The sequence below is a fragment of the Haemaphysalis longicornis genome, unplaced genomic scaffold, assembly GCF_048455015.1.
Source record: "Haemaphysalis longicornis isolate Haplotype H1 unplaced genomic scaffold, Haemaphysalis longicornis Haplotype H1 scaffold_13, whole genome shotgun sequence".
In the NCBI taxonomy this organism is placed as follows: Eukaryota; Metazoa; Arthropoda; class Arachnida; order Ixodida; family Ixodidae; genus Haemaphysalis; species Haemaphysalis longicornis.
Genome location: NW_027526233.1, coordinates 19,703,637 through 19,847,815, shown reverse-complemented (window position 1 = coordinate 19,847,815; position 144,179 = coordinate 19,703,637). Strand labels below are relative to the sequence as shown.

Sequence of the window (144,179 nt, the reverse complement as noted above, 5' to 3'; positions counted from 1 at the left end):
ATATTATTATTCATTTATTTATTTTTTATTTATTTGATTTATTTATTGCATCTAAATTGCACTAGTACGGGGTGTTACATGAGGGGTGGGCTGTGGTACAGATTTTTATCGATGTGGGTTTGTAATTGAATGGGGCTTGACTGGTGCACGACGTCGGGTGGAAAATCATTCCGATCCTTTGCTGTTTGAGGAAAAAACAAGCGAAGGTGGGCAGTTGTGCGGGCATGCGCAGAATAAGCGGTGTTGTGGTGGCTAGTACGAGAAGTGATTCGATGTGCGGGCATGATACTGGACATGTCAGACAATGAATGAAAGAATTTGTGAAAAGGGGTAAGTCGGTGACCTTGCGTCGCAATTCCAGGTTCTGAAGTTTGGCTTGGTTTTTCAGATTAGTGGCACTTGAGTGATGTGAATATTTACAAAAATAGGCTCTACTGCCCTATTCCTGATAAATTCCAACGTTTTAGACCGATTAGACTGGTGCCGGTCCCAGACTGCACAAGCGTATTCGAGTTTCGGGCGCACCAATGTTAGGTAAGCTAAACGTTTTACAGGAGAAGGGGCAATTCGTAAGTTTTGTCTGAGGTAGCCAATAACCTCATTTGCTTCGTTACAGATATTTATTATGTGGGGTGCGCAATTAAGATCGGGTGTTATGTGTATACCTAAATACCTATAGGAATCCCCGGGGGATAGCTTAGAGCCGAAAATAAGGTATGATGAAGACGGGTAATGTTTTCGAGGAAGAAAAGAAACGACTGACGTTTTGTTAATGTTTAGTCATTCGCCAATTTCTGCACCATGTTTCAATTGTTAATATATTGTTTAGAAGAATGCAAGAGTCATTGGGATCATTAATTGGGCGATAAATGACGCAGTTATCTGCGAATAAACGGATGGTTGACGATTTAATATTAGGCAGGTCGTTTAAAAATTAAGAACAGGAGGGAGCCGAGGGCCGTACACTGGGGCCCACCTGAGACTAATTTACAGCGGCATGATGATGCCTGGTTGGCATAATCGCACTGTTCACGGTTTGACAGAATGTTTTGGATACAGTCTAAAACGACAGGATAAAGGTTTAAGCGCGAAAGCTGTATAAAGAGACGTTTATGGGGTACCTTATGAAAAGCTTTTTCGAAGTCTCGAAAGAGAGCGTCTACAGGACTATTGTGATCAAGACATGAGCTGATATCATTATTAAAAAGCGTGAGTTGCGTGCCAAATGAGAGGCCTTTCTCAAACCCATGCTGACTGGGGTGGAAAATAATACAGACGAAAGAAATTTCATGATATGTTCCATAAGTTTACAGCATGTAGTATTCGACGGAAGCTGGAAGGTTAGGACGACGGACCTTTTATGGGTATTGAAATGATCTTACCGACTTTCCGGTCTCGTGGCACCACTCCAGATGGCAGTGATTGCGGAAAGATACGTGAAAATATAACCGCAGAAAAATGTTTGGTGTTTTCAGAACTTTAGAATTTATGCAGCCAATTGTAGCTGATGACATCATTTTTAATGAATCGATCACTTTATTGAAACTACGAGGTTCGAAGATGTCGTTAGTCATAACAGAGAAATCATGGGAAGAAGCACAACGAAATACATCTTCGGGTTCATGGGTAAATACCGATGAAAAAGTAGAATTTAGCATTTCTGCGACGTAGGACTCCGGAATTGTAACATTTTGTGACCGCATACGGAGATAGGTTTCGTATGAGTTGGGTTAATGGCCTTCCAGAACTGTGTGGGTTAGTGTGTATCGTGCCTGGGAGGGTCGACGAGAAGAACGTTCGCCTGGCATTTGAAATCATGGATTGACAAAGTTTTTCAGTATTGCAATATTGTTCCCATGCTTAGTTAAAATTTGATGCCTTAGCCGAGCGGAAATGTATCTTCTTTTTGTTGTTAAGGCGTTTTAACATGTTGTTGTACCAGGGAGAAGTAGGACGTTATGTAATGGTGATGGTAGAAATATATGCGTTTATTATTTGCTGCATTTTGTCTTTAAACAGGTCAGAGTTTTTTTAACGTTTCCAACATCTACAAAAACAATCGCAGAAATAGGCAAGTTCGTCATTCGTACTTTCATATTCGGCTTTGTAGTATAGGGTTGTTCTTTTCTAACTTATTGGGAACTTCGGCAAGTTTTATTAGAAACTGGCATAAATTACTGACTGATCACTTAGGCTGGTTAGATTTGAAACAGACGAAGTTTTATCCAGGTCCGGACGTTAGGGGTAAATCTAGCCGGCTGGTTGAATTATGGGTTATTCGCGTAGGGAATGTTATCATATGCGATAAATGGAATGTAAGGCAAGTATCTACAAAATCACGTTCATTGTTATCTTAGAAGTCGTAATGCTAAGTTCGACCAGGTGATTGAGGGGAAGTTGAAGTCTCCGAGTAGCAGGAGATGGGAACCATCTGAATCTGAACTTGTCAGTTGAAGAGCATCATAAAAGTTGCCAATAAAAGAAGGATCGGAGTCGGGGGGTGGTAGCATACACCAGTTGTAAAGGGTGGAGCGGCAGCTTTGCAGCACATGAATATAATTTCAATACAGGAAGGAATGTTTACCGCACAGCATTGCAAACTGTGGTAAGCAGTGATTACTCTCCCCTCGTTTGTTTTGGCGATCACAACAAAAAATATTGAAATCAGTAAATATAGGAATCAACTCTGAGTCGGAGATAGATAAACTGAGCCATATTTTGGTTAGTGCGAGTATTTTACATTCAGAAGCCGGGATGAGACTGTGCAGGGAATCGCGTTTAGGCAATAGGCTCGTAATGTTAGTGTAAATAACTCAAAAAAAGTTTTTCGGTTGAATATGGGCTTCAGAGGACAGCTATCATGCACGTGGGAGCATCGTTGTGTAGTCGGGTAAAAAATGTAAGTCACCTTATCGATGGGTATTTACGGTATCCGAGCTTATGATGTCGGGACTGGGCTTCGCCAAATTCAATCAGCTGTTTGTGTATCAGACGGTTGTTAAGGGAGTAATCTTGTGAAATGCTGTATGTAGTATTTTTCAGTTTTTTTTTGCGTTCGACAGAATACGGTCTTTATCTTAAAAATGCGTGAAATTTACAATGATGGGCCTAGCTTTCTTTATTTGTGTGTTTTTTTTATTTATTTATTTTTCTGCCGCGCCAAGATGGCATTATAGCAGGGGGAAATTGAACATGTGGCCATATACCTGTGGGAGGCAGTCTAAAACACCTCGGTGAAAATTGTCACAAATACCCAAATGAAAGCAGAACAACAGGTCTAACAGATACTACAAAGAGCATCAGTGGCACAATCAACTATAGCACTTGGCAACTCATTCCACAAAGTAATGATGCCAGGAAAGAACTAATCTGCAAGCTACTTCATGAATTTTCGGACTATGGTCAAGCTGTCTAGATACAAAATGTGGGGTTAACAGAAAGATGTCAGGATTAACGCCAGTTTCTTTAAAATAGATATGATCAAGCAAAATAAGTTTGACATGCTGTTCACGTTCATTCAGCGGTTTCAAGTTAAGCTAGTTTTTAGTAACTAGATCGGAAATTGTAATCACCCGAGGAAAAACGGGCGGTGCGGTTTTGTACACGCTCTAACATTTGGCATAAGAAGGCAAGTTGCGGTGCCAAGTGGCGTAGGCGTACTCCGTGATGGACCTTACGTAGGTTAAATAAAGAATTTCTTTCAGTTTAGGAGGTTGGAAAGTTTCCAGTCAGTGTGAGCGGTCATTATCGCGTAGGTTAAGCGTTAGATTGAGGGTCGCCTTGGGGTGATCTATGAATAAATCCTCGGATTTAGCCCACGTTTCACGTTAAGAATCTTTGTCGCCATAAAACATCAGGTTACTTTGTCATGCTCTATTGTTGGAATCGTCCATACTGCCAGCTAGTTTTGCGATTTGTTCGGAATTTTGTACAGCGATTGAACGGATTTCGTCGACGTCTGCTTTATATGAGGCTACGTTCGCATACACTTTTTCTATTTTAGCAAGCCTTTCGTTGATGTTCTCAAAAGTAGTATCATACTGCGAGAGTCTAGTTCGAAGGTATAGGATCACCTATGCCGAATAGTTGCCAAAAAAGGGTGTTATATATGTCGTTTAGCAAGTAGGCTTCTTGATTTAGGTTGGGGCAGTTAAAACTGAACTTCTTCAGTAATATGTAAAGATGTGTAGGGATAAATGAACAATTTTATAGCAGGTTTCTCCCAGTGGGCTTATGCGAGAAACACATTAAAGTGAGATATTTATTTTAATTTGACAAGACTGTGGTATAATACATTGCATTGTGTATGTGACCGTTTAGACGCGGCTTTTACAGGCGCCGTGGAATGTTATTGTGCGTCGGAACACGTGAATCGCACTGGAGTGTCGGAATACACTGGAAACAAAGTGATTGTTCAATTTAGCACTAGGCTGATATAAATTATCAAATATCTCATCAAATTTTCTGCCTTTCTGCCGCCAGTTTATTTTCATTTTCATCGTGTAATTTCACTTGCGACCACCATATACTTTAGGTCGACGCATTTAGAGTGGAGGAAGGTAAAAGTATAAAAATAGCCTTTGTTATCTGAAAGGAAAGCTTCTACATGGGCGAGCATAGCTGCATCATGTGCACAGGTATTGTCATTAAAACAGATAGCTCTGAATTCGTTCAGTTGTTTCCGTCAGTGGTATAAAACAAAAGATTCCGTTGTCGTGGCCTAGTTGTTAGTGCACTTATCTCTGCTGGGATAGATGGTTGGTCCGAGTCCTGCCGGCAGATATCCACCGGCGAAAATGTGTACAAGTGACCCTCGGCCTGATGCCCGACTTTCACAGACGTGCGCACTTGGAAAAAGCTCCACACATCCGGCCACACCCTTCTGGGCTACAATTTCGAAGGACTCAGCCTGAAAACATGGATTCCGAAGCCTAATTTTTGGGTCTGACATACCATCTCCCGCACAGATGCCACCACCTATAAGCAATCTGCAAATAAACATATATTTACCCGTAAGAAACTGAAGTACCGAAGATACTAGTTGGCAAAATGCAAAATATAAAATCGTACTACCTAATACTGTGCATTTGCTACCTCTCCGCGATAGTTGAGTAATTCAGGCTAGTTTCATTCTGGAAAACTAAACTCTCCCCGTACAATTATGTTTGAATGTTAGTTTGTGTCCTGCGGAATGTATTAATGCATAACATGTGAGTATTTAAAATTGCTTTGCAGCTACACACTCCACTGAGACTTTTCGGGGTTGCACTTGAACTCCAACCACTCACTTTTGTGGAGGCCGTTTCAGTCATCACAAAAAAGTTTTCTGACGTTGTTTTAATAAAGATTCTTGCATCAATAACAAGGTTAGAATGCTTGTTTTGACTTCCGGGAAGATTTTCAGCAGGTTCAGGTTTAGCAATTTGAGCTGATCAGTTTTTCTGACTGCCAGAGAAATGTTCTGCGTTGGCTTCTGCCTTTTGATAGGTTAGCGACACCTCCTACACTTGTTGCCTTTTCTTTGAGCTTGTATACGATAACTTTTCATGTTTTTATTGCAATAACATTCTGAAATCGCTTATAATTCCAATTTTTGTAGCTTTCAGCGTACTGTAGAGAAATATTTCAGTTTTCCCGCAAAGTCAAGTTGGAACAGAAATAGAAGGTTGGCACTCCTTGCAGTAGTTTGCCGCTCCATAAGTATTTTCTGATGACTTCACATTTGAAACTGCAACTTTCTCTGACACATGTTGTTCATTGTTGACCCTGGTGTCTTCAAAACATCGCCTTCTTCTTGTGCCCTTGTATGTGAATATGTGTACATCAACCAAAACTTTAAGTGTGCCGGCGTTGCTGCTCTAGGCTTCCTGGTATACAAGCACTATTTGTCCGCCAGATTACTAAATATGCACTTTTAATTGAATGTCACTATTTTCTGAACGTTTGTTAAAAGCGCACCATCAGGTTTAATTTGAGTGGTCGGCAGTGGTTTTTTAAATCCCTACTAATTGGTAATTGGTGTTTTTATTGCTGTTACGAATGATTTCCAGAAGGTCATGTGCGGCTCTTTACTCAAACTCGGCAACTGGCTTTGGCGTTTGATTGGTTTTTATTTTGGAAAGTCGTGACAGCATTTTAAGGACGTCAAAAGATTACTGTGGATTTTCAAAAAAGACTTGGCCCAACTTCCACTATTGGTGCTGATCATTGAGAAACAGCTGATCCGGCAGTCCTTCTTTCTTCGTAGGAGTCCAGGCTGTTGCACCTCACCTAGTTTTTCGAACTTTCCACTGAAAGCTCACCATGACTGGCAGGCCAAAATCATCTTTTTTCTGCGTGCTTTTACATCATCCCAAAGTGGACAGCGTTAGGAAGTCGGCTCCCAGTTTCCGGCGTCAACGCACGTGAACTCGAGGGACATTAGCACGGAAGAGATAATGCCATGAAGGTTGGGGAGCGTGTTCCCTAATGTCGGGTTGGCTTACGGCGGCCGCTTCTCAATAGGCGCAAACTCACTTGCACTCAATATTCCTTTTTTTCGACACTTTTTCCCGCTTTTCTTGCGTCTAAACACGCACGTACGGCTGACGGATGCACGCTCATCCTTAAATGGCGCACGCTAATGTGCGCTCAGTACATTTATTGGCATTCTTTCTGGTAACGTTCACCGGCGGAGCTAAAAGCTTAAACAAAATCTACGTTTTGTTTTTAAGGTATGCGGCACGATAACGATACTTAGACTCCAACGGAGCATTCCTGAACGGAGTTACCATAGTTGCGATCGATGCGTCACTAGCAATAAAATCTAAAATGGCAGCACGTTAGGCAAAAGGTTTTATTTTGGTGGTCAAAACAGACAGAGGCTGCTTGCGCTTTTGGCTGAAGGTGTGAGTGAGAACGGTTTCAAAAGCAAAATTTGCCAATTTCTAGTAGATGACGATAGTGTGCCATTTAATTAGTTTTTATTCTGTAATTTATTGTGGGGTTCAACGCCCAGAAGCGACAGGTGACCTAAGACGCGAACTGCTGCAGCGGTGCTTGGAATAATGTTCACCAGTTGGTCATAATTAACATCCATTGAAGTCGCCTCGATTTGATAACAGGCCCTGCAGCAAGGATCCTACCGACCTCCTTTGGGTTCAGCGGCACTTCGCTTCAGCCACCGATTCACTGCGGCGGGTGTGTTTGCACTTTTTCATCCTGGGTGACAGAACTTTTCTTTCTTTCCTCATAGTGAGAGGCACTGAAGTTGTTTACTGAGGCAAAACTATTTCGGGTATAGAAATCACAGGTAAACAAATAGCAGGCAGCTCAATATTGGAGCCTACGGTGCAGGGATCGAGAGGCGGCAGCTACTTTTCTTTCCCTTGACTTCCGCTCGCGATGATGTTCAGTTAATGAGGTGGTTAAAGCTACCTGCCGTGTCGGGATGGTAGTGGAACACGTAATTCTTTAGTAATCCTTCCCTGAGAAAACGCTTCATATTGCAAGATTGCGTGGAAGTGGTTGGACGTTTCCACGAATGTTACAGACGTTTAGGTAATGTCTGCGGTTTCTACCATGCATCTTGACCCTCGAGATTTTTTATAGGTGTGTTGGTTTATCCTCCACAGTTTGTGATTCGTCAGAACTAAGACCCATTTTGCGACCAGAAAAAGTCGTGTTGCTAGAGGTACGATGTTGGGTTAGGGCCATTTTTTGGAGAATAAAGTGGTGAAAACAAAGTAGTGGCCAAATGGACCAAGTATGTGAGATGAGCTGCCTCCAGCTCTGTCCGTCATTTGGTTCCACATGCTTGAGGATGGCTGTGCGGTGACGATTACTTTCTGCACTGTGAATTTATGCGTCTTGCCCAAAAGTTTAGGTATTCTGATTGTAAGCAACAGTTTAATTTCCATCAGCCGTGTGAAATGACATATACGCTGATCTTTGATTTTTCCGCTAGTGAGACTGCCAACAGGATGACCCCAACTTTTTCTTCTTTGCTCCTGTACGTGGAAGAGTCGTGCAGTCACAAATATTATCATTACACCTGTGGTGTCTGGCTTAGCGCCAGACGAGCATGCGGGCAAAACAACTAAAAGGCGTGCGCCGAATCCTGCTCGAGGGCCTCATCTCTACCAGAAACGTACCCACGAAGAGCGGATACAAACGTCGCTTCCCCTGAAACTTGTGTGCTCCTTCGCACGTACCACATAACATGACATTTGCCGAAGAAGAGTGGATTTGGGGGCACTGATATTGTTTTGGAATTAAGTGTTTCCAAAACTCGCTCTGCCAAGAAGACAACATTTTCGCTGTGTGTGATGCCAGTTGACTGTCGTTATATCTGGAGCCGGGCCAGCAGCAACGCACATCTGTGGCACCTTGGCCAACTGGAGCCTTTCAAGTCCGCCAGAGATTCAACTCTATATGACGACCGGCTTACGTCGTTTCTGATTGTCAACAGGGCACCCGACATCCCAAGGATGATATGAAAATTTGCTGGAGTTGAAGCCGCCTATGCGCACCCATGGGAGTGGGTGAAGGCGTGCCTGGCGGCCGGCGGCCATCTTAGAAGTGGCAAGAAACATCAGAGCACACCTGCACCCACGCTTATTTGACCAGCAGATGCTGTTTCCGGCGTCTTCAAAGCAATGAAAACATTTGCGTCAGGTTGTAAGCATTTATTCTTCGCTTGTCGGTGGCCAAATGCCGTACGAAACGCTTAGAAAAACTCGAACCTGGCACAAATTACAAAAGCACACAAACTATAAAAATATACGCGACAGCATTGCCAAATTGAGCATTGTGGGGAGGCTCATTGGTGTTTAAAGATTATCATTCTGGAAAGACCTGGGGTGACCCTTTACTTGATGATCTCGCTGCTTCTTTCTTTTTCGTGTGTTGGACGCGGATGTTCACATACAGGTCTGAAACCTTTTTGCACAAGCTGGCGGTATGATTGTCAATGGGATCAAGTTAAAGAATGTGCTGCTCCACCTTCTGAAACCATTTTTTCCTTACAGACAATCGTAGCACATCCTAAAGGAGATGCTTTGGCTGTGAGTTAACTCCTTGAATTGTTTCACACTCAATCTGTAGCCGTTGCAGCCGATTTTCAACGATTCACACAAGCCAATAACATCCTTGGACGGGGACATGAGACCACCTCGGTTTTTCTGCTCAACTAGAGGAGCTGGCTCATTTGAGCACAAGGCTGCGATTCACTCTTCGCAAGTGGTTGTCTTGTACGCTTCGCATACAATGAAGCCTGCAATACAAGGCACCACTGCAACAACTATGGCAAAACGTTTTTCGGGATGCCTGTAGCTGTGGCAGTCATGAGGCACCAGGATCGAGGACCTTCCCATGTCCGTGAGCGTGCTCGCTGCGTCTACCTGGGCGACAACAGTTGTAGTATTCAGAATGCAAGCCATTTCTCTGGTGCAGTTTCCCGAACTAGAAGACGTCAGTTCTGTTTGCACCAGCAAACGCTTGTATGCCGCCACGAACAGGGCAGCGGTTGGGTTTATTGTTATAACCGCCTCAGCCCCGAACAGATCCGAAGAAGTTCTCAGCGTGATCCTGGCTCAGTTTATGCATCAACAAGTACTTCAGATTAGCCTGTCCAAGAAGCTCGTCGAACATTTTTCACTGTTCGCCATGCAGATCAAGAAGCCTACAAAACCAGTTTTTCTATGCGGAGTACCTTAGGACACCACATGGCCGGACACCACATGGCCGGCCGCGTCCATGCGCATAGCATTTACAATCGCAAAAATACCACAGCCACTGGCACCGGCAGGATTTGAGCCTGTGTATGGTAGACCAGACAGATATAGTGTCTGTGTCTGACCCGTTCGGCTACAACCATGAGTTAGTACACGAGACAAACACATTACTCCCTCGCCTGTAACGGTGTGGAGTACCTTAGGACCTCCCAATGTCCGCCCGCATACATTCGAGAGCACAACACCATCAAGCGAAATCAAGAAAAACTTTATTTGAGCCCTGAGTGGCAAGTGTTTTTTAGGAAATTATGAAGGTGCAACTCACAGCTGAAATCGAAGGACGGTCGGGGTGCAAATCCGATGCCACTCGGGAAGCAACATCGATGTCATTTCGAGTCCCCGTAATCTGCATTCTCGCCAAGGTCCACGGAGTGGAGTTGCTGCCATTTTTTCAAGCCTTCTAAAAATGGCTGTCCAGCCCGATCTCTGAATCCTTTTACATACGCTTGGGTGTCGGCAAAGAATGGCTTCCAGCAGGCTCCTTCTGCGTACGCAGAGGAGGACCTTGCAAAAGGGTTCTCGAATTCAAGAGGTTGAACAGGTGATCAAATACCCTCACGAACTTCGATGTTGCACTGGCGCCCCGGAACTGGGGTAGCTTCACACGTTTTCCGAGAAGTCCATTACGTCGGCAACGGAGGAACTGAATGCTTGGACAGCATACCGCACCTTGAATTATTTTCCCCATTGCACGTTGACTTTCGCATCAGAGCGTTGCAAAGGCGCACCCCTTTGAAATGCTGCGATGCCTGCAATGCCAGAATGTAGGCTCACTTGATGTGTTTTCCTTCAGCGTCAACAATGTAGCTTTAATTCGCCAAGGAATAGTGGATAAGCCTAATCATGTGGCTGGCGTTTGGGATAACGTAAACATTCTTAGCTAGAAATATCAGCCGGGTTCACAAAGCTTGTAAAAATTTGCTCACAATCAACACGAAGTTGAGCACCTAAACACCAGGCCATAGTAAAATTCGACGAGGCTCCGCCAAACGTAAGGGAGATAACTTCAGCCTTCATTGACGCAAGTTAAGATTGTCATCACCAAGCCCTATTCCAAAACCAACATGCCCTACTACCTTATCCCCAACTAGCTAAACGCGTTTCCTGTTGGCCATGTCATCTACAATGAGAGCTCAGTAGAAGGGCTCATCACCTGCTTTGGCAAACTTTTCAAGGAAAGAAAATGCTTCCGCTGTGAAGTCAGGAGCTCCTTGAAATGACTTGTACCAGCCCCGAAGTGTTCGCTCGGACGGGAGGGCCTCGTTGTACTTAGATAGTACACACTCGTACGCCGCTGGACCATACAATTGTGAAGTCAGTGCAAATGCTCGCACCTCCGGTGAGTACTTGCCCTTCTGTTGACTCTTTGCTTGGCGAAGTTGTTGCTGAATGTCATCGGGGAAAACAGAGGTGAACCTTCTTCTGACAAGAGTCTTCAATCTCTGATTTCTTTGATGGTTTCTTGGCCGCTTTTAATTCTCTTGACCAGCCTTCGTTTTGTTTGCTGAAGTCTTTTGACCTTCTTCTTTAACTGCATTATCTCTTTTTGTGAAGCAAGGACTTGTCCTTGTAGAACTGTTTGGTTGGCCAGTCTTCAGGAAGATTTTCAGCTCCAGGCAGGTCACACAATCCAGAACCCTCCGAACCAGGTAGGGCCGGCAAATCTCGATACTTGGGGTCGGGACGCTTCCGTATACCTGACGTTGAAGTCATACGTTTTCTCAGATAACTTTAAAAAGGCAGCAAGGACAAAAGCTATACAAAACTTTCCATCACTGCTGTGGATCCTACACATTTTCTTGGGAGAAATATGGGAGAAATATATGGAAGTAATATGGGAGAAAGCAATATGTATTAAGCAATAGGCTTCTTCGTAGTCATGCAGGAGAAGTTGTATGCCAGCAAAAAAGACATGGCACCCGCTCTGGTCTACCTTTAGATTCCCCGGATGTATCTTTATATGTTTCTTAATCACCAGTCAACAACAGCTACTCGTCCACCGTACCACCCATTGTATGCGCAAAAAAGTGCGGCGCATTACCGAAACAACATTTTTGTGGAACATGTAATTATGTAGCGGCCACAACGTCAAAAACGAAATGCACGCCAAACATTTCGCTTTTCGTTCAACGATGGCAGTAATGCTTGACGGTTTTTGCAGATGAGGCGTAATTCTGGAAACACGCTGGGCCCACTTCACACCCGCAGTCGCGTCGTTTGCGCAGTGTGGTCGAAGCACTGATGAGTGAAATGCACAGAGCACAGGCTGTCTCCATCCTTAGCACGTCACCCCTCACGGCGAACTGCCCGCTCTAAAAGACTCCGCACCGCTGCATTCTTCGGAATTCTCTCAAAAATATTCCACAGTCAACTGCGGCACACACGTACACGCAATGTCATTTTGCTGCTCCTTCATGCGGGGGCGTGCAAGCGAAACTTGTGGCTGAAATGACTGCGAGTAGCTCAATTGAACAAAATTTTGTGTTCTTACAGGTGAAATGTGAGACCACAACCTTACTTCAGCCTGCTTGCACATCCATATGCAACACAAGGAGGCAACCATTATACAAGAGAAAGGCTTGCACTCATTTGAAACTTCCAACAGAAAAGCGTGCGCCAGCGAAAAAATGCAGAGGCGATGCACCAGCTGCGCGCATTGTGCCTCCGGCAAGAACCACATGCTTGCGCCACCTGGCGGGCGCCGCTTCCACTCCAGCAAATCTTTATATCCTCATGCGATATCCCGACAAGGTACCCAAAAGCAACACAGAACATACCTTTTCGAGAATGATTGCTCCCAACTCATGCGACTTGTTGAAGCAAACAGATCCAGAACTGCCTTTTATGAAGAGTTTCAAAGTCCTGAACAAAGGTTTGAATTGCACAGCCTTCTTTAATTAGGAAGAGGGTCATGTTTAAATGAAGCTGTCAAAAAAGGCGAGTTCTTATCAAGTTACGGTGCGAGTTTGTAAACTGTCACATAAATGAGTGTTTGTAGGTGCCCTTCAAGAGCCCCTTCAACCCCGCTTCATGTGTGGCTTGCTGCAGGAAGGCCATGGGAAAGAAGAAACAGGTGGAACAAGATGGCGCCAAGTAAGGATGTGTTCGTTTTGTGGTGTGTCTTGTGATGCTTTTTTCCGCGAAACAGAAGTTCTTTCGCTGTGGGGAATGCAACAAACGCACTTTCGCGAAATTAAGGACGTTGCCCAACGACATCTTGCTTCTAATCAAGTCAGCCGCGCTGTGTTTTATGTGTCAGCGCCTAAACCTAACGGCGACCACGGAACTTTTTGGCAGCGGCATCGTCGCCTGTTCCTTCGTCCACCCCTCCCCACACAGTAGCCGCCATCCAGCCCGTTGACCTTGGCGCTGAGCCGGTCTCCCGCCGTGCCCTTCTCATGGAAGCCTTGGATGGAATATCTTTCTTGTACGACCAAGTCGCTCAACTAGGGCAGGGCAATCAGCGGCTCCATCGGGAGAGTGCAACAAAGGCCGACGCCCATGCCGTTGCAGTGATATCGCTGCGCAAAGAAGTGGATTCTCTGCGCAGCGATTTGGCTTGGCTCAAGTGGCCGCCACGGCTGGCTTATTTCCCGGGGCTCCTAACTAGGACAGCCGCGGAAACGAACCCGCTGCACAGAAGACGCCCAGCTCTTCCCAGTACTCTGCGTTGCTCCGATTTTCCTTCTCGTCGCCCACTCCTAAATATAACTCTGAGGACGAAGGGCTTGTCTCGTCTGGAGGGGTGGACAGCATCGGCTCGGCTGCAAGAATAAGGCGTTGCTTTCAGTATGGTAGGAAGGACCCGGCGGCACGCGCGTTTCGGTGTTAATGTCACCAGTGAGCAGTCAGTGGTGGCACCACGACCTCAGGGGAAGGCTAGGTTTGTTTTGAAGCTGTCTTCAGATACAACACAGGCCACCTCCAACAACACTTTTCAAGTGTTGTAGTACATCTGGCCTGTCTTGGACTGGAGGGGTGCTAAGCCTCATATTCTTCTTTCAGCGGTGCTTTGGACGACGAGGCGTTGAGCACCTTTAGTATCCCACTGATTTGCTCAAAAATTGTCTCGTCAAACCGTTCGAGGGGGCCTTGCACGACCATCATTTGCACCCACCTGAAACCAGGCAAGCTCTAAAGGACACTTAGCGTGTTTTAAGTACTACTCTAGGGCGGAAAAAAGTCATTAAAATATTTTGATACCTTCCTCAATGCTTTCCAGAAACTGTGTTCCAGCCTATGCACTGTTCTGCACGTCAATATTCGAAGCATTCACAAACACTGGGAGAAGTTTGCCCTAAATTGGAACTTTCTCCAAAACGCATTTGTTGTTTCTCCTCTCAGGGAAATAATGCCACTAACAACCTGTGCAGCACCTTCTGTCTTCCTGTGTATAAAACCCGCTTTCTCACCCGCAAAAATAGCCGGGGTGGTGGTATTGGCGTTTTCGTTAGCACAGTTTGTTAGTTTCAATACTTAATCTTGAATTTTTATCGGCGAAGCGTGTGACTTTTGAGCTAACCAAAAACGACTTGTAACTTCCTTTGGTTGTTTATCGCCCGCCCCCCCACCTCCGAAAGTGTGCTTTGTTTTATTGAAGAAAGCGAGAGGAGTGCCTGAAAAGGTTTAGCTTGCGGATAATGAGGGACTTCAACTTTGACTTGCTGAGAAGCGAGCGGTCAGCTGTTGAACAATACTTGAAAGCAATTCCGAATTCGGTACTGAGAGTCTTGGGAACGCATCTGGGAACGCACGAGAGACGTTCTTCAAAGATACTCTCACCCGCACATGTATTGATCATGCCAACCTGTGTGCGTTTCTCCTTTCTTGTCCTGCGGGGGCTGTTTTATGCAGAAATTAGCCTATCACTACTTCGCTGTGGGTCAGTTAACCAAATCCAAATCTTTACCATCCGATAATACTCATACAGTCACCATTTCAGTTAGAAAATGTTTGCTGAACAAATTGGAAGCTTTGACTGGAATTCATTCATTCTAGATAATAACAATGCCAGCGCATATGACAATTTGCTTCGCACATTAGGTAAGATGAACAAGGCGTGTAAGAAAACGGTAGTACTAGAAAATGGAATGCTGAGCATCAATGGCTTACCCTGGTTGTAAGGGTTGCAGGCGCCAGCGACGCTGCAAAGTCGAAAGCGTGGCAAGCGGTGGTTCCCTGAAGGGTGCCTGCAGGGCATTATGGCAGCCAGGGTGTCAACAGCAGGCGGCCTTTGGATCATGCCGCCTGCGTGGAGAGTAATTGTGTTGAGACTCAGCTGGGCGGTGGCGTTGTTTTGAACGGCGTGTTGCAAAGCACACTACGAGCGTGGAAAAACGTGGGTCGGATGCTCGATTCGCGTTCCGCGGACATGGCGGCGGTTGCTTCGGCGGCCGCCTGCGCGCGCGTTTAGCCAGGGGGCGGTGGGTCGGTCTTTGTTGGCCCGAGCGCACAGTAAGAAAGTGCGAAGATGTCTTGTTGGGAATGCGACTCCGCGGGGCCCGTGCGTCCCATATGGTTTCTGCCGATGATCGCGTGTCAATGGCGGGGAGCCTCGAGGGGCCTCAGCGTTCGTTAAGAAGAACGGAGGATACGGGTCACCCCGTATTTGTGGTGGCGGTCTAGCTTTGGACAAGGCGTTATACACGTAAAGTGCAGGCGTGGGAACAGCAACGCAAGCCGCGTGGGTAAAAGCTTGCCCGAGGCGGTTGAACGTGTTTCCCCGGGTGCCTGAGTGTCGTCGTATTTGTTTGGTTTACTTCTGATCTCTTCCTTGTTTTTCTCGTGGGAGAGAGTGACCAGCGTTTGACGGTTCCGGGGGGCGTTGCCCACCGCGGTTTAGGCCCGGATTTGGTGATACATCTAATCAGGTCGCCGAGAGATACTGATTGGCCTGTGTATTGGGGGTGGAGCCTAAATAACCAATCAAAACCACGAGACACGAGGTCTCGGTATCGAATCCTCAAGGTTTAATATGCTATGCACGGCCGGGGTATTGCCGAGCTAGCCAGGTCAGGCTAGGGAGGATATCACCACTTGGGTAGTTTTAGGTCAGTGTCCGTCGCTGACGGGGGGGCCACGTGCACAGAGTCTTAGCTGACCTAGAACCCCATTATATTTCTTACTCTGTCTACTTCAATCTGTAAATATCCTGTATATGTCTCTCCGTGTAAATATACAGTTTTTAGAAAACCCTCCATCAACCATCGTCGTCGTGTCACCAGTGCCACAACCATCAGGCACCAACGCAGATCATCATCATCATCTTCAAGCAGAACATCGAACATATCATTTACTCTGTTGTTGTGGCACTGGTATAAAAGAAAAGTATACTTTGGGCAAGATGTCTCCGAGATCTCCGACCGCACAGCACTGCATGGCGAGTTTCGTATGATGAGAAATAGAGGGGGCGCGCACATTTGTTTATGAAAGAGGCAATTCTGTACCAAACCATTGAAAGCGTCTGGTCGCAATATGACTAAAACTTTGTCCTCAGTAAATCAGTTACTAGGTAAAGAACGCCTGCCTACAAAAAACATATTGAACACAACTTTGCTTCCGCTACTTCCCACCTTGCCAACAATTTCTATGAATCGTTTTCTTTGGAACAAAATGGTCGAGTTCATTGTGTGATTCAAAATATACAGCAATATCCTGTGTCACGTCCGCATTTATTCGGTTTTGACAGAGCCTGATCTCCGTTGCATATTCATTAGTTTAAGCCGGAACAAATGACCAGGGCTAGACAACATACACCTAGGTTATCCCTGCAGAAATATTGAGAATTGCAAAAGTTGTATACTGTTTATATTACATTGGCTCTTGGCCGGACAGTTTAAAGTGCATACGAGTGGTTCCCCTCTGTAAAAGCGGAACAAAGGGCCTTGCAAACTACCGCCTATATCACTTGTACAGTAGACTCTCCATAAACGGGACGTCAGGAGAATGAAAAGTTCCGTACAACAGGAGTTCGGTTTACTGCGATAGATGTTTGAGAGGGCAAATTTATGTGTGTACAAACTTTAAGTACTATCTCATGTAACTCTATGCACTACAAAGTGAATGTAGCTGACAGTTTTTCAGAAAGCAAGAAAACTACGAGAGTTCTAGGCACAGATTTCACAAAGTTTGTTTGGGAACAATGCGTCTCTGTGCACTGCAAAGAGCATCAGTTATTTTTGTTTGCGTACTAACGGCCTTTTCCTGTTCGCTGGAGGCCTCAACTTCGCCATTGTTTAGGAGCCACAGAATTTGAAAGATGGCAACGTGGTAATGAAGCGCGGTCAGTGCCACGATGGCATGAACGAGGCGGTAGGAGTGGAGCCGTGTAACCCCGGCGCCTTAAATCGAGACCGAAGGAGTGGAACAATAACTGCGATGTTGCATTTTTTGCGCCAACACGGCTTTTCAATAACCGGACGAGGCTTTCGATGCCAACGTGGAGGAACAAAAGAGCAACAACGGAACATCTGGAACCGTGAAATCTTCTTATCTTATGTCTTATTGTTACCTTATCTTTTTACCTTATGTCAATAGGTTTCACAAGCTATTTCATTATTGGTTCCGTTTGCACAGTGACGAGAAAGTTTTAGTTGAAATTACTGAGAGTTTTTACGTTGTTTAAATACAAATCCAGCAAACTTACAGGCTACTCTTCCGTTTAGGTGGCAATTCCGTTTAAATTGAGTGATTTCTTTTTATCGAAATGATACTGCACCTTGTGTTCTGAAACTTTTTGAAGAGCACATATTGAATATCATGACTTCTTTTCTAAAAAAGAATGAGGTAAAGATTGGCCATCAATACGGGTTGATGTGAGGCGCGGGCACAGAGATGTTACTTGAAACGTTTTCTTACACCCTTCATAACACCATAGCTCAGAATGACCTTTTGTTTCGCGTATTTCTTCATGTTAAGACAATGATGTCAACAATAATACACTCGGTAACAAATTATAGCGTTATGAATTCCGCGAACACTTTTTATCTCGGCCGGAACATTACCTTCGTGATCGTTCTCAAGTGGTGTCTCTTGGATCGGTGCTGAGTGATAGTATCAGACTTTAGAGAGTCGTCAAGCAAGGGTCTATCTTTCAACCTCTTCTTTTTGTTTTTGTGTGCTATTCACTTACTTAATGTTGTTAGAACTTACTTTGTTAAAGATTATCAATCAGCTGATGATACCCTGCTGGTGTCCGGCAATTCTGGCTATTGTCTCGCTCCCTCAAATTTTCAAGATTATGCCAGAAATATAGCCAATCGGTTCGAAGCAAATTTATTAAAAATGCACCCTGTAAAACGTCGTCTAGTTTGTTTACGAAATCGAAACAAAACAGTGCGGAATGACTGCTTCATTACGATACACACATGTAATTGTGCATCTTGTTCCTGTGTCCATATTTTCTGCATCGAGGCTGTTAACTATCTACGTGTATATTTTGATGGGGATCTTTTGTGGAACACACTCATGACTCACAAATGAAAAAAAGTTTGGAAGTACTGCCTGTATGTTTTAGATATTAAAAGTGTTTGGCTCTCTCTGTTGGAAAAATACTGGCTCAAACTTTGGGTGACAGTTTTCTTCGTCTTCGTTAGGGCATGGGCTGTTTTTTCAACTGTTCAGGTACCTGAAAAAACAAAGAAAGCCGCATTTAAAAAACATACCAAGAGTGTTCGCTATAAGTCACGCGTGCTGGATACGGATGGTGTATTTAGGGCAAGTGGTTTACCGTCATTTGATATATTGTTTAGGCAAATCGTCGTCATAAAATATTTCTGGTGTACGGATTACCGAACTCCCAATGTTAAACCTATACTTCTGCGGCGCATACCTCGCTACATGACGCCAAGGGTCCGTAGCGATTACACAATGGTTGCAAGGCCATATTCTGTACCTGCTATATTCTACAAATCGCCTGACGAATTGCTCAAGTAAACTTCGCGGAAACACTTGCGTGCTGGTATTCTAGCATTAGATTTCTGCTGAAGTATGTATGGGTGTGCGGTGACAATTTGCTATTTTTTGTTCTCTAATTTGCTTCTTTGTGATGAGGAAAAAGCCCAATGTAGCTAGAACCCATGCTAATTTGTTGTAATTTTGGTTTGTCTTTTTGTTTTCGTGTTTTCTGTTGGTCCGTTTTCTTGCTTTCCTTTGTTTCCTGCCATTTATAATTTCTTCTATTTTGTTTGCTTGTCTTTTTTTACCCTCCCTATACAATCCTCGCTTGCAATAAGTGTTTTTGCAGACGTGAAGGCTGTTGCTGCAGGGCGACGCCGCACAAGCCCCCCCCCCCCCCCCCGTTGGCTGCGGCAGGCCAATTTTACATCTGTATATACTCCTGGATAATGAATTTTGCTATAATTTCATTAATCAGAGAGTGCTTCCTATGAACGATACCGAGCTCGCGTGCCAGAAAGCAGTTGAGCAGGCTGTTCCTATAGATGCTACTAAGTAGATTGGCTTCCTAGTTTGCGACGAGCACAAGGTGCAAGTCGACTCGTAGAAAGCAGGACGAAGCTGTTTTCGCTGCCCTTTGCCAAAATACAGGAATGAAGTTTGCACCAAAATGGGTTCAATCTTTTTCGAATGCTACAGAAGAGGTCTTATACAGAGAGCCGGCCAGAGTGGTAGGACATTTGATCAGAAAAGGATGGTCACCAAGAACGGGAAGACGCTGACAATTGTGTCACGGAAGGCTTCCACTCTAAACCTTAGCGAAGTGCGCGATCGTGTAACCATACAAATGACAATCTATTGCATCTTGCTGAGCATGGTGTTGCACACGGCTGCTGCTGTTTACTGCGCAGCTCCAGATTACTGCGCAGCTCCATCAGCTCTTTCATTCGGCTGTGCTGTAGCCTACTGTTGTTAAACTTTGAACCCGCAGATGTGCAGGCGTCTGCTCGGTCAACGAGCAGAGCGGTGACTGGTCTGCAATCCTTCCGCTCTACAGTGTGGACCAAAAAGAACAACCTCTACATTTCCAGGAATGATTTCACGCCGCCCAGCTTGGATGCGTGAGAATCTCGAACCGAGCGACATAATAAGTTCAGAAAGTCCAACTCAGCGCAAAAAAAAGGCTTGACGCATTGCTGGCGAAGTATTAGGCCGTTTTAAAATACGAGTGAGGCACAAAACGGAAGAACGCGCCAAACTAACTAAACCCTGAGGTGAAACCTATATTCCTTAACGCTACGAAACTTCCGTGGGCATTGCCGAATGCTTTTGAGACTAGATTGGCTGAAATGGGAAATCTTGGAATCACAATGTGGTACACCATCAGAGCACGCTACACCGGGGTTACGAGTCATCAAGCGAAATGGTAGCATACGGATCTGCAGTGGCTACAACAACCGTTATCCCGTGTGTTGACTTCGACCGCTACTAATTACCACAGGTAGACGATCTGTACGCAGCCTTGCCCTGAGGGAAGGAAATTATGAATTCCGTATTAAGCCGGCCCTATCGGCAAATAGTCATGTCGAAGCAGTGAACATCATACCTCACGATCAAAACCAAGCAATGAGTTTTTTTTTCTTTGAATCAACTCACGTTTGTCGTTTTCTCTACATCCAGGACTGTAGAAAGAATAATTGACGTCACTCTGAGGGGTGTAGCCTTTGTGTATCTGTTACGTCCACGACACTCTGCTGATTGATAAAAATAGGCAAGAGCAGTTGATAAAGTTTGAACCTGAATAAAACGATTTTGAAAGAGGCGCCCGCTTCAGGGAAGAGAATTCGTTGTTTTTGGAACACGACCTTCGCCACCTAGGACTCACAATCTGCGCACAAGGCATTTCTGGATGACGGATAAGGTTCACGTAATCCTCACTGATCCAAGCACTAAAGACATGCAGCAGCCGCGGTCACCACTGAAAGTTGTCAATTTCAATAGCACGCTCCTTCTTAACCTATTTACGCTAGTTTAAATATTTTTCGGTTAGGCGGGTAAATCCACCTCGTAGGGCAGGGATGAGAATTGCCGCGAATCGTTCGCCAAATTTATAGCTTTGTAGCGTCTCCACCAACTTTGGTGCACTACAAACCGTGCACCCTACTCCAGCCACAATGCGACGCATTGCGGTACGGTTTACCGTGGCCTTTCTCTTCTTTTGGAAGATTGGAGCCGAGGCGAGTTGCTTTTACATTGTGTATATTCTTCCATACTGAAAAAAATACCGCCGGAGTGACAGACCCTGAAAAACATACTTCGCGTCACAAAGATTTGTTTCTTGGTTTATGGTCGTTTGTTCCCCTTACCTACCTACGTTAAACCACTTTAAACCATGTTATTCCCAACAAGCGGCATTCTAGCCATCGCACCAGCACGTTTGCGGTGCTGGCCTCTAACGCTGTAACCTATGCGCAGTTCAGTTGTTATTAAAAGATGAAGGAAGAAGGTCGACTCATAATTCTGTTAGCACCTTTTGCTTAAGAGTTTGAAAGACAAAATGCAAGAAAGTTAGAAAATTTGTTATTCGTTATGGTAGCGAAAAAACGCCATTTTGAAACCAGTGTTGTACGGAAAAGCGTTCCAAGGAGCGGCGTTCCTGGAACTACTTTTTTGGAGAAACAGAGGAACGCCACTGTTTTTAAGGGTCGGTGGTACTCTAGCGGTAACTCATTAAGTTTATGAAAGAATGGAGGGAACGGCATTCCTTCTGCAAACGTTACATCACTAGGATTTGGCTGTATTTTATGCCCAACCTCGAGTGCAAGAACCCACAATTAGCTACTGTGTTTCTCTGCCTACAAGCTAACCAATTTGCCCGCGCCCTTCAGCGGAACGTGCTTCCTCGAAGTTCAAAGGCAGAAAAATAACCATACAGCGGGACGGGGCTTGTGCTTGCCTTCATTCCGGTGGAGCTTACGTGGCGTTCGATGGTAATAGCTCAGCCAGGAAAATGCTTTTCACCTTTCATCGTTTTTCTGGAGAGGCCAGGATGGGCGTCTGGCCAATAAAATTGTTCTCTGATGGGGAAACGTTGCCTCAGTCCGAGCGGAGCTGCAGCTCTCATGTGAAACCAAAGTATCTGTATATTGTCAGGGGTAACTATCGGATTAATACGGGCGAGGCGTGCTGCGTTGCTGTCATGGGATTTGCGCTCTGCTGTGAGGTCATTGGAAGGGTCATTGGCTATCAATAGGGCTGGCTGCACCACAGTATATGAGGATTCCTTACTGCTTGAAGTTACAGAGTACGCACACAGTTTGTTACGCTGTGGTCTGTCATCGGTCTGGCGGGAATGGGTCGACAGGTGTATTGCACGCGTCATGCGGACGAAGATCAAGAAATACGTCATTGTTGGGCATACTATCATTGCGTGCCGTATGGAAAATACCCGAGGGAGGCCGCCCAAAAACATGTTGGCCAGCGCTTAGTGTTGCGTTAGTTGGGCGGTTTCAACATGTGCCTTGAGATTTTTTAATGTCAATATTTTTTCCGCACGTGATTAGCGTCCGGGGTATTTCCGGGGCTTTTCTCTTAAGCGTATTTCTATTCACAGCAACTGAATTGTGTGTAGCGTCCACATACTGCGCCATCTTTGCTTATTTCCTTTACCTGCCACCCCGATTGTGTTTGGTATACTTTGTAATTCTTGCGCGAAGATTTCAGGTGTCACTACGCTGCTGACTTTTATTTTTTCTCGTTATCGACGTCCTACGGAAACTTGTATTGCGAACCTAATAGTTGTTGGTTTTTCTGCTCTGTTTTGTTATTGGCAGATTTGTGCTGTATGCTCCGCTAAGCTTCACTATTTAACCCCCTTACTCAATTCCCTGAAAAGGGGTTGCAAGGTATTTTAAATAAAATGCATTATTCAATAACGATTCATTAAACACGTATGTATCGTTGTATTGGAACAGTTTAATTTAATTAAACATTTAAATATGTTCCTGCATGTGAGTAACTTTCCATTTGCACATCTGAAGCGTCGTAACCTTAGGCGAATTTGTAAGACCGAAGTAGAAAGTGCCATATGTATTGCACCCTTAATAGACAAGCACCAAAATTTTGGTATGACATGTCTGCAGTTTCTCCAGTGATCCCTGAAAAAAATTGGTCCAGGAGCGTTTCTTTGAATTCTTTTTATCTCTAGATCATCTAGAGCCTGTGCTGTTCCAATCCGTATATACACCTTGTTCGATAAGAGTTTTAAATATCTCACTTTCTTTCGCCTCAGGCTTATCCGACAAGATATTTATGTTAAAAAATATAATGTAGCTGTAATGCAACAACACGTTCTAATGTTCGAAGTAGAACTGGAACGCGTTCCTTTCGCAAGAAAGGAGCTTGTAACGAAAACTCGTTGCAGAATTGTGAAGGAACGAGGAACGGGTACAACACTGTTTTAAACCATGATATTGCAGGAAAACAGCTCGGGGCACCTTCCTTTGCAAATTGAAAGAATGTGTATGCATAGAGTGGCCGCTAGCTGTATGAAAAAATTTCCGCTATCTCCACGAAGTGAATGATAATGAGAGGGGCGAAGCAAAACTTTTTATCGGTAAAACCGTGAAACACTCGCCCGCACATCATATAAAGACTCGACACGTCAAGCTTTCCACCGCTCCGTTGACAAGCCCGTAGACGACGTCGATGTTTGTGGCGGTTATGTAGGGGTTGTTTTGGACGATGAGAATCTCCATGGGTAAGTTGGAGAATTCCGTGTGTGACATTTTAGCAATCTTGGCCGTCGCCGTCTGCAGAGCGTCTTGTGTCGTGTACCCCCGGTACGTGTCCTGGGCTCGCAGGCAACGAACGAAAACCTCTTGTTTCTGTTCTCTTTGTTGGATAGCAACGAACGCGTTGAACGTTTTTTCCTCTGCGTCCATGTGGTTGGCCCATCCCTAGCGTGATCCTGCCAGAACCATCAATAATGGGCCGTGCCATATACAGCAGGAAAAAGGGAGGGGACATGGCCCGCGCAAGAAGAGCTTCGCCCTTAAAAGATTTGAAGCCTTTGAAAACATGAAGCATCACGTCTACGATTACTGTGATTGTGTCGGCAATGTTGCGGGACTTGTTGCTGGACGAATCCTGTTAGGGGCACTCAGGCTTTCTGTGGAGGGAGCAACTGGTGCGCACCTGCGTATGGTGCCCGTCTATGAAGGTGAAACTTGAGCACCTGTCAAGGCCAGCCTGAATGTTCAAAAACAATGGTGCGAGCCGTGCAACACGCCCCTGGCTCCTTTGTTTTAAATGCGGAACATTTCTTAGGCTCGCGATTTCACTCGTCGATGTTGTCGGCGCCGTGCACACGCTCCCTGCGCATGCGCGTCGCGTCGAGGTGCAGGTGCACGTCTCTCCCCCAAACCCTCCTCGCTCTCAACAACAGGTGCGGTGGTGCGGAAGGAGCGCGTGTACCCCGTGCGCTCCGTCGCTCTCAACAAGAGCTGCGGCGGTGCCGGGGGAGCGCGTCTGTGCGCGCATGCGTCGTAGCTACCTGTGCGCTGCGTCACGCTCAACAGTAACGGTGGCAGGGCGTGTACACGTGATAACGGCGTGGTGGGTGCGTGGAAAGTTCGCGCGCTTGTGTACGGAAGTGTGCGAATGCGCGTCTATCCCCCGTACTCCTCTCCCTCGAGCGCGGGCGGTGTGTATATATGCGGCGGAGCGCGCGTTCGGAATTCAGTCAAGGTCGTCTTTGCTTGGCTTTCGCTTGACTTGACGCTTTGCTTGACGGCACCAAGCAATAAAGACAGACTTTAACTTTACCCTCCTTGCCTTCGCTTCTCCTTCATTCAATAAATAAGAATAATAATGACGAAATAACAATTAGGCAATCCCAAACCATACCCAATTACGCAACATTCACGCGATACCCCCACCACTCTGCGACGCATTTACTCGAGTTCCCCCCATGGGAAGATGCGGGCGGGGTTTTTTTTGTCAATGGCACCGTGGTAGCGCGCGCATATTGATGCTTTTGGACCGTTGTTGCATGCCATGTTTTCACTAGTCGTGGACGCGCAATGTTTTCACTAGTCGTGGACGCGCAATTCTAGTTGCCCGAATTAGTTGTAATGAGCTCGACTACTGCGGCTCGTACGGTCGAAAGTTTGCGAGAGCTGTTCAAGCGGTTTGGTTTCGCAGAACACGTTATCAGTGAAGGTGGCCTGCACCTCTCTTTCGAAGTGTAAAGCTTTTAGTGAAAAATTTGTCCTGACCTCACATATTAATACCACCCTTTCATCTATCTTCAACGGCCTTGGAGCACGTGTTTTGAGAAGCTTAAAACCTGCAGTAAAACTAGCCAAGAAGTCACAAGGTATCTAGGGCGGAAAACGATTTTGCTTGCGTATCGCCGCAACTCCACGTGACCACTATTGAGGCAACAGGAAAATTGGTTCAGTACGACGGCAATGAAATTAACTCGATTTTGTCAGGCAATCAGTCGGACAAAAACTTTCGTATAATCAATTGAAGGAAAACAGTGGCTCGCCTGTATCATCGTGGTGATTTAGAATTCGTTGAACTAGTTATGGTTGGCATTTATTGAGAGCGGACCAAACGGTTTCTGCTCCTGTTGTGGAGTTTTCGAGCCCTTCTTTTTTTACCACACGTCCTACTATACCCAGAGGCAGTTTCGTCTGGCGTCGTTACAAAGACCAACTGCAAAATCGGACCCCTAATCCGGAACATGAAGAACCTGACCAGGAGTGAGACAAGCTCCTGGCGTTTCAACGAAGCCTCCAACCAGTCACCATCTCTCCCTTCTGCCGCCACTGGTCCTCCAACTTCGCAAGACATCCTGACAGTGGGTACAAGATCGCTACCCAATTGGGTGGATGCAGCTTGCCCCTGAAACATGTCTGCTCCATTGCATAAACAATGCAACACGACAGTGTTCCACTATGACAACTTTTGACTGCAATTTTGTAGATTCCAAATTCGCCGTATACAGTACTCACGTGATTTTGGAACTTTTATTGAATAAACTCCATCCTGCTCATCGCCTCTCATTGTGCAGCTTTGAGGGGAAGGGGCAGCGCTAGAAACGGAACAAAGCGGACATGAGACAAACACATGCGTGTCGTCCGGTTTGTTGCGCGTCCCCTTCCATTCAAAGCTATGTACCAACCGGCTGAAGCAGCAACTCTTGGTCGAGTAGGTTTCGATCCGTCTTTTTTTTCAAAAAGGAGAGCTTTTATACAGAGTAGCTACGCCGGTCACATGTGTGCCATTGCGCCCAATCATATTTTTCTGGATGGGGGTGGGAGCCTCTCTTGTGTACAAAGGGGCGTTCCTAATTTCATTTCCTGATGATGCCTTGCTGCTACGAGTGTGGTTTCTGTAATTTTCAGACGTGTTATACAAACTAGGCTGAAGAAATGTTTGTAATCATAAGCATTACCGCCTTATTATGGTCCACTGCAGGAAGAAATTATCCCTTATTTAACTTTAGCCGCTTATGTCCTCTGCTACCCGCTCCCATTATTCCTTCCGGATATTTCTATATATTCAGTCTATACAGTACGCCGGTTTCATTTTGTTCGGCGCCCGTCTCTTTGAGCTCACTATTGTCCCTGGTGGTTCGCCGGATGTCATTACCGGTAATGGTATTGTTGATAGGTTGGCGGCTGCCTTATATGATGTCTTAAGATTGTATTTATTCGATTTACTTCTGTGCAGGTATATTTGTTGTGGGCCAGACCACACCAAACCCGGCTGATAATGATAGGCTGCATTGTAGGTTTTATCTGTTCTTATCTCTCATTCGTGGTATTCTATTGCTTACGCGTTTTACGATCAGTGCGATTAGTTACATTTTGTCTATTTTAGCACTTGTGAGGTCGACTTTGCGGCTGCCCTATAAAGGCGTGCAGAGAATACTTACGGGACTGCATTGTGAGCGAACATGCGTGCCAATTATTTAGGGATTTTCGAATTCGCTGTGTAGCGTGAGCAGCGATTCCTCACAGCTTTTGGTGCACATAGCGCCGAGGTAATATTTGTGTAATTCGGGAATATTTGTGTAATTCAATGATGGTTGCAAGGTTCTATTCAAGCCATCATCATTTTTAAACGCAGGGGTGCATGATATTTGTTTTACGATTGATGTAGAAAGTTCGGTCAATATTGATTCAATAATTCCTACTAAACCTTCCGTAACTAAACCATATACTTTTATCTGAGCTGATATTTCTTACAAGCATTTCTGGTCCAACAAAAATATGTGGCTTTCAAATCGGGGAAACCAAGGGACGCCCAAGCGCACGGCCGTGGCGTCGTAAGTCGAACTACGTATAGCATTTCGGCGCCATGTAGCAAGGCTATCTCCAAACTCAGAAATTGACCGTTACCATCGTGTAGTCTTCGTGTCTGCTGGCAAGTGCGCCTCAACGACAAGGGCCGTATTATATTAAAAATATATTCACTGGCACGATAGCGTTAAGCGCGCTTCAGAAAGCGCTAAATAACCAAAGGGGCGCTGAGACCCGTCGACGCTGAGCAGGCGACGCTGCCCTTCGCCGAAACTGCGAGAGAAAAGCACGAAAAATAGCAGGGTTTCTGCTTCGCGACGGACATGCGGAAATTGACGACGTACATGCGTCCTAATGGCCTATATCAAAAACACGCAGGACAGGGTTGGATCGCGGTAACAAACTTGGCGACCAAAATGTGAGCTTTCACTTTACGTAAAATGTTATACTTGTCACAGGTGACGTGAACCACCCAACCTAACGATTGCTCTTGTTCAGTTAGTGTGCAGAAAGAGCCTTTCAGGGCACCTTTATCGTGGATAACAGACAACATGGGTGAATTTGTGCCAAGCAATCATTTTCTAAGCCTCAAACTTGGAGAAGTAAATGGCCATAAGAATAAGTGTTGGGATGCTGTTGTACAGGCGGCGTTATGGTACATTTATTCGAACAGCTCCCCTTCTACCTAAATGCTCAAAAAATACCGTGGCGAAGACGAAGTGTCAAGGATAACTGTATACTATGTGTTAGGCCTTCAACAACCACACGAACATTCGTATGACTTGCCAGCTGGCCACGAGTTATCAGAATGTTAAATTTACCAAAAACAAATACACGTTCATCTTTTAGACTGAAAAGGAGCAAACTCGTTTAATTTAAAGCTTATAATTATGAAGCAAAAATATTTACGTTTTATACCCTGCTTAGCCCAAGAATTAGCTAGACCATTTCGTAAAGACCAACACATCCTTGGTAAGACAATTTAGGAGGAACCAGCCTCATATTTTGTACTTCGAAGGTTGTATAGGGAAGTTCTGACTTTACCAATGAAATTTTCTTTCGGCGTTGCAATTACATTACAAATTGAAGCGTACACTGTTGTCTCCAAAAACCAACATGTCAAGCGAGGCTCCCATAATGTTTTCACAATTACTGATTGCGAGTGTAATAAAACATAATATAAGGCAAAAATCTAACCCTGTCATTTGCCATTCCAGAGGACGCTTTGACCTGGGCCTATATTCTTCGCAAGGTGTGAACGCTGGTCACAGCACTGGTATTAAACTTGAAGGAAAGGAAGTGCGTTTCTACGAGAGGAATAATAAAAAGTATGAGATACTTCTACACCAGAATACTTCACACAACTCAATCCAACTTCCAGGGTTCTTTACACTTGCCCTGCGTTTTAAGCTACCTTTGCACATACACGTGAGTATATTTGTCTTTGATTGTAGATATTTCTACAGATATTACTCGTTTTTTCGATAGTTCTGCTACACGTTTATTTAACAGATATTTCGATGGTCTTCCTACCAATTCTTTATAAAATTATCTGCTGTAAATACACAGGGCGACCTTGTAAGGAGACGTCAACTCTTAATACAGAGTTGCAGTGCAGCACTGGTATTAGGCATTGAGCAGAAGTGACGCACCATTCGGCCCTCTTGATAAAGAAAGTGAGAAATCCTCTCTATACCTCCTCAATTTTGGGGGGCAGCTGCTCTTCTCTCAGTGCAATAGTTTGTCATCCAGAAACCTTTTTCTGTGCATAAACGCACAGCGTTAGTGCCCTCGGTCACAGGGAAGGCCGCGTGGTAGGTGGTTTTGATCTTGAAAAACGTTCCGAGCGCCGTACTTGCGGAGCCAAATAAAACCCTCGAATCGTGAGGCGCTATGTCCAATCGTCTCGGCAGAATTCCAAAATTGGTCTGGGTGATAATATGCGTGTATGAAAAAAAAAACATTCACCTGTTCTCTAAACGCTATGCTACCACAACAAAAACAAACCATGCAAACGTACGGTGTTTCTTGTTTCAAAGCTACATGTGTGCTATGAGGGACGTAGTAGAGACCTCTGAATTGATTAGCCCACGTGCAGACATTCAAGAGCCGCCCAGAACTCAATACACAGGCATTAGTGATTCCAGTTTCAACTACAAAAGTGACGGCTGTCGCTAGGATAAGATTTCATCATTGTCCTTAGCTGCACAACGCCTTGCTCACGGTAGGCCACCTAGATAGACACTGCCTAGATAGGCATATGGTGCATGAGGTGAGCCCCAGATAGTGGTCACCTGCAACCTGGGCTTTTTGAGAATTCGGAGCCATACCTACTGTACGGGGCCGCTGCATCTGCTGTACGGAGCCGCTGCTCAGGTAACTGTGGGCTTCGAAGCATTTGTTCGCCTTCCAGTATTGTGTTGCTTATAATTTTCGCTACTTCCACAAAAGAAAATCTCAAATGGAATTAGTAGAAACAACTCGCTAAAAATCACCGGGTGATCACCGATAATTATAATTATGAACACGTGCATACCATGCGATGATGTACGGCAATGGTTGACGGCGAAGGTCGAGTGGTAAAACACTCGTCTTGTAAGCGAGAGGTACCAGGTTCGAATCCTGGGCCGCCGGATACCCACCGGTTTCTTTAAATGGTACAAGCATCCCCGTATCGTAGCTTGTCTCTACGGTGGAACAAAAGCTTGGAGCTTGACCACAAGCAGCCGTGGAAGGCTATGTGGGAGGTCCCTCGAACCCCTTCGGACGGGGCCAGGAGCCGCTGGACACCCACCAGTCAAAAGGGTACAAACGCCCTCTGTACTGTCTCGGTAGGGAATAAAGGGGATGGACACGCTCTACCACTGCGGCATACGTGGGAGGCTGCGGCTCCCCGACTTCAGTCGCTGGCCACCCACCAGTTTGAAAGTGGGAACAGGCGCCTACCATGCGGGGTTCATGGAAACTGTATTACCACGCCGGACCATGCCTCTGGGTTACAAGAAAGTGGTAGGTACTTCGGTACCGCTGGGCACCAACCAGTATAAAATATCGGTACAAGCATCCCCTGAACAGGGGACCCAGTGCTTGGAAAGTTACCCGACTTCGTCGGGAAATGCCCCAGTGGAACGGGTCGTAACTTTTGAACCGTAGCAGTGGCTCAGAGGTACAGCATTCGTCTCGTATGTGGAAGGTACTGGGTTCCAATCCTGGTGCCACCGGGCACCCACCGGTTTCTTTAATGGGTAAAGGCGTCCCTGGTCACGTGCGGACCCTGGAAAGGGGAATCCACGTCTGGAAAGCTGCCTTTACCCTGTCGAGGTGCCCCGGACTCTTGTACATCTGGTGGGGCCTCCGGCCATCATGCAGCGTTGTCGCATTGGCGGTGGTGAAAGAGTCTGGCGGCATGTCCTGCCACAGGTGGTTGCGAGTTAAGCGTCCATCGTGGCTGTGAAAGGCACCATGTGAATTCGTGTTCCTTGGTGGCGCCGGGCCCTTACCGCTAAAATAGGTACAAGCGACTCCCCGGCCTGGCGCTCGGCCCTTGTGTGGGACTACAACGCTTGGGAAGTTTACCGGGCTTGTACGGGCAATCACCCCTATGGAAAGTGGCAGCTGCAAAAATGCAGGAACTTTTTTTACTGGTTATGCCTTTGCATAACCAGTAAACTTTATTGGAAGGTCAGGCCGATGATGTTGTCGTCTTCAAGGCATAAAAACAGTGTCGTCAGAGCACCTGACCTCGACGTACTTTACACAAGCGGCAAGCAGGCAAGGGTGCCATAGTGACAACAGTGCCTCGTCTCACAGGCAATTACTATATAAAATACCACCGCAGGTTTCAGTGCTGAAATATACCAACCCCAGTCATGGTAGTCTGAAGCAACGCAAACAACAAGGAACTCAGCGCATAGGATTGCTACTGAAACTGGAAGAACGGAAGCGTATTTCGGCACCGCTGACTGCGCGCCTGTCGAACTGCGCCAACAGAGTAAGCGCTTCCGTTCTATCGCCGCAAATATCCGAATAGCAAGTGCCTTTCCAGTACTTTGCGGAAAGAGCAGCAAGCAAGAATTAGTCTTTAGGCGGTGTCTGCCTATATTATGGGTGCTTCTCCTGCAGGTTTGTTCATTTATTGTGGCCATTGTTTTCATCGCTCTAACAAATCAGGTAATTTATTGTGGCCATTGTTTTTCATCGCTCCAACAAATCCGTTCAAGAAATTTACTTTTTTATCTCTTTGTCAAATATTACTTTCAAATGTAGGACTTTCTTTTTATTGCTGAACTGGACTCAAATAAATCTGAACAGAATTTCGGTCATCGGTACTTTAAATGAACCTAGAATTATGAAGAAGAAAATTCTACCACATTACGCTAATGAATATACATAGGGTTAAATCGCGAGCATATTACATTCCAAGGAATACTTTCACTATGACACAATCCATTGTGCAAGGCTATTTGAATAGGGCTACCGAAGGCCACCTGTTGGGGATTTCAACGTGCGCCTAACTCTAGACGGTTTCGAGTATTTAAAAGCTAATAAAAGATATATTAGATATATTCGATTCAAACTAAAAAGACATTGATAACCTTGAAAAAGATAAAAGATTAGCTGTCCGCTTTATATGCAAATTGTGATCGCTGCCTTGCCTCCCCCATCAATATAAAAAAATTAACAGAATCCCAACATTGGAGTCTCGAAAAAAACAGCCAGGCTGAAATTTCTCTTTCATTTAGCGCAAGGAAGTTCACGACTTGACGCATCGGCCTTACCCACTTCATCAACGCGTCCCACGAGGCACTATCAAGTTCACGCCTATCTCGGGGCACACTAACACATTTATGTATTCGTTTTTTTCTCAGGACTATACGCGACTGGAACAATCTCCCCCTGGAAATCGTTTCTTCTAGTAGCATGTTGAAATGTATTGATGAAATGTTTGATTTCTAAAAAAAATAATTTTCACATATGTACCGAATAAATTTGTACTGACTTGTTTACACGCTTTTTTACCTGCTAGAAATTGTGTAACTGGTCTTAACACAATGTACCACCACGAATCCTGCTTAGGGCAATTCCTGGCCTGCAGTATTGTTTAAATAAATAAATAAATACGATAAAGAAACAGAATATACTAAAAGGTGTCCACTTCGAGAGAAAGTCAAGCTAAAGTCAGCCACAAGAAGGTCTTGTCTTCGACGGAAAGTGGAGCTGGCACTCCACCGCGTCAACCTCTCCGCAGATTTAGGCACGAAAAACAGGTTAAGCAAATGTGTACTCGCATAGCCTCATTGTCACAGTTAGATGTTGCTGCCAAAATCCCGGCCAATCTCCACTAACGAGAAAGCTGGAAAGGGGTGAAGCAAGCAGTGTATAACGGCTATATTGGCGCCTTGGCGTTTTTGCCCACGGGAATGAAACCGTAACGGTAAAAGTGGGGAAGGCAAGGATGCAGTGTTTAAGGGTATTCTTGGTGCCTAGGTTTTTTTTTACAGATATCTCACAATTGGGAGGTACAGGTATTCAGCTTTGGTGTAAAGGTCGTGTTTGTAAGCACGAAGCGTTCTAGAGCGAGGCATTGGACAACGATTGTCCCTGTATTTTGTTATATGCGTCACGTTCTAGGGTGACGCACTAAAAAACAAGATTCCGAGAATTTTAGCACCGTGGCTATATGATGCTACGCTCCCATAAGACGACAGCGACATGAGAAGCCGACAGCTGAGCGCCTAAGGCGCTTCACACGTAAACAAAATATTGTTAGACACAACGGCAAGCTTAAAGAAGCACTGCACACTGCTAGATATTGTCATGAAGCCAAGGACGAAGCTGTTATCTTCAAGAAAAACAAGTTGATTGGAGCGAACTTGTGTTCCCCTAACAACACAAAGAACACACAGGCGGCAAAGCAGCAGTCAACCGCGGCTTCTCCTCTGCGGGAAATTATCACTCGGCGCGAGGGTTTCTCGAATAGTCGAATTGTATACAGAACACTGTAGATCAACGACGATCACTCTAGGCTGTTCACGTTAGTTCCGAATGCTGTCCCTATCAGAAGAGATAACACATGCGGCACAGAAAGAACGGAAGACGAGCCTCTCTTTGCACAAAGACAACACCGATAACACCGACCGGCGCAGGCGAGCGGCAAAAGCAAACCACAAGAAGACTACAACCTCAACGCCTCGGCGTTGAGGTCGTAGTTTTTTACGTGCGGAAGCATGGCGCCGAGCATCGCAGTTGGCCGTCTTCCATAGACAAGCTCGACAGGTGTCATCTGTGTAGTTTCCGGGGTCGCTGTGTTGTAGGCAAACGTGACACAGGGGAAGACTTCGTCTCAAGTCTTATGTACAACATCTACATACACAGACAGCATATCCGCAATCGTCTTGTTCAAACGTTCCGTAAGTCCGTTCATTTAGGGGTGGTACGCTGTCGTTCTTCGGTAATCCGTGTTGCTGTAGCGTGACATTCCTTGCATAAGCTCCAAGTGAAGGCTGTTCCGCGGTTCGTGATTAGGACTTCAGGAGCTCCATGTCGTAGCACAAATGGGTAATTAAGAACTTCTCCACTTCTTGTGCATCCCCGCTCGGAAGAACGGCCGTGTCTGCATAGCGCGTCACGTAGTCTGTCGCTAGGACAGTCCACTAGTTCACGGATCGTGACGTAGGTAATGGGCCCAGAAGGTCCATCAAATCTGTTCGAAGGTCCTCGATGGGACGGCGATCTGCTGCAGAAGTCTGGCGTGTCTCATCGGTGGCGTTTTTTGTCGCTGGCAGTCATCGCAGCGCCGGACGTAGTGAATGATGCCAGAGGTAAGGTGGTGCCAGTAGTAACTCGCCTTGACTTTTCCAATAGTGCGAGCTGTGCCGAGATGCCGAGAAACGTTTCGTCGTGGCGCGTTTCCAAAATTTTGTCAGGAAGGTCCGCGGGGATGACAAGAAGGTAATTCGTTCTTGCTCTGAGGCTGAAATTCTTAACGAGGACGGAGTTTCTCATGCTGAATACTGGTAACTAGCACTTGAAGGTCCTAGGAACGGCGACGGTGCTTCCCTCGAGGTAGTAGATTATTACTCGTAGGTCAGAGTCGGCACGCTTCTGGGCGGCTAGGTCGTTCTGCGTAGCGATTCCTAAGAACACGCTGTCTTCATTAGTCTTGTGGTGGTGGGTCGACGGGGGCGCGGAACACGCAGTCCGTGTCGGAATGTTTCCTGCCGAATTTGTAGAAGATTGGAAAGTCGAGCTCTTGCAGGCGCAAACTCCACCGCCCAAGACGGCCAGAGGGGTCCTTCAAATAGGCGATCCAACACAGCACATGGTGGTCGGTCACAACCTTGAATGGTCTTCCATACACGTACGGGCGGAATTTCGAAATGACCCATTTAATCGCGAGGCATTCTTTCTCAGAGGCAGAGTAGTTTTTTTCTTCCTTGGACAGACCACGGCTGGCATAGGCGATTACTTTTTCGCTCACGCTTTGCTTTTGGACTAGGACGGCACTCAAGCCTCTATAACTGGCGTTCGTGTGAATTTCTGTTTCGGCGTTTTCGTCGAAATGAGACAGCACTGCCGGCTTTGCAGGCATTTTTTCACTTCGCAGAAGGCTTTTTATTGGTCGTTTTACAAGCTGAACAAGGTGCCATTTTTCGTCAAGCGCGTGATTGGCTCTGCATTGCGGGCGAAGTTTGTGACGAAGCGCACGTAGTATGCATCTCGCATCCCCTTCTTGTCTTTTGGCCTTGGGAAGTTCGCAATGGCCGAAGTTTTTGCCGCGTCAGGCAGGGCTCAACGGCGTTGACAACTTGGCCCAAGAATTTGAGTTCCTCGTGCTTTAGCGTTAACCCCGACTTAGGAATGGCCTCTGGTACAGACGCCAACCTTGCGAGGTGTTCGTTGAAAGTCCCGACGAATTCCCCATCGTCTAGGTATACGACACAAGTGTGCCACTTTGACCCAGCTGTCATAGTGTCCATGACTCTTTGTAACATTGCTAGCGCCGTGCACAGAGCAGATGGCCTCACCTTGAACTCGTATAGGCTGTCCGGGGTTTTAAATGCGGTCCTCTCTCGGTGTCTCTCTTCCACTTCACTTCACCAGTAGCCGGTCTTCAGATCCATCGATAAGAAGTATTTCGAATGGCAGAGACGGTCCCGGGCGTCGTCGATTCGTGGCAGGGGATACGCGTCCATTTTAGTGATTTTGTTCAGTAGCAGACAGTCAACGCAGAACCTTAATGTGCCGTGTTTTTTTTTCTTAATGGGTATGGCCGCAGCAGCCAAGGCGCTTTTCGATGGCTGTACCCATGCAAAAATATTGTATGGTCAGCTATAGAAAATCCTTTTTATGGTCGTCTTTAGCGATTTGGCCCAAACGTCTTTAGACTTTTCTATGGCTGTCTTTAGCGGTTCATATCGCCATTCCTATAGGTGTCTTTGGCTTCCTCTATAACCGGTTCTACGGCTGTCTCCAGCTATTCTTATCGACATTCCTATGGGTGTGTTTAGCTTCTTGTATAGCCGGTTATATGGTTGTCTTGAGCTATTCGTATCGACATTCCTATTAGTGTCTTTAGCGTGTTCTATAGCCGGTTCTGTGGTTGTCTTTACTATTCGTATCGAAATTCCTATCTGTGTTTTTAGCTTCTTCTATAGCCGGTTCTATGGCTGTCTTTAGCTCTTCTTTTGATGTCGCTGTGGCTATAGAAGAATATAAAGACACCCATAGGAATGTCGATAGGAATGGCTAAAGACAGCCATAGAAATGTTTAAAGATGATTGGGTCAAATAGCTCAAGACAACCATAAGCAGGTTTTTCAACAGCCGACCATACAATATTTTTGCATGGGCTGCCGCCAGAAGAGAATCACCACGAATTGAAAGACAGCGACAGCAGCAGCCGCTGAGAAATTATTAGCACACTGCCATGCCAGCATAGAGCCTTGCAGATCTCTAAAACTTTTCCTGTGGCACTTAGGTTGTGTGCCAAGCTGCATTCTGTAATACATGTTCCGGGAACAGTTCAGCTATATAGGGGGAGTGCGAGGCTGCGATTGCAAACACTTCCCCAGTTTTCATTCACAAAAGGCTTAAACGCGGGCATTCAAGGAAAGCAAAACAAAGAGGTTTATTTGTTTCACTTATTACATAAATTGCTACTATCTACGCTACTTCACCACCTGTAAACAGTTGTTCACATACGCCGATTGAAAAACACAGCACACGCATTCCAACACTTTGGCTCACGCTTACATTACTTGCTCGACAGCCACACTCACTACGCGGCACATTCCCCGCGAACGCCCGCCGAGGCACAAACACCTACAGATGCTGGGTAGTCCACAGAAACGAGAGCACTCAGAAGTCGTTCATTACACTCAGTACACAACGCACACAGCTGCAATTACGGTGGCACAAATGGAAATGCACTCTCAATAAAACAATGAAAACGGTCGCACACAATGCAATGATAAAAAAATGTTTTTCCAAGGCCTGTTTGCGCGATGGCGTGCTCCGTGCGACCGGCCTCAGCTGCAACGAGGCGGCGGAAGATCTCAGGATCAACCCCGCAAAAAACATCATCGTGGCCAGCACCCCCAGCATGGAGCGTGCAAGTAAATACACCGCTGTCAAGGAGCTCCACTTCGGAAAAAATTCCTACAAGGTCACCGCTTACGCGGCGCCTCCCGAAGACACCGTCAAGGGGATCATACACAATATACCAGAGTACGACAGTGCTGACGACATCACAAGGAGTCTTGTCTACAAGAAGAATCCAACGATTCTGCAGGCCCGGAGAATGGGCCGTACTAATTCTGCCATTATCATCTTTGAAGGCACAACGGTGCCGCATTATATATTCTACCGCGGCGCCGAATATCGCTGCTTCATCCACAAGAAGCGACACGAACTGTGTGACGGGTGCGGCAGGCTCGGTCATCGCGCGGACGTCTGCCCAGCACCCGACAAAAAGATCTGCAAGATCTGCGGCACCGACTTACCGCTTGAGAAACATCAATGCGAACCCAAGTGTGCTCTCTGCGGACGGGATCATCCAACCGGCGACAAGAAGTGCCGACTGCGATTCCAGACTCCCTACGTTCTCAAGAAGCGCAAGTGGGAAAAGCAACAGCAACAAAATAACAACCGTCGACGACAACAAAACGGCGGGCGCAACGGAACTTCGACGTCGTCCATACTCCATAAGGACTGGCCGAGCGAAGCGACAACCGGCCAGCGTGGTAGATCGGGGTCCTTTCGACGGCTTCCGCAGCATGAACGACCTAGCAGACGGGACGTGAGTCGCGGGCCAGGCACCAGGGACAACTCGGCAAGCAGTCAACACCTGCGACACCGGAGCCCCAGCATCGCTGGCCGCCAGAATCACAGACGCAAGTCGAGATCCCTGTCTCGAAACGGAAGACAGCCGAGCGGAGGCAACCAAACAAACAAGGTGAGCTGGGCAAACACGGTCTCTCACCGCAAAGCCTCCCAAAAGCGCAGCGCCCCTACCACAGGCGTTCCTGGTTCTGAACATTGAGATCAACAGTCCGAGATTACAAAAATTAAGCAGATGTTAGAGCTCGTCATCTCGGAAAATTCAGCCCTCAAGGCGGAAATAGCTCTACTCAAGGGAACCAGTGCGGAATCAACGACATCCTATTCCCCGCGCAACCTAGGCCAGGCGGGTACTAATTCAGGACAACCCAACCAGTTCATTACGTCAGCTAAGGAGTCGCCTGAAATTATTTCAGAACACAGCTCTGCAGACGCGATGGACGACTCACCAACGGGCTCTCCACCGTCGAAACGCAAGGCCAAAGAATCAACCCCCACTAGTTCTAGCCAGCCCGCACACTCGGACTCTAAAACTTACGTCGATGAGGACATGCTCGGCCAATTTGGAGAAGACCTTAGTAAGGCCATAACCGAGAATCTCAGCATAAAATTCAAGGCCATGCTGGCGGAATTGGCCGAAAATATCGGCTCCCAAATTTCTCCACTTAGAGCTAGAGTTACAGCCTTAGAAAGCACCACCACGTGGATGGGCAGGGATGGAGGAACAGGCCCCATGAAATCAACAAAACCCTACTCCCGTCCAACCTCAGCGGAAAGCTCCAAAAATCCTCACGACCATGTCTAATCGCTCACAGAAGAAAACCCGAAAGCCAAGTACGCTTGTCGTATGGCAATGGAACTGTCGAGGATTTAGGAGGAAACGCGCTCACCTTGAACAATTTATTAGGACCAAGGATGCAAGCGAAATGCCTGACGTCGTTTGTCTTCAAGAGACCGGTGTTTTTGCAAAGCTTAGCAATTACAAATCTTTCGCAGACGTAGAAGAAGACGCCGCTGGTGTTAACTCGAAGCAAAAACCCATGGTAGCCACTCTCGTGAGGCGAAACATTCCGGCGATTCGTCACGATGCCGGGGTGGGTGCGTCGTCTGCGGCTCACATCCTTGTTGAATTAATTCCAGACAGCAAACACAGAACACAGACCATATTTATACTTAACATATACAGCTCCCCTCGAAACGCCCACAAATTCGGTCAACTTTTTCGTAAAACCCTCGAACTGGCCAGGGGAAACACCCTAATAGTCGTCGGAGATTTCAACGCTCACCACACCGAGTGGAGATATAAACGGGACACGATTAAGGGGCGAAACCTCTGGCTCGATGCGCATAGAGAGGGTCTCACCTTAATCACTGACCCCACACGGCCCACCCGCATAGGAAACAGCGTGAATGGCGATACTACTCCTGACCTCGCCTTCACGAAAAACACACGCAAAGATGCCACTTGGTTCAACAGTCAAGAAAACCTTGGCAGTGACCACTACATCGTCGTGATTGGGGTCGAATCTATGGTCACTAAATACCCGTACGGTAAGGAACTCCACCTTATTGATTGGGACGCCTTCCGCAAAATACGGGCCGCCGAACGTACCTCATCTGACGTTGCGGGCAGCCCTGCCATCGAGGAGATATCTGACATTCGGGAATGGACAGAACAACTCTGCAGGGATGCCAAACAGGCTACTAAAGAAATACCGGCAGATGCAGGTCTTTATCAAGCCGATGCAAAGCTCCTTCACATTGGGAGGCCCAGCGCAGTTTGCACCAGTGACTTCGGAAACAAAAGCTAAATCGCAACCTGAGGCGGCGCCTCGCTACTCTCAATCGCGACATTGAAGATTACGCAAGTCAACTAACACGTCAAAATTGGCACAGCACGTGTGATCGAATGGAATATGAAATTGGACTCTCAAAGACCTGGAATATTCTACGCTGTCTGATCGACCCTGACAATAGTAAAACCACACAGAAAAACAACCTCAACATACTTCTACACAACTTTAAGGGTTCCGACACCGAGCTGATCAAGACAATTAAGGATAGATACTTTGGAGACTCCGCACGTGAGGTCCTCCCTCGCTACACGGGACAGGAAAATGACCTCCTTGATCGACCCATCACTGTCAGCGAAGTACGAGGGGCCATCGTAACCCTGCGAACCCGCTCGTCGCCAGGTCCAGATGGCATCACAAATAAAATGCTCCGAAATCTGGACGATGAATCAATTGAAGCCCTCACCCGCTATATGAACGTGTGCTGGGAGCGGGGCCAAATACCCGACATGTGGAAAACGGCAAAGGTGATTATGATTCCGAAACCAGGCAAGAAACTTCAGCTCGAAAACCTCAGAACGATTTCGCTCACATCTTGTGTAGGGAAATTAATGGAGCACGTCATACTCAACAGGCTCAACAGCTACATGGAGGACAACGGTCTTTTTCCGCACACGATGATCGGCTTTCGACCAAAACTCTCTGCGCAAGACGTGATGCTTCGCCTCAAATACGATGTCATAGACGGGGTGCGCTGCTCACCACTTGACACTAGAGCAATTTTGGGTCTTGACCTCACAAAGGCCTTTGACAACGTTAAACACTCGGCTATCCTCACGAAGCTGAGCAAAATCGGTGTCGGGACAAGAGTCTACGAGTACATCAGCAACTTTCTTTCAGACCGCACAGCTACCCTCGCTGTAGGGAGAATGGAATCCGATGCGATAAAGCTAGGGAACAGGGGGACGCCCCAAGGCTCTGTCCTGTCCCCTTTTCTCTTCAACGTCGCCATGATTGGTCTTCCTGAAATTTTAAACCGAATTTACAGCCTTCAACATAGCCTTTACGCAGACGATGTTACGCTCTGGGTCTCCGGAGGCAGCGACGGCCACATTCAGGACACGCTACAACAGGCAATCGAAGCAGTCGAAGATTACGTCGGCCCTCGCGGTCTCAGCTGCTCTCCGCAAAAATCGGAGCTTTTACTATATCGACCAACCAGTCGAGGGCGGCGCACAGATAAGACACCTCCGGAAGTCCATCTCTTCGCTGGTGGTGGAACCCAACGCATCCCCATAGTCACAAGCATACGGGTTCTTGGCCTTCGCATACAGGCGAACAGACACAATTTCGAAACTATCCTCGCTCTCAAAAAGAAGGTCTCTCAAATCACCCGACTCATCTCCCGTATTGCAAACCGCCATCACGGCATGAAGGAACTCAATCTAGTAAGATTAGTTGAAACTTTTGTTGTAAGCAGGATAACGTATGTCACTCCGTTCTTAGACCTTAAAAAGGACGAAGAACACAAAATCGACGCTCTCATTAGGCGAGCTTACAAGCAAGCTATCGGGATACCGCTTACCGCATCGACCGAACGCTTCGAGGCACTTGGGCTACACAATACGCTAAGCGAACTCATCGAAGCTCGACGCTTAGCGCAACGAGAACGACTTACGTACAGCGCGACTGGACGGCACATCCTCGACTCTATTGCAATCACTTACCCGAGTACTGCCCCAACCAAGGTCCCACTTCAACCAGCCATAAGAGAAGGCATATCCATACCACCCATTCCAAAAAACATGGATCCCGTGCGCAATCTGGAACGAAGACACGCGCGGGCCAAAGCCCTCCACAAACAGTACGAAAAATCACAGAACGTGGCATACGTGGACGCAGCCGATTACGAAGGCCGCGACGCCATGGCATTAGTGGTAGTCGATCGGCAGGGAAATTCCGTAGCTTCCGGCTCGATTCGCACGAAGGAACCGGAAGTGGGAGAAGAGGCGGCCATAGCACTGGCAATGACGGCCTCCGCAAATATCAAATATGTCATCAGTGATTCTAAATCTGCCATTATAAATTTTTCGAGAGGGCGGATCTCCCCAGAAGCGTCTGCAATTCTCCCATCTGGCTTCCGTCGCGATGCGCGGACCGGCAAAATCTACCTGATATGGGCACCTGCCCACTCCGGCCTGGCCGGGAACGAGTGCGCGCACGATGCTGCTCGAGGATTCACTGACCGAGCTGACATCGACCCTAACACCCCATTCGCCCATTCGCTCCGATGGTCGGGTAGGGATCGGCTCGTGTCCTACAGGGACATTAAAAATCACTATCGTCTGGAACGGGCCCGTTTCCCCCCTGCTCACCCGTCACTCAACAAGAGGCAATCCGTCGTATGGCGGCTACTTCAAACAAACTCATATCCAAACCCGGTTATGTATAGCTACTGCTATCCAGGGCAACATTCGGATAAATGCCATAAATGTAAAGAAAGGGCAGATCTAGCACATATGCTATGGGCCTGCCCGCAGGCGGCTATACCCGCGCGCAGAATCACTCGGGCGGAGCAATGGGAGACCGTGTTGCTCAGCCACGACCCAGCGGATCAAGTCTGGGCCGTCCAGCTGGCCGAAGGCGCTGCTAGAGCCCAAGGGCTCTTGGCCGACGCCTAGGATCACCATTCTCTCCCAATAAAGTTATTTCTCTCTCTCTCTCCAAGTTCACTCAATTAGTTCCTTGTAAGTTTTCTCAGTTCGCAAAAGAATAATTCTTTTTGTCACATCACCGCGGCCAAATCTTCACTTTTGTGTACGCTGCAATGCCCATGTGGTGCAGGGTAGTTTAGAAAAGTATTCGTGAACACCAAAAAACGTCCCGCATTTCTCGCACTATCGAGTCTCTTCAGTTCGTAAGATCACTCACCCTGGAGTTTTGCATACGATGAAATTCCTTTCACAGTATCGCAGGCATCCATTTTGGATGACTTAAAGTTGATGGTGAATAAATCGTAACTCTGTCACCGTAAACACCGAAATTTACGACACCGAAAAGCGACACATTTGCTTGGCGTCACACCATTTAGACGAGCACAATGCCGTCGAGTCATAAGTTCCCAGCTCCAGGCAGCACTTGCCCGCGCACATGAGCAAGGAGACGAAATGCGGCTGACTGATTACATCCTGGTATAAGCAGGTCCATCGCGATAGAAAATAGTGCGGAGATACGTGCCCATCTTTCGATCTTTTTCTAACTTGTTCACTAAAATTTATTTTTTTCGTAAATGCAAGATCGCTTAACGTTTTGTTTTCTTCATCCGAAAAAGTTGTATCTGTTATCAGCACTCAGGGAAAATTGTCTGTCACTAGCATTGCTGCGCGCAGGAATACTAACACAGCGCGGGCCGCACGGCCATGTCCTCCGGTACCCATCGCCAAAACCAGTATGGCAAACAAACCACAGAAAATAAAACAGGAAGCAGGGGTGTCCCCTGTGCCTTTTCATCGCTTCCTAGAATTTCCTCACCGTGCCTCCTTCGGTCCGGCGTGGGTCGCTCTCCCACTTTCTCAATGACTACTAATCTGAAAGTGGGCGTCGCGGGAGAAAGAGTGCGGTTGTTCGCAGCTTCCACCATATTTCTGAGAGAGCGTAAAATGGGCCGCGAAAGTTATTTTCAATTTCCTTCGACGCTGTCAGGAGAGAAGACCGCTTTTTCACTTGATCGCGGCACAGAAGAGCCGCAGAGGAAGAATTCGCCGAAGTTATACGTCTTTCGGTCAACGTTCATTTGCAAGCTTTGCCGACGCGCAGTATCCAAAGTTGCAACCTGAATTTGAGCATTATCAGTAGCTCCCTTTATTTCTACTTTTCCCGTATTGTTGTTATAATAAGTACGTAACCTTATTGAACAAATACGTTCGTAGAACCGGCCGATGAACCTCACCATCGTTATCCAATTTGTGTTGTAGATGTAGCTAGGTAAATCATGTATGATTTTCGCGTCATAAGTCATGGCAGTCGCGCTCACACGCAACTCTTGCTTTTGATGCAGATAAATAATTCCTGCTCCGTCTTTGCGAAACGTACCAAACCAGCAGAATGGGATTTAATGGTTGCTTGAATTATACTTTGTAGGCTAACACTTCTCGATGAGCGGCTGGAGACTTGGAGCCTTATGTTCTATGTAGTTAGCTAAAGAAGCCTTTATGGATTCAGTCATGTAAGTTTTGCACCAAACGCTTTGCGAATGCCAGCAAAATGTTGCTGAATTGTCACACGTTTAAAGTTTTACAGTTATATATTGCACTGTACCCAGCCGCAGATGCTTTTATAGCTGCCTCTCTTTAGCTTTAAAGCAAATTCTCTGCAATGGCTGGCAGAAGACAGCCGTATGGTTCCAAGTTTGTAGACGTAGAGCTAAACAACGTCCTATATCCAGCTAAATGAGCTTTTATGGCTTTCTCTCTACAGCTTTAGGACGAACAAATTTCAATAGCTGGCAAAAGACACCTGAATGGTTTCAAGTCTGTAGACTTATTGCGAAACAATGGCCTATAGCCAGCCGAATGAGCTTTTATGGCGTTCTCTCTGTAGCTTTAGGACGAACTCTTTTCAATAGCTGGCAAAAGTTACCTGAATGGTTTTGAGTCTGTAGAGTTAGAGGTAAACAACAGCCCATAGCCAGCCAAAAGAGCTTTTGTGGCTGTCTCTCTTTAGCTTGAGGACATATTTTTTCCAAAAGCTGGCAAAAGACAGCTGAAGGGTTTCAAGTCTATAGACCTAAAGCTAAACAATGGTCTATAGCCAGCCAAATGAGCTTTGCCGCTGCTGGTCTATAGAACTAAAGCCATACATATTTCTTTAGCTGGCTACAGCAACCTGAATAGCTGTGACTCTATAGGCTAAACACAATATGGTGTTTTATAATCGTCTAAAGAGAATTGTATGGTTTACAGTCTTTATTGTAGGATCTATAAAAACTTTAATAGCTGGGTATTGCCTAATTGATGCCTTTTTATAGGTGACCATAGAGACCCATAGGTGGCCATAGCTCACCATACATTTTGCAATAGACGCCCATAGACGTGGGCTCGGCAGCACGGCAGTCATGGCCCGTGCTCACACGCAACCCTTGCTTTTGATGCAGATTCTTTGCGTGGCCGGACATCACACCCGTATCCAGGGTTTCGAGAAGGCTGCCAATGGAAGCCTGGCCTCCCCGGCTACATACCATCTGCACGCCTTGACCCAGACCCTTTGGACTCCCCCACGACCCGTGCCGCCGGATTTCAGCCCCCAGTACAGCGCCATCACCGTACAGCGTTAGCCCCTCCCCTGCTTCCGTCTATCCTGGTGCTGGTAGTAACTTGGTCACGAGGCACCGACGCTTGACTGATGTCACTCCCAAAAGATAAAAACATCAGGAAAAGCGGCGCGCTCTCCAGTGGGCTCGGCAGCACGGCAGTCATGCCCGTGGCACGGCAGTCATGGCACGGCAGTCATGGCAGTCGCGCTCGCACGCAACTCTTGCTTTTGATGCAGATAAATAATTCCTGCTCCGTCTTTGCGAAACGTACCAAATATGTTGCCTTGCTTGTGCTGCCGAGCCCTGGCTGTTGCGTTGTGATTGCTGCCAACAGCTTTTATGTCCTCCGAGCCCTTTTACTGCTGTCCGGACATATTGAGGAAAACCCCAAGCCTGTAACTCGGTCTTTTTCTACTCCAACTTGTAACGATATTATGCCTGTGTTCAGTGCTATCCAATCCAGTCAGGCGTCCCTACTTGAAGAAATAAATCAATTCGCACTACCCTATCGCAAAGTGATCAAAAATTTGAAGAAATAACTAAAAGACTTTCCAAATTCGAAGAAGACTGCTCAGCCAATGCCGCCATAAAAGAAAAAGTTGAAGACTTACAGACTCTGGCTCAACAGAACTGCGACAATATAGCTACCCTAGTTGCTCGGATGGATGGCTCTGAGGACCGGCAACGACGCTGTAACCTTGTGTTTTATGGCTTTGAAGATGCTGCTGACGAAACTTGGGCACAATCGGAGAAGCGCATCATTGATTTGTGTAGTGCGAGCCTCGGGACTTCACTCCAGGAGACAGATGTTGAACGCGCCCATCGAATTGGTCGTTTTCAACAAGACAAACATAGACCCATCATTGTCCAGTTCAATCATTTTAAAGACCGTGAACGAGTACTAACCAACTCCAAAAAATTAAAGGGCACTATCTACAGCATAGGTGAGGAGTTTTCTCCGAGTACCCGCAAAGCCCATAAACATCTTCTTGAATTTGGTAAAGCGTCGCAGAAAACGTACAAGCTCCATTACTACAAACTAACCATTGGTGATACCATCTACATTTTGATCATGCTTCAGAAAAAGGAATTCCACGCCCTCCATAGCTATCTCTTTCCGCCGGCGCACAACCTAACGCAAACACCGAACTGCTGTCAATCGTATACACCAACATACGAGGCTTCTTACCGAAACGAGATTCACTTTGCAACCTTATCGACATGACCGAATGCAATATCGTTCTGTTAACTGAAACTTGGCTTAACCCTTCCATATCTGATTCTGAATTAGCTACTTGTTTTCCCGGCTACACCATTTTTTGGCGTGATCGTCATGATAAACGGGGTGGTGGAATTCTCATTGCCGCTCACACAACTTTAAATTGCACAGAGGTAGCCGTTCACTCTCCCCTTGAAATAATGTTCAACTGCAAATTTTAATACCACCCCGTCATCATTGGAGTAAGTTATCGCCCTCCCGACGATAATGCTTCATTTGTTACTAGCTTCCCCGATGTACTTTATGTCTTGCATACCTCTTATCCTAACATTCTGGTTATTTTAGTAGGCGACTTCAACTTTCCTGGAATAACCTTGCCCGGCATCCCTCTAAATCTTTCGAAACACGATGTTGATAGTGACTTTGCTAACACGTGCTGAACAATTCGTTTATGCCAGCTTGTTTCTATTCCAACACGAGTTACAGAGCATTCGGCGAACATCCTTGACCTTGTCCTGACGTCACATCCCACAAACGTAGCATCTTTAATTTCCCTCCCAAAGATAAGCGATCACGTTGTACTGCATGCCACATTTTCAAACTATCTACCACGGCCGAAACTTACCAAGAAGACAATCACACTTTACGATAAGGAAAACTACACTGCTATTAACAAGGAACTGTCCATATTCAGTGATTGGTATCTAACTAGTTTTTTTCAACGCCCCCTTGAAACTAACTGGTCCTTGTTCAAGAGTAAAATGCATGAGCTGATTAATAAGTACATTCCCACTACCACAATCACTGAACGGCCATCCTCACCTTGGTTCAATACATCCCTCAAGCGACTTAAGAACAAAAAAAAGCGTTTTTACCGTTCCGCTAAACAGTCGAAAAGCGCCAGCGCTTGGAATAGATACCGCAACGCGGCTAAATTATTCAAATCACTTCCAATGAACTCCAAGCGTTCCTTTTTTTCTTCCACTTTGCCTAACATATTACGCAGTAATCCAAAGCATTTTTGGAAAGCCAATAATCCTAACACACAGCGCTTCTTATTATTGCTTCACGAAAATGGTACCCCTATTCCTGAACATGCCGCCCCCCATGTACTAAATTCCCTCTTCTGCTCTGTCTTTACTTCTGACTCAAATGATACGCTTCCAGACTGCCCTCCTTTTGATAACCCAGTTATGCCGGACATTGCTTTTAATTCTAACGGTATCATAAAATAATAGATGCGTTGAAGCTTACTTCATCTGCCGGTACCGATGGTATAAATTCTAAAATTCTAAAAAACACTATGCCCTTAACCAGCGTTATCCTTTCACACATATTTCAGCAATCACTTTCATGCGGTGTGGTGCCGGAAGACTGGAAGCTCGGCAAGATCATTCCTGTCCCAAAGAAAGGTCCAGCATCTTCTCCGAGTAATTATCGTCCCACTTCCATCACTAGTGTATGCTCTAAATTATGGAACATGTCATATATTTACATGTTGTACAATTTCTCAATTCCGTAAATTCATTCACCCTAGCCAGCATGGATTTCAAAAAGGTTTATCATGTGACACTCAACTTGCTCTCTTCATTAACGACCTTAGTTCCAGCATCGACGTTAACATACCCGTAGATGCCATTTTCCTTGATTTTGAGAAGGCTTTTAACAGAGTATCCCATCAAAGGTTATTTCTCAACCTCTCGCGCTTTAACCTTAATAACCTGGTATTTAATTGGATATGCGAGTTCTTAAATAATCGCCAACAGTTCGTTTATGCTAATAACCATTGTTCCTATCTTTCCACTGTGTCTTCAGGCATACCTCAAGGTACTGTTCTCGGCCCTCTGCTTTTCCTAATCTACATTAATGACCTGCCTAATAACATATCTTCTAACATCCGCCTTTTAATTGACGACTGTGTAATTTACCGTCCTATCCGCAGTACTAACGGCTCCGCCATCTTACAATCAGATCTTTCTCTGGTGCAGTCATGGTGCGAAAAGTGGCTCTCTCCTAGTATTCAGAAAACATGTGTCCTGTTCATTCACCGTCGCCCGGCTTACTCACCCGTTAAATATTCTATATTTAATTCTGAAATTACACAAGTTAGTTCATGTAAATACCTTGGCATTACCGTAACTTCAGATCTCACTTGGTCATCTCATGTCATGAACATTATCAATGACGCTAACCGTGTACTTGGTTATCTTTCAAAAAACTTGCGACTCGCTCCGCCTTCCGTGAAACTTCTTACTTATCTAACACTTGTCCGCCGAAAGCTGGAATACGTATGTGCCGTTTGGGATCCCCATCAAATCACTCTTACTAACACAGTTGAATCAATCCAGAACCGTGCAGCCAGATTTATTTACTCAGATTACTCCTATCTAACCAGCGTAACTGAACTCAAATCTCGAGGTAATCTTGTTGACCTAGTGTCGTGGAGCAAAATTCACAGACTATGCTTTTTTGATCGCTTTTTTGATTCCATACACCTTAACCCGGCTTTCATTCCTGCTCATCGCCTTTAATGTTGACTAAACCTTTCGAAAGCTGTTTATCCTGCTCGTGCGCATACTGCCGCTCACCATTCTGCATTTGTTTCTTCAAACATCTAGGGACTGGAATGATCTGCCTTCTGACGCCGTGCACCACTCCTGCATCACTCATTTCAAAGAAACCATCGCACAAATATTCCTTCAGTGACTTGCTTACCCCCTCATATAACGCCCTTAACGGGGCCTTTGAGGTATAATAAATAAATAAATAAATAAGGCATTTTAATGAGTATAATATTGTCTCCGAGCATGTCTTCGACTTCAGCCTAGATGGCTTCGCGGTCGTCTGAAGAGACGCGGGACAGTGACTGTCGGGTAGGTCGGGCTCCATCTTCGTTGATAATTCGGTTCTTCGCCAGGGGTGTCTGACTTAATTTTGAGTTCAGTAGTCTGTGCCGATTTTCTTCCGGAAGCGCAGGGTTCATGTCAAAATGATGTGGAAGTTTTAAAGCATCTGCGCGTTGGCGTTTAAAGTTGGCGACCGCGATCACACTACTTGCTTATTCCGTTTCTTCTAGGAACGCAATTTCAGCGTCCTTGTTAATACTCTGGAACTCCTCGGTGAAATTGGTGACCAAAACGTGGGATTTTGATTGCTTAAAGCGCGCAGTGCCCCTTGAGACGGAGACACCGCGGTTGAGAAGCACTCTTTGGTCACTCTCTACGATAGCGTCGATGTCAGGAGCAGCATCCTCACAGTGGACGGCGATCATCAAGCTTGCACGAGGTGGTAGGGTGACCTAATCGTCGGCTATCCTTACAGCAGCAGGTGATTCGGGTTCGGTGGCGGCGCCGTGTAGTGATCAGAGGATAACGTTACCCACTTGGGATGCGCCGTTGTTCATCAAGAGTCCATTCCGATTATTACGTCGGGGGACCAGTTAGGTAAAATTAGGAACATAGCAGAGTACGCGTTGCCGTCTATGGTGACGCGTGACGTGCACGTTTATCTTGCTGTTACAAGATGGCCTCCTGCCGTGCGTATGTGCGGACAGTCCCATCTTGTCGTAACTTTCTTCAGCTTAGAAGCGAATTACCCGCTTATTACAGAGTAGTTGGCTCCCGTGTCGATGAGGGCGACTACGTCAAAGCCGTCGATGGACAACTGAACGTCGGACGCTGCCTTTCTCGAGTTTCTAGTGCGTCGGGGCATCGCATGTCGGCTTGTGCGAGTGACGGTCGGGCACTGTATGTCGTCGTTGTCATCGTCTTCGCAGCGGCAGTCTCGGTCATGTTGTGTGCACGTCGCGCCCTGTAGTCATCATGTTTGGGAGCCTCGTCAGGGTTCGGTCGGGTCGTCGGGAGGAGGGCCTGTCGTGAATCACCGTCTTCGGCTCGCTCTTGTGTAGTTCAACTGTTTTCATTTTTTCGCCATTGTGCAACTTCACCTCAAGAAGTGGCAGCCTTTAGTTTCTCCTGCGTGGGCTGGGGGACCTTCCAAATGTGAAGTCAACATTGCTACGACGGGTCGGCGACTCGTATGGGAGGGCAAAGGCGAACGGTTGAAACGACCTTGGCCAGCGCCGATTTGAGATAGATACTCGTAGATCTCACGTGGTCATTGGCCAGGGAGATTGCGAGGTGCGTTGACGGAGAAACCCCGCAGTCCGAGTATCTTGTAAGGGCAGCGACTGTGGTTGGCCTTTCCCCAGTAGTAGCACAGAGGACGATTATCGGGACTTCACCATACGTTCATCTTCCTCAGTGTCTGATTTCGAACTACAGGTGTTCGGGGGACGACAGTGGGTGGAGGTACGGCGGGGCCTCTCGACGACGTGTTGGAGCAGGGTGGGGTTGATGAACAGCCGCGGAGTACGTCATAGCCTGTGGCTCGCAGGGTACTTTGGATGGCATAGAAGTTCCAAAGCTTTGTTGGACTTCTTCCTTAATCATGTCGGTAAGGGAAGCGACGTGGGGCTGCGGCGGCATGGGGAAAAGTTTCCACAGCTCCTCTCTCACTACTGAGCCGATGGTCTCGCGTAGGCTATCAGCCGGAATCTCAATATGTTGTCGACGTAGTTTGCATTGGCCGCGTCAATGAAGTGGCGGGCATACTGCTTAGCACGCATTTAGAGGGCCTTCTTCATTGTGGTGGCTTCGGTCACGTATTTGGTGACGGTTTTGGGTGGGTTGCGGTGAAGTCCCGGAAACAGTTCCTCCTTCAGACCGCGCATTAAGAAGCGTAACTTCTTTTCTATCGTCATTTCGGGGTCCAAGCGGCGAAATAGTTGCTTCATCTCCTCAACGAAGATCACGACCGCTTCGTTGCGGTGTTGCTTCCACGTTTCCAACGGAAGGGAGGCTCGTTCTTTCCGCACGACGGTGGCGAATGTTTTGAGGAACTTGCTCCTGAAGAGAGTCCAGTCAGTAAGGAAGCTATCATGTTTTATTCCACGTTGGGGCCGTATCTTCTAAATAGATGAAAACATGGCGGAAAGTTTCTTCGTCATCCCATGGTTAAAGATGCGGACGCGCTCCACTTTCTCCAACCAGTCCTCAGGGTCTTCTGCAGGGGATCCGCAGAACGATGGTGTTTCCCGGGGCTATTGCAGTACGACGGAAGGATTAGAAGTTCTGGTCATGGTGCATGCGTTGATCATGGTAGTTTTCATGCCTTCTTTCTTCAAATTATCCGGAAGTGGTCGAAACTCTGGCTGAAGACCTTGCTGTTGGCGACTGACCCGAGTTGGGCTCTCTTGTCCGCTTGACGAGGACTTAGAGCGCATGTATCCCGCATCGCCTTCCGATGTTACGAATACAAGGGCGACGCAGTTGTAGTGAAGGAAAACAAGTTGATTGGAGCAAACTTGTGCTCCCCTAACAACTCAAAGAATATTCAGGCCGCGAAGAAGCAGTCACAAAGTGATGTGCGAAAGCGAGCGTCACAATTCGAATGCCGGTGCATGTGCTCTGCGGGAATTTACCGCTCGGCGCGACGGTTTCTCGAGTAGTCGAATTGTATCCAGTACACTGTAGATCAACAAAGATTATTCTAGGCCGTTCACCAACTCGCCCAAGGTTTCATGTTCACGTTAGTTTGGAACGATGTCAGTAGCAGAAGAAATAACACATGCGGCAGAGAAAAAATGCAACACGCGCATCCCTTGGCACACAGACAACACCGATAAAACAGACCGGCACAGCCGGGCGGCAAAAGCAAAGCACAAAAAACAAACCCAATGCATGGTTCGCGGCAGTATATTAGAATAATAAAGTTAGACTTAGTTGCTTCCTGTTGTTGCTGATCACTTGTTCCTGACTGACCCAACTATTGGGCGAGGACGGAGACAGAAGAAGAGCACAATGTTCTGGCTGTTAATTCGATTAAGATTGATTAAGGAAAGTATATATTTGCGTTCTCGCTTCTTCAAAGAACAAGTTTTGTAGTATTTATCTTATGCTCCTGTCTCAGAAATAATTTAATCATGTGCATTGCGCTTTTTAAATTGGTTGACCCATCTTGTAATAATACTGACACAGCTTATTATATTTGGAAAATGAATTGGTAGGAAGCAAGCAGACTCTTCAAAACAAATAAATGATTCGTGTACCTTTCTGTGGATCCTGCATCTTCAAGGGGGAATTCGTCAGCGAGCCTTGAACACCTCTCCGAATCCTATTGGTATATATATTCAAGAACCGCCTGCATTATAAATACTAAGTTAAACTCCAGTGGAGGGGGCACCTTAGTTTTCTGGACGAAAAATATAGTCCCGATATTTCGGGATTCCTAAGCACAATACGCGGAAAAAACAGGCTGTTACCTTTTCTACAAAAGTATCACTCCCTAAGAAACCCAATGCACTGCATGTGTGACACTGTCTCACTTCATTTCTGAAAACAAAAAACCGGACCCAAACAGCAATATCAACTCCCTGCACTTATAAAGCACTACCGCTATAAACCCCTACCGACCAAGAAATGTTAGACATTTTAACGCATTATTTTTAGGAAAAATAATTAAACACAGAAGGGCATGCTTGGTCATCGAGGTAACCCAGCAATTACTGTTATTAAACGGACCTTGGCATATTTGCACAACGGCAGAAAAAGAAAAACCGTTACCTAACGCAACTATTCGACCAAGACGTTGACTCGCGACATGCCCTCATCCTGACGACCCGACCTAATCCTGACGTGACTCTCGAACTAGACAGCAGCGCAAGGCACGACGTGTACCCGACATTACCAAGCCTGCCGCTGAGACGATGATGATAACGTCAACGCATATTGCCCGGCCGCCAACACGAACAAGCCGAGATATCACGCCCCGACGCACCCCAAACATGAGAAAAGGGGCGCCCAACATCTGGTTGTCCATAGACGGCTTTGATGCAGTCGCCCTTATAGAGAGGAGTGCCGACTACTCAGTAATGAGCGATTCTTTGCGTCTAAGCTGAAGAAAGTTATGACAAAATGGGGCGGTCCGATTGTACGGACAGCAGGAGGCCATCTCAAAACGCCAAGTGGCAAATGCACACCAAGCGTCACCATAGACGGCACCACGTACCCTGCTACGTTCGTCATATTGACTGACTGCTAACGCGAAGTTTTTCTTGGAATGGACTTTTTTATGGACAACGGGGCAATAATCAATCTGCAGACCAACCCGGTAACTTCTTCTTCGACTCACTCCATGACGCCGCTGTCGAACACCGAACACATGTGCTGTAAGGATCGCCGACGATCACGTCACCTTGTCACCCGGCGCAAGCTTGATGTACACCGTCTACCGTGAGGATGATGCTCCTGACATCGACGCTATCGTAGAGAGTGACCAAAGGTTGCTTCTCAACCTCGGCGTCTCCGTCGCAAGAGGCATTACGCGATTTATGTAAAGCTAATTCAAAGTTTAGGTCACCAATTTCACTGAGGAGTACCAGCATTTAAACAAAGACGCGGCAATCGCATTCCTAGAAAAAACGCAAGAAGCAAGTGACGTGATCGCGGTCGCCGACTTTGAACGCACACACGCAGAAACCTTCAAGCATATGCAGCCCTTCGACGTGAATGCGGCGCTGCCGCAAGAACAACGGAACAATTTAATGGATTTGCTGCCTCTCTACGGTGAGTGTTTTTTGTAAAACTCAAAACTACGTCAGACACCTCTAGCGAAGCACCGAATAATAACAGAAGATGGAGGGCGACCTACCCGACAGTCACCGTACCGCGTCTCCTCCCACGAGCGGAAAGCCATCAGGCCTCAAGTCTACGTCATGTCAGTGGTGACATTATACAGCCATCGAAAAGCCGCTGGGCTGCGCCGGTCGTACTGGTGAAGAAAAAAGACGCCATATTAAGATTTTGCTGTCGCTACCAGCGACTGAACAAAATGAACAAAAAGCACATTAACCACCTGCCAGGAATCGACGACGCACTCGACCACCGCTGCCACTCGAAATACTTCTTATCGATGGATCTGAAGACCGGCTACTGGTAAAGTGAAGTGGAAGAGAGAGACCGATAGAGGACCGCATTTAAAACCCCGTACTGCCTATACGAGTTCCAGGTTATACCGTTTGGGCTGTGCACGGCGCCAGCGACGTTTCAAAGAGTCATGGACACTGTGCCAGCTGGCCTGAAGTGGCAGACCTTTCTCCTATACTTCGACGACGTTGTGGTTTTCGCCTGAACTTTCGGCAAAGATCTTGCAAAGTTGGAGCTGTTACTATAGGCCATTGGTACATCGCGGTTAACGCTGAAGCCTAGAAAAGTGCCGTTTTGCGTACGAGGAGCTCCCGTTTTGTGGCCACGTCGTCAACGCCGCGGGAGTCCTACCTGACCCGCCGTCAAAAACATAAGCCATTGCGAACTTCCCAATGCCGAAAGACAAGAAGGCCGTGCAAATAGTTCTCGGACTGTGCGCATACTACCTACCGGCGCTTCGTCGCAAACGTCGCACGCTTGACCGCAGATAGTACCCTATTTAGCTGGGAAAACGACAAAAAAAATTAATCTTCTAGCTACAAAAACGCCTGCTAAGGCCGCCGGTGCTCGCCCATATCGATGAAGACGCCGAAACGGAAATACACACGGACGCCAGTGATATAGACTTCGGTGCCGTGCTCCCCCAAAAGCAAAGCGGTTGCGAAAAAGTTATGGCTTTTGCCAGCCGTAGTCTGCCGAAGGAGGGGAAAAATTACTCGGCGTCTGAAAAAAGAGTGTCTCGCTGTTATAAAGGGGGTTTCAAAATATCGCCCATACGTGTATGGTAGACAATTCCATGTTGTGACAGACCATCATCCGCTGTGTTGGCTCGCCTCATTATAGGACCCCTCAAGCCGTCTTGGGCGGTGGAGCTTACAATCGTCTATAAATCTGGCACGAAACACTCCGACGCCGAATGCCTGTCCCGCAATCTTGTCGATCTATCACCACAAGACAGCGCGTTCTTCGAAGAAGACAGCGCGTTCTTCGGAGTCGTGAAGGAGAGCGACCTAGCCGACTAGCAGCGTGCCGACCCCAACATAAGCGTCATAATCGACTACCTTAAGGATGCAACGTCACCGTGCCTAGGACCTTCAAGCACAGCCAACCAGAATTCAGGCTGAAAACCTCTGTGCTGGTGAAGAAGAATTTCATCCCCGGAACGAGAATGAACTATATTCTTGTCATTACCGCCGACATTCGTGAAAAATTTTGGAAACGTGCCACGATAACCTATCTTCCGGACAGATGTCCGGAAGATGGGTCGTTGTGGCACGTTTCCGAAATCGGCACAGCCCGCACAATTGGAAAAATCAAGGCGAAGTAGTACTAGCACCGCCCTACATTCGACGTCACTCACTACGTCCGGAGCTGCCGTGAGTGCCAGAGACAAAAGCAAATTACCCCACCCTCCCGTAGGGGAACTCCGTCTAGTATACGAACCAGCCATGGGGTCGACAGAAGTTCCCATTAGTTTTCAGTTTGTAGTTTCCGTGGACGTTCAGCTTCGTTGTATCAGTAGATTCTTGACGTAGTTTGACTGAAGGACATAAGGCGCGTTCGTACCACATCCTCCCGTCTCGGTTTATAACGCAGTGGGAAGAATGCTATGTACCTACCATTGCGGCATGAGAGTCGTGGGATTGAAACCAGGCGCCGCCTAACTGTTTCTTTTTATAGTGGACTGCACTGACGTCAGCCCAAACCCTGATGGGGCTGAAGAGACGCGCATCCGCAGTTGAGTGCACTCAGCGGACAACAACGACAACAAGAGAGGGAGGGACACAGGCCCGAGCATAAGATGCTTCTCATCTAAAACGCCACCGACTAGACCCGCCAGACTTCGGCACCGCATGGCCATCCCAGCGAAGCCCTTCTAACAGATTGGAATGGGTCTTCTGGAATCGTTTCTTACATATCGATACGAGAACAAGTAGATTGTCGTAGTGACAGACTACATGACGCGCTACGCAGAGACCACCGCTCTTCCGAGGGCAAGAAGTTGCGAAAATCTTCATGAGCCAAGTTGTGCGGTGACATGGAGCCCCGGAAAGTCCTAATCATGGACCGCAGAACGGCCTTTACTGCGGAGCTTAGGCAAGGGATATTACGCTACAGCCACACGGATCACCGTAGAACGACGGCGTACCACCCCCAAACGAACGGACTAACGGAACGCCTGAACAAGACAATCGCAGATATGCTGTCAATGTACGTCGACGCTGAACATAAGACTTGGAACGAATGGCTCCCGTATGCCGCGTTTGCGTACAACACGGCTATCAAGGAAACTGCGCTGATGACTCCGTTCGACCTTGTCTGCGGTAGACGGCCGACATCGATTTGTGATGCCATTATTCCGCAATTGGAAGCCGACCACCTCAACGCTGACGTCCAAGGATACCTTCAGCGTGCGGAGAAGGCCCGCCTGCTCGCTCGAGTTCGTTCAACGGACCAGCAGCTGGTGGGTGCCGAGCGCTACAATCTCCTACGCCGAGACGCCGAGTACCACCCAGGGGGGTATGTTTGGGTTTGGACTCCCATCCAAAGAGGCTGATATAGTGAGAAACTTCCGCGACGGTATTTCGGATCCTACCATATTCCACGACATGTCCGTCAACTTACCTACGAGGTTATCTCTGATGGTGATTCCGAAACATCACGATGACGCACGCGGACCGAATTCGTCCACTTGGTCCGTTCGAAACGTTAGTATGCAAGATGACGGACTTGTTTTGTGATTTTTTCGAACTGCCTTTTTTTTAGCATCGTGTCGATGCCCTGTTAGAGGGGGGGTAATGCCGCGAACCATGTATGGGTTCGTTTATTTATTGTTTGTTTAGTTCCTGGCCACGCTCGGCTCTGTTAACTGTGTCCCAAGCGAAGCGCGTGTTCCATTATTTATTTTTAAGCCGCACTGGCTATCTGATTCAGATAAGCAGACTTTTTCGCCCTAACATCACTATACTAAATACCCGTCTTTGATGTTCAATGTTTTGGATGTAAATGACAGTTCTAGAAACACTCGCGCCGAAAGATAAAAGCCTACAAAACAAACGCCGCGGCATTCGAATCACCGGAGCTCGCCTGTACACGTCACTTTGTTGAGTGCTGCTTCGCCGCCGTTGTATTCTTGGAGTTGTTAGGGGAGCAAAAGTTCGCTCCAATAAACTTTTTTTCCTTGAAGACAACTGTGTCATCTTTGACTTCGTGACGATAGTTTTAGCTGACCGTTTCTGACGGTCCCCTCCGCTCCGATTGCATGCGGGAGCGCCGTTGCGCATGCGTGGCGCGATATTACGCTAACGGCGACATCGCAGAGGGGCCCCGCTCCGCTAACCGGGACCGCTTAGCGGACTGTCGCAGCACCTTACACTTCTGCGCGGGATTCCAACATGGCCGCCCCCCCGCAAGGCGAGCGCGCTACGGCAAATTTCGTTTCGCCAGAGCGAACATGAGCAACTAAATTGCTACAGCGCTTCCGAATAGGTGAAGGTAAGGCCGGCCACGCGAATCATTACCCGTCGATGGAGATGCGTTATCACTTAGCTAATGGAATTTTTGACGCTGATGCTACCGGTTTTGCTAAGCGGGCCGTCGGGAGCATAGCAGAGCGTCAAAAACGGTCGGCTAGAACTCTCTAATATTGTCCCATCAGTTGGCGAACCCCGGTAGACCGTTATAGTTTCGTGCTAGCATCGCATTATTCACCACGGTTTCTTCACTTAACTTCTTCACTTAGCTCGCTTAAATAAATGCTTTCCTCTCTCCTTCCTTTTCTGTATTTTCGTTGTGTAATATTTATTCCTGACAGCCTCGGCGTTCCCTCAACTGGTAACAAGTGGCAACAAGTATCCTTGACGCATTGTTGCAACTTGCAACAATGCGTCCAAAGGTATTAAAGATAAAGCGGACTGCCTTTTTCTGCACGTTTTCTAATTTAGTTATGTTAGCTTTAGTGAAGGAGTCCCAAACAATTACTTCATATTTTAAGATTGCGCGAATGATGGTTTTGTACGCTAGAGTACGCACCGTGGAGTTAGAACATTTTAAAGCTCTTTGATGGAAAAATAGTTTTCGGTTAGCATTTGTAATTACGGAGTCAATATGTTTAGTCCAGTCAAGGTCATTGGTAATCCAAAGGCGGAGATACCTAATGTTAGTTACCTCAGAAAGGGTGAAGCTTGCGGTGAAATAATTCAATAGTAAGGGTTTTTTCCTATGGGTTTTTCGCATAAATACTGTTTTATCGAAGTTAATTGACATCTGCCATAAATCACACCACTTAACAATTTTATGAAAGGCACTATTTAGAATGTTTTGATCAGTTACATTGGATATTTCAGAATATATGACACAGTCAACAGCATAAAACTCCATTTTTACAGGAACTTCATTGACAATATCATTGATAAAAATTATAAACAAAAGTGGCCCAAGAACAGTACCCTTTTGAACGCCAGAGTCAACGGTTGCCTCTTCTGAACAGAATTCGTTAAAAACAACAGATTGTTTACGGTTTATAAGGTAGTCTGCTATCCATTTTATTAGCCGCGGATTTTTAAGCGTTTTCTCTAATTTAAAAAGTAATTTCTTGTGTGAGACTTTGTCAAACGCTTTCGCAAAGTCTATAAAAATGGCATCAGTTTGTGTCCCATTGTAATTGAAGTTGCGAAATCGTGTATTGTCTCGACAAGTTGAGTAAAGGTTGAATAGCCTTTTCTGAATCCGTGCTGGTGTTTTGTTAGGATGTTATGCTTACTAAGAAACTCAGAGATATGCGTATAAACGATGTGTTCTAGAAGTTTACAGGTAGTTGACGTTAATGAAATAGGACGATAATTCGAGATGAGTTCTTTTTTACCCTACTTATGAAGAGGCTTGACTCTGGCGGTCCTCCAATCATCTGGTACTCGCCCTTCGTGTAGCGATTTTGAAAATAAAACATACAGATATTTAGCAATGCACTCGGCATATCGCTTTAAAATGCGTTTAGAATGGTATCCGGTCCAGGTGTCTTTTTAACATTGATTTTAAGTACCACGTTTACAATGCCTTGCTCACTGATAACAACGTCAGGTATAGGTGGATAATCTGCATCAAACGTGGGAAGAACGTTGTTGTCAATGGTGAAAACCGATTTGAATTGTTGATTAAAGGCATTCAAAATAGTCTTGCCATCATGCACATCAGCTCCATCAACTACAAAAACATTACATTCAGTAGATGTCGTCTTAATGCTCCGCCAAAATCTCTCAGGACACGTTTTAATGAAGTTTGGTAATGATTCACCATAATACAGCTCTTTGTCACTATGGATTTGGTGTTTTAGCTTAGTTGCAATCTCCAAAATCTCTTCGTTTACACCAGTGATATTCCCAAGACTACGACGCTTTTTTAATCGTTTTAACTTTCTTTTGATACGCAACGTGTCCCGAGAAATTCAGGGGTTCCTCTCTTTCTTCTTTTTAACAACACATGGAACGAAGCGATAAATACATTCATTTACCAAATCTTTAAATGAGTCCCAAACGCTTTGCACGTCATCAGTACTGTTTAAAAACGAGTCGAAGTTGAAGGAGGCGAAATCTATAATTGATGTATCGTCAGCTCGCAAAAAATTTCGAAAACATTACGTTTTTTGTTTCCGTTCCACAGAGATATTTACCAGGGTCAACAGTACAGCACTGTGGTGAGAAATACCTGGAACCACTTCACAGCTGGCCGAAGCCTTAATACACCCACTAACAAAAAAGAGATCAAGTACTGACTTCGAACTTCCCTGCACTCTAGTAAAATCGTCAACAACTTGAAACAATAAGCGCGTGATTCCAACCTTGGAATCACGCTTGGAATCAACCTTGGAATTTTACTACTTCTTTGACGCTGTCTTTATTACTTTTATGTTTTCCATCATTTTATTCTGCTTTTTTCTGCACTATGGATAGGGAAGTACCCTCCTTTCCTGTCAAAACTGCCACTATGACTGCTTTTATGCACGCTGCCCTTTTCTCCCACCACCAGAAGCCAATTATAGAAGTATTTCTTGTTTCACTTACATAAATCTGATTCGTACAACGGATGTGTATGGCCAGATGTGCACCATTTGCGTGCATCGGTATATCTTTTGATTTCTCTCTCACCCCCCGTAGTCACGGACACTGAAAATAGCAATTGCCTTTTTATATTTTTAATTTATCGTACTTGTTATAGTATACGTACAAGGTGACTGTGATTTCTTTGTTATCTTTCTGTTTATTATCAATATTCACATGCCAAACGCGTGCTTGTTTTCTTGTTTTCACACCTGGTTTTCCCCCTTGTTGCCCTTGTGAAATTTTTTTCCTCTGTTTCTTCTTTTTCAGTTCTTTTTCCCTCGTGTTCATTCCGCGTGACTGTGATTGCTCTGTGATGTTCCTTTTATTCCTATGGAAAATTCGTGCATAGGCATATCTTGTTTTGACCCTTCTCTTTCACTCCTGTTGAAACTGGGGGAACGGAAATTACCCGGTTAATTTGTTTTCCTCTGTTTCTTCTTTTTTCAGTTCTTGTTTTGTGATCCCCTATTTTTTCCCGTCTTATTTTTTAGTTGCCCACCAATCATGATCCATTGTAAAAACTCTCCCTTCCTGTCCCCTCACCTCCCCACTGCTACATTCAATACATATATATCTATATATAACTTTCAAAAAACGTATTCTCTACTCTGAACAAAGGAAGTCCTTTCTGTGAAACGGCAGTGAACGCTTATTTTTAAAAGTTTTTCTTGTGTGTCTCTGTATATGACGCCCTGACAAAGGCAAGTCTGTTTGCTGAAACGTTGGCAACAATCGTGCTTCTACCTTGTTTGAAGTTTTCAGGTTGCCCTGATGAAGGGAAGTCTTTTTGCTGAAACATTGGCAACAGTCGTTCTCCTACCTTGTTCGAAGTTGTCAGGTTGCCCTGATGAAGGCGAGTCTCTTAGCTGAAATGTTGGCAACAATCGGGCTTCTACCTTGTCCGAAGTTTTCTTTTCTTGTATATATATATATATATATATATATATATATATATAACTCACACATAGCGCGAAAACATAGAAATACAATAAAAATAAAAATAACTGTTTACTAATGTTTCAGTAAGAGGACTTCGTTTCTTCAGAGTACTTTGAAGAAAGGAAGTCCTCTTCCGAAAACGTCACTAAACTTTTATTTTTTCCTAATGTCTTTCTCGTTTGTCTCTGTGTTTACTTACCTTATATGTGTACATATATATATATATATATATAAAGGAAGCATTTCAACTTTTGAAGATGGGCGAGAACACAAGAAAAGAAAACTTTGAACGAGGTAAAAGCACGATTGTTGCCTACGTTTCAGCAGAGAGACTTGCTTTCGCCTTTTTGCTGAAACGTTGGCAACAATCGTGCTTTTACCTTGTTAAAATTTTTCTGTTTATATATATATATATATATATATATATATATATATATATATTATAATTATATCCAAGTGCCAAAAAAATCCCATCGGTGTAACCAATAATTGTTATAAGCGGGTCGGCCCCAGTCGGTCAGCTTTGTTTGCCTCGTGTGAAGCTAGCGCGGATCTTTTCCAAGAGCAACTATGGGTGCTTCACCTAGAAGAGGTAAATTTCCTTGGAAGAAACAAAGTCTCCGAGGGACTGTATCACGCATTGGGGCTCCTACGAAGACAGCACCTGAGTAGGCTGCGCAACCGGGTCATTTTAGTCGTCACTGTTGCACTTTTGGTGCACAATATAACCGGATTCATTCGTTATATCCGATATCGTCGCACAGGAGCATTGTAATAAGTGGTTTCTTTTACCAGAGAAAGAACCCAAAAGTGGAGCTGGCTACCACCCTCAAGCGTCAGATACAGTTGTAGTAACTATAAATACCCCAGAAAGTGAAGTAGGACACAGTCGCCCAGATAGCCGAATTGGTAAGGCATTCGAGATCTAATCGAAAGGCGTGGGTTCGGTCCCCACTCTGGGCGCGTGTTTTTCTTTCTTTCTCACATAATAATAATAAAAAAATGTAACATCACTAACAGTAAAAAATATTCTAACCATTCCCCTATGCTTTCTTTGGCATTGTAGACTGCCGGCATTTCTTTCGATATATATATATATATATATATATATATATATATATATATATATATATATATATATATATATATATATATATATATATATATATATATATATATTTAAGAGTTGGCAGTCAAAAAACCTCGGAAACCAAAGGGGACGATGTGGAAGGTCATTGAAACAGATAAAAAAATTGGAAAGAAAGAAATTGGAGAAGTGCATAGCGAGGGCATATGTTCTGGCCGTTTTGGCACCATAGGAAGCTTAAGAGGGTTAAATCCTGGTCGACCACTCTTGACATGTCGTAGACACTCGAGTCAAGGCCCGGGGGTTAAATAGAAGGTCCCCTTCACCCCGAGTAATCCGAGTGGCACTAGCTACCACCCCCAAGCACAGGAAACAAAAATACCTTAACATAAATACCCAAGGAAGTGGAGAGGAAAATGGCCCCGCCGGTAGCGTAGTGTTTATCGAACCAGACTGGTATTCTGGAGGTCGTGTGTTCGGATCCAAACTGGGGGGCATTTTTTTCTCGACTTTCTTTTTTTCCAATTTCTTTATCTCTTTCCATGACCTACCACATCCTCCCCTTTGGTTTTCGAGGTTTTCTTGACTGCACACTCTTATTTCTGTCTTATTTTCAACCAGGCCCTCATTTCCTATTCTTATTCGCTACATATTTATATATGTATATATATATGTGTGTGTGTGTGTGTGTGTGTGTGTGTGTGTGTGTGTGTGTGTGTGTGTGTGTCTGTCTGTGTGTGTGTGTGTGTGTGTGTGTGTGTGTGTGTGTGTGTGTGTACACATACATAAATGTGGTGCTCAAATCAGGACACCATATGCAGCAGCTTATTTTCTTGCCCCTTCAAAATAGGTCAAAATGATCAAAAGTCTACAAAGTCGCCCGTGCTGTCTTTTCTTATGAATTCAACTAGGTAATGATTGAGTTATTTTTTCCCCTTAAATATCTTGGATATGACGAGGTTGCCAACAAGAGGAGAATGTTTTCTCTTAATTATGAAAAATACTTATCTTTCTTTATATTGCGTCCACAGATCACCATTCAGCGGAATTAAATTCCCATTGCGGAATGTGAAATGATGACATAATAGGGATAGGATGGTGCGTGTTCTCCGTGTGATGGGGAGTGCGGCGTGGTAGTCGTGGTCGCAGAAAGCACGGTATACGAGTTAAATTACTTTTTCCTCGTGTGTTCTGTTCGATTCTAATTCGCTTTGACGGCACGTTATATGATATAAACGTTTCCATTATGCACGGGCAGTATATCGGAAGTATTTAGGCGTTAGGAGTGCTGACGAACTACAGTAGTCCTTTAGGTTTGTGTGTATTTTTCGGCTTGTATTGTATAATTACGAAAGGTGGTCGCGAATGGGTTGGTCCCAATTGTGCTCCATTTCCTCTTTGTTGGACGCCCATAATTTTGTTACGTTTGTCGGGGTACCGTTTCGGCCATTATTGCCTTTGTACATTCAACAGTCCATTATCGAAATGCAATTTTTAAGATTTCTGAACTTCGCTGGACTAATTTACTCTTGGTATGTGGCCGTTGCACGTATTATTGTTTAGAGTAGAAACAACTTTTTTTTGTTCGGCAGAGTTTTTCTGGAGCGATTTTGGTTTGACAATCCACCGATAGATTTACACTTCACAAGCAAAGTGATAAATTTTCGATTCGAAGAGGAGTGCGACAAGAAGATACCATCTCCCCACAATTGTTCACAGCATGTCTGGAGTGGGTATTCAGGAAGCTTGACTGGAAAACTTCGTCTCACAGATAAACTACCAATACTTGAGTCATTTTTGCATTGCAGATGACCCAGTCTTGCTCAGTGTATCGGCACAGCATCTCCAAAACATGATTTAGGAACTAAATTCACGGAGCTTCGCTGTGGGGTAAAGATAAACTTGAGTAAAACTAAAGTGATGATAAATAAACTTGCAGAACGCGCCTTTTTAGACCAGGCGACGAAACACTGGAACAAGTACAAGAATATAACTACTTTGGTCAGATGGTCAGTGTGGACCCAAACCATGAGAAAGAAATCAGGCGCAGAATACGACTGGGGTGGTGTGTATTCGGTAAGCACTCACAGATAATGACAAGTAAGGTGCCTCTATCCCTAAAAAGAAGGTATTCAACCAGTGCGTCCTGCCGGTGATAACAAACAGAGCGGAAACTCGGCAAATTACTGAACAATTAGAAAGCAAGCTTAGGTCCGCTAAACGCACCATGGAGAGAATAATGTTAGGAGTAACGCTTAGGGCAGAAAACGATCTACATGGATTAGGGAAAAAACGCAGATAGATGATATCATAGCCCAAGTTATGGAAAAGACTTATACTTGGGCTGGCCATGTGGTACGACGAACGGGCAAACAGGTGGACCACAATGACAACAGAATGGACACCGCGAGGCGGGACTGGAAGAAGAGGAAGGCCATCACTCGACGGAGAGATGAAATTAGAAAATTCGGATGCAAGGTATAGACACGAGCAGCACACTACAGAAACGGGTGGATGTCAACGCGGAAGGTCTTCGTCCTGCACTGGACTCAAATAGACTGTTGTTGATGATATAATTGATGAATTCCAATATTGCATCCTGTCGTTTCATGGAATGCGGCTATATTGCACAAGATTGGCCTTCCTGATTTTAGTTTCCCCATCTGCCTATTTTTTTTATTCGGAATGAAGCCTCTCTCGTTTCTTTATATACCTAGGGACTATGGTGGGGGCCTATATTTTGTCAGCGTCAAAATTGAGAGCTTGAGAGGGCGACGTAGGAGTATCCGAACAATGCTGTACATTTGGTTTCCGTCACTGTGACCAAATTTGCTTTGCGATATCTTGCTGAGCAACAGCGCAGGCATAATAGTCGTGTGTTTGTCTATCTAACCGACTTTTACAATAGTTAGGTATTTTGCTAAAAGGTATTGTGGCGGTTGGGATGGTTCAGGAGCTTCTGTGTTGTGCCACGTTGGTCATTACTATTGGTATTCTCCGGGATGATATCCTGACGCATCTTTTGGTTGATTTTGAGGCGTGCCTCGCTGTTTGCCCATCACTTGCACGACAGAGCTTGCAATAGAGAGAGGGACGCACATAAATTTGTGGGTATTTCGAAATATGTGTATTTATATGTCAAACTCTCTGATTGACTCATATTAGGATCATTTATTTCGTTTCTAGATATAATAAAGCCCTTCTTTTGTTTCCGCGAACGTCGGGCTAGCCTTCACCCATTATTTTCGTTTTGGTTATATAGCACCAATGAAATAATACTTTCGGTGTGATGCTCTCATTAGCCAGAATAGCACGGGAACGTGCAAACAGAGCATGCGGCCATTGGCTGGGTTGATAAAAATATTGTTGTACAGCATCGTCATCTGCGGAAATCACAATCACGTATTTATTTCTTTTGACTCCATCATATTGCCGTGGATTTAACTTACATATTACAGTTGCTCTGCGCCGTATTCTATATATGCAGAAAAACCCTCGAAACTGGCGGACTTGTCGCAGTTTCTGGTTCGAAGTAATGAAGTACTTAGACTTACGATTTATGAGAGCGGCTGAAAAATTGAAATGTGTCACAATCAATGCTATCGCAGTTAATACTCATTGATTAACCAACTTTTTCCGCTCGGTTTCAAAGCCAGTATAGTCCCTTGAAGTACGAGTGTAAGGTGTCGTGTGATAAACTAATTCTGCCTTTCGCCTTCTATCTGGCTTAACGGAATACTAGGCTGTATTTACCCCTAAACTGCAAAGTTCCGAGCACGTCCTTTTATCGGCATAAGCACTGATCAGCAATTATGATTATGAAGTCGGCTGTACTGGTAGTTCCGAATGGACTGAAATTTTGACAGCGGGGATTTGCATACCCCAAAAGAGCATCAAGTTTCACCAACGATAGGGAAAAGGACTAATGACCATAACATTGAGTCTTGAATCTACGACATCCGATTTGCTGTGCTTTTCAAAGATCTAGATGTAGTTATAAACCATTTAATTTGTTAAAAGTCGGCTTTGGCAAAGATAACTCTTGTCCCCAACGCACAAGACGCTGATTACGGATGAAGACTTTACCTTTGGCAACAGTAATGGTCTCAAAGCAATCATCTGTCGATGTGTTTGTGAATACTTGATGTGTTGTACGATAGCTTACCCAATCGCTCTATGCATATTTCTTAAAATTTAGTTCAGTGCCTGTGCAATCAATTTATAAAACTTTCTTGCAGCTCATACTCGGAGAAAACCAAGTGATTCATACTGCAGTACAGCAGGACATTTCGGGTGAGTTTTTCTATGCGACATGAATTTAAACACCATAAAAGAGTTTCTGCAAGACTGTTTCGCGGCTGTTTTATTCTGTAATAGTTAGCGCCAGTACAACACCTTTCTTCACTACCAATAAACACATGCTGGACAATTTAAAAAAAGCTGTCGTGTCGACAACTCTTTGGAGCAATAAATGAAAACACTAGAAGGTAGCCCACATGTGTAGGTTGCTTCACATTTATGCACTCGCAAAAATGGAACATTCCATGTTGGTTTCATAAAGAGTGTCAAGTTTACACAAGACAATTACAAGAACGTATCAATGTCTTTGGATTTTCTAACACTCGCGCGTTTTAACCGTTGTGTTTTTAATTCCCAAAATGTGTTTTGGATTTTTATCATATCTCGCAACTTCTGCGGGTTACTTTTGTGCAGAAAAGAATAAAAGAAAGGTAAGAAGCTGTATTACAGTACTTTCTTTCCTTTTCGATGCTATTTCAAGTCGAAAAACTGGTAATTGTGCGCTGCGCCACCAACGGTCAACTTTTGGCAGGGATATGTACACGTTAGGCAACCCTGTGGTGTGTAAAGTATGGAACTTTGCCATCACCACGGGGGCCAAGGACTGCATTTCCGTATTTTCTACATCAAAATTATTTTCAAATCTAGGTATCCCTGACTTGGGCGGTCACAGCAAATGCTTGTACTTTTCTGAGCGCCGAGAGGTTGTCAAAGTATTCACATTTCGGCCATGCTACTTGTATCACATTGAGCCATCTCCCCTTTCTTAGCCCGGTATGGGCGCGCCACTTACGACGCGTCGCTGAATTTGCTTGAGTTTTTCAAATTCGTGACATGGTGTCCGATGCTGCGGATGGTCTTTAGCTTTGCTCGCATAGTTTGCCCTTGACAAGCGAATGTCTTCAAATTTTACCCGCTGGCTGGGCGGTTATGGCTTCTGGCTACTTCCGGCTGTTTATTTCGCGCTCCGAAGAGGGATGTTATTATACGGCTTCTTATTGATCATACTTGTTTGTGCGATGCAGCGAAATGTTTTTTATACTATTTGAATTGTGTAAAGGCCCCGCCGGTTGAATTACTTGCTTATTGTGTGCTTTTTCACAGACGGCGTCAGTGAATAGGGCTACGGTGACTGTTCGTTAATATTCCTTGATTTTGGTTTAACTGTACCCAAAATGCACCTGGTGTGCTGATTTGACTTGTCAAATGATTGTAACAGTATCGCAATGGCACGAGTTGGTGGTAGTTAGGTACGCTTGTGTTACTTGCCTCGACACCAGGTTAGACTCAACACCCGTTATATAGATACCCATTATACCGGTCAACACCAGTTATTTGGAAATATATGGTAGCTGATGGAAAAGTAGGTTCATAAAACACTGAAGAGTAGCTGTAATAAAGCTAGTAGTGAACGATTTGGCCCCCGCTGTTTTACCAAAAACATAAAGAAAAGATGGTCTCTCTTTTAACAGTCAGCGCTTGAGCTTTAGGAACGAGGGAAAATTGAGTGTAATTAACGTATCCCCAAATTCTTTCATTATGGAAAGAGAGGGGTAGACTTCAGGGGTTGGATTGGGAGAGTGAAAAGGCTTTTACGAAACGAGAGTGACAAAAGCATACTACCTTGAAGAGAAATTGGCACCCAAGAAAAAATACGCGGCGAGTTTTTTTTTCAGACTCTTAGTTCTCAAGCGCTTACAGACGCATGCTTTATTGCGGCTACAGTGTGGCGTTGCCACTAACTTACTGCTTCAATGAGCACCGTTTAAAATTTTTAACCGACACGTGGTGTTTGTTTCGATTCTGCATATGGTTTTATTCCATTTATTGTTTATTTATTTATTTAGGCAATACAGCGAGCCACGAATGGGCCTAAGCAGGAGTGGTGGTGGTACATTCAGTTAAGACCGTTTACACAATTTCTAGCGGGTAAAAAAAGGTGTGACCAAGGCAGTACAAACGTATTGGGAACATACTTTAGAATTTTTCTTTCTGAAAAAAAATCAAAATTTTATCAATAAATTTCTACGTACTACGGGAAGAAAGAATTTCGGGGGGAGATTGTTCCAGTCGGTTATAATCCGTCGAAAAAACGAATTATTAACTGTGTTATTGCGCACTAAGGTAGGCGTGAACGTAGCGGATTGATAGTGCCTCGTGGGATGCGATGATAATAGAATACGTAAGACCGATGCATCAAGTTGTAAAATTCCTCGTGCCTACTGAAAAAGAAATTTTAAGAGAGATATTTTTCTTCCAGATTCAAAGGTTGAGATTTTGTTAGTTTACATAAGATTGGTTGGGTAGTCAATACGGCGATATCGATTTTAGATAAATCGGACAGATTATTTTTGAACTTTTTCAAGATTGTAATGTCTTTTTTATTATGCCGGTCCCAAACTACGCATGCGTATTATAAACTCGGTCGTATTATTGTGTTATAGACAAGAAGCTTTTTGTCGAAGCTGAGAGTTTCAGTTTATGTCTCCACAAACCTAGTTTTGATGAGCTGAGTCGCATAATTTAAGGATGTGTGTAGGCAAAGTTAAATTGGTATTTATCGTAACCCCAAGGTATTTGAAACTGTTGGTTTGCGAGATAGGAACGCCGTTAATTGTGTAGTGATATAAAGGGCACCTTTTTGTTAATAATACGTCTAAATACTGTTTTGTCAGCGTTGAGTTTTATCTTCCAGCAGTCACACCAGTTATTCATTGCTTCAAGACTGTCATTTAGAATTTAAGGGGAATTAATAGTGGAATTAGGGGAATTAAGAGAATTAACAGTGCTGGACAACAAGCAATCATTCTCGGATATTCCGATTGTAATAACTCTATTACCACAGTTTGTTCAGGCATTAACATAGGTCAAAAAAAGTAGCGGCCCGAGGACACCACCTTGCTGTACCACCTTGCTGTGTTGGAATGGCCACAAGATGTTATCCGCGTCTATGAAGTTTATCATGCAGTTAGATATGATGTGTTCTATGAGTTTACAACACACTGGTATTATTGATATGGGCCTATAGTTTGTTATTACGGCAATACAGTCTAGTCCACTTATAACAATATCCAAGTGCCAAGAAAATCCCATCGTTATAACCGATAATCGTTATAAGCGGGTCGAGAAAAAAAAAGCCACAAGAGAGATCAAAACATTTTATTAGCATGCAAGTGAGGTAGTGCAACTACTCGTTTGCAGAAAAGCCATAGTCAGTGAGCTTTGACTGCTTCACGGGAAGCTGACGCACATCTTTTTCGAGAGCATCCAATTGCTCCACATAGCTGAGCGGGAGGTCCTTCGCGAAAATGAAGTCCCGTAGGGACTGTATCATTCGTTGGGCCTCGTGCGATGACGGTACCTGGGTAGGCTGCTCAGCCGCGTCGTCGTCGTCGTCGCTCTCACCGCTGTCCGCTGCACCACGCACACTCGCAACGATCGCCTCGTCACTGAGGCACTCGAACGTTTCCACACCATCGTCAGCATGAAGAAAATCGTCGAGACCCGACGCGTCTTCGTGAAGCGCCGACCATAACTGTGGCACCCCTTCATCGTGGGGAGCTTCCGTGGCCTCCCCTGGGATCGCTTCCTCCTCGCCTGCTTCCTCCTCGTGACGCATTTTCGCATTTTCGGCGCGCGCGGTAAGTGGATTCAATCGCTATATCCGATATCGCGGCACAGGAGCATCGTAATAAGAGGGTTATTTTACCATAGAAAGCATACAAAATTGGACGGTGCAATTGTTGTCCATCGTTATATCCGATATATTGTTATAAGCCAAAACTCGTCATAAGCCAAATCAAGATAGTCGAAGAACGATTCATCCTTAGGCCTGGCATACTCTTTAACTCCTTTGCGCTGTAAAGGCTCCTGGTCAGATAGATAGACCACACAACATCGCAAAAGACCAAGCCCATCAACAAGCTCAGCTTATACTCATGTATGGACATTCAAGAAACGTTTGTTATAGAAAACAAGGTCAAGAATGAATGGCGTCTGTTCTTCAACGCTTGTTGGAACGCCTAATGCTTGGTCAAGATAGCATGCCAACATCGTGTCAAAAGTAACCTGATCGTTGGTACAAGGAGAGCATATTTTATCACAGTTGATCTGCGGGAGGGGAAAGTCACCAGCAATTATAAGATCTGGCTAGACTAAAGGAAATATTCCAGTGATAAGACCTTGCCGGATCCACCCAGACCACGTTGCAAGGGAGTCCTGCACACCTGCAACTCAGCACAATACGCAAAACACAAATGAAGAATGTTGTGAAAGGGAGATACGTCAACTTGCCCATTTTGTGGACACGTTGGTGCTCTAGGTAACACATCCTATATTTTCAGGCAGCCCATGGAGGTACCTCTACAAAATTTCTGGCTCAGCTAATCTTCTGTCCACGCACATCAGCGACGAGAAAGGAAAGGGCTCCTCCAAAGTCATCTTGGTAAGTGACAACAATGCAATCCTAAGCCATTTTCAAATCCTCCAGCGTGTTAAAAGCAGAAAAATTTGTAACAGCCTTTCCTAATGCTAAAAATGGAATTGTTACCCATGTTTAAATATTGTGTAAATTGTTTTTATTAAACAATGTGGGTGAATATTTTACGAGTACGTTTGATTTAAAACGTTAGGTCCACAATAGGAAGAAAACTTGAAATTACAAGAACCCGGCGGCCTAAATGGACTCGCATGATGACAGCACTGCGGCATTGCCCCCTGCGGCATTGTCCCATCCCCTGAAAGGCATCATCCTGATGCTTTACAAACCGGTCCTCTAGACGGAAAAAATAATAGAAATGACAGTTTTACGCAACACCAAAGTTTTCCGAGGTTGAGTTCCGCGGCTCGCATAGGGGCCCGCGGAAATGCACTGTTCCTTCAGAAACAACCGAATAATTCGCGTCACTCATCCGGCGTAAGACCGTGTATGGTCAGAAGTAGCGTTGCAAACTTCTCGGAGTGGCCTCGTCGATGAACCGGGGTCCACACCCACACTCGTTCTCCTGGCCGGTAAGTGACCTATCTGTGCCTGAGGTGGTACCGCCGCGGATCACGGGTTTGCTGGTGTCGAATGCGCTGACGTGCGAGTTTTCGTGCGGGTTCTGCGCGCTGAACGATTTCTTCAGCACCATAAGTGACATTGGCGCACCCTTCAGGAAGAAGCATCGAGTCGAGCATTGTAATGACATCCCGACCACGTACTAAGCTGAAAGGAGAAAAGCGCGTAGTTTCTTGTTCCGCCGTATTGTAGGCGAACGGAAAATATAGAAGGGTGTCATCCCAGTTACGTTGGTATATGTCTACGTACATTGAAAGCATATCTGATATTGTCTTGTTCAACTGTTCCGTAAGTTCATTAGACTGAGGGTGATACGCGGTGGTTTTACGGTGGATGGTGCAGCTAAGCTTCAGGACTTCGTCAAGCATTTGCGCAGTGGAAGCACTGAATGATTCGAAAATTGTGAACGAATCAACATAAGCAGCTCGGCTACCGCGGGCGCTTCGTTGTATTTTTTTCTTTATTGGAGTTGCTTTAAAAGAAGCGTCCATGCAGCCTTAAGTCTTTACCGCTGTTATGTGGTGATGTCACGCTGGCTATCGCCCCTGCGTGCATCGTGATTGGCGACCAGGCATTTTGACTCTCCGTGCTCTTTATCGGAATGCCTGGCCTCACTGAAGCAAGATTTCGCACTTAGTCAACACCACCTTCAGAGAGCGGCACATCATCCGACCGGGTTAGACAATATATTTGGTCTTCGCGTACTACTTATACCTCGAGCTTTTAGTGTTTAACACCTTAAGTTTAGAATATTTGTTGTTGAGGCTTTTTGTTTGTATCAATGCGTTATGTTTCTTCCTCGCACTTGTACTATTTTTTTGTTAGCTCTCGTTATTACATCATTCTCTCGTAACTGTTCCATAGCTCGATGGGTCGAAACATAGGGCTGTCTTTGTTTTTATTCAGGGCTCTGTCTCACGCTTTCCGGCATTTCCGGCGAAAACAACGCATGAGATGGCCACCTCCTCGTCAACGGTGCACTGAAGGGTCGGTTGGCCTGTTCTTCGTCCGAGGTACATTTCCGAATCTCACGACCGCACACCCCTTAGAAAGGTTGTGAGAAAAGCGAAACCGTGAGCAACGCGCGTTCGGCCTTATGGTGTTTTTCGTAGATGTCATTGATCTGAATGTCCCCAAACAGCAGTTGCATTAGTTTTACGCGATGCGTAATCTCGAAAAGGCGCCAGTTCTGCCCGGTACGTATGGGAACCGCAAAAAAAAAACATTCTTTCAATGCAAGCAATTTTTGCTACTTACCTCCCAAGTGAAGTAAAAATTACCAGATGACAATCTCTCCTCCGGACCACTCAAAAGCGGATTGTTCTGCATTTGATTTATATTCGGTGATCTCCATTGAAGCGTCAATCAACTGATATCTATTTTCCAGTCATCCAGACGTTTCGCTGTTCCATCATTCGTTATTGGTTATCTTGGTAACAGAAAAGATGGCAGGAGCGTTTGATGTCTCCCCTACCAGACTAGGACAATCAGGCACTAACCGCTTTAGCATCACACGGTTATAAGCGCCGGGAAATGAAAATTGTACTGACGAGGCTCCATTCCAAAACGAACAAGCTATAAAGTCTGTTCTTGTGCCTAGGTGTCGTAGGCCACAATGCATTGCAGGTGTCGCTTCGAAATTTTTTCGACGCCTGTACTGCGGCTGATTTCCTATTGATTCTTGTGTGCTGTGGCATGTCAGTTATTCAGAACACAGTTCCGGACTTCAATATCATTGTCATAGCACCTGCGCTTCAAATCACTTCGTTGTCGCGTTTACAGGCTACCACTGTCGCTTAAATGGTAGCAAAGAAAAACTTAGCACCATCAGCAACCTGAAAAAAATATATAGCAGCTGCGATCCGTGCCACCGCGGTGGCGAATGAAGAGCGTATTGTTCAATGTGGGTTTTGTTGAGCCAGGTTTTGTTTTGTTTCTTTGTTGCGGGTTTGGAATGGTTCTGTGCTGTTGCTAAGTCTCGTGGTTTACTTAAGGGCTCACGTGTGTGTGTATTAAAGATCGTTTGGGTAAACCAACCAGCGGCCCTCCCTCGCCTATTACTCTCACCTGGTCGAGACACCACCACGATCTTGTGACAAAAACAACGTTGAAGTGAGGTGATTTCACAATGATGATACCAAGCTGGCGCATGCTTTTTACACATAAACTGTAAGTGACTGCACGGTTCTTGTCAAGCTACATACGATTGATATCCCTGCATTGCCACGCTGACAGGGAAGTACCCTTCTGTGTAGTGTGGTAACCGCAAATCACGGCGATAACTGGCTGGAGCGGTCATCGATGAGCGTGGGCTCTATGTCAAGATGGCCATGCAGACTTCACTCTCTTATACTTATTCCGCCATTCACGCAGCTAATTTTATTGAGCCTTCCGAGGTGGGGCACAATTTTCACATATATGATGGTACTTGCGAATATGTCCTTGTCATGGTAGTGGCGCTTGAAGTCACAGACTCGTCACTTTGACAAGCAATTACGTAGCGTACATAGTGGCCAATGAAAAGTTGGGTGCGGCGAAGGTGCCCCCTAAACGTACAAATTCTGCCCCGTGCGGTCATCACGGCGGTTGTAGAGCTAATTCTTAAGGATTTGTTCTTTAAATCAGGGTGGCCACACAAAAGCCCCTCTAGTGGTTGTTCGCAAATCAGTCACCGAGGTTATGCTCCGCTTTTCTTTGTGGTCTGGCGCATCGTGGTGCCTTAGAATACCAGATGTGACTGCAATGTCCTCATGATTAATGAGTTCGAATACGTTCTCTTGTGCCTGTAATAGGCAAGCGCCACTGCGTCTATTGTGGCTACGTCAAAATAGTGAAATGGGCAAGGTCAACGCAAAATAATTAAACGACGGTCCATTATAGCGCTGTGACCGCAACAAGCAGCATTTTTTATTTTTGGTTCTATACGCCATGATATCAATGCAGATATCTATCTCGTACTTTTTCCTGCGACATTTACGCAGCCCATTTCCCATAATCACCATTGGGGCATGCTTTTTACGTTACTATATGTCGCGCGTTTGTGCATGTCATGATATATCCGCTTGTACTCACTGCCTTCAGGTTTTACGGTTCATCTGCGGTTGGCTCTTATTCCGCCTACCGAAGAATTAAGTGATCGGCAAGGTGAAGACAAATGCTGTAGCTGCACGCCCTTGGGGGTTTATAAACAACCCAGCAAATGCATAGCTCACTTTCCATGGTTTTTGTAGGCCAGTTACAAAGATTTTTTAAGTCGATACATGGCGTGAGCTGCATATTAGTGACGTAGATGAAGCTACATGTTTGCAATATCCTTGTAATGGTACAGCCGCCTCAAGACACTGCCTTCTCCTTTTAAACGGTAATAACATCGTGTACATTGTCTTCAGTATTATGGGCCGAAAGGTAAGGGGAACACGAAGTGTAGGTGCTGTACACTGTGCCGCACAGTGTCCACTTCAAAGGGAATGTTTCACCGCGTCTTAGTGGCAAAGGCTTGGGTGTGGGCTAGTTCGTGTTTCAACATCTTGAAGTGCAGAGGTGCGCTGCCTGACAAGAAACGTAGAACAGGGTGAATAACACAAAAACAGACAAGGTGAGGCACAAACTATCAACTGTACAATATCTTGTGAAGGGGGGCGGTTATATATGACGGAAATAGAAAACATACACGAAAAAATAACAATAAAACGCCACACGTGCACGATATGTATTCCTAACTTAGGAAACCTATTTCACGCGCCGAAAGCCGGATTGAAGGGTTATGCGGATTTCGCTATGGTAGATTTTTTTCCGCCAGTGTTCTAGCTGACACCTTGGTTATTTTACAAGGTGGCTTATGTTTTTGACCTACAAAAGGTTACCACACTGCAATGTTTATGTCCCGGTACGGACGCCATACATTGCACCCTTTTGGTTTTGACAGGCTAATATCCTTGCATGTACACCGGCTACCACAAAATGCGGTGATAGGCACAGTGAACACAAATTTAGGGCGATGCTCCGAGCCGCCACCATGCCGACAGCAGAACACATTCTTTTGGGTCCATTTTAGAAGCCACATTAGAGATATAGAGATAAACTGCGTACATTTTTTTTACACAAGTCACCTAGCTCTTTTGTGTTTATGCTTGCACGGAGGCGCTTCTCGATATCGTAGACGACGATACGTGATTGGGCCATTTTGTCTTTGTACCGTAGGTTGAAGTCACTCTTTTTTCGGATTGATCAGATTGATACTCACAAATATTAGGGGCTACCGAAAAATGCTGAGATCAGATAGCGAGAACAAATTGTATTAGCCGAGTTTTATGACGATGTAATGACGAGTGGAAAACGCATTCTTTTATGACCATGCAGAGTTCGCTCCCGTATTTTTTCCTACGCCAGCCGATATGCCAGTTCTCCACTTATTCCTCTGCAGAGAAGCATTCCTATGACATAGAACATGGTGCCTGACCGCAACGTCCCTGTCAAGCTTCAGGCGCTTGAAGTCACTGCTCATCCGTTTTCAGATGCTATGGCTGAAGCATATTTACTGGCTACCTCAAAATACCACGATTCGCAGGGTGAACACAAAATGTAGCCGCTCTCCGCAATGCCACCAATTCGTTAGCGAATCTGTGGGTGCGTCTTGTTGGCAACTTTAGCCACTAACCCAGCGGACTCGCATTTGTCTCGTATTATCGCATGTTGGTGTCGTAGAAGACGGTGATTCAGTGAACTGTAATAGTCGTGCTACGCGCGTCTGCGGTCGCTGCCTTGTCACCTCGACGGACTATTACCATCGCCTATATATGGGCTAGGATATGCTGTGGCCGACAAGGTGAACAAAGAACGTAGCAGCGTGCCGTTGTGCGAATATATATAGGCGAGGATGGCCATTTAGGGGACACCCTCGGTTTTTTCCTACACCAGTCACACAGCTGACTTCCAGGTGATGCTTGCATAGTGCGAACTATTTCGATTTAGATTACGATGCTTTACGAAAATGTTATTGTAAAGGTACAAGAAAGAGAAATCACTGCATTGTCGTTTTTATATGTCTGTACCGTCACCTATTTTTCGGATACCTCAAACTGTGCGTACTGGAAAATTATCACGTATCGAAGCAATCATCCTGGCATGGTTTCTGTGGTTCTGTATTACCATTCCCCAATTCTTAGGGAAGGCGTCGTCAACTCGTACGCCCAAGACACCTCTATTTTTATATATGATATAATTTTATTATTTATAATATTCTTCTTCTTTTTATATTTATAACATTTATTATCTGGGGTTCCACAAGTCAGTATTTGCGTTCCTATACTAGTCCAATTCTATATTGTTGTCATAAATTTTTATGTAAAACTGTAAAATGTATTATGTATTTCGACAACTTCACATTGCTATTTTGGGATGTATCATCTTTTACACTCATTGCAAGAGTAAATCATATCAACTGTAAAAAAAGTAGCAAAGATTGCACTAAGTCATGCAAAGCTTGAACCATAGCGAAACAGCAGGATTTCTTTCTACGTGACCCCAGAATGACACATCACCAAATTTGTACAGGTTGGGAATTGTTTATTTGCAGGTTCAGTCGTCGCTCGCTCTGTGCTATATCTAGTCATGGTCATCCACATCGATACTGTTGTGTTCGTCATACCAAGCATTATATGCGCTCTAGATCTTGTCGACAGCTGGGTCAAAGCGGCAGCGCCCACCTGCACAACGCATGCGTGGTATTCCCGGAGTAGAGCCGTGGTTTCGTGGGGTAGGTGCGGCGCCAGCTGTGGCGTTGTTGGATGCAGGGCAATGGAAGCATCACCGTGGTATTTTCACCAATTCTTTTTTTTTTTGCTAAAGCAAGAACGCGAGTCTAGAAGTTCGGGGCTCGACACGGGACACCTGCTCAAGGGCGCTTGGCATTTTGTCACTTCTCGGAGGTTTCACCGTTTTTTTGGCTAAAGCCACTGTGCATGCCGGGGATATACCCCTCGTGCGTGCACTGCCAGGAAGACAATCCCGAACATTCATTAGCACTCGGCATTTTCTCGGCAAGGCGTTACGCATCGGGCGTTTCGCGTCACACATTGAAGCTAGCTACAACACCTGTGGTTCAACAAAAATTACAAAACAGTGGTTAGATTTTATGTCCTTTAACAAGCACGTACCCCTTGAAGATACAGCAATTTTCTATATCTCGGTATTTCACTCGAGTATAACTATGCCTCTCTTGGTTGGGGTAACCACAGAAACAAATAAAATATATAGAGTGCATAACCGGGAAAAACCATGTTGAAATATATGTAATGTCTCAAAATGACAAAAAATTGTCACCCTTCCACCGGGATATTTCTGAAAAGTAACATAATTTTAATACATCACTTCAATTTCTATCCCTTAGCAATGAGTGATAAGGACTAACTGGAGCTACAAATAACCTTTTCCTTCTAACAGTCCCCCGAAACCACAAAACATTATTCTGTGTAACGCAAGAAAAAATAAAATTTGGGCGAAATTACATTTCGAAGGAGACATTACGGAACGCGAATGCCGTAAAAACGTCATAAATAGCTTAAGGGTGGTCATACAACCAACAATAAGGTCGAAATGACACCAAACAAGAAATTTTGGACCGTGGTTTTCCATAAAAACGATTCTCTTAAATCGAGGTATGGCTACTTTTAGTACCAGGAAGTTCCTAAGCCTAGGTCTGGCAACCGCCATGTATTCGACTTTGGAAACTTGCGTGATCTTCAATTATTCTGTTTTTTCTCTCATCTAAAAAAATGTAATTAGGGGTTCGACGAAATCTCTTCTTTAAGGAATGAGAAGCCTACAAAAGAAAAGCGACCACTGGCCATGAATAAAAATAAAAAAAAATGTGTGTAACCGGGACAGTTTTGTGCGTCCTGCTAGCGTAAAAACTGCGTATTCTCTATTCCCCTCTTATTTATTATATTTTCGTTCCCTTACTCTTTCTCCTGTAAACTGCCTAAGATTTCAATGTTTCATATTTTGTTTGTATTTGTGGGCTGGAGCTGACCAAGCTGTTTCTACTTCTTTCTTGTATTTCTGTTATCCCGAAAGGTGGTAAATTCAAGAATTATTTGGTTCCCGCAACATGTATAAGGTGCGCCTAATGGTGCCCCTCCACCATATGCAGAGCGCTGTAGTGTTAGTGCGCAGTTATGCCACCTCGAGGAAATCAAAGTCACACGCGTAGTTTTCCTTTGCCGGTCAGGGAACTGATTTCCTGTGGGTCCTTGAGCTTTGGCGCGCATTTTGGACGTAAGAGACGTTATATGACGGCAATGCATTAGCTGATAACCATGGCATCGGTAGTAGCTACTGCTTCTAGCGACTATCCGGGAGGTGTAAACAAAATGCTGCAGGTGCTCATGGTGCCACCACTGTGAGTCCTGAATAGTGCATTCTCCTGCTTGTGTTTTGTATGTCATGAGGACCTTTGAAAGGTTGCCCTGGTAGTATTCCTTCTTTATTCACCAGTCTGATCAACCGTTAATCATTGTGCACTAGCGCATGATGTTGACGTAAACGAACATTGCTGGCGGCAGTGTCCTTTTCTGTCGAATGGTACTTCGAGTAACTGACTTGGCATCCCGGCAATACATTACACTCGCATGCATAGCATCTACCGCTTAATGTGGCAATAGTCAGGCAGACACTATGTGTTGAAGCTTCGCTCCGTGAACCCATTGTGACGAATGCGGTGCGGATTTTTTCTGTTGCTTTTTACAGGCGAAATACTTGTGCTGAGGTAGCTGTTCTACTGTTTCCTCCGCAAGTCATTAGCTCGCTTCTTTTTCCTTGAGGGGTGGCAGATGGTGGTGATGGAGAAGACGGCACGTAAGCACAATACCCTGGTTATGACAGGGGCGCTTCCATTGAATGCCTTTCTTGTTTCACAAGATGATACTCCCGGGAACATATCGGTTACCCCAAAAGCCATGCAATGACAAGGTGACCACAAAATGTCGAAGCTTCACTACATCCCGCTATCCCGCTCACTAAACAGCGTAGTTTTTAGACTGGGTTTTATAGGTCACGATTGCTGTGCAGGTACAGCTCAAGTATTTTATTTTTGGCTAGTCACCCAGTTGATCGTTGCGGGGTGGCGAAAGTTACTGGTGTAAAAGACGGTACGTGATTGCCGAGCGCTTCCTGTGGTAGCCTCTTAAAGTGACTGTCTTATGGTATCAGACTTTAGTCAGTAGCCTATCAAGTGGTTGCACCAAAAGGCGAGAAAAGAAATTTGAACACGAAGTGTAGCTTCTGGGTTCGGTGCCACAATGGCGGCCAAAGTAGAACCCATAAATTCGGGTCTTTTTTGCGGGGCGCGTTGGCCATGCAGACTTAAATCGTAGATTTTACTATGCAAGTTCCACGAATGGTTTCCGTTTACTTCTTGCGAAATTGAGCTTTGGTGACGATGAACACTACAGTGACAGCAATGCCCTTGTCAGGGTACCAATGTTGAAGTCGCGGGATTTTCTGTTTGTCGCCTTAGTACCATCGTTTATAGTGTGGCTCTGCAAATTGTGTGGATCGGCAAGGCGAACACAGAAAGTAGCAGCTGCTCTTCCTGCCGCCACTGTGACGCCTGAAGGGGTCAGCATTGTGCAGATATTTTGAGTGGTGATGGCCGTCCAGATGTTCTGCTGGTATTGTGTTCTTAAGGTATGATGTTATGTTATGATGTTGTTATGCTAAGCCACTCACACAGCTTATCTTGTGATTCTTGTTCGGAGCGCATATCTTTGATGTAGAGCCACAGGCGCCAATGTACATATTGTTACAGTGTGTCAGTAGCCAAAGAACGAAATGTCAGTACATAGCCCCAAGGCTTCGCTGACATGTGCTAGGGCTCAGCTGGGAAGAAGAAAAGGTTCGTACTATGTCCAACGCGGTGCTCGCTTCCCGGCGCATGCGTGTGTGAAATGCACCTTCATTTTCACGTATTCCTCTCCGTAACATCTTGGTGAGGTGCGGGGTAACGTGATGAAGGGTCACGAAGCCTCGAGGTTTTGAGCGCCAAGACGAGAGGTGAGTGATGTCGGGCAATATCATGGCCCACCAGGTTGAAGACATGGTCTTGTCTCCATGACGGGCTGTAACAATCGCGCCAATAGCGGTTACTGCAACATGTGGCTAACAGAACGCAAAATGTATCAGCAGCGGTGCATGGCGCGGCTCGGCGTACTCAACTGCACATTCTGCTTTTAAAGGCCACTATGGGCATCGAGAGGTCACTGTTGTAGTTTTTCCTCCTACTCTTGTCCCTCTACCCTTCCGTACATCGCTGCACTCTGCTGCATGGTTTTTCCGTAGCGGATGATTTGTACCTTTCACATTTTTTTATCGTCTCAAGGCTAACAAACTTCCTTGTCGCTCTCGGAGACCATTGCCGCCACGCATAAAATGGCTACTACAAAAGGCAACGATGGGCACAGGGACCACAAAATGTAGCAGCTGCAGTCATCACCACCAGTGTGTCCCATGCGAAGTGCATCTTGCGCGAAATTTTTAACGTCCGCTAAGATGATTCAGATGTCCCTCTAAAAGTTTATTTTCCGAGTCACGCAGCCATTTTAACACTCGTTCCTGTGCTGTGGCGTATCATTCGGACGCAAGTGATAGTACGTCACTACAATGGCTTTGTTACTGTAAAGCTGCGAATTCACTGTCTTAAAGTTTCACTAGCCAGGCTGTTGCTTATTTAGCGGCTACAGCAAATTGCGCACATTGACAGAGTGAACAGGAATGTAGTACTACGGCTATGTACCGCCACCACACCTACTAAAACTCAATCTATTTACTTCTTATTTCTGCACCATAGTTTTAATGCTAATGTCTGTATAGTAATATTACATTATCTAGCCATGCAGCTGATTTGCTCTTTACGCCAGGGCGCTGGAGAATATTGTTCATATGTTACCTGGTACGCTGCTGCACTATCGTTTTAATGGTTCTGTTGGATCAATTGGCAACCTAATTAGACGAGCTTAGCAGTTTGCGTAGATAATGGATACTGCATTTATGCAGCAATCTTCTGGGTTAAGACAAAAATTGCAGTAGCTGCACTCCTGTCCGCAGCGCGCCACTGAGGACCCTCTTATTATGCATCAGTTTTGTTTCATCTTGGTGGGCCGGGATTGCATGCAACCACTTTGATTAAGAAGTCTCTCACGTCGGTGTACATTCGAGAGTCACTAAGCTTATTTCCCGTTTATTCCTCTGCACTGGAGCATCTATGCGACGTTGTTTTCGGCACTTTTTTATGTTTAAAGGAGCCATGAAGAGAAAACAAAAGTTTGTTTTATTCGAAAGATTAGGTGTTTCATAGTACCCCAAGTTCTTTCCCGGAAGCAAATGATGCTTTATTCACTGAGAAATAAGGCAATTTAAGCCAAAATTTTAAATCTCCCGCTAAAATTGAACATTCCGTGACGTGTACAATGGCGTCATAGAGCCGGTTCATGAAACAGATACTTAGTATGTCGACTTCATATAGCACCCACACGCGGGAGTCGATCGAGACGGCGGCCATTTTAAAAATACTAGTAAAACCTAGTGCACCCGCAGCCCAAGTCATGGAATCTCCTGATCTGGAGAACAAAACTCTCGCCGAGGAGCTCGGGCTTGCATTTAACAACCTCACACCACTTGAACGCTCAATGCTTCTAAGTGCACGAGCGGCAAGAGGTGTGGGATACGCGGTGGATGGGAAAGCGACCATTCCGCGATAGCAACAACAGACGAACGCCCAGCCGTCGGCACCGCTGCCTCGTCAGCCCCGTCGCGATGGACAAATATAGACTGGTACGTATGTGCCGTATTTTGATTACGGTTAATAATAGTTCAATTTCAGTAGCAGTATCACTTATGCCAGTTGGCCGGTGTTGTGTATGGAAAGCCGTTCGCGCGAGCTCTCTGCTTCGACCAGAAAGATACGAGCGTCAATGCGCGGTGTTTACGGCATTTTTTCCCCAAGGTCAGAGCGATTTGACGAAGTCGGCGACGAGCGCCAGCATGTCCCAGGAGTGAGCTAACGTAAAGGTCCCTGCCGTAATCACTTCCTCGGAAATGAAGCGAGCACACTTGTACTTTCTTTAGCTCTCTTTCTCCTCCATTTGCAAAGTTCACAAAACGTAGCCACCTGCTTCGCCTAGGTTCGTCATTGGGCACCACATGAAAGGAGATCTCCTCACCGGCGGGGATGTCGCACTCCCTCGACGATTTGCCCGTACTACATGGGCATTTCAAAACGCAGCAACGAAATTTCATTGTAAAGTACTCGAACAAACTGAAGTTTTCAGTGGTTGTAAACTGGAAACGAGCTCGTAACGACAGCAGCAAGCTAACGCCATTGGAAACTTACGCGACGACTGGCACTATCTCGTCGCTTCTTGCTGTTCCTTACTCCCCTCGTTTCTATTTTTACCTTTGCTGGTTGGCGATATGACGGCCAACCTCCTGTGAAGGGATTACGATACGAAGCAAGGTGGCGGCTGTGCGTGCTGGAACGGCTCGTTGGCCCCGAAGAGCCTCGAACCCGAAAATTCGTCTGCGCGACGGCGAGATGTCGAGCTTGGCCGGCGCTAGTTTCGTACGCATTGGCGCACACGCTTGCGAGTTCGTTCGGACCTTCAACCGTTTACTCCACCGTTCTTTGTCATAAAAAGAATGTGCAGTATGTTTCACGGGCATTTAGCTCGCTATGCAAACTGTAAGCCCTGCCTAACATGCGTTTGCTTTTGCCGGCCTCCGCCAATCGCAGAGCATTCCCAAGTGACATCACAGGCTCTGTTGCGGAAAATGAGCTGGTGGGTCGCATGGTCATTTCCTTTTTTCCTAATTATGTAGCTTATTTGAGCGAAGTTTGCGTTATAAGTGGTGTCGTTATGGTTCTAACGAGGCAATCTTTCGAATGAACCAAACTTGTGTTTTCTCTTCATGGCTCCTTTAATGAGCTAGACCTGAATCTCTGGGCGTGACAAAAGTGTGGGGCCGCCTGGATGGTGGCGATCTGCAATTTGAAAACAAACGTATAGCAGGTGTGTCCAACTCTGCCATCTCGCCCCCTTGGTGAAGAAAAATTTCACATCATCCCTAATGGAGCTATGCGGCGGCAAATAAAAGTTTGCCATTTTTTTCTAAAACTTTGAATTGAGAAACTGGGACCACCACCTCTCTAGGGTAGTTGGTTTACCACGTTAGCTAACCGGTAGGCTAGTCGTTTGTGTCGCAAGAGAGAATTGATCAAAAACTCATAGTGAGTTACCGGTGTTAATTGACAAGAAAAAGGAGAAATCCCCCAGGTGGAGTAACATTCTTCGAAGAAATGTTTGACGTCTACGTCACTCCTGCAATAAAGCTGCAAGGAATGATGCATAGCTTTTGCAGAAACTTCGCTGCTGCAGTTCTCTGCAGCCGTATAGGTGCATTCAGCTAGTAACAAAATTTCCTTTCACAGTTTTACTCCACCTTGGAGATTTCCACAAAATTTGTTGGCCTAAATTCTGTCGATCACTTCTAGTAGTTGAGAGATTCGCTCTCGCTCTACAAACAGCCAGCACCGTGCTTAGCTGAGATGCTACACCGACGTCCCTTCATAGGCCGGGCTCCACGTTCAGATTCATGAACAAGGAAAAATATCTTGTCAATTTTGAAACTTATAAGAAAGCTGTAAAGCTTTTTTATAGCCGTGTGGCTGCATTAATGTAGATTTCAAATTTCCATCGTGAAAACCTACTCCGCCTTTTGTGATTTCCCCTAAATCTGGCGGATTTCACACCTCACCCACGGTTACTTATATCATTTTTAAATCTCCTAACTATTCTTTTGGATCAATACCTTCCTCTAGTAGTAATAACTATATGTCGGAGTGAAATAAAATTTTTTAAAATGAGTTTGAGGTGGAATCTTGTGACCCACAGTAGAAGTGAAAAGGGGTTACCTGAATAAATATACTGAAGGTCACGTAATCTCACATGCGCTAAATTCACAGCAGTGTGGTCACACTACACCACATTTTGAAGCTGCAGTAACTGCTATATTAGGGCTTCGTTTAGTAGTTTATAGGCCTGAAACGTGTCTTTTGTTTATTATATTTTAAATGCTAAAACGTTTTTCTGCCTGCCTCGGAATTTTCAGAAACCGGAAAATGTTTCTTTGTTGAATTACAGCAAAAATGCTTTCTTGGTCATCGAATGTCATGTCACTGACATTTACACAGAGTAAGTAATATGAGAGAGACTTCAAATATCGGTGGTAAAGAAAATACGCTGTATTCAGTTTTGTTAAGGCGTTTAATAAACAAGCGCTGCTGGATCATTGACCTATGAAACGACGTGAAGCTTAGCTGCCTCCCAAAAAACACAAGCGGTAAGACCCACTCCATCTAAAAGCCTTTTAAGACACGACAGAAGTATGATACTGTATTGTTCCTCGGCAGAGCTGAGTATTCAGCTTAACTTCATAAGGTAAGCGTATTCCGGCATATGCGGGCAAGTAAGCCTATTCAAAGTCATTTAAAAGAGGTTTCAACTCCTGTGGAAAAATGTTCTTCGACATATAGCTCATAAACCCTGTGATAAAATGCTCACCAACGTAATGCAGAAGAAAAAGCAGGGAAACCAGAACAACAAGAAAAGCACGTGGGAAACAGAAGATACCTATCTCTATAAATGTGCAAATAATTGATATAAGATCCGAACTTCTTGGTGGGCGAGATGGTGCATATTAAACGTAAAGTAAAAAACTGCGCAATATTGGATGGCTACAAAAAGGAAAAAAACTTAGGACAGGCGCAGTCGTGTGTTTCCAAAGGAAAGGAAGGAAACGCAGGCTGCGCCTGTCCTGTGTTTCCTTCCTTTTTGTGGACGTCCATTATTGCGCAGTTTTTCGCTTTACGGTGAATTCATACAAACCATCACCAGAAAACGTAGTGCAGAGAGCAAGCAACACCGTTGTCTATAACACTGGTTTTGTACCTTTACCTGGATCTTGCCTCGGCTAAAAAGCATTAGAAGAAAACTATTGTGTATTCTGAAGTGTTGACCTTATATTTTGAACTGAACGTGTTTTGCGAAAAGTCTGGGTCCGCATTTTTCACAGGAAAGCCGTTGAAGTTGACCTCAGTGTTTTAGACAAGGGTGTTGCGCACTGTACCAGGTCTCAGCTGCCCCTACTAGTTCTCGGCAACGAATGGATGAACTTAACGGTTGAAACACTGATATATCTATCATTTGCTTACATCATTCGTGCGCGAGTAGAAAAGAGATATATTATATAATGATTATGATAAGCGCCAGAAAACTTTTTTCGGAATATGGAAGAAAGGCATATCATCGAACAAATTTGCAAATGGGAAGCTCGCTATCTAATTTAAAAGCCGAATGTTGGACTAACCAGCAGAGAAGGTCAATTGTCTCGACATATACCTACGAAGAAAAGTCCGCACATGATATGTCTGTGTGCTGTGCATGTCAAAACAGTTTTTAATTTTTGGTTTACAGCCAAAGCGCCCATCAGCTGTGTCCTTATGCAGTAAAAAACTGAAATGCGGTGAAAGGGTGTGTTTTAACAACAACAGTGCTTGCATTCTTGGAAAATATATGATTGTAGAAATTCTCTATTTACGCCAGTGGTGAGGTTGGCAAAAAATCACCGGCCACGGCGGGAAAAATGGTGCGCTGGCTAATAAAAACTGTTTGCCGATTATTCGACAGTGATTTCGTATCCATCCCGTAAGTATACTTAGGAAGTGGAGAAAACGGACAGAGTTTCTGAATGATCTTTTTGATAAAGACCATAGGAAATTCGGTTGCCACATGGCCGGAAGCTGCAACCTAGATTCTGAGAACAAGAAAAACCGGACCAGAGGGAGTTGCCTTAATGATCACCACCGTCCTTTGGGCTAAAGCTGAAGTTAGATTAGCGTCAAAGGGAAATGCTAGGCATCAGAAGGAGCAAGACAAAGCAACACAGTTAAAAAACCTAACAAGCATGTATTGTTTGAACCGAGGAGTTGCATGCGTTGGCATGCACTGGCCCACCGCTTTCCAATCGCAGTTCTTCCTCTGCTAGAGGGACACTCCTTTTGTCACCTTTATATCTCCACGTCTGACTTCCTCCTGTTCCACCTGCAATAAATTTTCGGACTTACGTATCGAAGTTCCCTATGACTGGCAGGCCCAAATAGTTTTATTCGCTGGCTTTCTTGGGTAGCGAAGAATGAACCGCGCCAGATCAGGCTAGAACCATTGGCAAGCGGCTTCACCAAATCGGCGTGTGCTAAGCTAGGCTAGAACGCACATGTTCTGGTGAGCAGAAGACACGCACAAGGTCAAGCCACGAGTTCTCGGAAGAGTTTTCACGAAGGTCGAGCGGTCATCGCTCGACGAGGTTTTGTTGCGGACGATCACCGGCCAAGCGCAGCCTAATGGGCGTCGCTTTAATTATTGCTCAACCACATTTTTCGCAACGGTTCCGGAGGTCCTTGACGTGAGGCGTTTTGAGGTTGTTTATTCTGACATTTTTGGCCAAAAGTGAAATGAACTACCACCCTTATTTCGTGCGCTGTGGGTATGGCCATTAGGGTAGTTGGACGACCATCTCCTGATGACTTTGTCAACATCAATAGTACCAAACTGGTCTTCTTGTTTCAAAGGCAAAAGATAGAGGGCAAGATCGCACCAACCCAAGCACCAAGCTTAAGAAACAGCGAAGCAATATGCGATGCGACGGCAAAGGTTCATTGCAGTCTGGGGGAAATATAAGATAAGGCATAGCGTTATGACACACTAGTTGTCGGAAATTTCTCCAAAAAACTTCTCGCTAATTATGACGATCGTAAGAAGTGCCTCTGATTCATAGGGCTTCATAGTTGATCAATGAGATCCAGAAATCAGATATCAGAAATCAATGACACAGAACCACCATAACAGAGGTGAGTGGATAGGCATTGTGTCCGCGCGAGCGAAAAAAACGTAATGAGCAGTAGTGGATATAAAAATAAACGTGAAAGAAATGAAAGAACAAACCGAAATTGTAAAATTTGGCGCCAAGACCTCAACTGTCCCCGTTACGTGGCGATCGGGCAGAAGCAGGGACAGCGTGGAGAGAATTCCGAATGATCGCACTCGTGCAGTTTGTTTTAAGTATGCCGTTCCCCGTTATGGCTCCTAAACGAGTGGCGGCAACGGTCTCCGCGTTGACCGCAAGGGCCGGTGGCCCATTCTATGATCCCGGGTATCTTGCAGGCAATGGAGGAATGGCAGGCAAGGTATCGCGGCCCGAAATGACACGCGACGCTGGGGAGAAGTTCGGACGAGGCTACCGTGGGAGCCTCGGTGATCAGTGGTAGCTGCGCACGGCACTGTCTCGGGAGCTCTCAGGGGTTTATTCACTGTAAATTGAAATGAAAACCATAATTTTCCACCCGCCCCAGTTCCCCGACGTGTCATTTCTGCTCTCTTAGAACATGTCGTTTATTCCCTGGCATAAATCCCAATTTGCGTGATTGCCTTGATGGTTTTTGTTCGTCTTAGTCTACAAATTCTGGACGCACGTTTTATTGGGACATACTGAAGTATTCCTTGAGGAAATTAACTACAACAAATTGTGTGCGATCAACAATCCTGCGATCACTTTCATGAAAATCATTGCCAGATAAATCTGTACGGTTTAAAGAAAGCATGGCGCCTGCCATAGAACATAGAGAAATTAACATTAGGACTGGATATGACACCTCTGGGTACTTTTTTTTGTCCAATCTTGTCACAAAGCCTTCAGTTGTCACTCTAGGTCTACGCAATGGAAGTGTTCTGCATGTTAGTCGACCAGAGTTACAGAACCACATGGTGGAGTAAATTTCTGTGAAGCTGAGGTAATCCAGCAAGAATGCTGCCATTCAGGTAAAAGGGGAAGTTATGCAGGTTTCTCAGAAACATCATATTTCAAGAAAAAAGTCGTCATGGTGGTGACAAATTTTGGTTCAAATACATTGTTTCTCAGAAAGTTGTATAGCTTCCTCTTATAGCCGTAGTGAGGCACTACAAGTGGATGCTGAATTTTTCTTTATTATGAATTATGACCGGAAGTCTTGCCGTGAACAATCCAAGAGTAAGGAGGTGTTGTGTTGTTGGTCACCACATTAACAAAAAATTGTGTGATGTACTTTACCTCGACATCTGCCTTTCGCTCGCTTTTGCATCGACGTTACTCGATCGCCTTGTGGTGCTAACAACAAAAATGACTTCCAGAAATGTGTTTTTAAATGCAGAGCATTTCTTTAACTCACGATGTCACCCGTTCTTGGCATCCGTAGTTGTCTGCATCGCTCGCCTCGACATGCCCGGCTCGGATGTTTCGCTATCGGCGCGATCAACATTCGATAGCGCCCCCAGCAACGTTTCAAGCACACTCTCTTCCCTCTCTCGGACTCAACGTGCGCCGAGGCTGCCATTTTTACTGCTGACGAGCGCTCTCTCGTTAGCAGCTGCCACAAGTGCAACAACATTAACGTAACGCAAACTTCTTAATGTCGTGCGCCCCCGTAAATGCTCTGCATTTGATCGTGCCCCTCGCGAGGGGGATGTTTCACAGCGTCGCCATGCGAACAGTTTGCCACGCTTTAGTTTCAGTTCGGTATCTCCCCACCGCGGTCGTGGAGAGAAGGCGGCCGGCCGCGACTCTCGCCACCGCGGCGCTGCAGTTGCGAGTTGCGCTAGAAGAATGAGCGTCGTCTGCGAGCGGGGAGCGGAACGGGTTCCGCTCGGCATATCCGGTCCTCACCACTTCTGGCTGCGCACAACAAAAGAAATAACTTTTTTTCCGTAAGCACGACGTAAGCAATCAGTGACTGGCTGCACCAATAGCTATGACGACATGCAGTGTAATTTGACGAGTCACTCATAAAAATCGCTACCAAGGTATCAAATAATGTGCAAGAAAGATATAAAAACACTTGACATGTACTATAAAAATTTAGACGGTAGCTGGGGCTGACAAGAATATTTGATACTTTGGTAGCGATTTTTATGAGTGACTCATCAAATTACACTGCATGTCGTCATAGCTATAGGTGCAGCACGTGACTGATTGGTTACGTCGTGCTTACGCAAAAGAAGTTATTTCTTTTGCAGTGCGCAGCCAGAAGTGGCGAAGACCAGAGATGCCGAGCGGAACGCGTTCCGCTCCCCGCTAGCAGACGACGCTCGCTTTCCTAGTGCAATTCGAAACCGCAGCGCCGCGGTGGCGAGAGTCGCGGCCGGCCGCCTTCTGTCCACGGCCGCGGCGGGGAGATACGGAACTGAAACTAAAGCGTGGCAAACTGTTCGCATGGCGACGCAGTGAAACATCCCCCTCGCGAGGGGCACGATCAAATGCAGAGCATTTCCGGGGACGCACGACGTTAAGTAGTTTGCGGTACGTTAATGTTGTTGCACTTGTGGCAACTGCTGACGAGAGAGCGCTCGTCAGCAGTAAAAGTGGCAGCCTCGGCGCACGTTGAGTCCAAGAGAGGGGAGAGAGTGTCCTTGAAACGTGCCTGGGCGTGCTATCGAATGTTGATCGCGCCGATAGCGAAACGTCTGAGCCGGGCATGTCGAGGCGAGCGATGCGGACAACTACGGACGCCAAGAACGGGAGACATCGGGAGTTAAATAAATTCTCTGCATTCAAGAAGCACTTCATCAAAGAAGAAAATGGACAGCGTCCTTGCTCGACAACAGCAGCAAGATTGTAGAGGCAATTGGCGCAAATAAGCAAAGCCTATGCGCGCAGTTCATTAGACCTTTCTTCAGTGGCGCCCTGTTCGCATGAGAATACAAGGTAACATTGAGTCGCGTGCCGCCACCACCGCAGGCCACTTGCTCAGCAAAACGACCCAGCCTCATTTCAGCGAAATGACAGTAACGCCGTTAGTTTTTCAATCGAGTGGAACGAATATTTTTTGAGAATGGCATGACCTTGAATGCACGTATCCACATAGATTTTATTTACCTCTATGTAGCACTCCGCATTCTACGAAGCCTGAAGAACTCTTCTCAGGAAGTGCTTACGTCGGCGCCTGAATATAGGCTTAACGCTACCCTTTATCCAACATTACCGTTCAAGGTACGTTGGGACGATTCAGTTCCGTGCTCGAAATGCGCCAAGCAAGCGCTAATAAATCGCTTGCTTGCACCTTTCCGGAATTTGAGGCAGAGGAAAATGCTCCAACTAGATCCCTCTCTCCTTTACGATGTGGGGAACATCCAAACTCTGACACTTATTTGGAACATGAGCCAATTTTAATGATTGTGATTACGTGTAGCAGGAGCGAGTTACGGGCAGAACGATTCGATCGAACTGCGCAACAGAGAATGTTGAGGAAAAAGGGTTGGACAGGCACCATTGAGAGTTGAAAGCCAACCTCGAGGAGTAGACCCAAGGCCCGTCCTTGAAACCGTTGGCTGAAACTGATGACTGACCAGTGTGCCTGTGGCGCAAAGCACTCGCTGTGAGGCCTCGCTGTGGGTCAGAGCTAAGCTCTAGCCCTTACCCCATTAGCCAGCGGCCACCATCTGGTTCCTGTGCGCAAAATAACTGCTCCTCCAAGAGTAAAGAAACCTGTTCTTTTAACCCCACACTACGCTCTCGTAGGCTACAGGAAAAGTGCATCTGCGATCCTTCACTTCCCCACAATCCCGCTCCGCTGCGGGTCGACAACCAGCAACAAGTGGTCGGCAACAGCAAGGGGGTCTGTGTACAACAAGGGTTCGACAGACGCTTACACAAACGCCATATTATCACTCGCCTCTGGGGCAAAATACAGGCGTTCAATTTATCGGCGCTGACTATGCAGTCACGTTTATTTATTCACATACCTACATTTCGCCCAGAGCGCATTACAGTAGAGGGGTAAGAACGCCATTTCACACGCGCAATGTGCCAATAAAGTGAAAGCTTTCAAGAATAACAAGGAACATGGAAACAAATATCAGATAGTAGGGGGTAAAAACTCAATTTACACACAAAATGTGGCACAAAAGTGAAAACTTTCAAGAATAACAAGGAACAGGGAAACAAATAGCGGACTGTAGCGGGTAAAAACTCATTTTACACACACGAAATTTGCCAACAAAGTGAAAGCTTTAAAGAATAACAAGGAACCGGAAAACAAATAGCAGGCACTTGGGGGTAAAAACTCATTTTACACACACGAAATATGCCATAAAAGTTAAAGTTTTCAAGAATTACAAGGAACAGGGAAACAAAAAGTAGACAGCAGGGGGGTAAAAACCTATTTTCATACACGAAAGGCGCCAATAAAATGAAAAATATAAAGAATAACAAGGAACAGGGAGACAAATACCAGACAAAAATTAACAAATCACAGCCTGAAAAGTAGCATAAAAGTAACACTGCCCAGCAATCAAAGTAACACAAGTATGCAGAGACGTATGCATTAACTAACGTATAAAAGAAAACAAGTGTGTAAAAACAAATGCATGCTAGGAAGAATAGCGTTCAAATTTTAGCATTCAAGATGACTGCATAACGCCACCAGGAATTCATTGTCGCTTGCAACTAGGATGATGTGCAGGGAAAGCTGGTTCCAGGATTTTATTGTGCGGGGAAAAATGAGTTCATAAAAGCAGTTGTACGAGTGGGTATTTTTCTTATCTTGAGCGTGTAGTCAAGCCGATCGGAGACATATGTGGGCCGTGCCAGGTAAGCATCTTTGTTCAGTGGTGTTCGGTTGAAGTATACGTCTCTTAGAGAAGCCATTAGAAAAATAGCCCGACGCGACGCAAGCGCAAGCCAGCCAACAGAATCCTTTATCCGGGTAATGCGGCTTGGAAATGCATAACTCTGCGTAACAAAACGAGCAGCGCGGTTCTGTATGGCCTCGAGACTATCTTTCAGATTTTGAGCGAAGGGGACCCAAACCGTAAAACCGATTTCGAGAATAGGACGGATATTTGTGCTACATTGAAGTTCCCTTACAGCCTGCGGAGCCTGCCTAAAATTTCTTTTAATGAAGTTAAGCATGCGGGCTGCCTTTGTGGTTATTAAATCTATTTGTCGATTCCATGAGGTCCCAAGAAAGTGTGACTCCTAAATATTTAGCGTGGGTTACATGAGGGATAGCTTCGCTGCTCAGACTATATTGTGTTCGGAGTGGTTTGCGTTTCCGGGAAAATTGAATATGTTTGCATTTAAATACGTTTCTGGACATGAGCCACTGGCTGCACCAAAAACAGATTTTGTCTAGGTCAGTTTGTAACGGCAGCATATCATCATCACCTTGGATTTCCCTGTACGGAATGCAGTCGTCTGCGTATAGCCTTATACTTGAAGTTATGCTCGCACCAATGTCATTGATATAAATCAGAAATAAAAGTGGTCCAAGTACCTACCCTTGCGGTACACCAGATGACACAGGAACGTTTGTTGATTTAACACCAATAATTACAACCTTTTGGGATCTACCAATAAGATAATTTTGATGCAAGCAAAGAATATTGTTTGGTAAGCCAAGAAAATATAGTTTGTTTAAGAGGAGGCTATGAGAAACTTTGCAGAAAGCCTTCAGAAAATCAAGCAATACACAGTCCCTTTGTACACCTTTATAGAAAGATTTAAATAAAACGTGCGAAAATTCTGTTAGTTGAGTGGTGCATGATTGGCCTGACCTAAACCCGTGTTGGTAATCGACAAAGGAATTGTTGTTTTGGAGATGGTTAGACATGGCTGTATATATTATGTGTTGAACCGTCTTGCAAGAAACACTAGTCAACGAGATAGGTCGATAGTTTGGAACCAAATCATATCATTGTGGAACGATCTTCCCCACTGCATTGCTTCTATAACCGATCCAGCTTAATGTTGCGACCATTTTTTATGCAAATTTTGATCGCTCTAATTAGGCGTCAGCTTCAGGGATGATTGCAGCAGCAGCTATGCCCACATGCCTAGTCTCGGGGTAATTTGGGGTTTTTCTTTCGTTCTGGTTGAGGTCACCCTGGTCTGGGATTTTAGGCTGTTTCGCCCGCGATATCCCTGGAAATTTTCGGGGTATGCATGCGTGCATTGTACGCCCTGTTCTTCTAATTTTTATGTGTTTTTCCCTGTCCTGTAACATTTGGTTTTTGTTTTCCCAGTGTTGGTGTATCAGCAAACCTTAACGTTATCAAATTTGTTTCGATTGCAAGTTTCCGCATCTCTTTGTCAATTGTTTCAGATACGACTCTGTACTGCGACGCCGACGAAACATAAAAATGGCCATTTTAAGCAGGGACTGTACCTACGCAGTGAAGTTAGTTTTAGGGCCTCTCGGTTGTAGCATGCTCGGCCGACACGACTTACAAACTTGCCATCACTTCACGCCATCGCACCAAACTACATATGCGTTAAATCCTCAAGAATTCATTTTCGCTATTCGCATGCGAAAGCAGCGCCTTCGCTTTGAGGTCAACCAATGTCGAGGGATTAAATTACGGGAATCTTCAAAGGGCGCCGAAATCGCGCGACACGGGCGTTGTTGTCTGCTTACATCAGAAAAGCGACTGCCATGGCAGGGAATCAAACCCGCGTAGATTGACTCATCAACACAACCCCTTACACTCAGCCACCATGGCGCGATTCCGAGGGAGCATATACCGGCAGTAGCAATGGGTCCCTAATCAAACACAGGGGCCAACTATCAGCGCCAGTCCTTTGGAAATCAATGAAGCATGGTTCATGAACCAAAACAAACTAAAACAACGCCCAGTACGCAGCGTTTATTTTCAACAATTTTCAAACTACTTTTTCTGAATTTCGGCGGTTCTGTCTCAGCGCGAGTTCTAGTTGCCACACAACGGATGGGGCCACGCGCCCCAGTTGTAAATTAGTGGTGAGGGCTACCACGCGGGCGGCGCTGAGAACCGCGTCTTCATGATGTCGTCTTACGGCTTCTGGCAGATAACACATGCGGCACAGAAAGAAAGAATGGAACACGCGCTTCCCTTGGCGCAGAGATAACACAGACCGGCGCAGCCGGGCGGTAAAAGCAAAACACAAATAAACAAACCCAATGTATGGTTCGCGGCAATATTGAGGTTATCCAGAGGTGTCTGAAGCTGGCTAGAATAACTGAATTACTGGAAACATTCCTTTTACTGCACTAAAGCGTCAAAACGGGCGTTTTCTAGAAGAGGCACTTCTGCCCCTCACAAGCATATTGTAACAGACGACACTGGCGCTAGTCCCTAAGCTCACGTCAGAACGAGGGAACGCCAGTGAAACACCTCACCGCCAATAACAATAATAATGAATAAAATGTCGTCCCAGAGAACAGTCACGTAAGAATGCTTGGAATGGATCTAGACTCATACGGCACAGTGGATCTTCAAATCTCCAAACTGGAAATAACCGGAAACCAATTGCCGGAAACAAATTGCCATAATAGAAAAAGATTGAACCTCCAAAATAGAAACAATCAACCAAAAAGAGGAAGGGTTAACCGGAGCAGAAATAGGCGAAAAAAACACTCACTCAGAGTGTTATCATGAGCCTAATATCGCAGACCTTCCCGTAGAGCAAACGTGTCCTCACCTAAGGAAACCAAATAAACGCATTAATCAGTAGAATATATACGGCTGCCCTCAACGTTGAGTTTTTTGATGCGAGACGAACTGAGAACGTGCGGGCACCAGATTAAAACCTAGATATCCAGAACGGATCTAGAAGAAGGGGAGGTCATTAACTAGATGGCAGAAAAAATATAAAAATTGCGAGTCATAAAAAGAACTCGAGCATAGGAATATTCTTCCCATGGTCGAGTCATCGAGCATGGGAAGCAGTGCACCACTTTGGATACATGAACTGGAACCTCCAAGGTCTCTGTGTTTCTGAGTATTGTCGTGTGGTCCACGTTTTCATAGGCATTGGAGATACTCCTGCGCACCACAGTCCGCACAGGGTGGCTGTGGGTGAAACATGCAAGCTATGGTCAACCAGAGTAGAGAGGTTATCATCTGTACCCATCTGCAGTCTGAAGCCAATCTGAGCGGGATGGTTATTGCTGTTGTGCTCAAACTACCAGGATAATCCGGTTGCGACTGTTCGCACAAATATCTTGAATATTGAAGACGTTGAAGAAACTGGTCTTAGTGGCACTAATTCGCGTACGTGTCATTCGACATTTCGGGATAAGCCTTACCACAGAGTTTTTCTACTCGGGAGGACAACACCATTAACTTACACATCATTCAGCGAATGGAGTAAAGCGCCAAAGGCTTCCGCATCGAAGTTCTTAAAAAGCTCATACGGGATTTGATATTACCCCGGAGAAGAGTGCACTTTTATGAGTTCGGCCATCGTAAACGATTCGGTTTTACCCGAAACGTCTAGTACTTTGTACATACGGGAAGAAGCCGGAGGTTGTTTGTGGTTAGGACAGAAAGTCACTGCCGCTCTGTCAGTGTACTCCTCTAGGCTGATGTTGAGAGCCAGATGAATGCTAGCGAATGGGTCAGCCAGGCTGGCACTCCTCTTCATGGCTTAGAAGGTCAGCCATCCACTTAAAAGTCATACCACCGTCGATTGGACCACTGCATCTAGTTGCGTCACGCTAGTACCCCGACACGGTTTGCCGTAGTGCAAGAGTAGAATTGCGTCGGGCAGCGGATAGCAAAAATCTCTGCTCTGCGGAGCTCTGGCTAGAGTTTAAGGTGTTGAAAATGGAGCTTCCACTGATCCTCATTCACGGTTGTATGTATCGTACATTCTATGAGTAGGGACTGTAGCGTAGAAATAAGACAGTTGTCTGCTGTCACTGAAAAAGCTCGTTCCTCAGAGCGCAACTTGTTGCTGTGAACAATTTTAGCAAGTGACGAAGTTTTTGTGCGAACATTGTGTGGCATTCAATTAAAAAATGGGGAATGACCGCTTGCCGAAGCATATGTTTTCGGATTACAGGAAGGGTTCGCAGGGCCAAGCCACCTCGTAAGGTCAGGAGCACAAGACCGAGTTGAATAGATGGAAGGTACGTTGGGCGTGTTCAGTATCAAAATTTTATGTTCGTGAAGATGTCATGAACTTGTACCCCCATCTTTGAATCTTGCTCGTAGCCCAGTAAAGAGTGAGGGTCTTTGAAGTCTGCTCCTACGAGTATGGGAGTGCCTGGGTACGTTTTGTTATGGAAGTGGAGAGGGTGTTTTGGCTGGCCGCGTGGAAACTGCGACCAGCTCTTGATGTTAGTTACACCATTATTGTAGATCGATTGGTGCTTGAGAAACCCTACTGACAATGAATATTTCCACCTGTCCTGGGCATTCATAGTGCGGTTATCGGTGACAGAAGAGTATGGTAACCTATAAGGTGAAATGTGGGCATAATTTGTTTGACTCCTCTAAAACGAGCACCGACAGATGGAGTTGACGCAGGAAATTAGGGTTTTTATTTCTCCTAATCTGTTCTAAAGGCGTCTGCAGTTTTATTGCAGAAAAACAGAGGTATGTCTTGAAGGATATTTAGCCATTGCATAACCGAGCACGTAAAGTTAGGTCAGCTAGGAGAGCATTTCAAGGATAACTATCCACATGGCTGTCCACAATACCTGTCCACAGGTGGGGTTGTCTTTTTAGCATTGGCCTGTATTAAGACAAGGTTTGCGAAACCTGCAGTGAATACGCTGCAACCCGTACATATTGAGATCAGATACGCGTTCTTTCCTTTTCCGCAGTGTCTCGAGCTGTTTAGGTAGTTGGGCTATTTTACCATACAGGTCTTCATCTACCAAAGCAGATTCAGTTAACACCAAGATATCATTTTGAGCTTGTTTTGGAGGTCTGTGATTTTTTAAAATCGCGGTTTTTCAACACCTGTAACTACAAAGCATCTCTTAAGAGGGCGGCGGATGCAGGCACCTACGTAGGGTCCATTTCTCTCGTCACCCGTGTGCCATCAGGGATGATTGCATGCCGGGACACAGTAGGAATAACCGCCGGGCCAGTTCTCCTCCGCCGACGCCGCAGGGGCGGAGCCGAATTTTCGTATTGTTAATCGGTACCGTGAAGGAAGCGCTCGCATAGTGCGCTGATTTGTCCTGTACGAACGAAATGTTTGTTTAAACTGAGAGAAAGCAGCGGAACCCGAAGTAGCCACGTCTGTAGAGGTGAAGCTTCTTTGTTAGTTTACAGCCAACAATTTGTATATGAGTAATGAGCGCCTCTACGTCGGAAGGAATCAACAATAGCTTCGTAACTAGGGGGACCCAAATTCTATTCCTACTTCGGGAGGTGGTTTTTTGTAGCGTAAGCTATAGTGACCGAGGTGGAGCAGTTTCTCGTGGACCTTGAAGGGCCGTACTGCGCAAGCGCAAGGAGCATTGGATTGGATTGGATTGAATTAGGTCCGATTGTATTTCCAATCAAATTGGAGTATGGGTGTGCAGAGAATGGGTCTGCATATACGCCTGTCTCCGCATTCCAGAGTAGTGACGTCGTAGCCCTGGTAGACGCGCTGGCGCCGGTGCGTACGCAGCTGTCTGCCTGCGTTGCGCAGTAGCCAAGTCTGACGCTGCGCCGGAGCCGCTTGATAGCCGCATCGCGTGGTTCCTGGAGAGTCGTGCTGCACATGCGCGAGGAGCAGTAACTCGACTGGACTGTATTGAACTCGACCGGACTGGGCTGGACTGGACTGGATTAGATTGAATTGGATTGTATTGGATTAAAAATCGTTTTAGCAGCAGTAAGCATGGTAATCAGCTAATGCCAGACAACGAGGAAACCTAAGAGTAGCCACCTGAACCATGCTCACGCTACGTATATCCTCGTATAGTCTAGCGAAGCCACTGCTAATTTTTTAAGAAGCCCTGCTTTAATGCAAGACGCCGTGACCCCCGACGGGCGACGGCCATTCACCTCGACACCTGGACAGAATGGTCTGAAGAGCACAAGGAACCGACCAAGCGACACGGCAACTCGCATAGTGTGCTCGTTGCAACCACAGCTACCGCACACTCTTTCAGGGAAACATTAAAAACAAAACCCTTCTCCGTGGCACATCGTATCTCAATGCCTAATAATCGCAAAATCTGTGGAGGTTGAACCAACACAGGTACCTGCAATCTATGTACGCAAATATTTTCGCTGTAACATCAGACATCACCTAAAAGGGTTGTACAATCGGTGAAGCACCTACCCTCTGCCTTGCAACCTGGAATGTCCGAAGATACTCATAAGTAGAACAGCTAAAATTGTACATGCTCACCTTCTATCGGAACCTATTAACCAGCTTTGGCAAGCTCGGTACCTTAAAATCATCGGGTGATGACTACACTTGCGGAGGGAGATACTGCGGCATATGGTGCCTAGACTTCAGGTTCCACCCTCGACCTCGTAACCATCTGTTTATTCCCTTCTCATAAATCCCTACTATTTCTTTCTCAACAAAGACGTTCGCATTCTCTTTCACCTTGAGAATAAGCAAAACGCCCATTCCGGCCAAGACTTTACAGAAAAAATGACTGCGGCTTAGGTCTGGTAACCTTCGATATACAGAGCAAAAGCTTCGCTTAATCTTTATGAGTCATGGTTTCTGTAGATTAACCTTTTTTTAGCTGCATGGTTGACGCCGTCTCAAAGCGGTTCGGTTCCGTGCAACGCTCACAGAAGGAGGACGGGCGAACGCCACGTTAACCCGGGCTAATGCGGCGTTCATTCATGACAAACGCACCGTTTCTCTTCGTCGGGCTCGACACGAGCCACCTTGTCCGAAAAGACCCAGCACCGCGTGCATGGGATGCTGCTGGGGTGGTTTGCTGCCTCGGCCGCAGTGGTGGTTGCGACCGCTGTCGGCTTCCGCTGGTGCCAACAGCGGGCCTGAAGAATCATACCATGCGCTTCGAGGGGCGTGTCGCCGAGGGCATGTCTCCGCTGGACAGGTCATTTGCGGATTCTTCACTAAATCACTGGCCCAAAGTAGAAAAGCTTTGCCCTAATAGTGGTCTTCCCGCTCAAATTCACCAAAACCGCGGAGCAGCAACTTGTCACGCTCATAGCTCATACCCCAGACGCGCAGACGACCTCTCTCTCTCGTTTGTCAGGGCGAATAAAAACCCTTGATTATTCGCGACCGTCGAACTAACAGTGTCGCGTGCTGCATCTGTTGGCCCAAATGTACATAACATCTGGAATATTTTACCATACACCAAGATGTACCTAGCCGGACTGGAAAAAATAATTAAAGGTTAGCAGGGGTAGGCTTCAAGGGGTGAACGGCTGAAATTCCAAACGTTTAGAGCTTCGAAAAGTTTAAAGCAGAGCCACTTCTGAACAGAGAGGCCACGCGTTTTTGAGATAGGCCAGTGTTGTTGTAGAGCTACTACAACAACGTGTTCCGGGCCCACAAAGAATCCTGCTACAAAGTCAGCAGAATCCAGACGAAGAGAAAACAAGCCCATCAGAGAATTTGGGATACCAAAACATGACCAAAGAAAGCAAATAGCTCAAAAAAAATATACGGCTTTAGATTCGAATACATGTTAGCCTCTACCCAAAGGCAACAAAAAACCAAAAAAATGGATAGTTTCGAAAAGGTTCGGTGTTCGGTGAAAAAAACTCCCAAGCATTTCCCCGAGGGTGAACATGGTTAAGTGCGAATGCACGGGGTGATGCTATGAGGGGGAGTAAAGTTAAAATCCGTTGGCATTCCCCCGTGAGCGCGCGCGAGCCGACCCACGGAGGTCTGGCAGTTTATCGCTGCATATATAGGGGGATACGCCGCGCCGAGCGCGCCGAGCCAGGTGGCTGAGACAGGAGGCGAGCGCAAGGGGAGAGGGACAGCGGCGCACGGCAGCTGCAGCCGAGCGAGGGGGAGAGGAGAGAGTGTGACGTCACGGTGGAGAGAGAGGCGCGCGGCAGCTGCTGGGGAGAGGAGGCGCGCTGTGACGTCATACCATGACGTCACGGCGCGAGGAGCGGTGCGGGGAGCGGCGCGCACCCGCGCAGCCACGGCGAGGAGGCGGAGCGAGCGCGGTCACGTGGTGAAGTCACGTCACCGCGCCGTTGCTACCGACGCTCCTCTCCGCTCCACGCCGTTGCTAGGGAGAGGAGGACTGCGGACGCCGCCGCCGCTGCCGCCGGCGGTGGAAGGTTTGGGGTCACTTATAAAGTGCATTCGCACTTAAAAAGTAGGAGGTTAGGAAGCAGAAAGCTACTAGCAATGAAAGGCTAAGTGGGGGAAGAACACAGGCTACTGCTTCAAGAGGTGAGCCGCCTCCCTCAAACGAGCGCTTCTAATGGCGAAACATCCAAGAAGCTAAAAGCGTTTGCGAGTGTAAGATTGGCGAGTAAAAACACTGAAATGCCGAGCAGAACAGTGTTCACTTCGGAGCAATAATTGCACAAAATGGGAAAATCGGGAAAACCTACGCAAAATTTTCAGGCTGAAGAGTAGCGGCACACTTCTAAAGCTGTTAATTAAAACAGCAAATGAGCTAAACTCGGTCTCCTTCCTCCAGGGCTAATCTTCCTATGCGACAAGGATTCCTTCGAAAAAGGAGATTACATAGAAAGGGAGCGAGACAGATGTCGGTATGCGGACGAAATAAGTGTGGTCCAGCTGAGAGCGCCCTGTAGGCTTTGTAGCCATCCAACGCAAAGTTATTGGAAAATATTGGAGCAAACATTCGTACGCAAACAGGTGCACAGAGCTGGACAAACTCGGTATTCTTAATGGCGGAATTGCACCATATGCTTTTGAAACAAATAGCGACACCCAAATTTTTGGCGTCCGTGGTACTACGCGGAATGCAGTTGTACTTCAAAAGGCTCCAGTGAGAAATTGGGGTGAATGAGTTAAATGTAGAGAAGAACTACAGGCAAACATACAAAGCGGAAAAAACGTTGAACAATTTTTACCGGTGCGGTCTTTTAATTTGGCTGAGAATTAAACCAACACACTGAACTTGAAGGCTCCAGAACCGATATCACAGTGTTTTTCACAGCTGGGGTGCATTCTGCAAAAGGCGAAAGATACAACGAATTACTTCAAGTGCAACTTTGGCTGTTCTAGAGGACTCGAAGCTACACTGCAAATACTTAGGCAACCGTTTTTTGGAAGAAAGACCATCGTGTGTTACGTATTGTAGGTTTGTCTGTGTTCTGGTCGTGCACAGAAGGAAAGGTACCTATGCCGTAGAGCTTTCTTGATACCCTAGGTAACCGTCAAAAAGGGCTTTATTTTTAGGCTGTTTGTTCAGGCTTCGCAAGCGTACCAAACTGACAGTACTCTGTGCTTTCTAGATGTTTCTTCTTGGGTTGATTTTTTAACTTCTGAACACACATACTCAGGTGAAGTCTTGTGTACAAGGGTTATGTGTCCTACAGCGGCATTTAATATCGTTTTCCAGGGGACATGTTTAGGGGGGGGGGAGTTGTGTCATAAGGTGTCGCAGGAGCGAGTGGAGAGTGATGGGTAATCCTTCGAATGCAACGGGAGCAGCGTTCAAAGAATGCTAACAGCGGGAGGAGAGAATTAGGTATGCGCAATAGTAATGTTTGGAGTACGAAGAGGCGGATAGTTGCGGCTTGGTTTTGGAGGCATCAAAATGGCCATTCTTGTGGTGTAGGCGCCAGGCCTGTCCACGACGCTGCGTGCAAGTCCTGAGACCTAAGCAGTGCGTGAGGGATTCAAAACACGGGCAGTGAGACATCACTGGGGTGGAGGCCCGACTCTCTCCTTCCGCCGCTTGCCATCGCCCGCAATCACGTTCCTGGCTAGCATGGCAACTTGTCTTCAACGACTACAGCAACCTGCTCTGTTGGCCCGACAATACTCTCTCGTCGACTACAGAAAAGTGCACCACCCATCCTTCAGTTACCGACCATATCGTCTCTGGAGAATCGAAAACAAGCTTTTGACGCACGCTTTCTGACTTTGTCTGCTATCCTCAACTTTTGATTGTGTTTACACCCCTAGCGTTTTGAGTGCGCCTACGTTTTTCGTTTCCGATTCGAGCTACTCTCGCTTTATTACATTTCGTGTTTTTGTGTTCACGAAAACGTTGTCTTCAATCGTGACGCTCTACGTGGCCGGGTCCACCATTCCTTTAAGTAATGGTATTTTGAGAACTAAAGTACTGCTGGGACTTCCTACGAGACCATACACTAAAAACGTTTTTAAGGAAGCAAGCTCTTGAAGTGCATCAAAATATTAACCTTTCGCGAGGTGATGTCCGTATTTTTTTCTTCGTTTAGCTATGTTCTGTTTCTTCGCATCGTGTACTGTGATATATTGATTCAGTATTTACCTCGTAGATAGAAATTTTAAATTTTTTTCTGCCCCCTCTGCTGGCAGCATTTGATCAATCTCATTTTGGTTGTGTTTTCATCCTCTCGCTGCAGTACCTGTTACGTCGTAAATTTACAATTCATCGTGGAAATCCTTACCCATTCGGTACAGCAAGCCGGTTTTATTTCACAAGTACACTAGAAAGAGGTCTATCTCTATCTCTCTCGTGTTACTAACGTAAGCAAGCATAACAGTTACAGCCCGGTACAACGACCCAACTCCTCACTATGGAGACATTCTGGACTGGAATAAACAGTGTTAGGAGAGCGTTTCTGCGTTGATAGACACCAGAAACAATACCCTGGTGGTTCGTCTGTCCATTGTTTTTCATTGGACGATTACAGGGAAGACAGACACGCTGCTTCTAGCAAACAGCAATATTATCGATGTAGAAAAGACACACATAGAAATGTAGTCAAAATATTTGCGAAAGGCAGCCGCAAAGTGCTTGGAATATTTTTCAATGATTCCTTTATGCCTACAGCTAAGGTTCACGCGATGACTAAAATCCGGAGAGTCCGTGAAAAAAAGTCGTATGGTAATACCGTTCAAAGAACCAAAGTGTGAGTTGACTTCCACGGCACCAACTGAAGTCGTGAAGCGGACGAGAGGACTTGTGGCAGTCCTTGCAATGCACAGGAAAATCATGTAACGTACCCTGCAGCAGAATCGTACTGAACCGCGAAAATACAGTACACCCTCGATATGTTGAAATAAGGCTTCGAAGGCTATAACCGGAAAGCAATGTGGTCTTGAAACATTTTTCTCGACAGCGACGTTTGCTGGAGCCGTTAAAAAACGGCACAGGGGCTGATTTGCAGCGGGTAGTAGCAAGGAACGTTGCAATCCAATTACTGAAGCAAGTGCACAACAGCTCATTGGGAGAACCTTTAGGGCGTAAAATGATGACACGCCTGGTTTTGAAAGCATGCTTCTGTTCGCAGCAGAAAAAGTGGTCATGGGTTCGTTCGGTAACCACAAATATTCAGAAGTACAATAATCCAAAATAACATTTGAAAAGACCTATTTGGAAGCAGGCCTGTTATTGATATACCCCTTGAACCAGTAGCTGACAATGCTATACATCCCCTGCCATCAGCCACGACTTCGCTAGATGCTTCACAGAACGCAGCCCCACACAAATATTTATGTATATGAAGTTAGCAACCTTGACCAAACAGGGGTTTCTGTTTTGTTGGCCTGCGGTGCATGTTTTACCTCTCAATTTATGTCTACCGTTGTTAACAAGCCCTGTTGAAATTCCAGGAGGGTTTTGCTATCTAATATCATGACACTACAACAAGAATTTAAGAGTTTTTTGGTTTGCTGACGTGATACATTTGGCACTCGGTCTGCGTGATGTTCCCGTGTTTTGCTGTTAGTGCTTCGAAATGGAGGTCCCCTGTTCGAGCACCAAGTACATCTTTCTCCGCCTTCATGTGCAATTTTTAAACCTTACATAGGGGGGAACGCTCATTACTGTACAGCAGTCGCTTCGGCTGGCCACGGCCACATTGTGGCTTTCTCAATCCAAAGCAAGAGGCAGGAGCAAAAAACGATGGTTTTGGCAATGGCCTGCCTACGGGAACCCTCCAAAAACGAACAGCAGAAATGCCATCTGTAACAACACAACGCACCGAAGTATAGCCGGATAATAATCGATAAATGCTCCGTCTAGATGGGAGGCCTGAGGTGCGTCGCGCTTTTTGTACCTGGCACCGTGAGGGTCTCCATGGCGCCTTGGGAAGACGCGGCGGAAGTTCAGTCCACCATACCCAGTAGCCATGCCAGGCGGGATTTCTTTGTGGAATCCGATTGTCGGCTACCGGGCTCCTGGTTCCCGGGATCTACCGGCCGTGGCCGGTTTTTCGCTGCTCGCAGGCTTGAGCAGGCTGGCACTCAGTAACGAGGGAGTATCGAGCGTACCCTCTCCTCCAAACACAAAGGCAATTTTCTATTGTTGCCTCCGCACACACCACGCCAGCAGCGTTGCCCTGTCACCCATTTTCTCTTATCCTGAAACAAACCCCGTAGGGTTGACGATTCCGCCACATTCTGGTGACAGTCGGAAGCAATTGTTTTTGGTTGTTTCAGAAGTAGTAATTTTTGTACGTGCATTCACATTGCGTAACTCACACTTTCTCGGTTTTCATTGGTTTAAGCCTGTATTCTGGATATTTTGATTGCATTTCTTTCTACGAGAATATATATTTATTCATGGGGCATGGACAGGGCACGGTAGCACTGCCAGGATGCAACGTCTCAAACCGTTTGTGTATCGGCCGCAGACAATTGGCGCACTGCTGCTCACGTAAGACGAAAGCGAAGACCCGGCACTGCTATTCTAGATTCGACGGCGCACCACATCCCAGCCACCAAGCGCATCATGCGCGCAATGCGCACTTCGAATCTACGCTCGGCAATTTGCCTGGAAAAAGGCCTGCTTCGGTGACCTCTTGCGCTGACGCAGATCGCCACAACGTGAAGACGGTGCTGCTGGCAGACTGGAATGGTATAAAGACTGGTCATCCCTCAACTCCAGCGGTCAGCAAGCGTTATGGCAAATGTATTCGTTCAAATTACCTATGCCTAATAGTTATGCCGTGCCCTAGGCAGATGTGTGCACAATTGTGTGACATGTGTGCCTGTATTAAGGAATTACTGTTGCTCAGGGTGACATTGGAACAAACCTGGGACCCGATATGGCTAAGATCATGAAACAGCTTCAAGTATTTGCAGATGATATAAAAGAAATAAAAGAAGAATGGTTGAAATCTATTGAATCTAAACTAAAACAAGTAACGTTACTGGAAAACAAGCTCACGTCCTGTACCAGGTAACCAATCTTCAAAAAGCCGTTCACTACTTGGAGTTAAAAATAGACGACTTAGAAAACTGGTCTGGAAGGTCAAATGTACTTGTTTACGGTGTACCAGAGGAGGCAGACGAACACCCTGAAACCCTCGAACCAACTATAAGTGAGCAGATACTTAAAACATACTGAAGATCACACCCGTTCCAATGGAAAGAATTCATGGAATAGGAAAACAAGACGCTCAAAAAACTAGACCAGTCATACTAAAACTCCTCGACTTCCGAGACAAAGCAGCCATTCTTAAAAACTGCACGAAACTAAAAGGAACCGCTTTCTCAGTTGGAGAGGACTTCTCAAAAAGAGTAAGAGACATCAGAGAAGAGCTTTGGCAAGCTGCAAAAACAAGAAAAGAAGCTGGAGACAAATTATTTCTGGTCTATGACCAGTTAAAAGTGAACGAAGATCTTTACCGATGGGATGAGGAAACAAATGCTATTGCGCTCATAACCGCTGGCCATCACAGCATCAAGCATGAAACAAACGACGAAGCGGAAGCACTAGGCGAGCCACAACGCTGCAGCCAACGAAAGAAGGAACGTTTCTTAATATTACCATCCTCAGCGTGCTTCAAAAATTAGTACCGCTTGAATTCTTACTTCTTGTAATTGAACCGGACTTGGTAGCTTTGACAGAAACGTGGCTCAGAAATGAGATAAGGGATTTTGAGGTAACACCCCCCAACTCCGTTATCATTCGTAAAGATAGGCCGAAACGTGGGACAGGCGTGGCCATTTTAATAAAAAAGACCTTTCCTTTGAAATACTTCCTGAGGTTATCGGAGTCGAGGCAATATTTTGCAAGCTTCTCTTCACTTCTCGCCCAGTATTTGTTGGCTGCGTTTATCGCAGCCCATCTTCAGACAAGGACAGCTTGCAAGCATTGCACACTTATATGCATCGGCATGTACTCGGAGCTAGGCTAATCTTGCTCGGCGATTTTAATTTACCCGATATAAACTGGCCAGCAATGCAACACCACAGCGCATGCTCGGATGTGCTCATTGATATTATGTTGATATTTAATCTCTCCCAAATTGTAAAACAGCATTCCCGTGTTAAAGGGCGCTGTTTTAATGTATTCGACCTCATGTTTTTAAGTGATTATTTTCCTGCAGATCAAGCACACATCGTAATTCTTGAAGGCATATTGGACCATGAAGTTATTCAAGGCTCTGTTTCTATATTTGACATCCCAATACCGTTCAACTCCTTTGGTGCATATCTTGACTTTAACCATGCCGATGCCACCAGCATACTTGATCATCTTTTCCATGAACTTGCTTCTTTTTACTACCGTGGCCTCCGTGATTTGCTGCCGGTGGCGCGCCGTCGCTCCGGCCGTCCCATTCGGCGCGGAAGCAAAGTGAGCGGTGTAGTTTTGCTAAATCAGCCTTTGTTGTCGCGTCTTCGGGATAGAAAACTTGAATATATGGTTTATGTATTTTGACTCAATCCTACAAGTACAAAGTTGTTTAACGTACGTTGTTTAACACCCACGATTGCTTTGCACGCAGCTTTAGTGGCCGTTTGCTTGAAAGGCGAATGCCATAGCCCAGGGTTCTGTCATCTCGGGCAGAGTGAATGCCAGCGTGCTGAATTCGTTTTTCGCTGTTACAGCATTTTCGCGCTATATCGCTGCGCGAAAATATGCTTTTTTTGCCTTTTAAGTTGTTTCGAACGCTCTGGGTATCCGTTGTGTGTGCGTGTGCGTGTGTGTGTGTGTGTGTTTGTGTGTTGTGTGTGTGTGTGTGTGAGTGTGCGTGTGCGTCTGCGTGGTGTTTGTGTGTGTGTGATTTATTGATTGATTGATTGTGGGGTTTAACGCGCCGACGCAACGCAGGCGATGAGGCGCGCCGTAGTGGAAGGCTCCGGAATAATTTAGACCACCTGGGGATCCTTAACGTGCGCCGAAATCTCGTACACACGGGCGTTGTTGCTTTTCGCCTCCATCAGAAAAGCGGCCGCCGCGGCCGGGAATCGAACCCGCGACCTCGTGCTGAGCAGCGCAACGCCTTAGCCACTGAGCCACCGCGGCGGGTTTGTGTGTGTGTGTGTGTGCGTGCGTGTGTGGTGTGTGCGTGTGTGTGCGTGCGTGTGCTTGCGTGTGTGCGGGCGTGTGCGTGTGTGTTTGTGCGCGTGTGCGTGTGCGTCTGCGTGGTGTTTGTGTGTGTGTGCGTGCGTGCGTGCGTGTGTGGTGTGTGCGTGTGTGCGTGCGGGCGTGTGCGTGTGTGTGCGCGCGTGTGTGCGTGCGCTTGTGCCTGTGTGTGTGTGTGCGTGTGTGTGTGTGTGTGTGTGCGTGTGTGTGTGTGTGCGTGTGCGTGTGCGAGTGCACGTGCTCAAAAATAGCGTAATACCAATAAGCTCTCGTGTATTGCTTATAGGCAGGCGACAACGATAGTCAAGTAATCTGTTAGGCTTCCACGAGTACGAATTAACCATTTTTTTGCGTTTTATTTATCCTGCTTAGGGGTTTCAAGTACCTACTGCAATTTCGCTACCACATTATTTGCCGTGAGTGTAAAAGTCACGGTATTCCTCGATGTATTTTATATCGCTATCGACTCTACATGTGTATTTTTTCGAAAGACTGTTTCTGAATTGCTAGATTTGCTGGGGTAATATATTCTGCCCATAATTTGTTGCCATGACATATTAGGGCATTATTTTTTTCGGTCAGCAGTTAAGCTGATCACTAATATCTGTATGCACAACATTGGCTGTAGGTAAGTTGTTCGGGATATTAGTAAATAAACACATCAAGTGGGGAACTATACCAATCGTCACTCGGGTAAAGATTTTTATAGCATTACTTAGGCCACGTCCATTTATGGTAGATTGGAAGTCTCTCTGTACGTTTTTATATGCAAGCATGCATGCCAATAAACGGCCCCAGCACGTTTACCCTGCCTATTGCGGAAGAAATACCGATAGCCATTTCCACAGTATACACTTCAGATGGTGAAGTATACGGCGTCTCTGTTAATAGTATCGCGGTAAAAGTCACGCCAAGCGTTTGAAGTAGTGTTGCCATGTGATCTTTATCTGTCAAAAACCGCACGTTTAAAGGAGAAAAAAGGAAACGACATAGGGGGTATTTTCTTGTTTACTAAAGGTTGAATTTCGGTCGGTTGAATTCCCATAATTTGGTTCTTGCTCATTCCGTGCGTTCCAAACAACATTTACGAGATTTTCAGAAATAAAACCGGAAAACGTGTTGTGTGTTGGAAACATGCGTGACTACAAAAAAGAATACTGCTGCGCAATGAATTCACTTATGGATCAACCCGGACATAGTCTACGTGGAAAATTCAAAGCCACCAGTAATTACCCTAATTGCACCGGCAACTACTTCCACCTTTCTCCTGCACTGGTGTGCGGTAACTTTTTTATTATTAAGCGTCGCACACAGGCGGCTGCGAAGGCCGAGTTTTCGTCCTCTGCGTCCGCCCGCGCCAGGGAAACCGACCTTAGGCTACGCGCGCCACGTTGCGGCGAAAAGCGCGGCCCCGTCCCCATTTCAACTTACGCTCTTTCCGGGCAATTGGGACGGCCGGAGCAACGGCGCGCCGCCGGTAGCCGATCGCGGAGGCCACGGTACTACTTGCGAAAGATTCATACACAAATATAAATATTCTATGGGCAAGGTTCAAGGCGGTCGTAACACACTGCGTTCTTAACTATGGGCCGTCTAAAACAAAGAAAACAAGAAAATATATTCCGTGGATAACGCGTAAAATTATTCATTCCAAACGTAAAGTAATACGCCTCAGAAAAACTTTGAAGGTAGAACCTACGCCACCAATTCGGCACAAGTTGAGTCAAGCTATAAGTAACATGAAATCCCAAATAAACACACTAAAAATTTTTACGCCCAAAATCGCCGCAGGAGCACCCTAAAAACTGAATATTTTACGCCCTTTAGGGTGCTTGGATTTTGTCGCCGCAGGAGCACCCTTTGTGAAGCACCCCAGAAGACAGGTGCCTTATAACACCCTTGTCCGCCTAAAAGTATCCTAGGGTGCTACTTAGCACCCCAATCTGTAGGAGCATCTTCTGCAAAAGCACCCACATAAAGGGGTACAAAACGGGTGCGTCATCCTCGGTTCACAAATGGTGCAGCAGGTGTGAGACCACATATTGCACAATATCAAACACGATTATGGTATGAAACATTCGTGCTTTCCAAGCTCGGTTCTGTGAGACATTCCATTGAAGCTCAACATCAGCTGATAATTTCCTTGAACTTGTGTCACCGATTGTTAAAACATCAATTTAAAGAGTCAGGAGCCACATCTCAGTACAGAGTTATAACTTTAGAGGAAGTTGATTATCCAAAGCTTCGTAAAAAACCAATTATATGTTCACTTTGCCGAACAGCAGTACACATCCTTCGAGATTCACTGCACAGCCTAACCATGCTGTGCAGTGAAAGCAATTAGGTGTGCAACACTTCAACCACACAAAACTTCCTTGAACCTTAAAACCCTTGGCTTCTTAGTATTGCATCAAACTTCCAATCAAGGTAGCTACCTGCAATGTTTAGTGCCTTATTCTTGAGCTGAGCAGGAAGGTTCAATATGAAGGAAGATATAGTTTCCTCCGTAATGCGGCTCATAATCTACTTATAAATGTTGGGTACCCAAGCCATTTATTTTCGTTTGCATTATTCTTTTTGCTTTACGAAAAAATATTCATATGATATAGCACTTGCAAGATTTGGTGGTATATGGAGATTTATAAGCATACCTTTAGACTAATTGACCCCACATAGCAAAAACAAGAACTGCAAACATCACAGAACAATGCATACAAGTTCCATGGTGAAGCCCATGGTTTAAATGTAATGTCATTGTTCAGAAAACATTATTTTATCATGAGGCTAGCTTGTACATGGTGCCTTGCATTATGTCCCTGCCGGAGGATGTGGGGTCATTTGTCACTGTTGCAAATGAAAAGCCAACAGCCAGGGCCCATTATATTTGGCTAGTATTACGAGGTGCCTCACGGTAAGCATTCTACTTCGATAGACTTTTTTAGAGTTGACTAGAACTGAAATCAGCAAAAGATTCTCTACAAAACATGCACTCTATCCACAGCTTTAGGGTTTCCTAATTTCCATATTTGGGTTTCTTCTGCCTTTCTTAACATTTTTCTTTTGATAAGAAGGTGCATAACCAAAAGCAAAAAGCTTTTCTGTAAACCTTTGGTAGCTATATAATTGTTACAAAATATTTTACTCTAAATATGGCAGCTTAAACTGAGAATATTTGCATTTAAAAACATTAAAATAAGTTTAAATTGATCATAAATTTATAGCTGTTTTTACGCAAAACTGTACATGGGATATGAAGTGCACCACAAGGAGGGCTTTGGATTAGCTTTAGCAAATTTGGGACATTTAAGGTGCACTGAAATCTCTACACATGCACTTTTTCACTTTCTGTATCCACCAGGAAAATGGCTGCCAATTTAGACCACGATTCTAAATAGTAGTTGACGTGCATTTTAAAATATTCTAAACTATATAGCCACAAAATTAATTTTTACAAGTTGTAGACATTGCCCGTTACACCAGACATTGGACTACACTGTCAAGAGCTTTGACATCTACAATGACGTCTACAAAGCAAGCTTATACTGGTATAATGTTTCATACCATAATTACTGTGTGTTCAGAGCTCACGTGAAGTATGGATACTGCTGCTTCAGCAAGAACCGAATGAGCACCCTTACTGGTTCTGAAAAAAATAACAGAGGAAATGCCTTAAGCAGGATTCCGAAACGGGGTTGAAAGAAACAAGAATGAACAAGAAATTCTTTCAAAACATGTAAAGCAATGCAAACAAATATTTATTTCAACTTCATTTCTACAAAAGACCACCTCATGAAGACTGGTGATGGGGCATTGGCTCAAAAAAAAGCAGAGCGCACTTATATAAATGCTACAGGGAGCCTTCGCAGCCAAAAATTGTTTGAGCACCTAAACTAAGCACTGTTCAACAAACTCATAAAAAATGTTTGAATGCATAAAAAACCAGTGGTAAACACAGGAAACAGTTAAAACAGAATGACGGCACAAGTTTGTCCCGTCGTTCTCTTATGTGTTCTGGGTTTTCCTATGGTTTTTCATCCAGTCAAACATGTACCAGCTAGCCCACTCCAACGCCTTAGTATCATAAAAATATGGATAGTCAATCCTTACCGAAAGTTGAAAAAAAGAAAGTATAAAGTAGGTGACAAAAGTAAAACGACAGCAAATTGGTTGGCTTTTAATTTTAAATGATAATATAAAAAATAATGGCATGAATGAAAGTGAGCAGCACGCGAAGTACCTTGTTGCTAGCCCGACATTCCACTTTGAAGCAAAATCTCCGCTTTCAACACTACATAGGCTAAACATGCAATGAGGCATTCCTTTAGGCACACAAAATACACCATAATTGTTAAAAAAAGCTACGAATTAGTTGAAAAAACCTGACCACAACAAATTAGAATTAGTGATTAGATACAGTTTCAGAAATACACAGCGACATCATATAAAAATATATGGTTCCCATACAAAGATTGATCATAAGAAAAATTCAGCACTACATTTATCAGACTGGCATCAATGTGCAAAGCAGCTTAATGAAGGAAGACGGTCTTCACTAAAAACATGTTAATATTGAGAGCTCATGTGCTGCCCTGCAAGTTGGGTGTGTAAACCCACTTAACTAACCCGCTAACTAACCCGCCTGAATCATCACTTGATAGACATTGAGGAATTTTACGAATTGGTTTATTGTAGCGAGCTGTCTAGTTTATTTCCCTATTTTTCTTGGCATTTCGTGTCTAATTCTAAATTTGGTGACTAGATAGCTTTTACTATGGTCATGCACTGGTGACAACGAATATTTGATTTTACTTTAAAAAATTTCAGTTTTGTTTTATTGCTCACCAGCCAACGATCTGAAATATCAGAGGCGCTTAAAACGTATGTTGGCATTTCCTTCCTGCACTGTAGTACAACTAATCATGACTTTTACCATAATTTGTTCACAAATCGTAATACTATTTGGAAAGTATTCAGCCGAATGAAAATGTCATATCAGAAGCATGCACAATCAACAAGGCCTCAATGACTCTCACGACGTGGTCCACTTGTTTCTGTCACAAAGAACCTGAGTGCAGACACATTCCACCGAAGACGAAGGTAACATGCCCTCTTGGGTGATGAATATTTAAAAAGCCTTACGAGTAAATTTGCTGCTGAGCATGTGAAATTGTGGTATTAAAACAAAAGATCCCTCTGCGGCATCTTTCACTTGGAGGAGCGCTTGGCCACAAACTTTGAGAAGCGGGAAAATGCTCCATGAGCCACTCCAGCCAGCAGAAACGATGCAGGACACAAGTTGGTAGGCGGACCGTTGGCATCCTGCGATTGTGAAGATATTTCTGTTTAGTAGATGCTCTTCTTTTTGTACCACTGTTTATTTCACCTTTAACAATAGCTGAACTCCTTAACGTTCGCATATTAAAATGCTGCAATGCGGAACAGTAAGCAGGGTTATCTCAATTTTGCTTTTCTACGAATTAACACAATGTAGGTAATCTGCACACAACTACAATCAAAATACAATTTTCACCTACTTCACTGCTAACATCAGCGTTTGACTGCTCAAGCACAAATACACATCAGACATGTGAGCAATCTGCTAAACTTATCCCCACAAACTTAACAATCAGGCATCAGAAATCGGCAAGGAAGGAGGTGTCACGTTTAAATGGCACTTTTTTTGTTCAAAACATAAACAACACCTGGAAGCTTGAAGCGTGAGAGGGGGTCTTTCACGCTGACAATGTCAGAACATAGATTGTTAGTGGGCACGTGCACGAATGTGTTTCTTGAAAATGCGTGCGAAAGCTTGATTGATGTGTAGTACGAGAATTGCAGCACGTTTTGACACAGGCCTTGTGGACGCTTCTGCCTGCTAATGTCAATGTGGATTCCTGCTAGTCGCCCTCTTCGCTTCTTTCTGAATATAATGCTTTAGGCATTATATTCAGGACAAGGACTGCATCAAAACGTGCAGCAATTACCTACGTCCCACACATCGGTGAAACTCTCGCACACATTTTCAAGAAACGCAGTGCATACATCGTGCATGTGCCCACTAGCAAGCTGCGTTCTGACATTGTCAGCGTGAAAGACCCCCTCTCACGCTCCAAGCTTCCGGGTATTGTGTATTAGATTCCATGCGCTGAATGCAAATCAGTGTACATTGACGAAACCGGCAATCTGCACAGAAGATTAACGCAGCACTGGAACGAAGTGAACAAGGGCCATGCAAAAACAAATCCACTGGCAGAGCACTGTGAGAGGACGGGACACGTGGTCGACTGGAACAAGACAGAATTACTGACAACTGAGTGCAATCTATCTTCTCGATTACTGCTCGAGTCCCTCATCTTTCAGATGACGCCCAACATTATCAACATAATGGATGGCAATCTGCACCATATCTATGCAAACTCATTGCGCCGCGTAATGCCCAATATATAGCTTCGTTTTCCACGACACATCCTCACCGTGAACAAGCACCAAACCGTTAAATGGCTTTCTTGACTTGGTCAGTGACCTACATTTCATCATTGCAATATTGCTTTTACCTCATTCCGTCAAACACTGGACTACACTACATGATCCATTGCCGTTCTTAACCTGCACCAGAGTATATAACCTTTCACTACTGCTATAAGATAGACCCATAAACGCACTTCAATATGGCCTTTATATTTACCCCTTGGAAACATTCTGTATAATTTCACCTTTATGTTGCATCTGCTACAGCAGCTGGTAATATATCAAAAACATGAAAAAAAAAACTGTGGTTTAACACGCCAAAGCTACAGTTGGGATATGGGGAGCACTGTAGGGGAAGGCTTCGCATGAATTTTGACCACCTGGGTATTTTTGTGCGCAACGAAATCTAAAAACACGGGCGTCTTTACGTGTTGCCTCCATCTGAAGAGCGGCCACACCAAGCGGTATCTAACCAACATTCACCTCCAGAGCACACCACCCTAGCCACTGCAGTGGGTTAAACCCGTTTCCCTCGTAACAATATGAAATAAAGCGAGTTTCGGAGTGCAAATGAAAATATTAATCACACGTCTTATTTTCCCAATCGATCTACCTTTTGAAATTCACCATGCAATCCCCCCTACCCTACCGGCCTACCAAAACACCTTTGTCTCAAGAGGTAATCAGGCTTTTGTTAATGAAGTAAGTATTTACAATTCGAGACTTGCCACCGTTAAAGTCATGCACTTTGTTTTAGAGATAGGTGACATTAGCCATTTGCAGCACCAGGAGTTCATTGTGTTAAGATCAGATTGAAAGCATCGACGGTAGTAGTTGAAAGAAATTGAGTGATAAATTACAACATCATCTGCAAATAGACCTACATGGGAGGATATGCAACATGGAAGATAGCCAGGACCAAGCAACCTGCCTGGGGGGACAACAAAGTGGCACGAGCAAAAGAAGTATATAGTTATTAGAAGTAAACTGCATTTGAGAAGAATGAAAATCTTTCACTCAAGTAAGGACATTAGGGTGAAGTTTGAGAAGTAGTCTGTGGTGTGCAATACGATTGAATGCTTTAGAAAAATCGAGAAAAACTACCGCAGTTTGTAAGCCTGCGTCAATAGATCAATGTAGATCGTGAACAAATCCTGAAAGTTGTGTTTCTCAAGTAACCCTTGTGAAAACCGTGGTGATATTCGAATGTGATATTGTGATTTTATAAATAATTAGCGACCTGGGAGTGGATGAAATGTTTCCCGACCTTGCATATGGTGCTTGTTAGGGAAATTTAATGGTGAAGTACCGTCTCCTGATTTAAAGATTGGTGCTACCTCGACTATCTTCCTGACTATCTTCGTATTGAGAATAGTGCCTGTCATGAGAGACTGCGAAAAAAGCGCTGCCGGAATTCTACAGACTGCGGGATGTACTTTTCGGTATAGTATGATTAATACCAGTATGATCTGAAGTAGACCAGTTTGTATTGCAAGTTCAAAACCATATCGAAAGATCCTAAATGTTTGCTTGGCTTGATTACACACGAATACTTGCTTCAAAGTCAATTCAATTTCTCTTCTTGCCCTTTAGTCATCGGCCCCAGATTCTCTTCAATATCTCTGCTAAGCAATGACACGCTCCAAACGCACAGCACTGCTTCATGAAAATGTTTCAAATAATCAGAGGCCACAGCACTGCTAGCAGGTATACATCATGGCAGGTTCCACAACATGCAATAACTAACCTGAAAGTACATAATCGGTGGGTGCACCGATATGGCAGCAGTGCCTGGACCGATGTGTCGAGCAAATGCGCTGACTTCTGAACGGGCGGTCCAAGCGGCCAGGTGATGGATGAATGGCCATTCCTGGCGGCAAAGCGTACGGAGCACGAACGAAAGGCCAGGCAGTACTTGGGTACAGCAGGTGCAGTGTCGGTTGGCGAAGGGAGGCCCTGGCAAAGCCTTTGAAACTGGACTGGAAGGCAGCTGACCCAGGACAGCCAGCAGCAGCACCTGCAGGTGCATAATCTGTGAGTGTGCTGACACTTGCTGAAATACAAGAAGAGCACACACAAAGCACAAATGCTTACATCAAGTAGATTTTTAATCGTTTAAAGACACTAACCTCCAAGACACTAATAAGAACATTCCCAGAACACCCCAAGTGAAATTTAGGTCACAGTAAGAATGTATTAGACCCGCAGGTACTGTGAGTGGGGTATGCATGATATATGCAAAGCTCACTGCTGAGCTAATTTGCAGGGAACGCATGCTAGCAGCTCATCTGTATCCCTTGCTTTCCAATCGGAACTGGTGCGTGATAGTTGAGGCTCCTCCATTTCAATGTCTGACTTGTATCTGCACGTTCAATTCTACAATATAAATCGAGTGAGTGAGTGCCTACAGCTTTCTTGTTAATCTCTGTATGGCCTGCGGTTTTGCGAAAATGAGAAGTTGCGAATTCGCCAATTTTCTGCACTAATTTAAACAATACATTTGCCTCTGATATCAAGCCCCAGACTTCCCGAGAGTTACTCTGACGGAATCGGCAGACGTTTCGTAGGCATTGTCAAATCTCCCCCACTACCCCGAGACTATGCTAACTCCCTGCGAGGCCACATGCGCGCATTTCACCTTCAATTTGCAGGTATGTGAATTTTTCGCGGCCCGAAGACCGCGAGGCGTACGGTCGCCGGTCTCGCGAGCGCAATAGCTGCGAAGCGCACTGCACGGAATTCGTGTAGGGGAGGGGGGGGGGATTTCAACCCACCTACGAGACGCCAGCCAAGGAATAAAGTGTACGTTTTTTCACATGCACTTCAAGGGAACCTCCTGTTCATGTTATTTCTTGTTATACCGCGGGTATTCACGAGGGAGGACTAATCACAGCGTTGTGCCACTCACGCGAAATTGCGACTGCGATCTGCAACCGCAAAGGCACTGTTTGAGAGACACATAAACAAACGCCCTTGCGTGATGTGAAATTATTAGCAGCCGTGTACCACAGCGCGAGCATCGTAGCCAAGGTCTACCTTCAGCGTAAATTGATGCTGACATCTGCGGAAACGGTGGACTGGGCGCCACACAAGTATACTAACTCACGTAGGCTCTCAGAGCAAACGAGATGGGGGTCTAGCGAATTACTGACCCATAAACACCAGAACTCGTTCCAACCAAATACAGAATAATAAAAAATGCGTACTTACCCGAGCAAAAACGATGTTTCCAACGTACAATTCTCCTTCACTGTCGTCTTCATCTCCGGGACACGCTTTGTTCAGATGCAATGTGATCCACTTTTGACGCGCAGTATTTTATGCGGCGATGATCGTTCTTCCGGGGTCCCCATGTTCAACACACGCGTAGGTTGGAAGGGTAGACATCACCCATAAAGCTTTTATAACTAAGATTTAAGCTTGAAATAGATAAAACTGATCGAAGTACGCCAGCGACCACTCGGCACAAAACGCCATGAAAAAACACACAAAAAGTGAGAGATAGTTGCCAGACTCCAAATGCAGCACCTCTATGTTTGGCGAAAATCGTGTTAGTATTGTAATATTGGTAATTATCTTTATGCTTTCAAAGTCTGAAATGTGTTTATAACTTAAATTTAAGGTTTTTAAACGCAAAAGGGACTACATATAAAGTAACTGACATATATACTGATACTGTCAAAGGTTTATACGTTTGTTTTGGTTTTGTTTTCACGGCGGGCTTCTGAAGAGAGAAGGGGCGAGAAGACGAGCTACTTTTCGTTTAGGAAGAGGGTGGTAAATGTCGGCGTGATAGAAAGCAAGGAACAGGCACTTACCCTGGTCCTAAAAAAAAGAGCTAATAAAACCCTCACATAAAAAAAAGCTAGGTTCTACGAGGATTCGAACCAGTGACCCACAAAACAGTAAACGGACTCGTTAGCATTCAGCTATCTCGGCGGGCGGTATGAGGACGCCTAAAACTACTCCATACTTACGTAAGTTGTCAACGAATATTCTTACCTGTGTTTAGTTTATGCGGCATTTTTGAAATTCTGGTTGTCCTAACGCTTGTTTCTCACGCACCGGTCTTGCAGACGAGGCCGCATTGCTAGCGCTCCAAGCGATTGAGCCAAAGCTCCCTTATTTGACTCACGAAAAGCTATCGCAGTCAACCCGACCTTTCCTGCGCAAGCCACGGTAGCCACGAAAGAAATGGAATGTGCCGTTAGAATTATGGCGTTGATAACGCTTGTTTGTCCGGCACCGTTTTGCAGACAAGCAACGTCGCGCTAATACTACAAGCGATGTCACTCCTGGCATGTCAGGCGCATCAAACCCGTCGTGTACAACGACTGTAACAGTGCGAAAACCTCTGAGTTTGTAACAAGTGGGGATTATTAGAAAGTGACCGAAGCATGAGGTGGCGGCGACGTAATAGGTACAGCAAACAGGTAGGCAGAACGGCAGCGACGAGCGAAAATGATTTTACACGACCGCCCCCGTCGGCCTGCGCAAAAAAGGACGATAGAACCCCTGCATACACGCCCTCGAAGAAAGCTGTACAGCATTTTCAGTTTGTTGTGGACGAAGAGCAACCGAGGCTGCAGCCACAAACGATTGTGCTTGCCGTGGTATGAGCCAAAGCATATCTTCACATCGTTATGTTATCGTCCGTCTGACAGTTACTTATTGAATGGAAAATTCAGAACACAAACGTTGACGTCTAGCGTCTATGCCCGACATAGACGCTGCAATTTAGGCCCTAAAAACCACCTTCAGGGCGTCTCTCGGTTCTGTCTGATGGCGCGCTCGCGCCGCTGATTACGAACAAGGCGTCTGTTGGCGTTCACTGATTGTGTTGGCGAGCCGGTAAACGCCATCACGGTTAAACTCCCTGTTGGAAGACTACGCTGTTGGGACGATAGAGTGCCGACAGAGCTTCTTATTGGCCCCACAAACGCCATCAAGGTTAAACTCCCTGTTGGAAGACTAGGCTATTGGAACGATAGTGTGCCGACAGAACTTCGTATTGGCCCCACAGGCATGCTGTGAGCCCAACAAGAAAGTCTTGTTGGACTTTTTGCCCGGGGCATAATAATACGGGAACAAATTCTTAGGTAAATTCGATTTCGTTGAGGACACCGATGCCTCGCGTAGAAGTTTTATTTATAGGACTACAAGAGGCATTTTGTAGCCTTCCCTTCCCGTGCACCCAGACATCGAAACGAACCTTGTGATACACTCGAAGAAGTAGATTAGTGCAGAGTGGAATTTAAACATTCAGCACGTTTTGTTCAATTTACGAACAGCAATTTTAGAGCATTTCCCCTGGTCTATGGGGAGAGTTCATATTTAAACCTCTCAACGGGAGGTGAAATCATTAGCGCACCCAGGGTTTTTGTCTAAGGGGGGTTTGAAATTTTCACAATATAAAATATAATATATATAATTGTAAAAGAACAAATATAAACACAAATGTAAGTAATACAAAAAAATAAAAATAAATAACCACAAAGAATAAAATATATAAAACTATAAAGAGCAGCAGAGTTTTTATTCATTCTTACGCGAAACAATTACGCAATAAATCAGCAGCCATAAGCTATACAATTCGCCTGCAGAAGAAATATAATAACGGATGCCCCTTCACATAAAAATAGAAGATACGCGAAGCCTTTAGCTATTGCCCGAAGCCCCGGACCCAAGGTTAAAAGTACAATTTGAAGGAAGGGATGACGGGAGATGAGGTTGCGGAGGAAATACAAATAATGCCTTCTTCACTGGTGAAGTCAAGCCAAGAGTAATGCACGAAATCTGTTCGTATAGGCTGGCACAATTTGCACTGAACAGTCCAATTAACACATATTTCTGAAAGCCTATTCAACAAAACATCATTGTTATTTGTGATCACAGGTTCACAGGTTTTCGTAACTGCACATGAAGCGTTGATGTCTTCCTCACTATAATGTTACAAACTCAGGCGATATATATATATATATAAAGGAAAACCGAACCTTTTTTATTCAACAGGAGAGGGAGGGCTCGTACAGTGCTGAGTATTGAAGGAAAAACAGTTGTTTAAGCTTTCAAATGAAATAAAAAAACTTCGATCTGATCTTGTTAGATTTGATTTGAGGACAGAAGGCAAGCTCGACAATACTGAGTCCCAACCTATGGGAAATTTCAGTGTCTTTTTTTCTAGAAGGCGACGAATGATTCAAATCTCGTGATGGAAATCCCGCACAGAAGTTTAGAAAGTGGTATAATCTGGCCCTACAAAAATTGTGCGACTATTTGCGGTTTAGCGTGGGCTATGAGGCGTGCCGTAGGGGGGAGGGGGGCTACGGAATCATTTAAAACCCCCAGGGATTCTTAAGCATTCAGAAATTTCCCCTCCAGGGACACTTTTTGTGTCATTAAATTTTTTTCTCTTTATTTTTCTTAAAGTACTTCAAGTTATACGCAAGTTGGTCCGCACTGTCTTAAAAGCAGAATCCTAAAAGCTCGTGCTCTAGTTTTATTTTTTAATCCCGGTCATACAATATTCTTTTTCGAGATTTAACTGCGAATGTTCAACAATAAGAGCTTCCGCTACTACACACTGCACTCGGTGAACTTCGGTTTCGGTTTGGTGGGAGAGGCGTGCGGAGGGGATTGGGTCGACGGACATCTGGGGGGGGGGGGTTACAACCCCCAAAACACCCCCCGTGGGTGCGCCACTGGGTGAAATATTGCGATGTGCGGTTTAAACATTCAGCCTGTTTTTGTGCAATTTTGCATGCTTGCATTCACACACCGTTCTTTTAGGCACCCTAACGATAGGGTGCCGTGGTAACACCCCAATCGAGAAGAAATACTTTTTAGCACCCCTTTATCGGTCGTAGCACCCTTTCAAACTGTTGATTACACCCCTGAACTTTGGCACCCTCGATGTGGGGTGCCCGAGCAATATTTGGGTGCTTGAAAGGTGCAAAAAGGGTGCAAAATGTTCAGTACACCCTTCTAGCACATTAAAGGGTGTAAAAATGTTAAGATTTGCACCCCTTAATTTGTGGCACCCTCATGATTGGGTGCCGGAGCAATGTTTTGGTCCCTAAAAGGTGCAAAAAGGGTGCAAAATGTTCAGTGCACCCTTTGAGCACCTCAAAGGGTGTTAAAAAGTTTAGTGTGAAATTTCCAAAGCAAACTATTTTACAAGTACGCTGCCCAACTTATTGAAAACGGCTCCCCAGAAGTTCTGGAACTACTATCAATCACAAAAACCGTAATACGCACGCGGCCCCTGGAAGAAAGCAAAGAAAGAAAACTCGCTAAATAACTATTTTCAATCTGTTTTCACGACTGATGACGGAAATGTGCCTGATGTTGACATTTGCAAACGCCGACATATAGAACCACTTGTTGTGACACAGTCCGGAGTGCTTCATTTGTTGTTAAAATTAGATACTAAAAAGGGTGCCGGTCCGGACAACTTGCCGAACGAATTTCTTGGGAGATAAGCTGAATGGGTAGCCAAATACTAGTGTATACTTTTCAATAAGTCCCTATCAACCTGTGCCCTCCCCAAGAATGGAAAATCGCCAAGGTAGCCCCTGTTCATAAATCTGATAGCGAAGCTGACCCATCAAACTTACGACCCATCTCACTAACCAGCACAACCCGCAATCTACTGGAACACATAATTCTCAAACATGTAACATTGTACCTTGACCAGAATGACATCTTATCGCCAGTACAACACGGTTTTCGCAAAGGGCTATCCACAGTTACCCAACTGGTTGGACTAATTCCCGACATCTCCCTCAATTTACGACATTCGCGACATCTCCCTCCCGATATAATTCTATTGGATTTCTGAAAGCCTTTTGATTGGGTGCACAAAAAAAATTGTAAAAAAATTTGAACCAACAACAGGCATAGGTCCACTTACTGAGTGGATAGACAATTATCAGGGTAACCGAACTCAGTACGTGCAAGTCAATCGCGAAAGTTCTACCACAGCCAATGTTACGTCAGGTGTCCCACAGGGCAGTGTTTTGGCGCCCATTTTATTCCTGATCTTCATTATGATATACCTGCTGGCATTGGTGTTAATTTGAGGCTTTTCGCCGATGACTGTATGCTTTACCAAGAAAGTAACGCCCCAGAAGATCATGTAAAATTTAACAATGCCTTGCAGTACATATCCAGCTGCTGTGCTCTCTGGAAAATGACCCTGAATGTTAACAAATCTGCTCTCCTGAGGATAACCAGAAAACAGCATGTATCTGAATTCGTTTACGCTATAAATAACTCTCCAATTCCGGTAGCGACTGAACACAAATACCTAGGTTTAACTTTAACACAAGATTTTAGATGGGATATGACATTAGCCATGTCATATCAGCTGCATTAAAACGACTGTTTTTCCTTCGTAGAAGTACCGGTTCTGCGCCACATAAAACGAAAATTCTCGCCTACAAAGCATTCTTCAGACCCGTCTTAGAATATGCAAACGTGGCGTGGTTTCCCTTTACAAACAATCTCATAAATGCCCTAGAACGAATACAATGAAAAACGATAAGATATGTTTATAACAAGTACAGAATAATAGACTCACCAACACAACTTTAAAAAAAGCAGGTCTCTTAAGAATAAAAAACCGCGCTAAACTTGCACGTCAGGAATTCCTGTATCAATTAGTTCACGAACAGCTAAACATAGACAGTTCAAAGTTCATGTCATAGGCAGAAAATAGGCCAACACGACAAAACCATTTACAGACACTGAATGAATATTAGTACCGTACTGACTATCTTAAATATTCTTTTTTTTTTCAACTAGCAATTAGTGAGTGGAACAATTTGCCAATCAGTATAACAAATAGCCATTCATTGGAAACTTTTTTTATCCCTCCTTGAACGTTACTTATTTCCTTTGAAATGGCAAACTGAGTTTTTTGTGCGCTGTTTGAAGTGCTCACTATTCTTTTCTCAGTACTAGTTGGTATTGATGTCCTACGGTATTGATGTATTTTTAATTGCAGCGATATAGTCATAAACTCTATTGATGTCGGTTTTGTCTCACTGGTGTTGCAATATTTCAGTGAGTACCCTTTGTATAAATCTTGCACTTTCACAATGTATGTGCCCTTGCTGCAATATTCCGTAATTGGGATTGGCAGTATGTGTAAACAAATAAATGAATAAATTAACTTTGCAAAGATACCTGTCTGGTTAGTCGCAATATAGAAGCTCTTAGTCGGCGCTGAGTATTCCACAGAACCTCTCGTTCCAAACAACATTCAAATAAACTGTGCTAGAGCAGCTCGAGGGCCTTAAACCAAACGGAAATTATAATGGTAGCCTTTCAAAATATTGGCCCGACCAGCAGAAAGATTAAGTGGCGATGTTTGAAGAACTGCTGTTTTATTGCTAAGATCGCAAACGAAGCAATTTTAATCTTCTTATTTATAGAATAGAAGAAAACCTCCCGCTCAATTGTGAAATTGAAGGTACGGCAAAGCAAAAGGCTCCCACTAAAGAATTCGACTGCAATCGATCAACAACGCATAATCGATCAATTGTTCGTGTAGTTTCGTGTAGCAGGACACTTTACGGTTATTTTTTTAATTCTTTTTTTTTCAAGTTTCGGCTGGAATAACATGTTCTGAATATGAGTTTTTAAAGTACGTTTGGATACATGACTCCAGAGTTTCTCTGAATATGTTAAAGTTGCCACTGCGCAGTTCCGGCTATGACTTTGGGCTCTTGTACAAAAAGCCGGTGTTTGAAGACTGAAACACAATACCCATACAAATAAAGTGTTCTTATGTGTATTTTTGCCCCTTCTTTAATGCCGATCAAACATCATTTCTTCCAGCGTTGTGGTATCCTTCCGTCAGTCTACGGGAAAATACGTGGAAGCGAGTTTTCCGCCTTTTTACATCCACACAAATGAAGAAGCTATTATTTCTGCTCGGTACACTCCGGAAGGTTGGGTCGTGGGCACTTCTTTCAGCCCAGATCTGAGGCTGGTCAAGGGAGATCCAGAGCAATACATTACTTTTCACAAAATCTCGGAAAACTGCCACGTCCATCAAATGCGTTGGGTGAGCACCACATTTTTTCTACGAAATGCTCTATAAGAGCAAAAAGTAGAGCAATGTACAATCTTACTGAGGGAGAAAACGGCTGCAAGAAAATTTGGTGACTAGAAGAAGGTTCAAGTTTCTCACGACCGGACAAGCATCTGAAAATATTTTGCTGTCAATACATTGTATAGGAAATTAGTAAGACTTCCATTCCCCTAAGCTCTTTGCCGCGGAACTTGGAATACCTAAAGCACTGCCGGCAGGCCTCAAATAGCAGCAATTTTACTTTCAGAATCTCATGAACTCGTGTTTTCGACAATTGTTACCAAATATAACATCCTTGCCCCAAAAAAGCGCCACAAAAACGAGAAAACGATATTTAACTAGTACTTTCTTTTTTACATTTGCCGCCTGGTTGCTATGCAACAATGCAAAAAATTCAGTTAAACAAATGTGACACGGCCCCTGTACCACAGAAACCGCTGTAGCGCGAAGGGGCAGCAATTAAAACGGCGACACAGTCAACGTTTAAAAGAAGGCAAATTTCAGGGAAGTCAAGGAAATTATTAGCCATAATCAGAGTTTTGGTAGAGTACATTTCTTTATCAAGATAGTTGTAACCCTACAAGAAACGGCCTAATATTTCATTCACGTACCTGACAGGCTGCGTTGAGAGAGGGTACTCTACAATGATAACTAAAATTTCACAACTACCTAACCCGCAGCGATACGGTCACAATCAATATAACCGCTTTCTTATAAAATTGGGAGTATGAAAAATGTTCGCTTTGGCTCACGATTCAAACCCGCCTGAGAGAGTAATTATGGTTGTCGCCGCAATAACTGAGCTGACCTGGAAAGTTCCCGTTCGTGGTGCGAGAACGAAGCCGTCAACCTATCAAAGAAAAGACAAGGGTTGTGGACCAAATTTATCGGTAGACACCAAGGCGGAGTCAATTCCGATGAGGAAAAATTTGACATCCACGTGAACTGCAGCCACACGGATACAAAAAGGTAAAAGCGGCGATCTTAAGGAAAACGGAGTAAAAAAAATTTGTCCTGGTTGATGCCTGCAACACGGGACCACCGCACCTCTAGGTATAACCTCTGCCAATGGAACTACTCAGACATGTAGTCGTTTTATTGACACGCAGAGTTCACGAAGCACAATTAGGAGCCACTGGTCTTGACGAGAACTGTTAATAAACTGAATCGCCGCTCTCCATATAGCGCAATAATATCAATAATACAGTAATCAAAGATTTCTGGAGTTTAATAAACTCCCTTTCTCGGGAACTACATGCTCTCCTACACCATATACCTGTGCAGGCACCACTGCAGTGCTGGAAACACGACGCAACACTTGAGACTTACGTAAGGTTCATAGGCCAGATCCGCTTACGCAAATTTATAAGGTATGTGCACGTGTATGAAAAATGTGCAGTAGGATCACTATAAAACCTAAATTTCCTTTATAAAACAGGGAGAGCAAAGGAGATACCTTTTTGCGAGACGTGTTACAGCATATCTGGGAAGGGCAAAGAAAAAGCATAATGAAAAAAAAAACTTAAACACATAGACGGCATTAGTTGAGCAATCTTACGTGTGGAGACGACAGTGGTTCTGTGCAGTTAGTGTAAGTTACACCTGCCAAAATGCTTCAGAAGAAAAATATCAAACGTTTTTTATTAGGTTTTAAGATGACTACAAAAATAGTCTAAATTAGTAACCAAACCTCTTCCGCACAAGTACGAGAATGCTAGAAGGGGTAGAATATAACAACTTTATGGCGGCCTAGGAGGGGTAGGAGGGGAGCTGCCCCTTTTGAAAATTATGACTATCTGGTGGGAAGGGGCTGAAAAGTGAATGCGTAATATAACGTTACTTCCATTGCAATGATGACTACGGACACCGTTTTTTACTTTAAGTTACATTTCAACCTAATAAGGGGCGGTTTTCATCTTCCGTGCCAAAAAGTTTGTATTTTGCAATATTAGTGTTTAGTGAATGAGGAAAAACTGGGCAGTTCCGCGGATGATGAAATCACCCTAAAATCAGCATTGTTTTGTATAAACATCTTCTTTGTCTAGTTAATTGTTATTGTTGCGCAGTTTTCTTTTTCTATTTTTATAGTTTTGACTTTCTATTCAAGACCCATCTACCTTCCCGCGCACGCAAAATAAAATCTTCCTGACGCTGTGCAATCTTTGGTACGTTGCGAAAGCTGTTCCCAGCCGCAGGAAACTTCTGTCGCAGGGAAGGTTCTAGCTTGCGTGCCCAGGGCAATATTTCACAAATGTTGATGAGTATCTCTCTCTGGTATTAGAAGGAATGGTAGGGAATATTGCGCACTGCCAGTACGACATATTAAGCAGGGTGTTTGCTGTTTCAAAAAATATACGGTAGGCTAGACGGTCTCAGCAACAATATTGGTGGGACCAGTAGGGTTTAACAGCAGTAAACGATCTTTCAATATCAAGAAGCAAAGTAGAATAAAACACGGTGTTGGAATAAAGAAAGTCCTGTGGTGGAATTTTAATCGCATTCTTCACTCCCGTACATCTAAATTTTGGGGCGCATTGTTCCAACTTCCTTCTTTTCAGCCATACTGCGTAAGCTTCTACTTCTCGGCTGTCGTTCCCCCGTTTAAGTAACACAAATTACGTCGGCCAGTGGACTGGCACACTCCCGAATTATCATAGATTCATGGCTCTATGATGGTGGGGTGAACCTGCTCTACTCAAAGGACGCAGAGTATATTAGTTCATCTGCAGGCGCTAATTGACAAAATTGTTCTTCCAATTTAGGGTTTCGAAGATTCCGTGAGGTATAGCCATTGCCCAGAGCGTTGACGCTGAACTTCTACCCTGTTGAAGACGAGAGCACTGAAAACAACCGATGTTCTAGGCTGCTACACTGCGTATAAGAGCGTTTTGTAGGGTCAGGGTTCCACTTCAGCTGAGCATACTGTTAACAGTACTTTAGAAATTCTCGCCGGGTTAAAAATTCCCGACAGGTTCGGGTGCCAAACGGCGGGCATTTTTTTTCAACTTTCTTTCTGTCTTTCCTAATTCTTTATCTGTTTCAATGACCCACCACATCCTCTTCTTTGCTTTTTAGGTTTTCTTGACCGCCAACCCTGATTTCTTTCATGTATTTTTACCGACTCCTTTATTTCCGATTTTGATTCGCTACATGCACAGCGAGGGCCTTTGTTCTGATCGTCATGCTGCCATAGCGAGCTTAAAGGAGTACTGACACGAAATTTTGATACCTGAAAAATGATATAATTGGCTTCAGTAGTTTGTACAGATGCCTCATAGAAATTTTTGCAGCGATCCGAGGCCGGAATAACATCCAAAATCGATTTTGATTGTCCAGGCCGCGAGCTTCCACAAATCGGCAGCACTAGCGCAATCGCTTTCGGCGTGACGAAACATTGGCCTACGTGTCTGGCCGGTTAAGGGTGACGTCATATAGTCGTTTTCAGAACCGGAAACGATATCCTGTGCTGCTGTTGTCGGTGTTATTCGTTTGGGCAGGAGACGTGGGCGTAGCTGTGTGAGCAATGCTTGTAAACGTTGCGTGTTCGACGTCTTTGCTCTTCAGTTCGTTGCCGGCGCATGGTGTTCGACACTGGTGCCGAAAACGGCGTGGTGCGCGATGTCGGCGGGCACCGCGGCGACGCGGCGGTGCGCGTCGCCGAGCTCGCCCAAGTTGTGCTATGGCAAGCTCGCGGTATGCGAAGTACTGCTCGTGGAAGCCTGCCCGAGCAAATCGACGACGACGCCAAGATGCATTATTTTCCACGCGACGACATGCAGCGCTAAATGTGTACTTCGTGGAGTTCGTGCACGCCGGCGGCCGCAAGAACTGTCGCCCAAGCCAGCGAGCTCGGGGTTGCACGGGTCACCATGGGTGTTGGGAACTTGGTATCGTGGCGACTATTTGATCGCTGGTATCTGTACAACTGCGAATGACCATCCCTTACACAACTTTCCACCACACTATCATCCCCTTTTTCGCATATGAAGCTTTATTTTGGCAATAATTTCCGTTTCTGCGATCGGTGACCAAGACATCTGCCGCGGCCTGATTTGATTCTAGCGCGCAGGTGGCGCCATCTTTCGGCCGCTCGCTGCACCGTGGTGCCGAGAGTGCTGGGTCGGAGCGCCGAACCTCTGCTGCCGGTCAGCGTAGGCTTCCCATCGCGGCAAATATCTGAACGCCTCTTTTAAATTCAGCTCTGATAACAACTCCTAGCTCAATTTTCAACACACTAACATCTAGTTTCTCGCATGTAGAGCTTCTTTTTTCTGATCAGATTGATTAGAAGAGTGGCGACAAGCTGTTGCTATCACGGTCTGCGCCGGTTCGAGCCGCAGTGATATTAAAAAACGGATGACGGCAAAGACGTCGCCGGCCTAATCGCCTGGCCAAATAAAGTTGTTCTGTCTGTCGGGTGGCAGTGACTCATCCGTGTCTGAAGATTCAGACGGATTCAGACGACATGTCGACTGCGCGGGCGAGTCGCGGACCATGTACAATCGTAGCAGACGATGCGGCGAACGCATGGAGGAAAGAAAAACGTCCCTGACGTCACGGGTGAGACCGTGACGTAAGGCTGCCCGCTTGCAGGCTGGCCTTCGAACGGCCATTTTGCCGCGCGGCGACCAAATTTGAAATTGGTTGCAATAAACGTGCTATAATTAATTCTGTCTTGGCGGCTGACGGCTTTCGGTTCGATTTTCGTAATTACCGGGCCAACAGGTATTCTTTACAGCATAAAAACTGAAAGCGAGAAATTTCGTGTCAGTACTCCTTTAAGAGGGTTCAACGCTGGTCGACCACTCTCAATATGTCGTAGACGCTCCAGTCACGACCCGGGTGTAAAAAGAACGTCCCCTTCACCCAGAGTACTCCGAGTGGAGCTTGCTACCAACCCCAAGAGCAGGAATCAAAGGTACCTTAACATAAATACCCCAGAAAGTGGAGGGGAAAATAGCCCCACCGGTAGCATAGTGGTCATCGCACCAAACTGTTATACTGGAGGTCGTGGGTTCGCATGCCACCCAGCGGGCATTTCTGTCCAACTTCTTTATCTGTTTCAATAAGCTACCATATGCTCCCCTTTGCTTCTCGGGTTTTCGTGACTGCCAAACTTTATTTCTGTCTTATATTCAACGAGCCCTCCATTTCTTATTCTAATTCGCTACATGCATAGCGAGGGCCTCTCTTCTGGCAGTCTTGGTGGATAAGAAGCTTAAATGGGTTCAACGCTGGCCGACCACTCTCTACATGTCGTAGACACTCGAATCACGGCCCGAGTGTTAAAAAGAAGGTCCCCTTTACGTCGAGAAGTCGGAGCGGCGCTGGCTACCACCCCCAAGCATAGGAAAATAGTACATTGACATAAATACCTTAGAAAGTCGAGGGGAAAAATAGCCCTGCCGGTAGCGTAGTGGTTATCGCACCAGACCGGTATTCTGGAAGTCATAGGTTCGCATCCCACCTGGCGGGCATTTTTTCTCAACTTTCTTTCTTTCGAAATTCCTTATCTGTTTCAATGGCCTACCATATTCTCCACTTTGCTATCCGAGGTTTTTTTTTACTGCCAAATATTATTTCTGTCTTATTCTCAAGGAGCCACTCATTTCCAATTCTGATTCGCTACATGCATAGCGAGGGCCTCTGTATTGCCAGTCTTAGTTCCATAGGAAACTTAAGAGGGTTCAACGCTGGTCGACCACTCTCGACGTGTTGTAGACCCTCGAGACATGGCCCGGCTGTTAAAAAGAAGGTCCCCATCACCCCGAGTAGTCCGAGTGGCGCTGGCTACCACCCCCTAGTGCATAAAACAAAAAATACCCTAACATAAATACCCGAGCTTCATCTCCTCCTTAAGTTCGGCAAGACCCGCGCGCATTTCCTTGTTATACCTAGCAATATCTTTAGCCATCACACTTCCGATAGACAAAGTAAAACACAGTGAAATCAATTGAAACAATTCAAGGCTTGGAGCCAGCGACGAGGAAAGAGCCACAAAAAAGGACAGCAATGCGTTAAAAACCTGACCTTCGACGAAAGGCAATAACGGCTAAGCGATGCATTCCATTCTCGTCGCTACTGCTGAGTGAAACGCTGGTGCTCCCAGGCTTCCTATACTTTCTTCTGCGCTGTGACGTTGCTACCCACGGGGCTGGTGACGGATGGAGCTGACGATTACGCCAAACTGTTGATAAACGTGAGCTTGATGTTCGGTTTCCAGCGGGCAAGCTGGTCCGGTGCAAGTGGGCGCGAAGTGCGGCGGCAGAATATGTGACCTGCGACGAAAGGTAACAACGGCTCAGCGATGCGTTCGATGCTCATCGCTACTGCCAAGTCAAATCCGGATCCGGTTGTGTGCCTGTCTTATACTCAAATCTGTACCAATCAAACTCTTTAGCAGTGAACGCGTTGCCCTTACAGAAGAAGTTGACCCTTTGGTTCTTGTCGGCATAGCCGGAGAAGTTTCTCGAGTTCATATTACTGTGCTTAGCTCCGGTCACTTACGTGAAATCTCGCCTGATGCGACTATGTTGCTCAACGCAATTGACAACGCCCTAATTTCACCCAACGTGACCAACTATTGACTTTTATACGACGCTTCAGTACATGATTCGACTGTCATCACACTCCTTTGGACCGCACGTCAACTGTTTCTGCATCAGATCGAAACTGCCACCCACGCACCATCGCGACAGCAACCGTATCATGTGTCCTCCATTGAGCGTCGTGTTATTAAGATACACGTGTAGTACATGCTAAAACGCGACGTCATTTTACCATCGATGAGTCCTTGGGCTTCTCCTGTGGTACCTGTGACGATAAAAGATGGATTCATTCGGTTCTGCTACTATTATAGACGTCTCACAAAATATCTCGCAAGGACGTTTGACCTCTGCCCTGAATTGATGAAGCTCTTGACAGCTTGCAAGGGGCTGAGATTTGAGGTCCGGCTACTGGTAAGTGCCTATGGGCGACGCCGATCGTTTTAAAACAGTATATGTAAGACCAGATGGCTTCTACGAGGTCAACGCCATGACATCCGGACTCTGCAATGCGCCCGCGACATTCAAACGAGTGATGGAAAACGTATTGTGCGGTCGCAAATGAAAAACATGCATTTTCTTCTTAAACGACATCGTCGCGTTTTCAGCAGATTTTATGACACACTAAAACTCCTAGAACCAGTATTGAAATACCTTACTTCTGCCGGTAGGCCGCTGAGCCTAAAAAGTGCCGCTTCGCATCTCAAAAACTTCATTTCGGGCCGTTTTGTTTCGAAAGACGTTGTGTTCCCGGATACCGCAGATCTCCATGCGGTGGCGGAGTTTCCAAATCCAATTGCAGGGATGGACCCGCGAAGATTTATCGACCTCTGCTCCTATTTCCCGCGCTTTGTACGATACTTTGCCTCCATTATTGCTGCCCTCACGCAACTTCTCCTTGGAAGTGGGAAAGTTCTGATTGGTTCACTCACTCCGAACTCCCTTTTCTGAGGTCACGTTGTTTTCTTACATCGCCACCAACACTCAGATATTTCGATCCGCGTGCGCCAACCGAACTTCACACCGATGCAAACGGTATGCGAGAACGTGCAGTCCTCGCCCAACAACAGAACGGCTATGAGGAATACGTAGTCGGTATGCGAGTCCTACATTGGCGAAAGCGGAAGCGAACTACTCTGCAACAGAGAAGAAATGTTTGGCTGTCGTTTGGACCATTATCAAGTTTCGCCCCTAAATGTACGAACGCCCGTTTGACGACGTGACGGATCATCATGCTTTGTGTAGGTTGTCTTCATAAAGGATCCATCTGATCACGTCGACCGCCTGACCCTCAACCTTCAAGAGTATGACAGCCATGTTCTGGACATGTCAGGGCTTGAGCGTAACGACGCTGACGCCCTTTCCCGCTCTCCGCTTCATCAGACGTCGCGACTTTGTCGAGGTCAGATAACATCCTGGCGCCTCTCGCCATAGCGGGCATGGCTGCTAAGGATCCGTAGATAACCTTGATTCTCGATTACCTCTTATGACCTTAGGCAAACGCTGCTCCAAGATCACTGCGTCGGCAAGCTCCCCCCTGCACCGTCAGTGAAGAACTCCTGTAACGCCGCAACTACCCAAACGAAGGGTGAAAATAATTGCTAGTGATGCCTCGCCACCTAAACAAGAAAATGTGCTCTTTATTTCAGAACTACGCGTAGTGTGCTCCCTCTAGTGTCCTTAAAATGTACGAGCGCCTTACACTTGTCTTGTACTGGCGCGGGATGATACCTTTGCGAAAACGTTTGTTTTAATCCTGCCCAGACAGTCAACGCCGTAAGACTCCTCCGCAGGCCACCGGTGCGCTCCACTGCAGCCATTTCCCTGTCCGTCGGGTCCTTTCGACCGACTGGGCATTGATCTCTACGGCCCAATTCCCAGCACAGCTGCTGGTAACCGCTTGAGTATTGTCGCCATTGATAATCTGCCGAGTTACTCCGAAACAGCTTTGCTACATGCCGCCATTGCTCTAGAAGTAGGGTCCGTTTTCCTCCAGTTCAATCTCCGCCATGGTGCTCCTCGGGAGCTACTCAGTGATCCAGGTCGCCTGTTCTCCTCTGGCGTCGTGGAAACCTTTGTAGATGAATGCAACGCTGTCGACCGCAAAAGCACATCATACCACACACAGACCAATGGTCTGATGGCGCGGTTTAACCGCACACTGGGGGATACGATCGCAATGTACATTTCCTCAGACTATTCCAATTGGGAGCTAGTCCTTTCTTTTGTAACATATGCGTACAACACCGCTAAGCAAATAACCGCAGGAATTTTGCCGTTCTTTTAGTTCTATGGTCGTGAGGCTTTATGCATGCTCGACCCTATACTTCTTTACCGACCACACGCCTCCGAATTTATGCCAGTGATAGACGTCGCTCGACGCGCCGACGAATGTCACTAGCAAGCTCCTCAATTTACATCGGAAGACCAGTAGCGCCAGAAGACGTCACCGGTGAAATATGTTCTTGATCGTGTAACGCCCACTTCGGACGGCCGCCGTCGGGTGCATGACACAGGTCATGTCGCGCGGCTAAAGCACTACTATGACCCGCTCGTGTCGTGCAGGACGGTCGCCAGGACGGCTTCCTCTTTTGTCCGGGGGTATTGGAGCTTGCACGTATGTAGCTGGAAGTATGACGAGCTTCACTCATAACGGGCATATCCCCATATGTCGGTATGCGCCGGATGTCAACGAGGAAGAGGACACTCTCGCTCAGACTCAGCCGCGCGTAAAGCTGGTTGCAGTTTCAGCGTCCCGTCGTGCGGTGACCTCTCGTCCACGAATAAAAGATCCCGTTCCTCTACAGGAACGTCGAATTTCTCTTTAACAATGTATATCTATATAAACAACATCCTCAATGTAATATATATATATATATATATATATATATATATATATATATATATATATATATATATATATAGATATTTATAAATATATATATAAGGGGTGGGGTGAGACATATGTATGGGGTGAGAGAGAGAGATAGCGAGAGAGAATGAGTGTTGGCAGTCTAGAAAACCTCTGAAAGCAGAGGGGGGAATACCGTAGGTCATTGAAACGGATGAAGAATTTTTATTCGGAAAGAAAGTGGTGAAAAAGTGCCAACCGGTTGCGATCCGAACCCATGACCTGCAGAATACCGGTCTGGCGCAATGACCACTACACTACCGGTGGGGTTGTTTCCCCAAAATTTTTCCGGGTATTTATGTTAAGCTATTTTTTTATTTCCTGCACTTGCGGGTGGTAGCCAGTGCCACTTGGTCTACTCGACCCTCCCAGCATGTCTCGCAACGATGACCCCCGGCCTGCCCCAAAACTCATCGTCTGCGCGGGTACAATTCGTGAGCGGGACCCTCCCTCATTCAACGGCACCGAGGAGAAAGACGGAGAGGACTGGCTGGTTACTTTTGAAAGTTTGAGTACCCATAACCACTCGGACGACCGCCTCAAGCTGAATAATGTCGAATTTTCCTTGACTGGGCTCGCAGCAATGGTTCTGGAACAACGCGGCACGTCTTAAAACGTGGCCTGAGTTTAAAGACGACTTCATAAAAGCATTCGGCCGCCCCGCTGCTCGAAAACTCCTCTGAGAGGAGCGTTTGCGTGAGCGGGCACAGAAAATGGGTGAAAACTTGACTTCTTACATTGAGGATGTTGTCGCCCTGTGCCGTAAGATTGACAGTCCCATGCCGGAACCAGAAAGGATAAAACACATTCTGAAAGGCATAGACGACGATGCCTTCCATATGCTGCTGGCGAAAAACCCCCAAACTGTGGCCGAGGGCGTTACTATTTGCCAGAGTTACGACGAGTTGCGGAAGCAAAGGGATCTCACTCGGCGACCCCTCGCAGAAAATCAGTTTGTTTTCAGCTTGGCCGCTAAAGACAGCGACGGTACCTTGTTTCAACGGATCCAGCAGTTTGTGCGCGAGGAAGTGGCTCGGCACTAGTCCATCATCAACTTTGTGCCCAAGCAAAAACCTTCTCTCAGCCCTGAACTTAGGACCGTTATCCAGCAGCAAGTCGCTGACTCCCTCCCAGCTGCACTGCCTTCAAGCCCCGTTGTTGCCCCTGTGCCCTATGCCGCCATCATACCCTTCAGCGACTTCAACCCTGCCTTATGCAGACTCTATGCACCCCGTGACGATGGCCGCTCCAATACACTTTGCCGACTCTATCCCTCAACGACCTTACGCTGAAGTCGTGCCAGGTACATGCCTCGGAGCCCCGTCGTTTTCCCTACCACCCAGCCTTTACGTTCGCCGGCGTTGTCTGGTCCCTCGCTCACCAACCCTTGAAGGACGCTGAACAATCGCCCGATTTGCTTTACCTGTAGTGCTCCTGAACACGTGGCACGCTATTGCCGCCGCGCCACGGTGACAGGACGAAACCCTGCCGCAGCATCTTCCTACGCCCATTCCCCACTCATGCAGGAGGCCACCGCGTATTCGCCGATGACATCTATGCCGCCCGATAGTCGTGACTTCGGAAGCTGTCGGTCTTCATCTCCGCGACGCCGCTCCCTATCTCCCATGCGTCGTCGTCCTGTTCCAACGGAAGGGGAAAACTAGGCGCCGAAGTTCCGGAGGCAACAACTGCGCCGTCGTCGATCTGCCCAAGGTCTCCTCCCTCTCCCGCAAACGTCATTCGTATTACCATTGATGGTGCTTAAATCTTAGCCCTTGTCGATACTGGAGCCGCCGTTTCTGTCATGCACGCCAAACCTTGCCGCCGCTTGAAGAAGGTTAGGACGCCGCATCTTGGATTCTCATTACGAACTGCTACGGCTCAACCCATTGATCCTACTGGCGTGTGCACTGCCCGTGTGGTTATTCGGGACGTCATGTATGCTGTTCACTTCGTTGTTCTGCCATCGTGTTCCCACGATGTCATACTGGGGTGAGACTTCCTTTCTGAACATGGAGCAGTGATTGACTGTGGCCGTGCCGAAGTAGAGCTCTTCCCGTTCATGGATCATACCGCTGATGAACCGCCCGTTCTTTTTGCCATCAAACTGGTACTCACGGAAGAAGTTAGCATTCCTCCTCATTCTGCCGTGCTAGCTTCTTTATCCTGCCCTCTTCTGTCCAATGCGACAGTACTCTTTACACCTTCTGACCTGTTTCACCAGCGACGTTGTCTTGAGCTTCCTTTCTCCCTGCTTCCCATCCGTAACAGCCAAACTACACTTCTCCTTTCCAACTACGGCTCGTGCATCGTGCACCTTGTAACGCGGAGAGTGCGTCGGCCATGTCGAGACCGTCTATTCTGTTATCGCTGTGGCTGTGCCCGACTTTTCAACGCCGCTTGAAATCAGTGGACTGTGTGCTCCTTCAGCAGCAAAATCCCCCCGTCTGCAGACGTCTTCCTTCGCGCCATTGATGCCGACCTTTCACCGTCCCAACGAGACCAGCTTCTCGCACTGCTGAACCGATTTCGGACGTCTTTTGATTCTGTCCAGACTGGTCTGGGACGTACCACTACAGTCGAACACACCATCGATACCGGTGGTCATGCACCCTTACGGCAACGTCCCTACCGTGTTTCCCCCACTGAACGCCGCGTAATCGATGAACAAGTCGAGGACATGCTCCAACGCGGTGTGATTCAACACTCCACCAGTCCATGGGCATCGCCGGTAGTGCTTGTCAAGAAGGACGGCTCTATTCGGTTTTGCGTCGATTACCGACGGCTCAACAAGATGACTTGCAAGGACGTATATCCTTTGCCGCAAATTGATGACGCCCTCGATTGTCTACAAGGCGCAGATTTCTTTTCCCCTATTGATTTACGCTCGGGTTATTGGCAGGTCCCCATGGCCGAGGCTGATATTGCAAAAACGGCCTTTATTACTCCTGACGGCCTGTGCGAGTTTAACGTTATGCCATTTGGCCTATGCAATGCGCATGCAACCTTCGAGCGGATGATGGATAATATTCTTCGTGGACTCATATGGCAGACGTGCGTTTGTTACCTCGATGATATTGTGATCTTCTCTCCCGATTTTTTGACGCATCTGATTCGACTTGATTAAATTTTGACGTGCTTGACGACCGAAGGCCTTCAGCTCAACCTGAAGAGGTGCCGTTTTGCTGCCCGAGAGCTTACTATCGTTGGCCACGTTGTCTCCAAAGCTGTTGTCCTGCTGGAGCCTGCCAAGTTACGTGCTGTGGCGGAATTCCCCAAGCCGACAACTGTGAAGGCCCTCCGCAGCTTCATTGGGCTGTGTTCATACTTTCGCCGATTCGTTCGCAACTTTGCATCTCTCATGGCGCCTTTCTCAAAGCTCGTCAGCAAAGAAGGCGGCATCGATGAGTGGTCCACGGCCTGCGACGACGCATTTACTAAACTGCGCTATCTCCTCACATCTCCGCCAATCCTGCGCCATTTCGATCCTGAGGCCCCTACGAAGATTCACACGGACACGAGCGAAGTTGGTTTGGGGGCAGTTCTCGCTCAGCGCAAGGGAGGATATGACGGGTACGTCGTTGCTTATGCAAGTCGCACGCTAGCAAAGGCTGAGACAAATTATTTTGCGACCGATAGAGAATGCCTGGCCGTTATTTGGGCGCTTGCGAAGTTCCGCCCGTACCTCTACGGGTGCCCTGTCCATGTTGTCACAGATCACCACGTGCTTTGTTATTTGTCCTCGCTCAAAGATTCTGCTGGTCGGCTAGCACGCTGGGCTTTGCGGCTACAGGAGTATGACTTTCGCGTCACGTATTGCTCAGGTCGGCGGTACAATGATGCTGATGCCCTTTCGCGCTTCCCGCTGCCTCAAGACAGCGGCCGGGTCTCGAGCTCCGGCGGCTACGTATCGCCATTGGAGATCCACTCTATGTCATCCGAGCAAAAGAAAGACCCTTGGATTTCCTCCATGTTGGACTTTCTGTCTGGCTCATCAACGAACGCTGCATCTCGGACACTACGCCGGCAAGCGTCGCACTTTGCCCTTCGCGACGGACTGCTTTTTCCGTCGCAACTACCAACCCCAAGGTCGCAAGTGGCTCTTAGTAATTCCGCGCCACCTACGTTCTGAAATGTGTGCCTATTTTCACGAAGAGCCACATTGCGCCCACGCTGGTGTCCTCAAAACATACCAGTGTTTGCGCTTGCAATACTACTGGCGAGGCATGTACCACTTCGTTCGTCAATACGTCCGTTCGTGTGTTCGATGCCAACGCCGAAAATATCCTCCCCGCCAAGGAACTGGGCCTTTGCAGCCCTTACCGTGTCCAGCACGACCATTACACCGTGTAGGAATCGACCTTTATGGACTTCTTCTTTGCTCTGCAGATGGCTACCGATGGGTCGTTGTTGCTGTCGACTACATGACCCGGTACGCCGAGACGGCTGCTACCTGCTGCTACCGCACGCGAAGTAGCCTCCTTCCTACTTCGGCACTTCATTTTACGGCATGGGGCGCCCCGTGAACTCCTCAGTGATCGAGGAAGGCTTTTTTATCTGAAGTTATAGAGGCCCGTCTTAAATCCGGCCGCACGATTCATCGCACCACCACGGCGTATCACCCTCAGACCAATGGACTAACCGAACGTTTCAACCGCACTCTGAGTGACATGCTTGCTATGTACGTCGCGGCGGACCATTCTGACTGGGACGCAGTACTGCGATTCGTGACCTACGCATACAACACCGCCACCCAGGCCACGGCCGGATTGTCTCCGGTTTTTCTTTTGTATGGCCGTGAGCCTTCATGCACACTGGACACCATACTTCACTATCGGCCCGATGAGTCAGAGTGCATGCCCATCTCCCACGTTGCCAAGCACGCCGAAGAGTGTCGTCAGTTGACCCGATCGTTAACTACGGAAGATCAGCAGCGTCAGAAGTCGCACCGTGACGAAACGACTCCCGCTCCTACCTACTCACCAGGGTCGCTCGTCTGGCTGTGGGTTGCAGTGTCTTCGCCAGGCTTGAGCAGTAAACTGCTTTCGCGCTACCAGGGTACTACCGCATCGTCTCGAGGACGTCTACAGTAAATTATGTGGTTGAGCCTCTCACTCCTTCTCCCGATCAGGGTTGCCGCGGCAAAGATATAATCCATGTTCAGCGCCTCAAGCCTTACATTGACCCGGTCGTAGTTTCATCTCCCTGAGTCGCCAGGATGGCTCTTTCGTTCCCGGGGCCAATTGTAAGAAAGACCATCGCCAACACCATACTCGTTTAAATAATGTAGGAGCGTGGACAGCACTGGTCATTCGCAATGACTGGATATGTTTCACAGAAGCCACACAGGGAAGAGGCACCAACTCGTGGATGTCGCATCGCCATCGCTGGGACGAAGAAGTAGTCTCGCCTCGTTGGCTCTCCGTATCGACTTGCTGGACAGCGCGACTTGGTGCTTCGGTGCTACTGCTGCTGCGGGTGCGGCGGAAGAATAGAGCCTGAAAACCCTCTTATAATATATATTTTTCGGACAGAAAATAAGGGTTGGCAGTCAAGAAAACCTCGGAAAGCAAAGGGGAGGATATGCTAGGTCATTGGAACAGATAAAGAATTTAGAAAGAAAGTGGAGAAAAATTGTCCGCCAGGTGGAACCCGAACCCACGACCTTCAGAATACCGGTCTGGTGCGATAACCACTACTCTACCAGGGGGGCTATTTTTCCCCTCCACTTTCTGGGGTATATCAGTCAATGTAATTTTTTCCTGTGCTTGGGGGTGGTAGCCAGCGCCAGTCCAACTTTTCGGGGTGAAGGGGACCTTCTTTTTTCTCCGGGCCGTGACTCGAGTGTCTACGAAATGTCGAAAGTGGTGGACCAGTGGGGAACCATCTTATGCTCCCTATGGTACCAAGACTGCCAGAACAGAGGCCCTCGCTAGGCATGTAGCGAATTAGAATAGGAAATGAGGGGATCGTTGAAATAAGACAGAAAATTAGGGTTGGCAGTCAAGAAAACCTCGGAAAGCAAAGGGAAGGATATGGTAGGTTATTGAAACAGATAAAGAATTTAGAAAGAAAGAAAGTAGAGCAAAAATGCCCGCCAGGTGAGATATGAACCCACGACCTCCAGAATACCGGTCTCGTGTGATAACCACTATGCTACCGGCGGGGCTATTTTTCCCCTCCACTTTCTGGGGTATATATGTCAATGTAATTTTTTCCCGTGCTTGGGGGTGGTAGCGAGCGCCACTCCGACGTCGCGGGGTGAAGCAGACCTTCTTTTTAACCCCCGGGCCGTGACTCGAGTGTCTACGACATGTTGAGAGTGGTGGACCAGCGTTGAACCCGCTTAAGCTTCTTATCCACCAAGACTGCTAGAAGAGAGGCCCTCGCTATGCATGTAGCGAATTAGAATAGGAAATGAGGGGCTTGTTGAAATAACACTGAAAATAAGGGTTGGCAGTAGAGAAAATCTCGGAAAGCAAAGCGGAGGATATGGTAGGTCATTGAAACCGATAAACAATTTAGAGAGACAGAAAGTGGAGAAAAAATGCCGGCGAGGTGAGATCCGAACCCACGACCTCCAGAATACCCGTCTGGTGCGATAACCACTACGCTACCGGTGGGGCTACTTTTCCCCTCCACTTTCCGGGGTATATATGTGAATGGAATTTTTTGCTGTGTTTGGGGGGGTGGTAGCCAGCGCCACTCCGACTTCTCGGGGTGAAGGGGACCTTCTTTTTAACCCCCGGGCCATATATATATATATTGTAGTAAGCATGTTGCGCCCATGAGAACTGTGATGAGCATCAGCCACAACGTGCAAATCCCCCTACGTGGACATGTTGCGCCGGGGGCCGCTCGAGGAAGAGGACGCGCTCGTTCACCGGCTGTCTCGCGTAAAGCTGGTCATTTCGGCTCACCCCGTCTGCGTCGACGCCTCGTTCGTGAATAAACGAGCCCAGCCTTCTACCGGAACGCCGACTATCTCCTTTACAATTTTTGGTGGAGGTTGCGGTGCTGCTCGGGTCCCCATTTATCTATCCTGGAGCTGCGCAACCGGACACTTCCCCCGAGGATGTCTCAGGGAGGCCACCACGAGTCCACACCTCCTGTGGCACCTATCATCTGCCCTGGCATGGTCCGTTCGCGGGATCCCCCCTTCTTCAATGGCACTGATGACCAGGATGCTGAGGATTGGCTCACCACCTTCGAACGAGTGAGCACCCATAACAATTGGGATGATAAACCCAAACAGAACAACGTCAGTCTCTCCTTCACCGGTGTCGCAGAGACCTGGTGTAAGAACCACGGGGCTGATCTACGCACATGGCCGGACTTCAAGACCGAATTTACCAAGGTGTTCGGGCGCCCCGCTGTTCGGAAACTGCGCGCTGAACAGAGTTTCAGCGAACGCACTCAGCGCAAGAATGAGACATTTACCTCTTACATCGAGGACATCCTTGACTTGTGTAAGCGGGCAAACAACGCTATGACCGAAGAGGGCAAAACAAGCACATTCCTAAAGGCATAGCCGACGACGCCTTCCAGATTTTGCTCGAGAAAAACCCTCGGACGGTTGGTGAAGTCATAAACGCTTGCCAAGAGTTCGATGAAACTTCGCAGAGAGCCGGCTCTCACTCGTAAGCCCGTGGAACAGGACCATTCCCTTTGCAGCTTGGCATCTGAGGATAGGGGTGTTCTCTTCGCCCAAATTCAGCAATTTGTTCGCGAAGAGGTGGCTCGTCAGCTGTCTCTCGTTAGCGACGTAGCGAAGCCACCTCAATCGAATTTGGCCCCAACCCTCATAAGCGTTATACAACAACAAGTCGCTGACGCACTACCAAGCACTCGACCTCCAAATTCCGCGATAGCTCCAGTGGTATACGCCGACATAACGCCGCAACCTACGATGCCAGCCCCTTTGACCTTCGCCGACCCAGTGCCACATAGGCCCTTCACCTATGCGGAGACCGTGGCACAACCTTACACTGGAACTATGCCGGGACCCTTCTTTGCGCCTGCTGCAAGCCCTCGGAGTCATGCCACTGCAGGGGTTCAACGCGTCCGGTCCATGCATGTCGCCCCGCATCCAGTGTCTACATTCGCAAATCCTTGGCGCTCGGTGGATAACCGCCCTATCTGCTATTCGTGTGGGATTGCTGGACATGTTGCACGCTACTGCCGTCGTGGCATGACGGGTAGGCGCAACGCATCGTGGCCGTTACCCTATACGACAACACCGCCCATGGAGCACGCTCCGACCCGGCTGCGACGACTGCTCCATCTGATAACCGCGACTTCTTCAGCCGTCGTTGGCTTTCCCCACGACGCCGCTCACTCTCTCCGATGCGCCGTCATACTACCAACGATGACCCGGAAAACTAGACGCCGCAGTTTCGGAGGCACAAACTGAGTCAACGTCGAAATGCCTAAATCCTCATTGTTCGCCGTTCAATTTAATCGAAGTGTGTGTTGATGGTGTTGCTACCCTGGCGCTTATTGACACTGGAGCTGCGGTGTCAGTTATTGACGCGAAACTTTGCCGAATGCTACGAAAAGTGACGACACCTATAGGTGGTTTTACTCTCCGAACCGCTAGTGCGCAACCGTTGAAGCCACTGGCCGCATGCACTGCTCGGGTCACAATTCCAGGGGTTGTATATGTAGTCGAGCTCATCGTTTTGTCGGCCTGCTCTCACAGCGTAATTCTCGGATGGGACTTTTTGTCGCGCCACCACGCCATCATTGACTGTGATCGCTCCGAAGTTGAGCTGTTTCCGGAGGTAGAAAACCTGCAGGACGAGACAACCGCCAAGTTGCGTGTCAATGACGACACGCACATTCCTCCTGGCTCATCGGCGCTTGTTCCGTTGTCGTGCAACAGTATTTCTGACGCCACCGTCGTCTTCGAGCCATCCGGTCTGATTTGTGCTCGCAAAGGGTTGTCGCTGCCGCTTGCCGTTCTTGATATTGCAACTGGAGCCCGCACAATGCTTATTTCAAACCCGACATCGTTCCCTACCACATGTTTTCGCGGCGAATGCCTTGGCGTTGTAGAAGGAGTGAATCCCGGTCTACTTGTCAGTGTATTTTAGGAATTGACGCCCGTTGACATCACCGCACTTGGTATTCAGTCTCCACCTTATGACACCCTTTTGAGAAGCGCCATTGACGACGACCTTCCTTCGGCCGAACGTGACGAGCTACTTACTCTTCTACACCGCTTCACTTCATCCTTCGACTGCTACGACACCGCTTTGGGCCGCACGTCGACTGTGTGTCATGAGATCGACGCTGGCACGCACGCACCGTTGCGACTGCGACCCTATCGCGTGTCCTCCACCGAGCGGCGTGTCATTGATGACCAAGTCGCGGACATGCTGAAACTCAACGTCATTCGACCATCCGTGAGTCCTTGGGCTTCTCCTGTGGTTCTCGTTAAAAAAAAAGGACGGCTCTATTCGATTCTGTGTGGATTATCGCCGCCTGAACAAAATCACGCGGAAGGACGTTTACCCGCTGCCTCGCACAGACGACGCGCTCGACTGCCTGCAGGGAGCCGAGTTTTTCTCGTCATCAGACTTGAAATGCGGCTACTGGCAAGTGCCCATGGCCGACGCTGATTGTTCACAGACGGCTTTTACGACACCCTATGGCCTTCACGAGTTCAACGTCATGCCGTTCGGACTATGTAATGCGCCAGCCACATTCGAACGAATGATGGACAACGTACTGCGGGGCTTGAAATGGAAAACGTGTCTCTGCTATCTAGACGACATTGTCGTGTTTTCGCATAATTTTGCATCCCATCTCACACACCTCGAACAAGTGCTAACATGCCGTGCCTCCGCTGGTCTGCAGCTGAACCTTAAGAAGTGCCGCTTCGCTGCTCAAAAACTGATCATTTTAGGACATGTTGTCTCAAAAGACGGTGTCCTCCCAGACCCGGGAAGACTTCGTGCTGTGTCGGAGTTTCCGAAGCCAACAACGCTGAAGGACCTGCGAAGCTTCATCGGCCTCTGTTCGTACTTCCGCCGCTTTGTACGATACTTTGCCTCCATCAATGCGCCTCTCACACAACTTCTCGGCGGAAGTAGAGACATTCCCGAATGGTCACCCGAGTGTGAGAGCGCTTTCTTAAGGTTACGTCGGGTCCTTACGTCACCACCGATACTGCGGCACTTTGACCCGAATGCGCCCACTGAGATCCACACTGATGCTAGTGGTGTTGGCTTAGGTGCTGTAGTCGCTCAACGAAACGACGGATTTGACGAATACGTGGTGAGTTACGCGAGCTGTACACTCACGAAGGCCGAAGTCAACTACTCCGTAACAGAGAAAGAATGGCTATTGTATGGGCAATCAGCAAATTTCGTCCTTACCTGTACGGTCGCCCTATCGACGTCGTAACGGACCACCATGATCTGTGCTGGTTATCGTCGCTGAAGGAAACCCACCAGCCGTCTTGGCCGCTGGGCACTCCGCCTTCAAGAGTACGATATCCGTGTTGTGTACCGATCTGGACGGACGCATACCGACGCCGAAGCTCTTTCTCGATCCCCGCTTGCGTCGGATATAGATAGCTTGTTCGCAGCAGACCACAGCCTCACCTCTCTGGCCATGACGGACATGGTTGCTGAGCAGCGCAAAGACCCTTGAGTTTCTTCGATCCTCGAATATTTGTCGCACTCACGGGCAGCTCCTGTGCCTCGATCAGTGCACCGTCAAGCTGCCCA

General features: G+C 46.0%; 1 long non-coding RNA gene and 3 pseudogenes across 1 annotated transcript; 1 reads left to right on the top strand and 3 right to left on the bottom strand.

Annotated features, from left to right (window-relative positions):
• Positions 1 to 8,800: 8,800 nt before the first annotated feature.
• Positions 8,801 to 10,103, bottom strand: LOC144163735 (uncharacterized; annotated as a pseudogene).
• Positions 10,104 to 10,906: 803 nt separating this feature from the next.
• On the bottom strand, positions 10,907 to 12,189 carry LOC144163734 (uncharacterized; annotated as a pseudogene).
• Positions 12,190 to 36,451: 24,262 nt separating this feature from the next.
• LOC144163733 (uncharacterized) lies at positions 36,452 to 105,914 on the top strand (annotated as a pseudogene).
• A 5,394-nt stretch (positions 105,915 to 111,308) lies between these two features.
• Positions 111,309 to 117,318, bottom strand: LOC144164014 (uncharacterized). The gene is made up of 3 exons (XR_013320997.1): positions 117,099 to 117,318; positions 115,636 to 115,905; positions 111,309 to 112,739 (listed from the first exon to the last, which is right to left on the bottom strand). It is a non-coding gene; the product is annotated as an uncharacterized LOC144164014 (long non-coding RNA).
• Positions 117,319 to 144,179: the final 26,861 nt, after the last annotated feature.